Genomic DNA, 144,179 nt, shown 5'->3' on the forward strand with positions numbered 1-144,179 from the left:
TGAATCCAATAAAGATAAGGTACATCGCTATTCCTATCCTGCCCGGTCATTTTGTGGTGTGATTTGGATGTCACCACTCAGCTTTTGGTCCCCAGTTTAAGTGTTAGATAGGATTTGTTAGCCCTAATTTTGCTTGGTAATATTACATATTGTACATTAATTTAATTTATTTTAACTTTACCTAATTTACTTTAGAAATAATGTGGCTGATTAAGATAGTAACATATGGCAGTGAAACACGCACGCAAGACCTTGGTGGCTAAGACTCAGATGAAAAATAAGGTTAAGACTTCTTTAAGAAAAAGGCGTTCTGCTTTTCAGTTTCAATTCCATTAGCTGGAAGGTGTGTTTATACATTATACAGTCAGCCGCCAGGGTGGGAATGCACTGCAGTTAGAAATCGGCTGAAAGATGCATGTCGTGTTTGTGGCTTGGCGATGGTGATGAAACATTCCTTCTCTGGGCGCATTGCTCCGGCAGGTACTGCACTGAATACGGTCTACCTTATAAGGATACAGGTCGATATTAGACAAAATATTTCTGTCATTGGATTTTATAGTATTATAGTGCATACTTGGTGTTTTACATTAGTATAAATACAATTGAATTAGTATCGTATGCTTGCTTAACAAAATTATATTAGTTTATGTAGTGCTAAGTGCGTCTAAGTATCTGTTTGTTTTTTTAATATTTTCTCACAATAATCTCAGTAATATTACTCCATTTACTTTTAACAGATGTAAGTAAATAATTTACAGATTTTTGAATATTTAAATTTTCATTTGACGGAAATACTAAATTCATACTGAAAATGCTGTACGCTCACATAAAATATTTTATTATTTGTAAGACTTTCTATACATTTTTGTAAATTATGAAATTAAAATCTATAGAATGTATAAGCTTTGCACAAATATATAGACTACCCCTTATGTAAATTTTTAAATGCTAAATCTCTATATATCTGTAACAAAACAAATGTTACTAAGTAGGTCGGAAACACGCATATGTGCTAAAAGACTATTGAAAGCCAAATTTACGCACTTTTCAGCTATCTTTATACCTTTCTTACCACTGTTTACATGAAATATTTATAATTTTGTAACCTGTTACATTCTTAATTTACTATGGAAACCTATTATGGTTCCAATAAATAATAATAACAAAATGTTTATTAAAATAATTTTAATTATTGCGAGTTTTGAACACGTAAAGTATGCTGTTAGGTATATTAATTTATTGTGTTTCTGTTATCAAAATTACAAATAGTGATTAGTGTCATTGAGTAGTGTGATATTTCATGATAAACATGTTAAGTGTCGTCAATTGAAATGAACAACATGCCACAGATGTGTTAAAAAATACATCTGCGAAGAAAAACTTCCGATACATATTATATAAAATGATACTTGATAATTAAATAAAACAAGTATAGTGTGATATTTTGTAAGATTAAGTAATCTGTCTACATTTCTGCTGAAGAAAAAAAAAGGAGAAATGTAACATGGTTTTTGTATAAACCTTATATCAACTTTAAATTTAAATATTGATATTACCATCCTGTTTGGCTCTCGTATTGCCTGATCTCCAGGCACAGCGTGCCTGCCAATTCAGCTAAGAAGCCGAGTAAATTCAAGACCGACACACAACACCGGCCCAAGCAGACGGCACGGTACATAATTGAAGGTCCCAAACCGAGCTGCTTGCCGCTCTGTTGCTGACCTACCTCTTTACATTATTCATCCAGTATTGTTCTGTAACACAATAGAATTTTAAGTACAGATTGAAATATTTGTTCGGTTTTTGTAAAAGAATAAGCAATTTTTGATTCTCATTCACCATTAGATTTATCTATTTTTATATTTATATTTATTGTGAGACGTCTCCTTAAGGAAATGAATACTTGGTGTAGAATACCAAGTCACTGCCCTATTTTCATCATTATCTATGACCGGCAATAGACTATTAACTAAAATCGAGCCTTAGTTAGCATATAAAATAAATCAATAAACCTTTTTTGTCTTTTAAATATTCTTAAAATCTGAAACATGAATATTTTACTCAATTGAGGAACAAGAAAACAACATTGCACTTAGTGTTTAGAATAATTCTCAATGACTAACTGTCAAACATTATCAGTTCCACGGCACTAACCTCAAGGGTTCCTAGTGGGGAAGAGAAAGGTGTGACCTGCATACTTATCACCTTATCAGGCAGCAACTAGTGACAGTGGTGCGCAAGGGTGGGGAGCAAGATGTTACACCAGAATGTTGTATTCAGAGTGGGGTGCATAACAACTTGTTATATTTATTCGTGTGTGTGCTTATATATATATATATATATATATATATATATATATATATATATATATATATATAAGACTCATGTTACGATAAACAGGACAAGACAGTTAATGATTGAATGCTGTCTCAAGTTTTTATACACGTCTAGCCCACTGTCAAACAGCCGAAGGTGAACAGTTTTATACCTGCTACATTAAAACAGGTAACTGTTTTTAGAATTGGCGTTAGTGTTGACTCATGTTACGATAAACAGGGCATGACAGTTACTGATTTTATTATTGTAAATTTGTCATAAAATCTGTAAAAATAAACGTAGAGACCTCTAGTTTGTATTGTTGGATTTCTTTTTTTATTCCCTTTAAAATCACATGATAGGGGTTTGTATTTTAAAATGTTTAGTTGCCCCCCTTTACCCGCCTTAAGAAAAGAGAGGCAAAATTTTCAACAACTTGAAAAATTTAAAAAATATGTTATAATAGGTAGGGTCAAGGATTCACATAAATATCTCGGGCCGTTTAAGTTATATCCAGGTGTGCCAGGACATAAAACTCACTCTGTATATATATATATACATATAATTATTTTGTATTTGGCCGTATCTGTCACATATGCGTTTAAATAAGCAAACTAACATATGATTGGAAGACCAAATACCTGTCAAACGACTTTTATTTACATTAAATTGTATAAATGGCAATAGCAGTATGTTAATTTCAATAAACATTTTTGTGATTCAATGTTTCTTGAAATTAAATATTGAATCGGAAAAAGTAAGCGCTCTGTGGTGTAATGGTAGCACATTCACCCGGCAAGTGAGAGATCCGGGTTCGACTCCCGGCGGAGCAAGTACTTTTTGTGATTCAATCTATCATTAGTCGCGACAATTTAGGAGGAGAATAAAATAAGAAGGCATTGAAGGGTTAAACAGATGTATTGCTAATCTTTACTTAGATTTAGTTTTCTCAGCTTGATACACTTTAAATTAACCTTCAATACACACATACATATCATCTACTTTAAGGGACAAATTTGGTTAGCTGACCGCGCTCTGGTTTAACATGTACTTAGTGTTTGACAGTTTTAAGAGAGACATTATCTGTCAACTGTGCTAATTTTGGTGGAGATTGAAATGAGATAGTATCAAAGGTTTAAAAATACGAAACTATAGTTTTTTCTCAGATTATATTTTCTAGCTCGACACCCTTAAACAGACCATCCGAAAAATAAACAATAGTTACATTAGTATCACATAACTAAATAAAGATACATGAATTCGCCACTTAAAGGGTTTAAGTATATGCTTAGCTAACGCTGATTTAACATTTACCTACGTATCTTATAGTTAATTTTAAGTATTTAAAGCTAAGCACAATATAATCTAAAAAATACTTTTATTCCATTTTTACCCTTCCATTTATTACATTATGGATACCCTTCCATTTCCACCATAATCAACATCGATTCGGATAGAAGAACATCTTTCTTAGAAGAAATTTCTCTACCGATTTAAATAAAATACAGGTTGCGTGAATATAGAATGCAAATTGAATAAAAGTTCATGGACCAGAACCCTATACACTAACCCCAATCTATAGGTGCGTTTAACTTTGTAATAATAATTTGTACTGGAAATCAATTAAATTAGCTGTATTTTTTAAAATGAGATCATAGTGACAATTTAGCAAAAATTAATTCATTAGGTTAGGAGACGCAGTTTATTTTCTCCTAAGAAACATATGTAAGAAATATATAAACTTTTAATTATGATATGAAAAAGTAAGGAAATTATTACAAAATAAAAGTATAAGTATGAGAGAACCATACAATACACCACGTGTTACTGTGTAACTTATCCATGGTTCAAATTATTCATTACGACCACAGGATTCGATTAGCAATTCCCCTTCTATTTCAAATTTCCTTCTCATCATCGGATGTATATTCACGTGTAACCGGGGAGGTGCATGAATATCCCCTGTTATTTATTCATAGTCTGATTATTATTTGTTGTAGCATTAAAGCAAGATAGGTGTAGTTTCCTCCGGTTCCCGGAGGAACAAAACATATCGTGAGAGAAATAAAGAAAGAAAATGAATCAATGAATTATTTAGACTAAACATTTTTCAACTTTCGGAGTACCATATGGGGAAAATTAACGGAGAAAAAAGATAGCTAGACAAAAACACATTTTAGGATGGAAAGTTTCGGGAAATTTGGGTATGGCAAATAAGTCGCTTAACCAAGATAAATTGAGTTCCTGAATAGAATAGCAGAAGCGACGAATACCCAAAGGCTGAGCCGCTTGCTCGGAGATAAAGTTACATCTACTCCCAGAGTCAAGTAGGTCTCTGAAAACATTAGAAGTGACGTGCGTTGTGGTGAGTTACACTAACGTGGCGCATATAAGAAAAGTAGAGTGACCAACAAGGGGCGGATATTAAGATCGAGACCCTAATAACGCGGATGTATTTTTATTTGAGGTAAAAGCGTTGTCTGAGGCATTAGAAGGTCTTTTGACACGGCTTTGTTACAAAATGTAACAAACTGTGATAAGATTAGTGACAAGTTGTGCACGTTGTCTCGGATTTACACTGTTTAATACTGATTTTGATTTTTAAACATAAACACACAACGTTATTCTCTTTTTACAAGTTAGTACCGTTCTAGAGAAGTTTTGTTCTTAAACGCTTGACAGTTAGTTTGTGTCTGTTTTTACCACAGGGAAACATGAATGTTTAGAAAAAGAGAATGTAGATCTACAGGTTTGTTCCCTGAGTCCCATTCTTTAGTGGAAGGCTTCACATTGTTTGTGAATTTTCATGAGGATGATTGGTTATATTGAGCCTTCTAAGGGGTTGAAGTGTAGTTTAAATTAGTATCCTCAAAATGAGAGAATTCTTCATTAAAGTTTTATTATACATTTTAGTATCGGGTAGAGCAATAGGTTCGTCGCCAACATGTGCAAGTCTTTCATGTTTCCTTCTTAAACTATTATCCATTTTACAAAGTAACATGGTAGAGAGCAAAGAGTTAGACTCAGAGGTGATGGTACATTCAAGAGCCTTGAGCCTTGAGTGTGCTTAAAAAAATAAGTTAACGGATGATCTCATATGTTTTGTTAACTTGTATGAAATTTCAGGCAAATCCATGATATGATTTAAGGGGAGTGCTGTCAAAGACGAGAATTATGATAATAAAATTAGAGCAAGTCATTCGTAATCGTATAATTTGCAGCTTTCAAGTTGGTATATTGCACTAACGCTAGCAGTTCACCACTGAGCGTGGAGAGAAGATATTGCATCTCTGCTACACTGGAGAAAGACGCATTGTGATGGACACTACTGTTGTATAAATTTATGTAAGAAGTTCATTCGGTGAGTTCTCCACCAAAGTTACGCAGCTCCAACTTGACTGGAGTCTAGCTTGAGTTGTCATGAGTAGCATCTGCGGAGGCACTTCATTGCGCGTAGCAGCGGGAGACAACGGTGAGGTTCAATTGGAGGTAAAAGTGTTTTAGTAATACTGGGAATTTGCACAAAAAATCATTAATGATATTTTTATCTTGGCTTAAATTTGCCTCCTACAAATCATCAATGACGGGTGCATGATTTGCTTCGAATTCACCGTGGTTCTTTTTATTTTCAGTGACATAATTAGCTCAGAGTTCTTACTTGAACCACAGTTAAGGGATCATCTTTATTCGCGAGTTTATTAACCGCTGCCTGGATAGTTGTCAACCTTTTTTATTACAGAAGTAGACAGTTCATAGGTCGATAGCTTTATTGCTTTATTAGCCATGTTAAATAGCGAAAGTAAATCAAAAGATACGTAGAGTACACAATGAACTTAAAGAACAAAATTACTTGAACGTTCAATGAGAGGGGCGAGCACGATTCACAAACACTGATGAAATATGCATCAACTTATTAATTGTGTAGCATGTCAAAATATTATTTTAAATATATTAAATACAGAGCGGATATTGACCCAAATAAAACAATAGAAATATTTAGTCTTAAACTAAATTGCAGGATTATGACATATTAAGTGTACATAATTTATAAAAGAGATTTAGAACCACGTATTACTCGTAATATTTATTATTATACGTTTAAACGAGACAGCTGGATATTAGAAATTATACAATAACTTTACTTGAACAATGAATGGAACAAATCAATTGTTCGCAATAAACCAAGTATAAGTAAAACCTTTTTGGAATGAACTATATTTTTGAAATGAGATTATAAGACAAAGCCTATTTAATTTGAATACAATAATATTAGTAAACAGCTGAAAATTAAATTAAATAACAAACGATAAGTATTACACATAACTACAAGAGCTTTCAAATCAATTTAATCTAGAGGAGACATCTTTATAACATTTCGAGATCAGTGTGAACAATAAAAGTGTCAATGTCTCTATTACAAGATACAAGTATTGATCGTGCAGTTTTAAAACAATTCGAGTTCAGTATACAACAGAGTCAGAGTACTGCGGGGTGCAGAGGAAGGGTAAATAATCTACTCCTAGTGACGAATGCCACTGACTGCTGAATCTAGAGCGATCGTTTGAGGGGGATTGCAGTGCCCTAGCTAAAGAGATAGAACTAATATTCTTTTACAAATTAATTATCATGGAGAGTGCATACTAACATATTGTTCACATAATGAGTATGAGAGAGCGAGAGAGAGAAAGTAATAACAAAACAAAGTTATACATTAATTTATGCGATTGACAATAAAATTACCTTATTTATTTACTTTTACGATTATTGATCTGGTAGCTTTTTATAATAGCCGTGAAAGACTCGATTCTATTCGTTACAATAGGTACAAATAACAAAGTTTTACTTCACAATAACATTGGCAAGTGAACTACGTAATTATTAAATCCAGAGCGTGGTTTTAGATCCGGACCAACAGATGAAGCGAGAGGGATTGTAATAAAATTAAAAAACTAAAGATCCGGCCCGGAGGACCTAAGATATTTTGAGTGAAAGAAAGAAAATGAATCAATAAATTATGTAGAATAATCACTTTTATACCTTTCGTAGGACCAGTCAGGGTATCTAGTACCTGAAAATTTAACGGAAACAACAAATAGCTCAGGAACAACACATTTTAGGGTGGAACATTTCATGGGATAAGCCAAGTAAGTTACTCACCAAGAGAAGTTCACAGGAGCAGGAGTCCCTGGACCAGGCGCACGAGATCAAAGGTAGAAAAAGAGTTCCACACTAACGGATAGTCCAAGTTCGCAGGAAAACATGCAATGTATTAGCACGCATAACGGGGCACAAAGGGTAAACAAGGGATAACAACGTAGGTAAAACAATAAAAAAGATTAGTGATCCTGAGAGGGTGAGATGGGATGATGAGAGAAGTGAATGTGTGCAGAAGAACACACATCAGCAATGAGAGAGAGTTAGAGGTCACAACGACCAAACCTTGACGAGATGGGTAACTCCACTGCCGGCCACCCGAGCGGCAGTGATTAGACTTAATTTAATTAAATATAAATTATATAAATGTAATTAAAATGAAACAGCCCAGTTTTGGTTACCGTCAGATTTAAGAACAGTTTGATCAATTCTCATGATTTTTTTTAACTTGGGTTTATTTTAGTTAGGTATATACTTTGCCTGTTGAACCCTATTTAATATGTAGCAGGAAAACTGCACCTTTATCCATATGTATGTGATTGAAATATACAAATGTAAATGAAATAAGTCCTTTAACAAAGAAAACCAATGTTTAAGCACTTTTAATTACATTTACTTTGTTGTGAAAGATTGTGTTTAAAAATATTCGCTCCTAAAATACTGCATGGTAAAAACATCCTTTACACCAGTAAAAAGAATCCATAAACAAACTTATTTGGAGATATATTTTTTTTGTTATCCTTGTGTAATATCTTATCAGTCCATAAACTGTACAGGAGAATCTAACGATGTGGCAGAACGATTGTAGGGACGATCTGAGGCAATTTTACGCAGCATCCTCACGTGTGTCGGGTATAAATACCCACCCTTTTCCATTATACTGAGCGATTTGCCTGCCACAGTGCCCACATCCATAATACATAGCTACGTTTGTTCACACTGTAATTCTTTTTATTACCCTTCCTTTCCTCTTAACAAAGATTTGTAGTAGTAATTTGTCTTTGTTTATTCTCACAATGGCCATTTTTAATTTATCTGTAAGATGTTAAAGTTATGCGAACACTTTAATGTTATAGATTCTCTTGTTAATCAGTGGTTTTCATTTAACCCAAACGAAAATATATTTACCTACTTTCAAAGTCAATTCCAGTAATTTTTAATTCCTGGAAATCTAGCTTTTTATCTGATAAAATATTCGTTTTCTGCGGGATATGAAAAAGTATTTTGTTCTTTGTATCTCAATGTAATTGTGTCTAGACATGCATACTGTTTTGATATCTAACAAAATAGCTGCACTACAGATGACTGTACTACTGTTTGAAGTTTAAATGTAAATCATTTAAATTTCAGAAGAAACGTATGACATTTTTAACTATACGTATTTATCTATACTTTTATACTAGATTAATCATATTATTTAAACTAATCCCGTCTCTACAAAGCTCAATAAATTTCTCAGAAACAAGTAGTACGAGTATTATCTGAAATGAGCAAATCCCAAGAGGACAACTCTGGCCCTAAATGCAGTGGCTCAATCTATTATCTAGTACCTGACTGAAAGTATCACATAAAATTAGAATTATTCAAATTATAATCTCAAATTAACATGATACAAATCTCATTACGTTAAATCATTTCTCTACATTCTGATAGACAATTTATCTATTTCATTCTCAATTTAATTTAAAATACCTGTGTTTTCTATTACGTGACATGTCTACAGAGAATATAAAAGAAGGTCGAATTATATTTACCAAATTTAATGTTTATTGTTAAATCTCAATATCCCAGAAATTTAAATACACAACTAGCCTATAATATGTTTTGCCAGAAATCACATTGAAGTTAAGTTTTGTTTCATAGCATGACGTTGTAATAAATAAATTCTAAACACGATTAAACGTATCAACTATTCTGTTTAAATATTGTTAATTTGAATCATACTTTTAGTTTTAAAATCATGCCTACAAATTTAATCTCATTGGTAAAATTTTACTTCTAATTTTACAAATGACATAAAATATCTGATTAGCTGTATTTTACGTGTTTGGTGAATGAAAAAACGTTATCATATTTATAAACTTTGCGTAGGTTCATATAATATTACAAACATATCATATCTACGCTGTTGTAATTATATTTATATTCTTTATCCATAACAATTGTTTTCTTTTATGTGGTTCGACTGGTTCCAATTATGTTATGTTAAGATAATTTCATGAATGTTGTAGGAATTTGAAGTAGTCATTGTGACCAATCTTATAAAAGGTGCTAAAGATAACCTGAATAGAACATTCCATTTTGTACAGTATTGGTCCAATGTTTACACCTCGATTCATATTTTCTGTAGAAAAAAAACCCATATCGAGTATTTACAGTATTTCGTGAACCTGATTTCAAGATGGCTTCAATAAATATATGCAGCAGTAGAGTTTAGTCTCCTACACCGACTGGGATGGTGCTCGAAGAGAGAGCTTTCAATCTTTAACTGAGTACGCTGTAACACAGTGCCAGCTGAAATCTGCTATATATCTGTGTATGGAGAGACGAACAACATCGAAACAGTTTCACTAGCGGAGTATCTACTCCTTTGCTCGACGCAAGGTCTCTCCAGGGAATCAAAGCTCATATAACACAGTGGTGGTACCCACTATGCCTGAGCAGTTATGTTAAGCGGCATAGTTTTTAAATTGAGAAGCTGTACACTTTTAACACGGATGTGTATATTCTAGTTAACGGATTTCAGTCTTGCTCTCTCTTCGAGTAGCTCTCTAACCAGTGTAGGGGACATAACTCTACTACTAAAACTTTCGTTGATAAGAAGATCTGATATACTTCAACTGTCTCTATTTTCACAATACGAGTATATGCAATTACTTGATGAAAGTTATGAAAAATAGGCAGAACCTTTATGCCGCATACAAACATTTATAACATTCACTGTTAATACCTTATTGTAATGTTGTTGAAATTATTATTATAAAATACTTATAATTACGTTTATACTAAGATAAGGACTTCAGATAAAAGTACCTTCAAACCGTATGATAGACTACTCAGAAATTTATACAGTATCTCGATATTCAGAGCAATTTACAGCAGGAATTGTTTGTTTGCTTACCATTAAAATCCAATAGTTATTATTACTATCAGTCCACTCCACTTTACCCCCCTTACCAACCCCCCACAACCTGAAATGTTCTCCTAATGTTTCCAAGATAAGTTCACCGAACATTTTATCAGATACCTACTGAAAAACATTAGAAATAACATAATTACTGTATTTGAACTTATTTTCCTGCTCTAAAATATTTAAGTATAATGTATACTCCGTGTTTGGTGTTGTGAAACAATTTTATCACTATGAAAAATAATGAAATAATTATGTTCTTAAATTTAAATCACACAACAGAATAAGAAATAGAGGATTAATTGACTATCAAACCTACAGAGTGCATTATACATATATGTATACATATGCATATATATACATATATATACTGTATATGTATATATTGCATTATAGCTACCTACATCTATAATTCTTATTTTAGAGCACATTTAATCTACAAGAAGATTCCTTATCATGTAATTCATGAAGAGGGTGCTATCATTATCATCACATCTTACAAACGAAGGGTGAGTGAATGATTAGTGAATATTGGACGGGATGAGGTAGAAATACTGATAAGACAACCCCGCGTAGATAAAATTTACAACTGCACTGCATGTTTGATTCAATACATTATTAAATTACATGTATCAACATAAAATCATACAATGCATACAGCTATCAAAATAATTCATAAAACCTTTTCTACACTGATCACGCTATATATCTTACAATTGAATCTATTCGATAATTTTGGTAGTTACTATCATAGAAACATATTTACAACAATATAATGAATTTGGTTATTAATATTTAAGTTAAACTTTTTTGCAAATCATTACTCTTAATTATAATAAGCGTAGCTTTTAGCATATTCTGTCGTTGGGCAATCTGTTGAAATTAATGTTATTCAAAGAATGAAGTTTAAGCGTGTACTTTAGCAGAATTCTTCTCCACGAACGGACTCGTGCCTATGTAGAGAATACATTTTGTATATAATTAATTGAACTATTTGTCCCTGTTCAGTAAATTATGTGAATATATTTATTTTTAATTTAAAAAATTACTATCCATCATATTTTTCGATACTAAAGGGCATTTAATATAGAAATAAGGAAGATAAATTCTCAATCTCAATTTCTTTAACAATTTTATGCATAAATTACAGAAGTAAGGTATTTCCGTCAGATACATTACAATTATGAACAACAAATATACGTAAAGAATGAACTGATATAAAAAACGTATTACTTATTAGTCAGTGAATAACAAAACTTAAAGTAATAAACCTTTAACTGCGGGGTTTTACGGTACTATTACGAGCAACGTCTAGCGTAGCTTTTGCTTGGATAGGTGACCGCTGAGCGATGTCCTTACAATTAGTCCGCCTGCCTGTCCAATGGAGCTGGTTCGCAACTTTATGTCTTTGGTTCCCAGGTTAACTCTCAGAGACGACTTAACCTGGTGAAATAAAATATTCTTTACCTTTTTCTTTATATCTTTTATAGTTGAATAGGTCACAGCAACCTATATGCGGTTACGAATCTGTGATGATATGAAGATTGGGAAGCTTATCATGCTTAAAGTAAGTATTAAAACTAATTAACGAAAGTAGCGAAGTTAAGTTAGTCTCAGCAACTATAACGACGTGCACGAACAAATCATCTCTAAAATGGTGATACATGGAAGGGCGAAACTGCGCCCCAACGCATGTAAAATATGAATAAGAGTGAGAGAGTCACAGTGTATCGATCCGAAATATAGGGCTGAGGGTAAATAACTTTAAAGCAATAACACACACTTGTATATACCTTACATATTTGTGCGTTTATAGAGTTTACGGAGGTAGACGTGCGTTTGTTTATCGTACGAGTACAGATCGTTAGATTTATTCTCAATCTGTTTAACTCGCTTCATTAAACAATCTATTTCCTTCTCCAGTACTACGTTCAATAGGTTGAAGTTAGCTTGAAACTTCACAATTTACACTTTTGTAAAAAAAATCATTTCTTCCTCACATTTTCCTTTAAAAACGCAAGTATAGCTCTGTTTATAATTAGAGATTGAACCAAAAAAGAATGGACTTAGGGTTAATATCAGCAGATTTCGCGATATGTGACAAATGCGGACAAATAGTAACTTCCGAGAAGTGTTGCGTATTTGCCACCCTAGAAGAGTCTGGACCAGAGAGGCATTTGTGGACATCACGGGGATAGAGAGAGACAGCAAGGGAGATGTTCTTCACCGATAAATTACTACCACCAAAAAGTTCATATAACCCAGGGTAATTTCTATGTTACATAGTCACAAAATGTAACGAATAGTATTTAATGTGCTTAGAAATTTACAATATTTGCAAGCGGAACATTTTAATATATAAAAATGGCGACAACGTGTGGTTCACATTCAACGTTTGGTCAAATTAGCAATATAAGTAAAATAAATATTATAAGTAATATATGAACTACTTAACATTATAGTAAATTCTCTTTGTTTCCTTACTAGTGGTACAGTTTTAAATATATGGAATGCAATTAAAGGATTCTATTGAGTGTTATGGCTGCGGCGCAACTATTTTTCATAAATCCTTCATTAAGGGGACTGTTACCGCCTATCTTAGTCCATATAAACGTAATGCAGGTTTCTAAAATAATGAGTCATGGTAGAGCTTTGAATTTTTTAAATCTTTTAAAGCACACCTTTTTATAGTTCATGGCCAACCAAAATTACAATTTATCATGTTTTAGTATTAAAAAACTAATTAAAAAAATCACCTTTTTAAAACTAAAAAAATCACAAAAAATATTCTGTTTCTAAGATAATACTTTTTATTTTGTAAAACCCTTTGGTCAGAACCTAGATTATAGTACAAAGTACAAGTGGTAAAGATTTGAGAGGTCTAAGTTCATAAATGGCTGAGAAAACTTGCATATAAATAGAAAAAAACCAACTTACGGGAATCGAAGAAAATGTCTTTAACTTCAATAGCCTAGTAGTTTCCTGAGCTGTAGGATGGATTATCTGGTTCTTCACTTTGTGTAAACATGTCTTCAAGGCGTTTTCTTTTCAAAGCTCTCTTGTTCCTTATTTTCTTTTCTAGTTCTTGAACTATGTTTATAACCAAAACAATGAAGTGGTTCCAGAATGGTGACGAGTAGTGATCAAGGATTCAAAGTCTTTCATACAAGGGAATATCCCTGATTACAGTACGCTTCTTACATTTGTAACTGACTTAAAATTTATGAATTTTCAATTTTTAGATTATGTTAGCTTACCACCAGTTCTCGTCTTACACATGTTCATGCGTATAAACGAAAATAATAAGATAGTGTAAATGTATAAGAAGTTTTTGGAAATTATATAATCTGGGGAAAATATTATACACAAATAAAATTTAATTTATCTGGATGATCATAAGTTTATTCAGACCTGGCAAGAAGATAGAAAGTAAATGATTATTAGCAGTCCATTTGTTGTGGGACTGGGAAAATTAAATTTCTGTCTGTCATCCTACCCGTTTTTCTGTCAGAACAATACATTGAAAACATACCAAACTTTAGACTTTAAATTTGTTCTGAAGATTTATTTTTTCAATAGCAACACGAGTTTTGATGACGGTCACTTCATGGGAGTTGCCTGAGTGTTACCATAAAATTTTACATGTTTTATGGGTAAATATGATGACACCGAGAAAATTACAGAATATATACATTTTAAAAATGATTATACAATTTTAACATGTAATAAATCAACACTCGTAGATAATTAGTACTTTTAAAAGAAAAAATATACTAAAATTCAGTGCTCCTGAATAGATCTGATATCACACAGTCTTGCTGCTCTGAATTAACTGAACTAACAATGTGAAAGTATCACGTAGTAAGGTATCTCGATAAAAATTATTTTTAGACTTTAAATTTCGCGTAAAACCTTTTTTTCTGCAAAGAAAAGAAAGCAATCAAAGCTGGTGCATGTCGAACTACGTAAATTGTTAGAGCGTCATTACACCCTGTTACTTAAAAACATGGCGGAATTATGTTTCTATGTCTGCCAGGGGTATACATATTTCATTTCTGTGTGATGTATGTTTATGTATCTGACGGCATGACATTTTGAGGTTGATGTGTGGTATAAGCTTGAAATATTGCATGCAACCTTAGCGAATCCTGTTACGTGACACGTGAAGATTCTCTCTACGTCGTATGAGATATCCTTAAACATTTGAGATTGAATTAAAATCTATGCCTACTGATATTTGGTAATACTTCATTACAATACGCAGAATTTTCTCTCAGTCCTTATACATGTCCCTGTGTGTAATGAAAGGTATACAGAGATTACGTTCGTAATTCGCTTGTATCTATAAGTCCTAATAATGATTATAATCAGATTTATGAGAAATTAAGTTTGCAATCATATGTGAATTTGGCTGCTTCCCTATATTAAGAAGTTTTTCACATTTATCGGAACTTTATTCTTGTAATAAAGTGTTTTGGAATATAAAAAATGTGTATAAATTACAAAGAAATATGTAAACTATTGTATTTTAAGTTGGCCTATTAAATAAAAAACATGATGAAGAACATGAGGACTTACACCAAATCTGACATTTATCAAATATAGTACATATAGAACATTATAAAAACTTGTTGATTTTAGCAATAGAATAACTATGTTACAGATGTAGCCTAGATTGCTTCAAGAGTCTTCAATGCTAATTGATTGTTTCAATGTTGTATCGTTATACGATTTAAGATTTATTAAATACACTATATACTAATAATAAACACTATAATAAAAAATAATTAAACCAAACGTCAAGTTTTATGAAAAAAACATAGTTATTCTATGTATAACACAATATGAATAAATCTTTTAACACTTTTTTAAACTTTTATTTTTCATACAAGTGCATTTCGAAATTTGGGATTTCATCTTCAGGTACTAACTAAGGTTAAGTTAATTATGAAAATAAATAATTAAAACCAATTTGTCATGTGTTTTTTCACTACCTTGGTGGCTAAATTTGTTGTATTTAATTTTATGTATGATCAATGTATATTGTTTAATAGTCTATCGAATAATACATTTTTCGTTAGAAAATCTTTTACATTTAATGATATATTATGATTAATTTGAGCACTTTTGTTAATTTAAAAATGTTCTAAAGTTGATAATAAGCGACTTTTTTTTGCTTTTGTGTAAAGTTCCAAGACTGTTGTCGATGTTAGTGTATGTATGGATGGTGTTATTTAAATGGTCTGCATATTTTGAATTTGATGATGTTTTCGATGCTTTTGTGTTTTAAGTGTTAAAAGGTTTATTCATATTGTGTTATACATAGAATAACTATGTTTTTTTTCACAAAACTTGACGTTTGGTTTCATTATTTCTTATTATAGTCTTTATTATTAGTATATAGCGTATTTAATACATCTTAAATGTTATAAATCGTATACCGATACAACATTGAAACAATCAATTAGCATTGAAGACTCTTGAAGCAATTGGAAAAATTATTTAAACAGTAGTAAATGTAGTTAAAGCAATACTTTTCCAATATAGTCTATTTGTTTTAACGAGGCCTTTCGAAACCAAAGGTTTCATCAAGCTACTCCAAAAATAGAAACTGGCGTTTCCTGATGATGAATCCTTTGGTTTCGAAAGGCCACGTCAAAACAAATAACATTTTAATAACATTTAATACTATATTATTTAATTACTATATTTAGTTCTGAGTTTAAATGGAAAAAATAGAGGAATGAAAAGTTAAAAATAAACTCTTAAACAGATTCCCAATTGTTTTCAGATCTCTTATTTTAAATTTAAATACACTATATATTACAGCAAAATGTGCATAATTTCAGCTATAATTGAGTTCAGTATATTTAGAAACATTCTGAGAAGCAAATAACATATCATAAGTAATTCCAAAGGGAATGATTAGTAAGTTGAAACTTAGGGTTGTAGCCTTATATTTTGCACAACGTGATTTCAAAACACTAGTCATGTATGAAGTAAAGTATGCTAAAAAAAAGAAAGTCCATGATAAATCAATATACATTGAACTGACAGGATCATGTCATATATACTTCGGCTGTGACAATAGGATTTTATAATGAGTTAGTAGGAGAGTGGTATATATTTAAGAAGTTACTGTTAAACACCATCTTCACAGAACATTGTTAACAATGTTTGTGGCTATCCTTGCAGAAGTTGACTCAGGATCGCTTAAGCGGGACACGGTGGTAATCCTTCCATAATGAACTGACCGCTGGAGCCAAACTTTGCAGTTTACACTGACCTAACCTTATCAATTAAGTATATAATAATAATATAATTCAGAAATTATGGTGTTTCGTCGTGTAAAAGTATTAGATGAAACTCTTTAAACATATAAGCAGAAGCAACAAAAATTTTAGTTTTCAGGAAAACAAATTGAGTCATAAAGTCTAAAATATAAAATAACTAAAATATTTTGAAAATTGACATTGAAACCTTCGAATCACATTGGCATTTTGTGTTTTAGGATATTTCAAACAGCATATTCTGACATGAATAGTGTAATATAAAATATAATCAGAAATAAAATGTATGGCAAATGTGTAATAAGGCAAATACACATAAACACGCTCTTGTAGTAGACACATGAAAGGTTTAGTATATCATCCAACGACAAAGGACTGAAGAACCCTAATACACACCACAATTAATTACCATTCTCACTCTTCCTCGTCTTATTCTCTGGATTTAGCAATCATTTTACTTCGTCTTCAATTTTGCAGTCTATCATAAGCACATGACCAGTTGTAAGATACAATTATAAATTATTTTTAATAATATATATTACACTTGGATTGAAAATATATTAAAACATTGAAATAGTATAATTTTAGCACACATTTTAACAATACATTTCTAAATGCTTCTAAATTATAAGTTGTACTTCGCAGAATTTGTACATTTTACGTTATAATATAAAAATGAAACTTTTTCAGTCTTAGATTTACTTGTATTAAACTACTATTAGTTAGAAAGTAGTAATAATTATTCGACTAAAGTATATGATTTTTAGACGAAAGGCATTTCTTTTGCCAGTTGAATATCGATTCTCGATGGCAGAAAATATTAACGTTCGAGGAAGGAGTGGCTCGATCGAGTATCAGTGAATTTAAACTTATTTACACTTAAAACTTTGTGACTGGCTGCATAAAGATGAATCCGGAATAAGATGATTGGTCGCTGTCTTTGTAAATAAAACATAGTTTTCAAATAGCTGGTAATGCACCATTACATAGCTGGTAATTACATCTACATAATAGATATTTTAATCCTAATAATAATAATATAAAAATGCAAAAATTGCTTTGTTTGTTGGTTTTAGTTTCAAGCGTAAACTATTCAACCGATTGTACTGAAATATAATATATATATATAATTATAATATATATATATATACAAATATAATATGGACATTTTACGGTTCCTAGATTGGGTATAGGACTATCCCTATTTCAAATATCCCTTTGAGCATAGCAGCGATATAACATTAAATTGGTCTCTAAATTTGTGAAATATTAATTAAAAGAACCTGTCAAATGTAAGCAACTGCTTTGTGTAAACATTACTTTAAGACAGCACAAATATGTTTTTAGTTAATCTAACCACTATTTTCAATTTCTTTAAATTTTTAGTGTTTAAATCCTATAAGGAGTAACAATTATTTTTACGTCTTTTTTTGACTTGAGGAATTAGGTAGGTACTCATCAACCTTAAAACATGTATTAAAACATAAGATGGTCAGAATTTAACTCCAAAGACTCCCTTTAAAATAGTCGGAAAGAACTACGCTAGATGAATGTGCGTTGGATTTTGATTTCAACTAATGTACCAATTCCATCTGTAAATGTTCTAAAATAATTAAAATATGTTTTAGTTTTGTAAAGAGGCAAGAATCTAAATAGCATCATTGTTAATGTAATTTAATTGTTCATCTTTTTCAATTTTTAAGTATTAAATATAAAAGCAATTTATATCTATTTTTTTGTATACATTTAAAGACTGTTAACCCATCTCAGTTGTATTTTTACAGAAGTAGGTTTCTCTAATATATGTATGTATATATATTTACTTAGTCGGTAAATAAGGCAAAGTCGACAACATGTTTTGACATATTTTCATGATCGAAAGGCAAAGTCAACATTACCGTCGGAAATTAACTCGAACAAGAAGTGTCCAAAACGTGGATTGCTCATGAAATTGCGTGCAAAGCCGTACGTAACTGCTCGTAATTTAATAAAAAAACAATGCAACACCTGTTTATAAAATGTTTGTAATAATATAATGACAAATTTATTGCATATGTAAGTTAATAAAAGATTAAATTTCACAACAATTTTACTATATCTAAGGTCTGTTTAGATTCCCAAAATAAATTTTCAGCTTTTATAAAAAAAAGTCATGTACTTTTGTATTCACAATATGTGCTACATAATATAATTATAGTGGCCTACATATACGTAACATCTTACGTAATAACGTAACTCTTATTTTAGGCAATTATGGTTAGAATTCATAAATTAATTTATACAAAAAACTAAAAAGCATAGGTTTTCACCACCTTAAAAGTTTGTCATGTGCTACTAAGGTTTGCAACAAATTCCATGAGTATCTATGAATAGCACAATACATTGATTACAAATGTAATTTTTATAATAATTTAATCAATCTGAAATATTATATACATCTAACTTTAGAACATGTCACTGACCTTGAAATTAAGAAAATAAAGTCTCCAGCACTTCCTCTTTTAATCATTGCCATCTTGTTTATTGTTTCTTAGTGTCGACTCAGGACTTGTTTCTCCAGTCTTCCTACCTTCCATTTGGTGTGTTTCTTCTTTTGCACAGTGCAGTGCGCCTGCATTGTAAATTCATATGGCTTGTGCTTTTTCCGGCACCTCTTTATTCTTACCTTAAAACTTGTTCTTCTTATTTTTAAGGTGGGCTTTCTTGAGTTCATCGTCATGTATTGATTTATGATTCTTTAATCCTATGCCTTTATATTTTCCTCGCGAAGAAGAGAATAAAATCCAATCTCCAAACTGTGTTATATTCTTTCGTAACTTATACGGATAGGAAATGCACGAAGTCCTGTTATCCTTCACATTTATCAGTTATGCACCCTATAAAATAATTTGCCGAATATATCAATTGAAAATTAAAACCAACTTGACTTTAATTAGTAGAACAATTAAGAATTTCTACTAGTTTAGGACTATAGGACGACATAGGACTATAATGTACATTTTTAATTTTATTAAAATTTAAAAATAATTTTATTTTGTCGCACCTTACTCAATTCATTATTTACGTTGAGTTCCAAGAAAATGTTAAAGTTTTACTTATTGTTTTTGAAATCTGCAGCAAGTGGAAAAGGTAGATATGTCGAATTTATGTTACTTCCTTAAGAGTTCCTTCACTTTATTACGTTTTAAATGTTAATGGTGAGGAATAAGTTTGGATAAACAATTGATGATAAGTTTTAATATATGCAAATAAAAATATGTAGCTTTTTATAAACAACGACGTGTATTAAGTAACAAATTATCCTTAATATCATATAAACAGATGTTTCCAACGGCTTCCAACAACTTTCTATTTTAATCAAAATAGTTTTATCACTCTAGTCTGCTTGGTACCAGTCGCCACAACAGGCCCCGCCCCCTATTCTCCCCCACCTCTCACCCCCTATTGTCACCAACTCATCTTTACGTCAATCACTCTGTGACAAAGTTTAACACTGTTGCCAAGTTTAAATTAGCTGCGACCCGATCTATTCTCACCCCAAACGACCTCTTAACCTTTACAGAGGCTATCTTCCTGGTAATAACCCGTAACAGGGACACCATAATATGCTAGTTCTCTATGCAATGATCAACTCTGGGACTTAAGGAAAGGAAGAAACTGTTAGTACGACAATGTAAAGACAAACACCTTACTTGAATATCATCCGTGATTTTATTGTGCTGTATATAAGCTAATAATATAAAACCTTTGAAATTGAAAACTTTGAACAAGCATAACCTTTGGGTAATTTAAACATATTTTAAAATTAATTCACATCTATAATAATGTATCTGTATCCAAACAGAATATGCATTGTATGAGCATCAAAATAGTAATTACTTAAAATAAAAAGTGGAATTTAATTTCGGTTATACGATAAAAGACACACACACACACGTGGAGAAATCCCCATCTTACAAGAGAATTGGGGCCTAAAAACCCAATAATCCATGAGGCGTTACTTAAAGCTATCTTTTCTTTTAGGCCAGATGTCTTCAAAGGATTCCTTAGGGCATAGAGAGGATTAGGAGAATAATAAAGAATGCCTATCAGGACGCTCAGTTCCAAAGGGGGGAGGGGGTGGTCAGGTTAAAAAATAATTACATCATCTGATAAAGTGAAGCCTCTAACACATAAAAATGTGTTAAAGAAGTGATATGAAATATAATATGATATCATCAACCCGAAGCCTCGCAATAGAATGGGTATCAAATGGGATATTCCACAATATACGTCCAATATTGATACCTCCAACACGACAGTATAATATCAGTTATATATAGAACTGGCAGTTGCTTTGACAGCAGGACGGGCCTGGAAATGGTGAATGCTGGTTACAATCTTTCTTTGGCCAACAAATAATTCGTTTCCAAAACCTTCCTGATCAAGATCCTTTTTATACTACTGACTTTTGAAGTTTGTTTAAGGAACAGTAATATAGTTATTCACAATCGTCTAATGTACATTATAAGTCATATGTAATTAGTTTAATTACGTAATATACTATTTGGATTTTGACTTTTTAATTCAATTATATTCGTACACTATTATCACTTTAGTATTAGATGAATTAGTGCCTAAATCCTACAGATAATATAGTCATAGTATTATATTTTTAACATACTATCCTTTACGTGTAAATCAATCTGATTCTTAAAGACACAAGTAGCCAAAGGTAATAAAACAATATTATACTGTTCGTAGTTACTTGACGAATTGCATTATTATTGTAAAGATTTTTCAGTTTAATATTATATTACATTCATTGTTAAGTTCAGTAATCAGATAACACTTATGTTCCCATACCTAGATAAGAGGACAGTTTTATTCACTATGTCGAGGGAATCGCAATAATAAGGGATACACTATGAAAGTAGTCATTCTTATCAATCACCCGAGCTAGAAGGTCGCAGTAATAAGGGCTCCACACAGCTCTAGACGGTGTTATGCCTGCCTGTCCGCCCGTTCCGACCTGGGAGCGCCTTTCCAAAAACAAACTAATATTAATTTTTGTAAAGGATAGCGTCTCTAGCCCTTTTTCAAGCGCGATTACTTGCTTATATATATATATATATATATATATATATATATATATATATATATATATATATATATATATACCCATTTCTTTTCAAAACTTGAATTTTCGCCATCTTGAAACCTCAGAGATATCGAAAAGCGTAAAAAAATGAAAGTTTATGAATTCGAAATGATATAAAAATTTATTTCAACAAAAATTATATACAAATATAATCAACTATAAAATAAAGGAAAATGTTCAAAGTAATTATGTACATTCTTTAATTATCCTTCTTGTTATACTTTCATACATGTCATATCCATTTATTCAATAAATCTTACTTTTTACTTAGGAATTAAAAATTTTGTAAAGTTTCCGTTACAGAATTGTGTTTTTATTATTTATAACCGATTTCTATAGTCCTAAGGATTTGATAATGTAGCTCATTTCAGAAATGTCATACGATTTTAATGATGTTTTTCCAATACGGCAAGAAAGGCCATGAGATGACTCGGGTGTCCCAAACATGAAAAGGCAACTGTCAACACAATACCAGATATTATCCCGCGTCTTTACGTCAGAATCTGTAAGATCCAATACCTCGCGCGACGTCCACTGCCGCACATTTCCTGACTTGTCTTGATATATACTTTTACTCTCGGAGAATCTCAGAGATCTACGATGAAATTCTATAACAAAAGAAGAGCTTTCTTTTGTTTCCATTACTGAAGGGTGCAAATATTCGTCTTTTATGTTATGTTTAAAATGTTTAGCTAGGTCCATGCTAAAATTCTGCCATGGACTTTTGTAATTGTCTGTGTGTTCGTTCTAGGATTCACAGTTTACACCGCGTCAAAACACGTTTCTAACTCTAACTATAATGTAAGTTATTTCATATTTGTAGTTGGTTTAACGTAGACTTATATATTATTTGCTGATAACAGTCAAGTGAGTTACATTATAAGTTTAAACAGTAGTAAGAAACTTGTTCCTAATACTAAAAGAATACTAAATCATCCATAATTTTGGTTAATCTTTAGAATGAAGGCTGGTTTATAACATCCAATGGAACTGTGGCCAGTGGCCACTGCTTACATTGGCCACTCATATCTGGGTAACCTTATAGATGTCCAGGAGTGGGATATCACTAACCGCTAATATAAAGATGGAAGGGTGCATTAATAAATATAGTTTACTGCAAAAGAGGACTGTTGGAGTGGTGGATCTCCCATAGTGTCAAAGGATGTTACCAGCCTAGACGTGAGGGAGTTTAGTGTCGTGCCCGCTTTGGCTGGTAGATCCTGAAACAAAGCTAGCATGTCCTGCTCCCTAACTTATCATATCACGACGCATATCATTATTATCATGGCTGTTATTCCTCAACAGGGATGTTGACAGTTGGTGGCTTCTACCAACAACCCTACCAACACTTATCCTTAATATCACACCGGAAGCAAGTGAACCTTTTAGATCTTGTAAAATGAGAAGTTTCTCAGCTTATAGTCCTAAGTATAAAACCTCAATAGGTTTAAGATAGATCGCAATCATTTATTATGGTTGTTATTTACTTTTGAAACATAATATCGGCCGAAAAATATAAATATTTCCGTGAATTTTCCTATTTACACATGAAACGCTTGTAAAAGATTAGTCTCTATAACTCTTAGATAATTGGTATTTTTAAGTACTGTCCATAAATTTACAAGGGCAATATATTCTAATCCATTTGATTATATTTACAGGGTTTAAACAAAAAACTAAGTATGTTGGCTTACTTAATTGGAGAGCGTGTTAATCATAATAGAAATGCTTTAAAATTGTACGGTGTGAACTTGGGTGAATAATATTGGTATATTAAGTTGGACTAATACATTCTAAATAAAACTGACTGAATTGAAATGAGAGTTAAATATAATGAGCACAAGAAGTAGAGTTCTTTTGTAAGCGCAGAAGATTTTTACAAGCTTTAATACTTTAGTATTGTATCATGTCAAATTTAATAGAACACAACTAAAACTGGTTTAGCATTCGAAACCTCTGAAATTTACTTCATAGGGCTTTGCTGAGCGTTAGTGAGAAATTTTATGTTGGCCTTATTGGTAATCATGGTGTAAACGTAGAAAAATCAGAGCAATTATATTTATATACAAAATGAATATGACATTTTAATATAAGAGATAGCAAAACTAGTACCTATAGACTTGAACATTTGATGCATCTTTGTTCTACAGTTATATTATTGAAGTACATAGGAAACAGTTACATAAATATATAACTCATATCATATTTGGAAATTTTTACTTTTAAATAGCAATTAGCTTAAGACAATAAAAAACATAAATACAATTTTTTACAACTTATCCTTGAAAACAATGCTCGGAAACATTCAAACAGATAAATGTGTGGTGAATCGTTTACGTGTTTCAAGAAGAAAGCTGTGATTAGCCGAGAAGTGATAAAATTACACTATAAATTGATGAAAGACTCTCCCGTGTATTGAACCATGCCCTAATAAACGTTGGATATATTTAATCTTTCATTTTTTGCTATATTGGTGCCGTATACATTCTTATGTATTATTCTATAGTGAGACAGACAAGGAGATATACAGACTGATAGAAATAGAATTTGTAAATATGAATAAAAGCATCTTCCCGCTTAGAGTCAATATGTTGTGAAACGAAAATCCCTACACGCCACACGGGTTTGAATGCAAGAAAAAGTGGATAACTACGGTTGGTCTTCAACAAAATGTTTAGCTCATAAACATTTTTAAAAGAATTTGTGGCACAGCATTTTGTAAAATTTACAAATAAATTTAGAATTGAACTTTAGATTTAAGGATTTTAGACCTGTAGTACCTAAACACTTGTAAATACATTTTAAACTAATTTTGAGCTTTAATTTTATGTGGAATGTTCCTAAATATTATTTTAAACACGTTTTATAAAAAAATACTAAATGTATCTCTTTTATTGTTTAAGAGTTATTTTTATGTAGTTGTAAAACTAACTGGAAATGACATTTAAAACTTAATATGAAACATATGACACAGTAATACTTAAACCATTAGTTTAGTTAAATATGTAAAAAAACGCTATATATTCGTGACTATCGTAAAAATGCAATAGAATCATAAAAGTTTGTCCACTTTTGGGCCGTAAATATCTTCATAAAATGCCTTTATTGCATTTCATACAATAAAGACATTGTATGAAACGTGTTTTTACACGTTAAAAATCTATTAGATACAATTTCCTTTGCTGTTGGATACGCATAATTAAGCTAATATTTAATCAGTATACGAGTAATGAGAGATGATAATGTTTATATGGAATTTAACGATGTGCTATTTTCCACTGTATAAAAGAATGTTTGACATAATTGCAACCCCTGGTTACCAAACACCAGACAAGCAAGAACCACCGCTGATTAACAGCCCCGGCTATTGTCCTACATACTGTCCCACACTTAGAGTGGTTTAGCGCTATTTTCTCTTAAGTCGTTCGCAAGATAAACTGCGCTGGAAAACACTGGATTTTTCTCATTATTGAGTATTACCATGCATCCCAAATTCAAACTTAGTGCTTCAGTTTCACTGTTTTTCACACGAAATAGTTTGTTATTAGGAATACGTGAAGTTTGTTACTGGAGAGCAAAGATATTCATCCCATTAACATACGTAAAGATGTATGTACTGTTCCTAGTTTTTTTTATTAAGGACTCGAAGGTCCTTCTTCATATCTTGTGATTGTCCATACGTATATGATAAACACGTTTGTCTATCCATCCATCTGTGCGGTACCTTTTAGTAGATAAGTCATAGAGATTCCAATCTTGGTACATTGGATCCAAGGAAGAAATCATTTCCTTTCATTATGGGGTAAAAGGGTAGTTTTTCTGTGTGTATTTCCGTCTGTGCGACAGTTCATGATAGAAAGGTTCAAGGGATTTGACACTTGGTACAAGGGGCTTAATACTAGAAAGAATGTTATTAATATTAGGATAAAATTAAAAGGACAACTGTCTGCATGTTGGTTACTAAATTGTATTAAAAAGAGATAGACTTAATTAAAGTTTGATATGTATAGTTTAAAAAAAGGCCTGCTCGCTGATGTGTTTATTCGATTAATTGCTACTGCACTGAAATGTTGTATATAATATAAATATAGTACAAAATGAAAATATAACTTACATATAAAGGTTATGTAATAAACATATTGTTCATGATTAACATGGCTCTCAATGGTTAACAGACCATAATCTACAACATTTATACACAATTTGTAGTGTAAAATGTAATTAAAAAATAATGACTAAATATGAATAGTTAAAGATTGAAAATATGTGTTACACTTTATAACTTCAGTGTAGTGAGAACATTTTTTATTTTAATTTTAGTAACTTTAACAGTTGGATAGTCACACACATTTCAAAATACTTGAATTTTGAGTTTAGCTTCATTTCAACTTCCTTTTATTGCAGCGTCTGGTATCAAACTTGACTCCTGCAATCTGGAATCATGTTATTCTGAAGACATCCAAAGAGTCGCCGATGAAAAAGCTCAAAATGAAACATTTACATCGTTTCGACATCAGAGACACCTATAAATATGTGAAGTGGTAGTCTCATTGTCTCATTAGGTACTCAACTGTGTACCCTACTATGTGATATACACGATACCTAGGCACGATGGAGCAACCGAGTTTTCTACACGTAATGTAGCTAATTGAAGAACACAAACTTTTAAATAATTCATTAGGATGGTCAAATTAAGTTTAATAAAACTTTTAGTCAAAAAATTACATATTTTCAATAGATATTAATTGAAGTTAGGCTATACATGATACTGTTTCACATGTTAAAATGTCATATGATATTGTTTAGTTTATTTAAAAATGTATTTATTTTTCAATTTTCTCGTTACCATTACGGTCACTCATAAGATCAATGTAGAATTGTTCAATGACAACTGTCTAGATCCCATGGAATGACGCGCACCGTCGTCGAACTTGATATTCGTGTATAGAAGTGAGGCGATAGTTTCAAAACTAAAGGTCAGTTTGACCTCGAAGTATCTTGCGAATAAACACATAGACAAAAATTAAATATTTTCAAACCGTTGACATATAGGCTTTCCCAACCTCAGCCAATAATTTATGATCCATAGCTAATAGTTTCAAAATATGACAAGCAATTACAGTCAATTTATTTAATGCATTAATATTTTGACGTGACAACGTCTTAAATTAGGTTGCGGCTCGGAGTCACTCATGAAAAAGTGTAACGCCCGGTAACGTTACGATGCCCGTCCAGTGGGTCCGCCGCACGGGATCCGCACGGGATAAAGCAGATAACTGTGGGTCCGCCGCACGGGATAAAGCAGATAACTATGTTTATTCGTGAAAATGTGGAGTGCTTAGATTCGTCATTTACAACAACTACAACAATAAAGGTAAATAATTGTACACTGATATTTCATTATCGTAAACTATGATTGATTGATTAATTGTTAGATTGACACAAAAGTTGAGAAACTGAGTTTATAGGTTATGTCATACTATTGACAAATGTTGATAGTGTTAAGTAAATTATTAGTTTAAATCACTCTGCAATCAATCGTAATTCATTCGATTGAGAAGAAACAGCGCGTATTGCTAGTCAAACATTTAAAATAACAAATTATAACCTCTAACCTGTCATAACAGTGCGACCAAACAAACGAACTAAATCGACCAATCACCACGCGCGGAGTTATAATTTAACTGTGTTTAGCAAGAATTTCAAATTCCAATTTTAGTAAATGTTTTATTCAACTTTACCATTTACAATAACAAATTTTAATTAATTTCAAATTATGTACAATGTTTTAGTAAACAAAATATATTTCTATAGTTAAAATTTGTGCAATTCTTATTTTCATTCAATTCCTTGTTCCTATTGTGCAATTTAATAATATTCATATCAATAAATATTCTACCGAGAAAAAGACGTTGCCACGTAAAATCTTCGCCCGTAAAACCGACTTTACAGGCAACCATAATTTTTTTTAATACTATAAAGTACATATGACGCTTAATAAATAGGTACTAAATGGTAAAATATTCACGGACCTTGAAATTATACGTGTATTTTCTTCTAATAAGGTAAAATTGAGTACTCCGTAATAATTTATACCTGAAACTGGATTTGTCAGGAACTAAAAATGATAATTGATCTTTTGAATTTTAACTTAAGTCTAGTGAAAACAGGGCATATTAACCTATAAGTAAAATATAAATCAACACTTTCTAATTTCCTTTAACAACTAATACATGTATCTAAACCATAAAAAAGTCAAATTAATCTTAAGTGCCAATTATAGGATCCACGATCATTATTTCAGTGAAACGCTCGTTAATAAAGCTGTACTGAGAACTGTTCACATTTTAATTAAAATATTTTAATAAATGCGAGGCTTCTTTAAATATATAATAGGTCGCTGCACAATATGAAAGAAGTTGGATTTATAATCATTAGTCACCGCTCCCTTCCTTTGATTTACTTTTAGTTTCCATTTTTTTTGACAAAAAGACGTTCTTAGTTTCTTGAAGCAAGACGTCCTTGGGAATTTTGTATTATATAAATCTTTTTACAGAAGTCAGAAATGGATCTTTCTCCTTCGCTGTGTTGAATCCAAAAAAGATACGTTACATCGCTAATTTTTTTAAATTCTTTATTATTTTTCTTACAATAACTTAAAAAGATATGAAATAAATGCTTGTTGTTAAGGAGGAAAAGTAGTTATGAAAAGTCACAACATGTTCCTGAATATTGTCATGCTTATGTTCAAATTCGTATCCTGGTCTACATGATGCTACTATACCAACAATCTATAACACTTTTATAAAATTATATATAAGGGTAGTAGATACATACATACATAAGGGTGTATAAAGGGTATATCAACTGCTATGGTGAGAACATTTCGCATTCGCAACAAATACTGCAGATAGTTGCACCATTCATCCCTAGTGTTTACATTTTTGTAAAAAACATTTATTTAACTAATTATGCATAAGGCAAACGCACATAGTCAACTGTTCATGTTTACATGGATCTAAATCTAACAAATATAACATAAATAGTGCAGTGTAACTTGTACAGCGGATATAGCAAGATAACCGAATCAAACAACGTCGAACGTGACTGCTGAGATATCCTATCCTGCGCGGTCATTTTGTGGTGTGATTTGGATGTCACCTTTCAGCTGTTGGTCCCCAGTTTAAGTGTTGGATAGGATTTGTTAGCCCTAATTTTGCTTGGTAATATCACATATTATACATTACTTTAAGTTATTTTAACTTTACTTAATTTACTTTAGACATAATTTGGCTAATTAAGATAGTAACATATGGCAATGAAACACGCACGCAAGACCTTGGTGGCTAAGACTCAGATGAGAAATAAGGTTAAGACTTCTCTAAGAAAAAGGCATTCTGCTTTTCAGTTTCAATTCCATTAGCTGGAAGGTGTGTTTATGCATTATACAGTCAGCCGCCAGGGTGGGAATGCACTGCGGTTAGAAATCGGCTGAAAGATACATGTCGAGTTTGTGGCTTGGCGATGGTGATGAAACATTCCTTCTCTGGGCGCATTGCTCCGACAGTACTGCACTGAATACGGTCTGCCTTACAAGGATACAGGTCGATATTATACAAAGTATTTCTGTCATTGGATTTTATAGTATTATAATGCATACTCGGTGTTTTACATTAGTACAATTACAACTGAATTAGTATCGTATGCTTGCTTAGCAAAATTATATTAGTTTATGTAGTGTTAAGTGCGTCTACGTATCTGTTTGTTTGGTTAATATTTTTGTCACAATAATATCAGTACTATTACTCCAATTACTTTTAACAGATATAAATAAATAATTTACAGATTTTTCGATATTTTAATTTTCATTTGCGTAAAATACTAAATTCGTACTGAAAATGCTGTAGCTCAAATAAAGTATTTTATTATTTGTAAAATAAATGCGCATATGTTTGTGGAAACACGCATTTGCTAAAAGACTGTTGAAAGCCAAATTTATGCACTTTTCAGCTACCTTTATACCTTTTTACCACTGCTGAAATGAAATATTTATAATTTTGTAACCTTTTGCATTCTTTAACGTACTATAGAAGCCCATTATGGTTCCAATAAATAGCCATAACAAAATGCTTATCAAAATTGCGAATTTTGAACACACACCATATGCTGTTAGTTATATTAATTTTTTGAGTTTCTGTTATCAAAATTACAAATAGTGATTAGTGTCAGTGAGTAGTGATATTTCATGATAAACATGTTAAGTGTCGTCAAATGAAATTAACAACATGCCACAGATGTGTTACAAAATACGAAAAAAAAATTTCAGATACATATTATACAAAACGATACTTGATAATTAAATAAAACGAGTATAGTGTGATATTTTGGAATGTTTGGTAATCTGTCTACACTTCTGTTGAAGAAAGAAAAGGAGACATGTAACATGGTTTTTGTATAAATCTTCTATCAACTTTAAATTTAAATGATCGTACCATCCTGTTTGGCTCTCGTACTGCCTGATCTCCAGGCACAGCGTGCCTGCCAATTCAGCTAAGAAGCCGAGTAAATTCAAGACCGAACACACAACACCGGCCCGAGCAGACGGCACGGTACATAATTGAAGGTCCCAGACCGAGCTGCTTGCCGCTCTGTTGCTGACCTACCTCTTTACATTATTCATCCAGTATTGTTCTGTAACACAATAGAATTATAAGTACAGATTGAAATATTTGTTCGATTTTTTGAAAAGAATAAGCAATTTTTTATTCCGATTCACCATTAGATTAACCTATTTTTATATTTATATTTATTGGAGACGTCTCCTTAAGGAAATGAATACTTGATGTAGAATACTTAAGTCACTTCCCTATTTTCATCATTATTAGTATGACTGGCAATAGGCTATTAACTAAAATCGAGCCTTAGTTAGCATATAAAATAAATTAATAAACTTATTTGTCTTTAAAATATTATTAAAACCTGAAACATGAATATTTTACTCAATTGAGGAACAAGAAAACAACATTGCACTTAGTTTTTAGAATAATTCTCAATGACTAACTGTCAAGCATTATCAGTTCCACAGCACTAACCCCTGTGAGGAGGAGCAGGGTGTGACCTTCATACTTATCACCTTATCAGACAGCAACTAGTGACAGCGGTATGGGGGGGGGGGGGTGGAGAGCAAGATGTTACACCAGAGTGGGGTGCATAACAACTTGTTATATTTATTCGGGTGTGTGCTTGTATAAATATTTATATTGTATATTAATTTACATTAGATGGTAAATAAATAAACTTATATATATATATATATATATATATATATATATATATATATATATAAGTTTCATCTGTTGTTGGAAAAGTTGTTGCCACTCACAACCTTCATGATTATTCATTAAAAGAGAATATGTGTTATCAAGATAGTTATCAAGACTGTTATATTTAAAGGCTTGTACACATGAAATGTCTTCATTCAATGGAATATTAATGGTGAGTAACCACATTTTTTAACACACCAATTTTCAAACACAGAAGGCATTAGAACAGTATTGGTACACTAATAAGTCGCAATAAAAAATAAAATTTATCTACATACATGTCCATTATGTATATACATTACATGGTTACTGTACAAACTGATATTTTGTCAGTACAGATCGAGGTCAGCCACAATAAATGTTGTATGGCGTTACTAAATTGACATGCAGTAGTGCCTTGGCTGAAGTATACAACGTTAACACTGTCAACCCCACATGAAGCTTCATGTAAATGAGTTTACATAACAGACGTTTATAACTCAAGATATTGGTACTATTAGGTAGAACCACTTCAAACCCAATATGTTAGTATCCTCCTCAATGCATCATTTTCTAATAATATATCGTATTTATAATTTGTACTAGTAGTTACCCGCGGCTTTATCCACACTCCTGTAGGCTATGTAAGTGTATGAGAACTTCTGGTTAGAGTGACTTATATATTGGACGCTAATGACGTGGTTACCTTCGTTACCACGATCAAGAAAATCTGTCAAAAAGTGTATATTTATGGTCATTGTTTTTTACTCCGGTATTGCATATTTGGTTCCATAGTTGATTTTACCTTGTTTCTTAGTTTTCCTGTGTTTGTTATTTCTACCTTGTTTCGATGTGATATATATATATATATATATATATATATATATATATATATATATATATATATATATATATATACCCGGCTATTGAGAGATCCAGGTTCGAGTCCCGGCGGAGCAAGTACTTTTTGTGATTCAATGTTTATGAATGTTACACAAATAAGATGAGTTTTATAACAGACTTTAAATCTATAGTAAGAGTTAGATAGTAGCTTTGTCTTTTATATTTACATTACAGTATTGACCATGCATGACAACTTAAAATTTGCTAAAAGGTTTAGTTAAAAGTATAATATATATTAAGAATAATAATATTTAATTTTTATTAAAACATAAATGACGGTACTCATTGCTTTCATGAATATCAATAATGAAAAATTAAAAATAGTGCTTAATTTAATTAAACATATGGTTTTACTGTAATAAAACTATATTTAAATTGAAAACTTGACAACATTTAACAGGCTCTTTCAATTAATAATTATTGATTATTGTAATGCTTAAGAGACCAGTAGAACTTAGACCGTTAGGATTTTTGAAATAATAAATAAGATGCTTCTGGCTCTTGCAATCTTATTTCGGTCTTAGATAATTCTAGTTCCATATTGTAGTTAGGCTTATTATATCGATGAATACAATATACATACATACTCAGGACTAAGAACCCTGCTATGGTACAAAAGCATCTACTTCCTATACCATGTAAAAATTCTTATTACCTATATTTCTGGGAACGAATGGCTCGTTGAGGCATGTTAGAGTTCATTACGATCTTTATCTATATGCCACTGTAAAATGTCATATGCAGTGTCAAGGAAGCTAACCAGTTTTGATTGACTTATTTATGTGCTAATATTTACAGTTTTTTGTATTAAGTTGTTTTTTTATAACATTGTTTTAATAATACTTATAAAAGTGTTTAAACGAAGTATTTTCGATGCATTAGATGTTTTGATTCTTCATTAGCGCATTCTAGAATTAAGTTATAGTTTAACTTTGTCTCTTGTATCTGCATTGCATTACCGATGTCAACAGATGCTTCAACCTCTTTGATGAACTTCAGCTGAAACATCAAAAAAGGTTGTTTGATGACAGTTAAAATTGTTTAGTGAAACATAAATACTATCATTATATTTTCCATATTCTTAAGTGTTCCAGGCTTTACAAATCCCTAATTCTCAAAATAGAATGGTGTAGCCTTGTTAGTGAAACCATTTATGATGTAATACTATGAAGCCATATGATATTTTTCAAACTGGAGTAGAAATATAACGTACATATTATTTCAGTGTCCAATCATAAAATAAAAACTTAAAATCAAATTTTAACTGGGTCTATTTCGCATATTGTTGTATGTAAATATATATATATATATATATATATATATATATATATATATATATATATATATATATATATTTAAATATATAATTATTACGTATACGTGTGTGTGGACGTTATGAGAATAAAACCGTAAAAATAATAGGCACATAAGCGTTGTCGAAAGGTAGAGAAATATCATGTGCAACTCTCAATAAAACTGAGAAAAAAACCCTACGGGTGTAACAGTTTTAATCCTGAGGACATGTATCTTTAAATTACATAAATTGTTATATTTACAACCTCAATGCATAATTTTTTATAATTAATTACTAAGTAACTGCGGCAGCATATATAGTTTTACTACATAAGTACAAGCACTTAATGTGAACCATACGTAGAGTAAACACATTAACGTGCCTCCGCAGCGCCTCGCTGACTTCATTTGGAACTCCGCAGCTTACACATTAGAGCTGCTTAAACCTTTAAACTGGCAGTGGCGCTTCATTCTTCCCACAGAGATTATTACTCTTGAAATAGTTTCTTTCATCTAAATTTAATATTTATAATGTATAGCAATAAATAAAAATTCAACATTTATATGTAAAGTACAACTAGCAGTTACCCACGGTTTTGAACGCAATTTCGTAGGTTTTGCACCTGTATGAAGAAAGTGTTCACTTATAGTTCGAAGTGATTTCTATTTTCAAGATCAATGTCGAGTTAGTCTTCTTGCCACGATCAATAAAATATGTTAAGAAGTGTTTATTTACGGTCATTGTAATTTACTCATGCCCATAGTTGATTTCGTCTTTTTCCCGATTAAAAAAATATGGATCTCAGGCAAATCTATGGGAAGCCTAATCTTGTCAAAAGACACCTAAAATATATTTCATATTACCCTTTAAATGTATAGTAAAGACTACTTTGTCTTTTATATCTAATACTTAACATTTTATAAAATTGTACAGATAAAAGTCCGTGAACAATGACACTGTTTACATGTTTGTTTCTTTATAAATTTTATTAATTTAGAACAATTGAGTATTCCAGCAAACTTGCATGTAGCATAGGTCTTGGCGACTGTTTCAGAGAGTCTTTGGAGATGAATTCTGACCATCTTATGTTTTGGGACATTTTCTAAGGTAGATGAGTACTTTCCTACTAGCTAAAATTTGAAAATTACCTGAAACATAATGGTTATGGCTTAGAAAATTCATTATAAAATAAAAAATATTAACATTATATATTATTATTATGAAAGTAAACTAAACGAAAATATTGGTTAGATCAATTAAACATATAGTTGTTCTGTCATAATGTTTATACAGTACAGTTGATTACTGCTTCAATTAAGATTTCACAACTTTAGGGCCAATGGGATTTTTCGCCGATCTAGCGGGGCATACCCCGCAGGGATTTTCAAATTCAGAGACGGCATACATTCATAGCAGGGACCATAAGAAAGTCCACGTGAAGTTTCAGTACAATTTGGTTGAATAGTTTACTCGTGAGAGCAAAACAAACACACAGAGTTACTTTTGCATTTATAGTATTATTAGAATTATGATTTGTGATCAATTGTAATGTATTATGATATTATTTTACGATAATGTCCAGTTACAACAATTACCTCTTATATACTATCGAAAATAAATAAACAGTTTAGGATAGAGATATTTAATTGTTTTTTGACAAAAGCTTTAAATTTGTTCAACTATTGTTTTTCAGGCAAACGTGTAAAAGTCAAGATCAAACCGTGTGTTTTTCTATTGAGAGAAAAGAAATCAACTTTGTGCACATCCAAATTTTAAATTGGTTAGATTCAATACATATTACTAGAATTCCTCGATCCTACAAAATTTGGAATTTTTATCTATTGAGTTAACACATATATGTATGAACAATACGTATACTGAGCTCATGTGAGATAGAGAAAATAGCACTATTGTAGGTGTTCCTTAATGATATAACGTAAGTAAAACATTTGAAATCAACAAAGGTTTTTTGGATAAACTTCTTTTTCTGGGTTAGGGCTTCAGATAATACTCCTGTATGAGTACTTTAAATGAAACGGAATAAAACGAAATAAGTATCAGAGGTTAGTTTCTTCTAATGACCATAACTTACCTCACAGACGCTAGGGAATATAATATCTTGGTTTATAGTTATGGTCCGAGTATCGTCCGACAATGTGGAATTCCTGTTGGAGGAATAAGGCAGGATTGATTGCGGATATTGTATCTCTTGTACCACTGTTGTACTACCATAGAGAAGTTGTGAGAAGCGTCCTAGTCTATAGCAGTGCTCCAGATAGTGTTGGAGTATGCAGCAAGAAGCTTAATGAGTTGCCTAAATGTAGTTTTTGCAAAGACCATAATTTTACCCACACTTGTTAGGGAAACTATATTTGTTTAAACGAACAATTCGAGTCTCATCTCTGTTAGAGCCCATGTAGAATTCAAATGGAGGAAAAAAAGATGCTAGAGTGCTAAGATTGAATTTTTAAAATCGCCTGATGATGTCTGATGATTTGATGTCTGAGAGTTGCTGTAGGAAGCTTTTCGGGATAAATCAGAATTCCAAATGACATTCCTCTAAGTATCGTTTAAATCGTGGCACGGAGAAACGAAACAGAATAAGTTTCTGAAATATATATTTCTTATAACGGTTATAACTTAATTCACAGATGCTAAGGAATACACAGTCGTTCATGCATACTTATCGTTTGAGTGGCATTTGTTTGGAAGTTATGTTGAATCTATATTGAATCAAAATGATGCGGGAGAGTCCAGAAAGTAACGCTTCCGAAATAAATATAGTTTACACCATACACTTGGGAAATATTTATAATTGTATTAGGATTCCTCTAGGAGGTGTTTGAAATATAAAAAGAGATAGAATATGTCGCCAACAAATACTTTTATAGCTATTATGGATGCTAAGAAATATTTAAGTACAACAGTATGGCATAAGTCAAGGTTCTTAGCCCTGACTTGAGTGACCAATTAAGAATCGGCTATATAATTTAGTTTTCCTACAAAATACGGATATTTATCTACAAAAAATGGTTCGTTGTATTCCCCATACATCTTGATCTGTTATAATTATTACAAGCGCAAGTACGTAGCATTAGTCACAAAAAGTTAAATAATAATACAATTTTTAATATTAAAATAAACCGACTTCAATAAATGTACTTTAAAGGAACTAGAAACTAAAAATCCAAAGTAAATTTCAAAACATGAAGTACTATGAACATTGTTGTTACATATGTTGTTGTAAGTAAAATATACAATGTTTGGAGCACGCTATCGCACAAGCTGAAGTGGAACTACTTTTTTCAGTGGCAGTATATTGCAGCGCTTTGTGTTTTTAAGCACATTTGAATGTATTAAGATTTTTACACGTGAGAAAATGACTGGATGCCAATCCTCGAAGTGTAGTTTTATATATCTTGTAACATATAACTAACTAGGATATCAAATAACCAAACTCCTGCGATCCTTACTAAACTGTTGTTGCTGCAATACTAATAAATTCTATGCAATTAAAAAGGACATTGCACAATAATATTTGTCTGTACAAATATTATTTGTACAGACAAGTATACAATGCCATTCATATCTAACAGTACTTTTAGCACTCCCTGCTCTGCGGTAACGGAATAAAAATGAGCATGCGGATGCTTAAAATAGCTTATGAATTAATGATTAGTCATAATTTCCATCGTAGAAGAACATGTTACCAAACCTTTTTGATGACTTAACATGTCATCAGGTATTTTATTTCAAACCAAGAATGTTTTGGAGTATTGCACCAAAGAACAATATTTACAAAGCAGAAAATATGCAATTCGACATACTATAAGCAAGCACCACTATTCAATATTATAATGTTGGCTAGCTCTACCCACTGTGAAATTAGGTTAATTCATTATTCTCGGTAATTGAGAAAGTTTACGATGTAGCGGCTTTCAGAATTAGAGGAGAGAAATGGCCGGCTGGGGACTGATGACGTGCACAAAGACTCAAACTGAGTTGTAATTTGTGCAGTACTGTAGCTTTGGCGAATAGAACAGTATTAGTGTGTTTAACAGCCTTTCCTAGATTTTATTATTGTTAAATATAATATTTTTATTCTTAGACGTTTTACCTAGTTATTATAGACTTTGTCTATTTATTTTCATATAAATGTTATTTTAATAGCAAAATCACTTTTATAGTCACATTTTACTTTAGAAAAAATAAAGAAGATTTTAATAAAGAAGAAATTGAAGTGTTTTAAAATTTAACCTGTTTATATCTGACATACGTTTTTGTATGTCTACCTAACGAATATTACAAACTAGAAGACTGATCTGAAAATATGTTTAAATGAAAAAGGGAAACTCATAGGACGAGTACATTATAACATTCTAATAAGATTTGTGTAGGAAAGTAATTAGAAAATACTGAGACAAAGAAGTATGAAAGTATCCAATGGGGTGTGCATTTATATGGCAAGGAATACAGCTTCCCTCAAATTGCACCATGGCTCAGTGATTATTTTATGCATAATAAATATACTGATAACAGTGACGAGCAATACTTTTTTTAGAGTATTTTGATTTTTATATGAACACTTCTAGAACACTCATTCTTCTCTTAACAGACTTCGAAAAGTTAAGGGAGCTTGTAATGGCGTTTAATTCAACGCCATACAATCAAGGTTCTTTCGATCAAGGTAATACATACAATTTATTCGTACGTGGGTCTGAGAAGCATACTTCATTCATAAAGCGTTTATTTCTGGCTCTTTTAAACTACTAATGGCTAGATTTAAATATCCAACTTTCGACTGTGTCCTACAAGACAATAGGCCAACAATGTTGGTGCTAAATCTCGCTGTGCATCAAAGCGCTATCCAAATGACACGTAATATTACTATGGTTTTATATTGTCTATTTAAAGCACAGCTATTTAATATTATATAACTTTTTCTACATCAATAGATTGTTTAAATGTAATATAAAAGTTTACAATAATGTTTTAGTGAACAACGGATAAACGGAGTTTGGACTGACAGTAAGCGGATTGTTGTGGTGCACGCTTGTCTTCACAGACCACTTGTTAATGGAAGCTATATTTACTGGATTGTAAATCTCAAACTCTCCACAGCGTTTCAACCAATAAAATAATAATTACGTAGCCTATGTAAAGAAGTGAGTGAAAATAATACTAATATAATGTTTTGATCTCTGCTTATAATTCTAGAGTCATTAATTTATTTCTGTTCTGAGATGTTATTTATGGTAAGATTCGCTGTTGGAACCATCGTTACTTGTTCTTCCAATATAAATTAAATATATTATAATAAATTTGGCTAAACTTTTAAATTTCACGAATATAACAAAAGTCATAGAATTGTTTGTGTAATTACATAAGTGAAAATAAAACTTATATTAGAATTGCACCAAACATTATCTTCTTACTATAGTAATGTTAATAGAACTGTCATCTAAGCTTTAAAGTTAAGTAGTATATAAATTTTATATATTTTAATTGGATCTAGTTATGTTTGGTTTTCTTTTTATGTAAATGATGTTCAGGAACACTCCGGTTATATTTCTAGAACTTAATCATCTCGTAAATACAAATATGTATTATGCACATGGGTGAGAAAAGTTTCATTTACCATCTATATTTATTTGTTTTTTAGTTATTTCAAAAACCAGTTAATAAAAAAATTAAAATTTTTGTACAATTATCTTCTTTACAATATTTTTAGATATAGACAAACTAATATTATATTATCATTACGTTTTAGTTAAAATTTTTAAAGCGTAATATCGGTAAAATTGGTAAAACTTTAAATATATAGGACGAATAATAAAATTTGATATATTTAATTTCAAAAATTTGACAACTATAATAAAAAAATAAAACATTTTACAAGGAGTAATGTACATGTAAGCTGTAAAGTCTATAATACGCCGAAAAATTTTAATTGTTTACATGTTTACTATATTAATAATCGTACATTATAACAATCAAATGCTTATACCTACATTATGTACAGGTCAATTTGTATGATCAATGTGACAAAATATGTGAATTTTAATTAAATAACTAACATTATTCTTTGAAAACTTTCATTATATTTAACGGTATTAGGCTTTAACTGTTTCAATCGTCCGCCATTTCAAATCGTGATATGATAATATAATATTAATGTTTCTACAGACCAAAACAATAATTGTAAAGACTAGGCATTTCAGGCCGGTGTTCATATGGAATTCAAGCAAGAAATAATTGAGTTGCCTTCTTCATGAATTTCATCTTGCACCGTCTCCCTGAAGGAATCTGAGCATCGACCAGAAAGCGTGGAAAATACACCTCCTGCATAGGTCTCCAAAGCCACCCCTAGCACAGGCAGCTTCCACATGTGGCCGATCTCATGCTGATAATAACAATGTGAATTGTTTACAAAATGTTTATGAATAATAACCAGGGAATTTATGTTTTTACAATTTTTTTAATATTAAGTAAGAAATTATTTTACAAATAATAATATCCGGTAAATACCCAGGTATATATAGAAAAGAATAAAACAGTTAAACATACGATCAACATACCAATTATCTACAATATCAGAAGTTTTAAGAATGCTAGAATGATAAATACAATTATATTTTGTAATCTAAATATGTTTATTTGGTCTTAATGATGCTAGGAAATGTCTAAGAATATATTTTTTATTACGCAACAAAATATTGGGTAAACTTTTAGGTAGTTCACAAAGCTCAAAGATGTTTTCAATTATTTACTTATGATTTAATAAAATGTTTATAAACTTATTAAAACCTGAGAAGTCTATTTGGAATTTATCAACTAATACAATATTTTAAAGCTTTTATTTGAATTCCACTATTAGACGGTTTAAGGTATATGGTAATAGTGGTTATACATCATAGCTACATTTGCAAGTATTTATATTTTACATTTGTTTCCCTTAGAGTATAAACGATATAAAATATCTTTCTCATAATTTATAATTAGCCGTTATTGGATTATGTAGTTTGAAGTGGAAAATATTCCTTCATAGATGATAGAGATCAGTTATATTCAGTTCGTTCATTTATCTGTTCTAACGGTTGGAGCGCTAGTTTAATGTAAGAAACCAATTATATTAAGGCTTCATACGTTTAGTTACTATACCAAACGCTCAGATTCTTTTAGCTTAAATTAGGTTGTTTTGATAGCTAATAACGGAAAACAAATAAATCAAAATCGAAGGAATAAAAATCAGATATTTGTGATAAATTAATGCGGAGTCACAGTATGGTATTATGAAGCGCATCTAGCATAAACCAATAATAATCAAACAAAATGCCCGTACGCGGTCGTTGATTTGCTGTAATATTTTTCTTCCATGAGAATCAACATTTACTATTGGTCATTGGGCAATTTTTTTTTGTTTTATTATTCTTGCAGAACCATTGATACCTGTATTACTTAGTTCAGTCATTAATGTTGTAAATAAATGTCCCAGAACTTGTGTGTATGGAGTTTACACCCAACATATTTTTTTAGTAATTCCTGGCTTTTGCTTATCGCAATGATTTGATATAATGGTTAATTTTATAATAAATAGTAGTTATTTATTATGCTAGTTATCCATTCAAGCAAAAGATCAGACTACAGATCTCAATTGTTGCTGATGTTTTGTACCACTGACACTTGGACAACGGTCAAACGTACTTGATTAGTTCAGTTGTTACTTGCTACATTTAAAACGCCACTTCATTTTTGTGTTACTTTTAATGCCTTCAATGTATTCCAAGATTTTTCAAAAAAGTTAATTACAAATTTTGACATTTATAACGTAAAACGAAATGGATAATTAAATATAATGAACGCTATCTTTGACAACATTTCGTAGACTCACCTTTGTTTTATCCTGCCACACCACAGGACACCTAGAGATCCATATGAAGGAATTAAACTATCCAGTGAAAGGGAAGTGGTTTTATTTGAAAATTGTTGGTGGACTTTGTGAAATTAAAGAGGCAGTGTTCATTGTTAGGAATAAGATCAGGGTTCGAAGCTCAAAATTACAATGTTGAATCAGGTAAGAGAGTCAATCAGCGAGACGTGTAGCATTCTTTGTGTTGTATATTGGGAGAAATGCTATAAATTATTATTATATGCCCTGAAAGGCAACATTTTGTTGTTACTTCATACGTTACGTTGCATTCTGTATAAATTAAAACGTCATTATAAAAGTTAAATAAAAAAATGACGACTGTTGTACTACTAGGATCTAGAAAACAAACAACTATTTTGTTTTTGATACATGTAAAACATTTTGGTGTTTAAATTTGTTATTAGTAGATAGTAATATGGCGGTTCTGGCGCACTTTTGGGACAGTCAGAAAATCAATGTAAAATACTGTTCATTGAACAATAAACAAATCTAAGAAATCTAACAGGAAATCACGAATGTTAAATAACCGAATCTTTAGCTGTTTGCTTCTACTTTCTTAAGCTGTTTTATAAAAAATCAAGAAATCAAAAATTTTACTGGATTTCTCTAATATCGTTCTTAATCACATCATAGGCTAAAAATTTCTCAGAGACAACAACAACATAACAAATCGCGTTTGTAACAGCATTTTGAAAATCCATATTGATAATTATATCGTTCTTTGAACTAGAAATATTTGTCAAACTCTTTGTTGTATCAATGACATAAATGGGTCTATTTGCTAAAAATTCTTTGGGGTTGTAATACATTTCCATATTTTTGTAGTAAACTTTCTTAAAATCTTGATACATCTGATACATGATTCTGAAAAGACCTCCGGAAATGTTTACATTTTGTAATTCATCTGGATAATAAGAACCGTTCAATTTTACTCTGATATTTTTTACATCCAAACTATCAAACTTTGAAGGATTTTTTTCTTGATTATTCTGTCTATCTGTTTGAAAACCTATGATAACGAACTTGGGATTGAAGATATTTCTATAAATATTTGTGATATCGAACGAATAAGTTGTTCCGGAAATACCTTTTTGCTCAATACATTGCCAATCTAGAAAATTAAACGTGATGTTTTGAGATTTTATAATTTCATCAATCAACTGAATTTTACTCGTGGTTTTGTAATCAATCATCGGAACTCTAATGAAAAACTCGTTAATTGTAATTTTGCCATCAACAGGCATAACATTTCCAGTTGCAGTCTTCAGAATCACATCATCGTCTTCAGCTCTTATGAAACTAATGTAAAATCCACCTTTATAGATTGGAAAATTTACATTTTCAAAGAATCCTAAGCCGAAATGTGCTAAATCACCGACCGCTTCAAATTGTCCAAATTTAAAAGTTGATTCAAAACTGTTTGAAAATACATCACTTTTTGAATACGAAATAGTTCCTTTAATTGTGCTTAATTGGCCACAGTTTTCGACTTCTTCTATCAATTTATTGTGTTTTCTTACTTCAATCTTAGAAAATAAAAACGGTATAAAATTATCGATTAATCTAACATTATCAGTTCCAAGATATGCTTGACCATCTTGTTTTGTTAAAGTTCCAGAAATATAAAACTGGAAGTTAGACGAGCAAAAGTTATCTCCAAAATCAATATTAAACTCAGTTCTTTTATTCGGTTCATTCAAATGTTGTTTACTAATTGGATAGAAATTTTTAAACTCCGCCCTTTCAATATCACTAGCATATTTTCTGTAGTCCGCCATTTAATAAGAGAAAATTTAGAAATTTTAAACATCATGTATCATTTTTTCATCGATCTAATGTACGTTTTTATAAGAAAAGATATAAATTTTAGTAAAATAATTAAAAAGATTAGAGTCATTTTTAATGATCTACTTCGTCATATTCAGGATTCTCTTCCTTAAATTTTGCGATCTCGGTCACATATTTCAATAAAATCTGCACAGGATAGTAACCGCTATCTATAATATTGTTCCAATCAACTGTATCTTTATTTTCATCCAAAAACTTTATACTCAAGTGTTGATAGAGACAAAGAACAGACATATGATCTTTTAATTGATAATGTATATTTTCTTGAATGAACTCTGATGATAAAGTTTGATATTTAGCAATGTTATACCAATTCAATTTGTTTACGTATAATCTCATCATATCTTCGGATAATTCATATTTTTGAGAAATGTCATCCCAATGTTCTTTTTTCAAATCTCTTTCGTGTTGCATGATAAAAAGATCGAAAGCACTGTAATGTCCCGCCATCTCTATTTATTAAGAAAAAATTTCAAAATCAAGTTTTTATAAATTGGCTCTTTTTTGCGTTACATTCAGCACATTTTCCAGAAATTCTCTTAACTCCATTGATGTTTGCATAGTATTTTATATTATTTGTTGCAGTTTTTTCTTTACATCTCACACAATATATGAGCGCCATTTATATAAGGAAAATTAGTCATCATAGCCGCCTAATCCATTAAATCTGTTATCAATATTTTCAAAAGTTTTATTAACATCTTCTTTAAATTTATTAAAGTTTTCTTCTAGTTTATTTACTTTATCGAGATATAAATCGTTGTATTCAACGAGTTTATGATCAATATTCTCAAAAGTTTTTGTGGCATCTAAACTAAACTTATCAAAAGACTGCTTATTTTTTATAACTTTTTCATTAATTTCGCCAAAGTTTTCTTCTAGTTTAATTAATTTATCATGAAGTAAAGATTGATTAGTAACTACTCTTTTAAAAACTTCACCATTTTTTCTATCGGTTTCATTAAAACCCTCTTGAAATTTAGCGAAATGTTCCAAAAAGTTTGTTATTTTTCCATAAAGATCGCCTTTATATAGATTGAAATTTTCCTCAAAATTTGTAAATTTTTCATCACAATTTTCTATAGATCTTTTACTTCTCGCTTCAAGTTTTTCATAGACTTCTGTTGTAAAATCTTTAACATGCTGTTTATGATTCTCATAATTTTGTTTTAGTTCATTAAACATTTTAATAGGATCTTCTAATTGAATCATTACAACAACATCAAATGGATTAATTCCTTTACTAACACCGCTAATTCTTTTTCCTTTAAAATCTAAGGCATTTTTAACATTCGGATCATGTAAATCAACAATATCGATGTTTTCTGATAATTTTAGAGGTTTTAAAATTCGTTCTTTAACAACAACATCATGTTTGTCAATACCAGGTCGAACACCGACAATTCTTTTTTTATTAGCCAAACTAACATAATTCTTTTCAACTTTGATCGCTTCAGTAATTGTATCAGCTTTTTCGATATGAGACATTAAATTGGTAAATAATTTTTTTACACCATCATCAACTTCTTTTTCCAATGTTTTTATTTTATCAGCAACTTCATTTGAACTCATGAAATTTGCAAGTTTGTTATCATATTCTGCTTTAAAATCTTCAATCTCGACAGCAAACATATCTGAATCTGGAAGGTTTTGTAATAAATTTTCTAACTTGTTATCAAACTCATTTCTCAAACTATCAAAATTCAAACTATTATCTACATTTTGAATAATTTGTGTTCCAAATACGTCAAAAATATTTTGTGAATCCATATTTATTAAGTAATAATTTGTTAACAACTTCTTTAAAATCTTTACCAGTACTCAGTTCATTCAAAACAAAAACACATAAATGACCACAAATTGGGGGATCTTTATAGTCTTGAATCTGAGAATCATTGTAGTAGACGCTTGATTTTTTCAAATATTTAATCAATTCTATAGGTGGTTTGTCCTCAATTCTTCCATACGAATCAAAATAACATGCATTCTTATCATTTTTATAATAACAAATCCAATGCGTTCCACTTCCCATAATCGAGTCTAAATTCACAATTCCACATTCAAATTTCTTAACTTTTTCAGGTAATGTATCTCTCATGAAGATTCCTCTAAAATGTTTAATATTTTTGCAGATTTCTTCCAATTCCCCGAATGTTAAAGGTTTAAATTTTTTTTTCAATGTTTGATTTCACGTAATTCAAAGTTTTTTCATCTAATCCAGATCCTGTAACATCTTCCAACTCTTTATCTAACCAATTTAAAATGTTTCGAACAATAGGAATCACATCCTTTTTAACGATTGGAGCAGCTTTACGAACATAAGGAACAACATTTTTAACAACTGGAATATTTTCTCCAAAATCTAATAAATCTTTCAAAAGTCCACCATTTTTGAGTTCTTTCAACTGATTATAAGAAAATTCTATTCTGGTTCCTTTATTGTTTTTCTTATGTTTTTCGAGTTTATTGTATTGTCTATTTGTTAAAAATATCTTATCTTCGCCATTGTTTAGTTGATCTATTTTAAATTGAATACTAACGGGTATTTTTTTCTTAAAGGCGGATTTTATTTTTTCTTTCTGATTTTTGCTGAAATTTACATTCACCTCCATTTATATAGTTAAAATTTCAAGTTCTCTTCGATTCCCATTCCTAGTTTTCTCTTCAAAAACATTGCTCCAGCTGTTGGAAGCGCAACAAATCTTTCACCTAAACTAGCATCTTTTGATAAAAATCTATCCATTGCCTTATCTTGCAAAACTTTATCTGCGATATGTCTGGAATTTGTGTCTCTATGTTTTGCATAAAAAATATCGTGTTCCATAGCAGCTTGATCTAATTTATTTATACCAGGATCTCCTCTTTTTAGTCTTTTTTCGAGTTTTGTGCCAGGCCCCAGATACTGATAAGTTGGTACGTGTAATTCAAAAGGTAAATTGTTGATAAAATCATTCAAAAGTCCGCTACCTTCAATCATAGATGAACTTATTGCCGGCAAAACTCGTTTTAAATATTTAATTCCATCAGGTTTTTCAATCATTTCATCAAGTTTGTTCGAAATAAAATCTTTAATCGCTTTCTTTTCGTTCAAAAAATTGTTGTTTCCAGCCTTTTCTTGAGCATAAATATAATTAATAATTCCATCGAGTTTTGTCAAATCGTCGATATATCTGTATTCAATCTTATTATCACTGTATTTTCTTACACCTGATCCTTCGATTCGTTTTTCCCAAATTGGTTTAATCAAATTGAGATATTTTTTACCTTTACTTGACTTTGGTTTCTTAGTTGATGGATCATTATTTTTGTAAATTGAATCAGATTTCCATAAAATTTCTGTATACTTTTTCAAGTCTTCTTCAGAATATAAACCGTCTTTTGGAACATCAGTGCCTGTTAATAATCTCCATAAACCTTGAGTTCCTTTATATGTTTTATCTTCAATAATTATATCATTATGTTCAAAATTCACGGGCAAATTTCCAATCATAAAACTTTTCTTTTTTCTGACCCAATACAAACCAAATTTATCATCCTTCGCTCTAGGAAGAAATTTTTTACCAATTTCACCAATTATTATATCCGTTGTTCCAGGACTTATTGGTTCAACTATGGTAGAGTCTTCAATGATTCGAGGTCTAAATGGTGTTGAAGATGGTAATTTTGGCAATTCAAACTCAGATTCTGGTATCGAAATATCAGCAAATTGTCGTACAACTGGAACCAAATTCATCAAATTTTGATTATCACTTAAAACATTTTCAATTTTGCCCTCAACATTTTTTATTGCAGAAGTTACAGGTTGATTAATTTTTTGAATAAATTCTTGTTCTTTTTCATCAATTCGAATCTGTTCTTTAAATTCTTTGATTAATTTCTTTTCTATTTGATCAAGTTTTTTTGCTTCTTCTGAAGTTACGTTCGCCATTTATTTAGGAAAATTTTGAAACGTAAACGTGGAACGTGGAAACGTGAACACGAAACGTGAACATGGAACGTAAAACGTGAACGTGGAACGTAAAACGTCAACGTGGAACGTAAAACGTGAACGTGGAACGTGAAACACGAACGTGAAACACGAACGTGAAACACGAACGTGAAACGTAAACACGAACGTAAAACATGAACGTAAAACGTAAACACGAACGTGAAACATGAACGTGAAACATGAACGTGAACGTGGAACGTGAACGTGGAACGTGAACAGATTTACCGTTTTTCTGTTATTTTCATAATGTAAATAAAAATTAAAGATAATATAAAAATAATTGTAACAAATATTTTATCAAGTAGACCACTGAGCAGCATTTATATTAGAAAATTTATTCAAATATTTACCATTTTTAGGCTTCAAAGTTAGATTAATAGTTAAAAATCCGTAGTCTTCCTTCCAAATTTTATCACATAACTCAATAAAGTGGTTAAAACTCATATCAGATCCCACATAATTGTTGTAAATCTTTCTCGAATAGTGATCATCTTGCTTAAAAACACACAAAATATTCAGATTATTTCTTATAACTTGTTTATCAACCTTTGAAAAGCATTGAGAAAGATAGATACAAGAGATATTTTTGTGACGGGACATTACGAAATATTCCTTAATAACGTCTTGATTTTCTAAAATACAATCATCAAAAACGATTAAAGAATTCGGTTTACATTCGCTTAACGGAACTATGTCCTCAGAAGCATTATAAAAATGTGATATTTTTTTGTTTAAGTTTTTCTCAATATTTTCAAATCTTTCTTGTAATTTTTTATAGGCGTCTTGTTCTAAAGATTTACTAAAAACATACAAATTGGAATAAGGAATCAACCTATTGTAGATAAAATTCAATAATAAAGTTGTTTTTCCACATCCACTTGAACCAACAATTAACAATCTGATTGGTTGATCTTTCTTATTTTCTTCAAACGTTTGAAGTTTTATCTGATCTTTTTGCTTTAAAAATTTCTCCATTTAAATAGAAGATTTTCATCTTGAAGCAACGCTTGCGAAAATGAAGCTGTTCAAGTTGACTTCAGAAAGCTCTAAATTAGTTTTAAACTTGGAACATCCTATACACTTAGAGGAAGAATCAAATTATTTTATCGGTTTAAGCGGTTTTTATTCTGACAATTTTGTAATAAATATTAGTGAAAGTTCTCCTTATTGCATAGGATTTAGTGAGAAGAACATAACAAAATATTATGGTTTAAACAAAGGATATTATACCTTCGATCAAATAAAAAATTCCCTTAAAAATTATCTGAAAACATTCAAACAATCAGATAAATCTTTAAACTTTGACGAAAACAAGTTTGAAATGCAAAAAAATTATCCCTCTAATAAAATTCAAATAAAATCACCAGTAAGAATAATGTTTTCAGCAATTATTGTAGAATTGTTAGGGTTTGTTCAAGAAACTATTGAGCCAAATCAGGTATATTTAGGAAATAAAACGCCAAAATTTAGACCGTTTGATGTAATTGAAGTGCACTGCAATCTCGTTGAACCTAGTTTTGAAAATCATACCGAACATCTTCACAAAGAATCTGAAATTTTGTACACTTTTTTCCCAAATGTTGCTTATGGATCAAAAATCAGTGAAAAACCGAATGAAATCGATTATATTCCAATTAGAAAAAATATGAAAAGAATTCAAAAAATCGTTCTGACTATTCAAGACTCTGAGGGAAATTTATTAAATAATGAGAGTAAAACAACAATATATTTAAGATTGTCGAAAGAATGATGAATCAAGGGGGGGAACGAATCGTTCTTACCTTCAAATTTTCAAGAAAACAACTTTTGAATGTATAAATTACAAGAGTCTATGCCATAGACCCTTTCAAAATCTTCATCCTGACACTGTTTTTATCAATGAATCTGGGCTTTATTCTCAAAATAAAAATTACTAGTTAAATTTCTTTTCTATCTAAATGGAGTCAGTTGTAGACCTACTCAATAATCAACTAAAATTCAATAACAAACATATCTTTACGATTGTTGACGAAAACAATGTGATCTGGTTTAAGGCTAAAGACGTAGCAAAAATTCTAGAATATGAAAATACTATGCAAACGATCAGAATAAACGTTGACGAAGATGATAAAAACTTCTATTTTAATCTAAATATAAGGGGGGCTATAAATAGCTTACCTTCAAACTTCCAAAATAACACTGTTTTCGTTAATGAATCTGGACTTTATTCTTTAATTTTGAGATCGCATAAACCAGAAGCGAAATTGTTTAAAAATTGGGTTACGAAAGAAGTATTACCTTCCATTAGAAAATATGGTGAGTACAAACTCAAAAACGAAAATAAGCAGTTAAAAGATGAAATAAAACAGTTACAAATTTCAGGTCAAATGAAATCCTTGAAAATAGAGAATCAAGAATTGCGAATGGAATTAATGAAGAGAGATATGGTATGTAAAGATTTTGATAAGAAAAAACACCATGTTTTTGTGTTAATTAAGAAGAATCACATGTGGGAATATCCTTATTACGTTATCAGAGCTCAGAAACGAGAAATACCAAACCGATTAAAACATCTAAAAATAAATTATCCTGAATTAGAGATTTTGTTCATTGATGACGAACCAAATTCTATCAATCTGTATAACCAAATGAAAGAATCTTTGAATATTTTATACAACGGAAATCATTTTACTACAAATATGGCAGAATCTCGACTGATTTATAGAATATCTAAATTACACGATGAAAATGTTTCTAAATTTTACTAAAAACTCTCGATTTATTATATTTTGTTTGTAAATGTTTAGCATAACTAGGTAACCATCGTAGAATTTTTTTTTCATATTCACAAGGCATTTCGTTTTTATAACTTTCGCTGAAAATTTTTTTAGCACAATCTTTGCAAAAAGCATCTTTTCTATCTTTACTATACTGCCAGTTATTAAATTCAGAAATATTTTTAATTTCTTTACAAAAGTAACACTTTTTCTCTTCTAAAGTTAATTTGTTCATTTTATCATATAATTCCTTACAATAACAGTCTTTTCTATTCTCTTCTTGACACTTTGTACATTTCTTTTGAGACTCCATTTATATAGAAAAAATTATTACACGATGAAAATGTTAAACTCTTGAATTATGATATTTTGTTTGTAAATGTTTTTGATAATTATTTAACCATTTTATAGTTCTTCCACATTCACATTGAGTATCTTCATAATATAATCTATGAAGATTCTTCTTTACACAATCTTTACAATATGAGTCTTTCTTATCTCTACTATAGTGATCACTATTAAACTCTGAAATTTTTTTAGTTTCTTTACATTTAAGACATTCTTTATCTTCCAAAGTTAATTTTTCTATTTTATCATATAATTCTTTATGATATTCCCTTTCACAATCTTTGCAATTATAATGCATTCCATCTTTCCTATTTTTATCTTTATAAAATTCATTTAAATCTTTAAATTCTTTGCACTTTGTACATTTCTTTTGATGCGCCATTTATATATAGAAAATTTATATTACAGTTTTGACTTCTTCAATTCATATTCATAAAACTTTCCGGTTATTTCTTCATTATTTAAATCTTTTATACTATAAGTTACAGGATCTGTGTTATTAATTTGATAAATCACAAAGATTTCTCTTGACCAATTGTTCTTATATTTGTTCGAAAATGTTTGTTTTTTACTAACAATTCTTACATGATCATTGACTTTAAATTTAGTTTTCGTGTGAATTTCTGGTGGAACATACTTAAAAACCGACTCTAATAACTCTTTTTCTGCATCTTTATCTACGTCTTTAGGCTTCATTTTGATTGTGCTATGAACAGTATCGTTATATTTCTTTACGATTTCTTGAAGAATATCGATCCATTTAAAGTTTTTATTAATCTGAAAAAGAACCTTCATTCTTTCATTTTGAGTTCTGTTATATCTCTCTACAATACTTGATTTCTCTTCGTTTTCAGTATGATAAATCTTAATGTTGTATTTCCTCAAAACATCGTTAAATTCTTTATTTTTAAACTCTAAACCCTTATCTGTATGAAGTAGGTTAGGAGGTTTGTGATTGATCCTTATGGCATCTTTTACTATATCTTCGAAAGCTTTTGAAATATCCTTGCCGTTTTTTCTTTTGATAGCTCTTGACCAAGCATATTTTGAGAAAGTATCAATAACATTTAACATATACTTAAATCCATCATTTTGATCTGAATAGTTAGACATTATAACTAAATCTGCTGCCCATAAATCGTCAATTCCTAATGTTATAATTTTTCTCTTTTTAAACTTCTTTCGTACCGGTGCATGAATTTCTCTAGCTTCAATCTCTATCTCATCTTTAGTCTTCAATTCTTGCTTAACAGGTTTTGGATTTGGATTCTTTATATACTTACTCTTGTTTGTCTTACATTTTGAACATTTTGCAGCAATTCTATACAATCCATTTTGAGTTTGAACGATTTTTGAATCTATATTTTTCGTTTTCTTTTTACACTTGTGACAGTGAATTAAATCATCTTCCATTTACATATCAAAGTTTCCAAGTTTATTTAATTCGTCTAATATATCAGATTTTGCTTCATTTTTATAGCCATACGGTACTGTATCGATCTTATTTTCTAGGACAATTCTCTTATCATCTTTAGCGTTCAGTGCCAGCTTGTTTATGGTAACAGTGTACAACTCATGTTTATAACTTTTGATGACTGTCATCTCCCTAAATTCTTCTTTATCTTCGAACAAACATCTCTTCAAGTTTTCGATATTTATTGTTTTATTTACAACGCTTCTCTTAATCCCTTTACACCTAACTGGGTTTTTATCTAGATATTTGTACGAGTACATCTTAGACCTTAAACCACAAAATTCTTCTAAAACTTCGCTATTTAACTCATCTTTGAATTTCCCTATTACCTTCTTATTTTTAGTAGTGAAACATTCATGATCTTTTGGATAATCACTTGTATCAAAGTCATCTATATTTTCTTTAATAATTTTAAAAGGATCTCGTTTCAATTCTAGAAAATAACTGTCTGTATCCATGTAACACAGATTCAAATCTGGATCAAAACTCTTTAATTTTTCATAATAAAATTTATACATTAACAACTTTGACAAATCAAGTACTGAAAACCCTATGTAAATCGGCTTGTTAAATTTTACTTTCTGTTTGTACATGTGACTCGCTATACAGTTGTCGTCAAAGATAGTGAAGCTTTTGAAGTTCGTTTTCTTGGCCTGTTTCATTGAAAATTCTTCATTTCCTAGTCTAATATCGCATCTATTTCGCACATTTTCCATACTTTTTCCAAAAACTGAGTTGTTCATCAGCTTATAAAAGTCCTTTTCAAAGTCGCTTGTAGCTTTGGTTCTCATGTTTGTGTTAAAATCAATGTATTCTTTCATAAAAGGCTTCTGATCGAATGCAATAACTCTATTCACATGTTTCAAAATCATACCTTGTTCCAAATAGAACTTCAAATTTCTCGAATGAACAACGTATTCAGTTTTATCCAGTAGAGTTGTGCAAAGTTTGTTTTTAAAATGTTCTGGAGCAAGAGGTAAATCCTTGTGATGTTCGTGTAAATTCGTTGGATATCCAAGATCAACTTCGAGAATATAGCCATAATCTTCGTCGCCAGTGAGTTCTAAAATTGTTTCTTGCCACTCTTCTTTTGTATACGTTTTAGGATCCATCCACTTGATATCGCCGTATGGTAAACTTTGCATGAGGCCATACCCATAAAGGTTATTAGCATCGAGATAGAGTAAATAGTTTTCGGGCTTTGTCTTATCAAAATCTTTTAAATATTTGTTATTTGCTTTCACATATCGTTTAATACATTGAGAAATGCCTCCGCGAATACCTTTTTCAATCATCAAATACATATTATAATCACTAATTAATTGTAATTCTATCTTCGTTAATTTTAACATAGCATCCCATGCAAGACTGGGAGCTGTTAGATAGTGTGCTGGATCAAGCTTATAGCAATTCAAACAAATATTCCTAAAATTTTCAAAGATATCAGCGAGCAATAGAACATCTTGAATGTTATAGAGATCAGAGTAATTTCCAAGATTTTTCTCTTTTAATTTGTTCCAAACATTTAAGTAGTGTTGAAAATCTTTCTCAGATATGCTCTCATCTGTCAAAAGTGAATAGAAATCTTGAATTCTCAATTCTTCTGTGTAATCAAGTTTTTCAATACTGTCGATAAATTCATAGGGAAATATTCCTTTTCCAGATAGAATTTTAAAAATCTCGTCGTCGTCATTTGGCTGTCTTTCTATTATCTCATTCAGTCCATCTTGTATAAAATGATTTGTATGTTTGAAGTCTTCTCTCTTTAGATTTTTAGCTAACTTTTCTATAGACGAGGCCATGAATCTGAACGTGTCTACAAACGAAAACTTGATGAATTTTCTTGGCTTATCACCTTCGAATTCATAGCCATATCCAGAATTTACAGAATAATTTATATATTTTTCATCGGTGTTTGCAATCAAATCAACATTTCCATATTGTTTAGCCAATTCTTTTATGTACAAATGAGTATCGTAATTTGACATATTGTGGCAGAAAACGGGAATATTCTGAGGAAATTTCAAATTTAGATTGCAACATGCATGAGCTGCGCCTCGAAACTTGCCGGTTAAATGACAATGATCTCTCACTTTATTATAACTCTTATCTTTCCAACTATCAGGAGTAAAACCATACTGAATTGACCCAACATCATAAGCAGACCATTCACAGATATGACAAACGTTTGAATTTTGATACGAAATTTCTTCTTCTTCTGTCAATTTCATAGGTTTCATGTTCTTAGAATTATATTTTTTCGCTATGTATTTCGATAATTTATTGAGTTCTACAAACAATTTTGTTGGGACGTTTTTCAAATCTTCTTCATTTTTGGCACGATAACATATCGGTTTGTACATGCGATTGGTCACATTCGACACTAAATATAGAGTAAAACCATAAGGAATGTGCCTCTGAATCTTGGTTGTAGTCGATCTTTGTGGATTGTTCTTGCATGTCGGAATTTTTTCTAATATGCTCTCAAAGTCCATATAAATTACGTACGGATGGTTAAATTTCTTTTGATAATTAGTAAATTTAGTTGTTTGACCTGGAAATGGCATAATTGGCTTACAAACTTCATGTTGCTTGCAAATTTCTAAATGATCTGCTAAATCTCCAGATTTGTAGAAATGGCTTAAACATCTTCTACATAGCAATTTTTTATGTTCGTGTTTAGATAACTGAGAACTCACTAATCTATTTAAATCTGTTATCAACACATAATGAGATTTGTCTTCTTGTTTTACATACAGTAGATCAATATTTAATTCTGCATCATATTTTTCAGAAATTTGTAACGGAACAACCTTAATACTTTCATCAAAACTGTAGACATTGATAGACATTTTTGGATATTTGTACTTGGAATTGTAACTTCGTTTCTCAAATAATTGTATATCTTTTAAGGACATTGGATACTCGAAACCTGAAAATATCTCGTCATTTACAAATTTTTCATATTGTTTTGATCTTTCGCAGTCTCTTTCGGGTTTTTCAATAGCACATCGGATAGAATAAATAAAGCAATAATCATCTTTATTTTTGATATTTATACAAGCTTTTTTATCTTTGATTTTCTTTGGCAAATCGATATATGATCCTGCGTTCATCATTTCGTGTTTGTTAAGGCTCAAAACTAGTTGTTTGCAGCTTTTAAATGTCCATCCAGAACCCTTATTTGGATGATTTGTCTGTTCTCGATGTGTTAATTTATTAAATTGCTTAGTAATAAAGTCGTTTACGTCAAATATTTCGTCTGATTTTATAGTAAAGTACATTGGACACGTTTGTGTTTCACCGTTCACTAAAGTTCGTTCGTATTCGCATTCTAAAGATAAATAACCTTTCATATTTTTAACGGTTTCTTGAAATTTTTCTATTAAACTTTTAATCTCTGGCCTCATAATTGATAGATATTTGTAAATTGACATGAACTTATCGTTTAAATTCGTTAAAATGTATTGCTTGAAAAGACCGTGTATTGAGGATAAAACTTCTACATCAATGATATTTTTAGGTTTTTCGTTAAGAGTTTTATCAATTTCTTCGATCATTTCAGACTTAGTTTTATCGTTTGTTTCTAAGGACAATTTTTCAGCGATTGATTGAATTTTCTCATCATTAAATAGATTGAGATCTTTTTTATCTTCCTTAAAGCTTTTCTTTAATTCACGCAATTTTTCTATATTGTACATCTTTTCGTGACCATCGATTTGATTCTCTTTAGCCCAAGTCCTCAAATAATTTAGTTCTTTTTCATAAATATCTTTGTTCTTCAAATGATTTTTCGAATTGTAATGACGATTATAGTGATGTTCAAAAATGTCTTTTTTGCAGTATGGGCACTCTATCTTTTTCCGCTCCATATTTAAAGAGCAAAAATTTGTAAACTAAAATTTTGAGAAGTGGTGATTTTTGTGACAACTTGACACAAATCAGCACAATTTCTGGTCAAATGTTTTCAGATTGTTCTATTTATTATAGAAAAATCTTTTAACTAAGTTCTCCTGTGTGCCGCGCAGTGCTACCAACATTTCTCGCTCAACGGTAATGCCAACATATTCTAAATTCAACATTCGAGTATTATAAATTCCACAATTTATGTTGTCATACTGTCATGAAAAATTCCTTGAATACAGTTTACCATAGTTTATTTAAGTAAATTGTATTGTAAATTGTTTTTACATATTTATGGTGTATTGAACAGTATTTGTATTGATTTTTGGGCTGTCCCAAAAGTGTCCTAGAACCGCCATACTGTTTGATTTTACAGATTCGTTTATTGTCCTTTAAACAGTATTTTCCCTTGATTTTCTGTCTGTCCCAAAAGTGCGCCAGAACCGCCATATTACTATCTACTGTTATTTATTTTTCAAAAAAACTATTTATTTATCAAATATAAATACCCTTAAACTTCCGAGAATTTACTTCAAAATAACCTGTATACATAAATAAATATATAAGCTATTACTATTTATACTCAGCAATTATATGCTTCAATAATATGTAGCCGATAATAAACGTAACACTTCAATAAAACTAATTTTCAGTATTAGCTTTTTAAAATATTTTAGTAAACGATAGTAAGCTTAAAACCTCACCTAATATAAAAATATAAAAATACAAGAATGAACATATTTGATGGTTAGATATGCTTTTCAGAGGAATTCAATATTCTCTCGAGATGAAAGAAAGAATTTTTAATTGTGGTGATGGCCACATATCTCTATGTTTCATCATTTTACCTATATGACTTAAGGCTTTAACATATTATTTAATCATCTGTGCACGAGTTTAAATATCGCGTGAACAATACGCCAATTTATGAAACAATATATCTGATTCGGGAATTTAAGTATGTATCATATTTATTAAATTACTATCTAATAATTACTCGTATATGAAACGAATTATGAAAATATATATTTAAAGATTAGCTTATATTTTGATTAAGTTTATTATTCATTAACATCGGTTTTAATAACATTGCTTTCTATACAAATATTCACTTCAGTACTATAAAACAATAACGATAACCGAGAACCCCCAAAAGAATCGTTCAATTCTAAGTATTTTATACCTTTACGTTGAATCTACATTGATTACAGCAAAGAAATTTCTGGACAACCCTATGGACATCCAGGAGCGGCACATCATGATAAGTCTTATCTATTGCAGAGGATGACAGTTAGAGTGGGTGAAGCTATGTTAGTGTTAAGACTATTGCTAACCCAAACATGATTGAGTGCCCCTAGTCTGCTTTGACTGAAGAGACTGGAACAGAGCTGGCCGGGATTTTATAAGTTGGCTAACTTATAACCCGCTGTTTCTTCTCATCGGATATCAGCCAGAGGCTGCCCTTAACCCTCAACTGATACTTAATATCTTTTTACATTTAGAGTGAGCGCAAAGGTTCTTTAAGCACTAAGTGCTATAAGATGTTTCTCAAATTCTCTTCCTAAGTGAAAAGTAACCTTGAGGTCATCAAAACCGAGACATGCAAACTTTTTGTACAGGTAGAGATGGCGAAGAAATTTGATCACCACTTTAATAGAATATACGAATAAAAGAAAGTATGTTTGTGTGTGTATTTTACCAAAGGATTTCTTTCAAGGCTTTAGAATATTTTCTTATTCTTTTTCTTGTATTTACTGTGAATGTCATTGAATGCACTTTACATCAAAAACAGAAAAGTAGTCATGGAAGGTGCGTCATACATTATTTTCAAACACTTGATGAATATTTCCTATTTATTTAAAGTAATTAAGTCCCCACCGCAAATAAGGAAGCTATCAAAATGGGTTGTTGGTGTTTTGTTTTTCTTTTGTGGATTTGACCACTTCAAAAGTATGAAGATAAACATTTTTTAAACCGTGCAAATTATTTATTTGAAATTTCTTATTTGCAATGGGTGATTTGAACGTATATTATTCGAATTTCGCACTCTTGCCATTAGTTATATGTACAAAAAGTATAACACAACGTTTCAATGATTGAAATTTACCCCCTTGTTTAGGTGGAAAGATTTCCTTAGACTTCAAAGACTGATAAAATGCGAAAATGGACTACCACTTGGGACATATTTTACACTTGAACTTATGTTTCAATCTTAAAACCGTAGTGTTACACATTTTGCAACATATAACGATAGCAATTGTCCGAAACCTACCGTGCATATTATTGAAAGCAAATTATTTATTGTTTGGTAAAATAATCTGATTTGCATTATATCCTAAATTGATAACTCTTAAATTAGTCAAGTGCCATGTGTTAATAGAATAATTCAATCCCAAACATTAAAAAACTCTAAATAGTAATTTCCTATATCAAAACAGAATTTATAAATAACTGTTCTAAGTTTTCTCATAGAAAAGAATAAGTTTTATTATATAACAACGCAGTAAAGATTTTATGTAATTATAAAAGATCATTAATCCTTGCAATTAGCTTAAATAAGTTATTTGTTGTATACCTCAATAAATACGTTAATGATTATAAAAGAAATGAAGAATGTTTCATAACAATGTATAGTACAAAGATCAATAGTAATCTTTTATAAACAGTAAAATCGTTATTTTAATTATGTAAAAGTACAAAAAAAAAACTAATTAATAACAGCTGTTACATATCTAAGAATTAGCTATTTTCTAGTTTGTACTAACTTTCGTGGGTGGGTGGAAAAACCACGCATTTAAAAGTTACTGGTAGAATCTGTTAAAACACATGTTTTAAGCTTGCCTTTTGTTCATGCTGACAATAAAGCGTTTCACTAGTTTACTCGATAGGTCGATTTAACTCATTTTCACCGGGTTCGTTTGGTTCCTAAATTAGAGCATCGTTAGTAGGCCCCTGACGACCCAGTAACATTGTGAATTACTTGTAAACAACTCCAGTAGACGAACCCTTTCTTTTTGTGTTCAGATATGTGGTGTTAAACAACACACCACTAAAGATACAGGTTTAAAAATAGAATATAATTTGTTGTACTTTAAGATATACATTTTTGATAATCATTTTCCCGCGTATATTTTTCCTTTATTAAAATAACAATTATTTTAGGTTTCTTTGACTCAATATCATAAAGTTTTGGATGATGATTAAATATCCTCTTTTTAATTGCTCTGTGATAATTTAAGGAAAAAGACACTTACTGTGTGTTCACTCTATATTGCTGCTCTTATACATAGTTCTAGTAAATTGTTTTAGTTTGTGATTTTAAAAAGCTATTTTATTACTATAGATGTCAATTTTGTACAAAATAAATGTTACACGTGCTTTTGAAATGTAAATTGTGTTAGTTTTCACTAGTGGTGACTTAATGGTAACATTAAAATTACACACAAATAGATTCTAGAAGAAGGCAAAATATTTGTAAAATATTAGTAAACAGTCAGTTGCAAAGAAATAAAAAAATACATTTATAACAGGGAGCTAAATATATGTAGGTCTTAACTTAATTTAATATCTAATCAATATAATTGCGCAAATGTAGGCAGCAATCTATCTTTTCTGTTTTTTCTAATTGATATTAGTAAGTAAGAAATAAGCTTTTTAACATTGTACTCTTAACTAATTTTCAGGTTATGTTGATTCATGCACATTTAAACTGTACATATTTACGTGTAAAAACAGTACATATTTATATTAAAATTAAAAACTGTTTTAAATTTTAAACCAAATTTATGGTTTTAATTTAAAAAATACCCAGTAAAAATCACAATTCTAGACTTAAAAACACGTGAATTTATGCTGAAATAAAAAATAAAAACTAACTGTTTTAAATGAATGTTATTAGTATTTTGTGTTTGTTTGTGCCGTGGATCAAACACAAGAATTATATAATGTTACGTAACCTAAATTGATTAATTATGTGTAATATTATGAAGCCTTATAATGTATACATATTATATATTAGATATAAAAATATCATACGCCTACATGTATATAATTGTGTAACTATACTTACACCAGGTAAGTAAATAAGCATGGACAATTCTCTATACGCACAAAATGTAATTTCAGGATGGATGTTGAAGTGGACAAACTTTAAAGTCAAGTAAGAGGAGAAAAGTTAAGTAAAGTTGAACTCTGCCCAGTGAGAGCAACAGAGTAGGAGAGATATCCAGAAGACGTTGACACATGACTTTCCTCTTTCACGCGCGACCTTACGCTGAAACTATAGGCGATTATCCCTTGGATCTTTTACCATAAGAAATAAAAATTTCTATTTCAAACCTTATTTTATTATTTTTCTTTCATGACAATGATTATTTGAAGTCAAAGTGAGGATATATTTACACACAGTAAATAGATCGATAAGTATGTAAAAGTCTATATGAAATAGTATAATAATAGAATAGTAAAACTGTATATAAATTAAAAATGAATACTATCTACAGTACTATGTAATACAATAAGTCCTGCGTTTGTTCTAGGCCTTAAACACAAATGAAAAGCACAATAACGTTCCAAGTTTTTTAAAGTTTGTAGAGGCTTCGAAAACTGTTCATGGCCGGTCCGCAATGTTTATGGTACACCTGACTTGCAATATAAGTCAAATATTTGTAAAAAGAGTAGAGTTTCATCAGTAAGTCTCTGTAATCATAAGACTCGAATATAAGTTCATAAACAAGGCAAGTATAACATTTTGTAGAAATTGCTTTTAAAATTTAAGCACAAATATCGATTTCCATAAATTCGATAAAACCATACTGTTTTTTTTTTTACTGTTTGAAAATTGAACATATTGAGATTTCAACATCCATTTTTAAGATCTGTATACATATATTCTATTAAAATTGAAGAACATGATTTCACGTTATGTAATTTAATTTGTTTCAAAACTTACCTCCTTAGACTTTTCAAAATAGCCTTACAAACCAGACTGTGCCAGGTTAGTTTTAAGTAAGAATACTCAAATGATAAACCAGTGATTCTCCATACACTGCTCGGCCGCACAAAAGTCTTATTCCAGTACTTGCATGGTTTACACATGTTTACGGCCGAGATGGTAAACCATAGATTTTGTCAACTCTGTGTGGCACGCTATATGTTGGTAATGAAAAAAGGTTTTTTCATGTAGTCTGTATGAGTAATTTGCTAAGTTTTTCAAATAAAAGTCCTTGGTCATTTTTACAATTTTATATTTTATTTTCTATAAAGTCTTGGAGAATAGTGAAATATTTCATCCGTATAGCCTACATTATAAATTATTTTTTCACTATAGTTTATTACGATCAGTAACCTACTATCTGAAAATAACCGTGCTTCGCAACTTAAAAATAGCTCACAAACTACGTCTACGACAATAGGTTTAGTTGCGTAGTCCCTGGTTTCTTTACGAAAGCCTAAGAAATAAGGTGAACTTGTGTCAAATTTCCATTTTAATTTTTTAATATTTCATTATATATTACAATGATCACAGATTTACTGGGTTATATTCCGAAGTTTTAAAACCAATGCTTAGCGAACACCTGTAAGTTAAGATGAAAATTTGTATAATATGACATATCACAATTTCCTGATAATAAACTTTTCACTAACTGTATTTCAAACTTTAATGAATTTAACCATTATATGACAGCAAAAGTATTGATTTAAGCGTTAAATAATATAGAACATATTTGCGAATCATCTCTATTGCAATATTCCACCAACTAACTATAAATGTGAGAAAATTATCGTTCATATTATCTATTTTCCAGTAATTTTCACGGATAGTTTCTTAGTGGCAATTTATGAAGTAAGAAACACTTTTGTATAGAATTATTTCTTGTAAATGCGGTCTGTGGTTTTCAAGACATCATGATGAGTCAATGGTAAGGATCATTCATATTTAATCAACGATCATACATTAACAACTTATTGCTGACAGAGTACTTATTGTTTTATGATAAATTCTTTATATACCACCGTTAAAAGATTTTACAGTATAAACGTTAAAAACGGGTTCCTAGTCATAATATCTATGTTAGTTTCAACATGAAAAGCAGGACAACAACACTTGAATATAATATTAAAAGGTAACATCTGGTAATACAAACTACTTTTGTAATGGGTCACATTTAAGTGAATTGCGGTCGTTTACAAGGATCAGTCTCTACGGTCAGCAGTAACCCAAGAATATATGATCTGAGATGACATAGCTAGCGTATAAAGTCAGTTATCTTCTCACCTATGCTCGATGTGCCCGGTCATACTTATTCATTTCTAATAATTAATTTTTAAATGTCATTATTGAAGCTTGCCAATTAAAGAAAAACAAAGTATAAATATTAAAAGGACAAATGTTGCATTTGTTGGCTAAAATATTAAAAATATAGATCTCTATATATTTAAGATTATAATCAATCTTCTTATTTAAAATCATTTACAAACATAAGATTAAGCATAAAAAATTGGAAAAATCTGTCAATAAACAATACAACCTAATATATAACTTCCTTGTGGAATAATCAAATAATACCAGAAAGTTTTGACACAATAACACAATCACAACCATGTTGTGTGGCAACCCTATGCACACTATCTGTAAGACGTGCACTGGATACAAAAACACTAATTATTAATACCGAATTAAGGAATGTAAGTCAAAATAGGTCAACTCTGAACGACCAATATTAAAAACTGGAATTTTAGATTTAGAACGTAATGTTATAATTACTCATCTCGTTGAACGATAGCAAATGTCCGGTATAATGCTGTTTCTTTAACATTAACATAACTAAATAAATTATTTTGAGTTCATATTTAAAATTAGGTTACTTTTATAATATGACACACACTTAGCTCACTACTGATGCCTCTCAACAGTGACATGTTTGGCGCTTAAGGTTAAGTGTAAAAGAATAAAGTCTTTAAAGAGCTCGCTTAAGTGTTGACGGAGTTTTTTTGGAACAAGTAGCGTTGGAATTGTAGTAAACATTGCAAAATAGTTAGTTGTATAGTATTGCATAAGTTTTAAGTTGTATAAAAATTTTTTATAATTTTTATAACCTACGAAACACAGCTGATGTCTATCAAAATGCATTATGTGTGCTGTCGCAAATCTTGTGCAAGTGTACTCAAAGTTGATCGGACTCGCTTATTCATTGACGGATTTCGTTGAAGCAAGTACCGTTTCAATTGCAATAAAATAATTGTTATATAGATAATGGTTTCTAACTATACTGGCTGTTTTAAATTTACACATATTCAAAAGATGTTTTTTTGTAATATTTAATGGCATGGTATCTATTATTAAGACTTTGAGTTGCCCAGCTTATCCCTCTACATAGTATCTAGTTTTTGTGGTGTGAGTAGTTTTGGTAATAGGTGTCTTTTTCTAGGTGCCACTAAAATATAAGGGAATATTTACCTATAGATATTTGTAAGAACATCATTGAGAAATTGTCTTTCTATTGAAAAGAGCTTTAAATGACACGTGACAATATATAGGTTGCAGTTAGAAAATTTAAAGTTACCACCTTTTACCCCCTTTGCAAAGGGGTGAAAATATTTTTTATCCTCTATAAAATCTAAAAAACCACTTTAATATATATCGGAAAGGTCGTATATTAATATCTCAAATTGTTTCGAATATATCCAGGTGTAAATTAATTTACACCCTGAGATTTAAGGGGTTATTTGCTCATATATTTTGCTAGAAACGTCGCGTCGTAGAAAAGTCTTATTTATGTCATTCATTGTGTTTGTATTGAATAGCCCTTTATATGACAGGTAACAAGAAATAGGTTGCTATTTAAAAATTCAAAGTTGCCCATTTAAGCCCCCTTTAAAAGGGAAGGCAATTTTTATATCTTCTAAAGATCCCAAAAAAGTCTTTTAATAAGTATGGTTAAGGTTATATATTGATCGTATCTATAAACCCAATTTACCTTAGAACACTACAACATGCACATCAATTGGCTTTAAAGAGCAAAATTTCACTTGGACTCAACATCAGGTAACTTGGCCGAAAACGTTTAATATTAAAAAAGCATATGGAAGAATTATTTAGCTCATGTCATTTGTATTTTTTTATTTATTCACTGTTTATTTACTTTTGCTTGTATTTTTCCTTTCACATGTTATACAATTTATGCGCATGAAGACGGACGGTTTTTGCCGAAATATAGTGCCAATGATTAAAACAATATTGTTATTTGTACAGTTATTCATTAGAGTTAAACTATAATAATGTTACCATCAAAACTGCAGGATATTAGTACTTGAAATATAATATTTTTCAATCACAATAACTTCATATTCCTAGGTCTATTAGGACAACATAATTTTAGGTAATAAAGCATAATAACTTGCAAATATAGTATTTTATTTTAATGGTTAAGAATTGACTTGATAATAATAAGTAACTGCACAGTTCATATTTTACAGAATTCATTTCGTGGCTTACATATATACTAGTGAGATTGTGAGATCCTGCTCGCTCTAGATATCGGTGTGAAAGGGACAGACTGTGATCCTAACTGACACGCATCAAATGGCTACCAGTAAAGGGTATTGATACTTGTGGCTGTGAGATTGGATCCAATAAGAGATGTCACAATAAGGTCGTCACACACAGTCCGGCTGGTATTGAGTAATCGATCTCTCAAGATATCGGTTTAAATGGCAGATTGTGACGTGTTAGATTTGTTTCCACTCGTACTACCTAGGTACTTGTTTGACTTGTTAAATGATTGATGGTTTGGAAACTAAAATGTGTAAGTGCATCCAATGAAGTATGTGCTTCTATTCCTGGTTCATGTACATTGGCATCAAACTTTAATTTTCGTTTCATATAAAGGTTAATAAATTCTGAGCCATGTGCATGTGATAGTAATGGCCATACCTTCACATTAGATGTTGAATTTGTTATTTAGCACATTTTGAGTGTAGTTTGAACCACAACCTGAAAGTAGACAAATATTAAGTTTAATCACAATTACGTGTAAATACCTTTATGTTTAGTTACTGTAATAGCTTAAACAACTTTTGCTATAAGCAATATGTAATTTTAATAAAAAAATTATGTACAGGAAATGCCTTAAAATTTCGTTACTGTACATTTTTACTTATCACTATAGCGCTGTGAATATTTTTAAACAAATTATATGATAGACGATTATTTCAAACGACAGTTTTCAAATTACGAATTTAGCAAAAGAGGTTTTTCTAATATTTTAATTAACTTCAGTTGTAACTAAACTAGAATCAAAACTGATGTAATTCTGCCGGACTTAGTTAATTCAATGCGATCGTATTACAGAATAATTTCATGCCGGTAATACTGTTTATTAGTTTCATTCATTTTACTCTGGTAAGAAGAGTAGTGGATATAATTGAATTTTCCTGTTACCGAAAAACCCTCAACACGGGACCATACTACTGGTTAACGAACAGCCTCGCTATCGTCCACACGTTACCATATGCTTGGGGTGGTTTGGGCCTTAGCCTCACCCCAGTGAGAGTTCATTCCATCTCTAACTCCGTATATTTACCGATTGTTCCGTAAAGTACAATACTGATTCTTTATTTTTTTATACTTTTCAAAATTATGTTATAGTAAAACAATGAGGTGTTATTTGTCACTACGGTAAAATAAAGATATGAATAGGCTCAGTGTTTCCCCAGTTCAGTGGCAATAATATAAATAAGCAAATATTATATTAACTGTAATTTGCTGTGCTGCATCTAAATCTATCACTTATGGCGGCAAATTGTAATTTATGTCTGTCTGTTAGCACTATATCTCGAAGATGAACTGAGATATATACTTATATACTCTTCGCTAACACTCGCGCGCACGCGTACACACACACTCACACACACACACACACACACACACACACACACACACACACACACACACACACACACACACACACACACACACACACACACACACACATTCTTACTTTAAACACGAGATAACAAAAAATTATATTCATATGGTAGGTTTTGATTTTTACAAGTTGAAATTGTGTGAATAAGCAACTAGAATGTAATTATGTACGGAAAAAAAACATTTAAATTTGTAAAACGGTATGAATAATTTAAGTTTTTATAGTATCTACTCATAATTGTATTAAAAGGTAAATAACAATTTGAAATTTAAGTAAATAAAGTCATACTCCATTACGTGTATGATCTTTAGAAAAACAAATGATCAAGGGAACTTCAATATCAAATCTCAATTTTGGACATAACTGAAATGAACTGAAATTTGATCACTTAGCCCATTCTACAATGAATAAGTCTCATTCTCATTCTCATGTTATAAGGTTGATAAGTTTTTCTCTCATATTAACTTTACAATACTTAACTTTTGCGGGACTTTCATCTTTAATGTCTACTTTTCTAGTTTTGGAACGTATACAAAATGTATCAAACACTATTTTTTATTGTTTATAATATACCTTCTATTAAGTATAATTAACCTTCCATTTTAGTACCACAGATTGCCGATAGTATTTACTTCTTAAATGAAATATTTAATAATTATCTCAATTCAATTTTCCCTTTATAAAGCTTGTACTCTTTTTATCTTTTGAGATAATTTTGATAGAGTTTATATGTGTCGGGTCACCGTATTTGTTATATAAAATATTTTTGAAATATTGTTACATATTCGCACACAATTATGCAAAGTTTTCGTTCCCTCCATTGATGTAAAATCAAGTATGTTATGCTTATATCAAATAAGCGAGCAAGCAATGAATATATACTTTCCTAATCAGTGTAATGCTACACTGAGTTCGTCATCTAAGTAATTGTTTCATATAGTGGATACTGCTATTAGCTCGATATTCACATTGAAATCCAAATGAATATTAAATGTCAGTATCACATAAAAAAATTTAAACATTGCTATGTGCCCATTGTATCGTCATATATAAGGTTTTGGCAATACAGAAGCATTTTTCTCTCCCTTGCCGATATCATTCCCGCCACGTACTTACTTCATTCCGCTTAATCGTACCTTTTCCCAATCCAAAAATCTTATATATTACCGTTTCATGAGTATTGTTTTCTCCCAAATCGGTGCAAAAAAGTAAACAAATATTTTCTGGAAAACTTAAATCATAACTGTTGAATCTTTCTTTTAAAAGGTAACTAACATTAATTGGCTATATTCTACTTTATTTTATAATATGAAATAAGTTAATCAAATATATTTCAATACGAGCATCATATACAATACACTGTTAATGTAAACCAGTTATTTTTATAAACACATATAATAACTTTGAATGACGTCATATTGATCATCTCTTATTGGATCTAGAAATCATATCCAATCAATACAGAATATATATTTTACTACAGTAGAGCAAGACCAATTGAGGGTTATGTAGGTCCAATAAGAAATGACTGCCACATACAGTCCATAGTGTTAATATAATCCAGTTTTATATATCATTTTGAAAGGAATAGACTTTGAGGTCTAAGGGGAGGAACGAACATTCAATATCAATGAAAAGATGTTGAAGCTTCTAGCAGTGGTTGTAATTCAATAAGAGAAGAATCAATAAGACTGTCTCACAGTCACTAGTTTAAACTATATAAGTTTTCTCACGGTATCCTTCGCTTCCCTAACAAAACTTAATTCCAGTCATACCGTGTTCTTCAATGATAGTCCTCACATAGTTTCGATTAGTAAGAAGTTAATATTTAGTAACATTCTGGAAATATACGATACAGTACAACGAGAATAAACAGAAGGAATAGTTATCTTCAGTTTGGGAATAGCCTTAAGGAAAGTAGGAGTAGATAAACACTGATAGGATTGTGTTTTACGGTTTCTGGCATTTAACTCTTGACGTTTTCAGCGCCGCTCAGCCTGTCCTGCTTTGACGTTTTCACACTACATGGTCAACAAAGGAACTTCAGGATAAAAAGGTTATACTGAAGTATATACAATTATCCACGTTGAGGACATGACGTAGAATATTGCTTAAATGGGTTCTCAAATATAAAGTTTATTGTAAATTTTGTTACAGTTTATTTCTGTTATTTTATATAGCTGCTTTATATTATGTAACTATTGAACTAAATACGTATTTGTAGTTCACTATACGAAAATACTTAAAGTAAATGATTTATTTTCAATATACTTACGGTATTCTAACGGTATCCTGACAAAATAATACTGCTATCATCGCAATAAAATGAGACTTGCTAAAGTTGGACTTCGAACTCGATCGGATTTACTTAAGCGGTTGGTGAACTTATCATGATTAGTTTACTTCCACTCGTATAGAGGTATTCGTCACATTTTTATATGTCTTGTACTTTTCTTAACAAAAGGTACTAGTGGTACAAGTGACTTAAGAAAATTTATTGCGTGTTTCAGTGACAAATATATGGTTGTACGTAAGTCTTGTTCATCTCCTTTTGCTTATTATATCCGTTTTGTACATCCGATCGAAATTTTATTTATTCTTATAAAAAATTAACTTTCAAATATTTTAATTAATTTTAATTGCTACTAAAGAAAGCAAAAATACTTTAAATTTAACCGCATGTATGATTTTAGGAATATAGTTAATTCATCGTCCCGAGGCGATTAGCAAGGTATATTACAAAAGCTTTGTGTTCTAGTAATAGTATTTATTCAATTAATTCAATTAACCCTGGGGAAGAAGAGTAGTGGGTATAATTGCATTTCCCTCTTACCGAAAGACCCTCCATACGGGAGTTAACTACTGATTAACTAACAGCCTCGCTATTGTCCGCACTTGGGGTGGTCGGAACCTTAACCTCACCCCAGACCGTGCTCATTCACATTTCTAACTCCGTATATTTATCCCTTATTTCGTAAGATACATTCCTGATTCTTTCTTTTTAAATCATGTGTTACACTACATAAATGATCTTATCAATATTTAAATAATACTAACATTTATACATGTTAATAATTTTAAATTTAGTTTGTGGTTTAATGATTTATTTATTACTGTAGATTTAGGTGATAAAAGCAAGAAAGCACTTTTAGCAGGCTGGATTGAGCTCTTTTAAACCCCCTATGAATTTCAATGCCCTACGAATTTTGTGACATGCCTATCTCGTGATCATAGGTGGAATTTAGTCTCCTGTCATACATTTTCTTTCACTTTGCGGATCTTGTAAGGGAACCATATACAAATATGTGGAGTTGTTATGAAGTTTTGAGTTTAAATTTGAGACTTTAAATTTTTTTGGAGTTGTCGCGTTAGCAGTGGAGCCTTTAAGGGGATAGGAGAAGTCTTTTATCTCTTACCTGTTTACAACGTTAGTGCTCAAACCGCTATGATGCTCAACTTATAAGGGAGTGGGTTAACTCCTCCATATACCCTATGTCTGGTTCTAGGATAAAATTTTACTATGGAGTGAACTTAAACGTCGTGACATGGATTTGTATCTTGGTTTGATGACTTAGACTCTTTGAAGCCTCCACAGTGCCTATTAGCTTTGGGTGTAATACAAATTATAAAAAAATAAACACGGAGCATATTGGATTTTGAATTTTGTTTCTTCAAAATCAGTTTGTAGTTTATTGATCGGACTTAGGCTACATCAGTTTTAAGAGACAAGTCTGAGAACTGAGTAAGGCTGATCACATTGACAGCTTTCTGTAATAAATGGAAACAATCATTTGTTTCAATATCTTTAATGGTAACTAGATGAGGGACGTTAAACATTTCGAAAATGGTTTGTTATATCTTTGGCGTTTAACGTTGTAAGTAAAAGTTCTTTTAGTATAATAGTTCTATTTGCCACATAATTAATTTTAAGATACCTATTTAGAATCATTCATAATTAGATATCAAGAGGCTAGTATTTTGTAATTCACTAAAGCAAATCCTAACTAGATTCCAATGAATTAAATTATAAACTGGAATCACAAATGAAATTTACCTCTTTTCATTTGTGATATTTATTTTTAACAATTGGCTATTAGATTATAAATGAAACAATAATACGTCGTAATAATGATCAAGTTATATTCAGAATACAACAATACTCAAGCTACATCAAAAATATAACTTTATTTAAGCTATAAATACACATATGTATTTGATATAGTAGTTATAATTCGCTGCTATTTGGAATATACTAATTATATTTTTATCAAAAATTTAAAAAACTACATAAGTAGAACAGCAAGATATCAAGATTAAAATTGATTTGATTAAAAACTTGTACTGTTATAGGGGTTATTATAATTTTAAAATTATAGTTGTGAATAAATGTATAACTAAAGCTGTGTAATGTACTTCACCGACATTTATTGGCTATTATCGGTTCTATATTTGTTGACACATACAATTTAATGGATAAATGTCAAGGAAAATATTCCCAGCTGAACTGTAAATATAAAATGTTTCATCTTTGATCTAGCTGACATTTTACATTGTTGGTGCCTACTGCCGGTACATTCTATCATATCTACCACAACCTGTAACTACAGACTATTTAATTGTGTTTATATTTTTTGTGAAAAACATTTATAACTAAACTAATTATATTAATAATTAAAAATCATAATTAGAAGACTCCTAGTAAACTATAAACTATTCACACACATTAATTACAACAAAAGGCCTATTTAACACTACCTCGTTTACAAGGCGTTTCGAGCTGTTTTTATGCTGCCATTCCAGTTATAGGCTAATCTTCTTTATAGCCCATTTATTTTGCCCCAATGCCTCTAAATGCTCTTGTTGCTCTACGGCGTGTTATAAAACATAGCGAATCGTGTTATGTATGTGTGTGTGTGTGTGTGTGTGTGTGTGTGTGTGTGTGTGTGTGTGTGTGTGTGTGTGTGTGTGTGTGTGTGTGTGTGTGTGTGTGTTAGGTTATGTGTGATATACAGTGATACAAATTACAATTTAGGGAGTGTTAAAAATAAAAACATATTTGGCACAATTAAGTTCTTTTAAAACATCTACGTTGTAAATATTATAATATACCTAATATGCAGTGTACAGTGTATTAATTTCTATCTCACACAATGTTCGGTTTTAGTTCTGAAAATGTAATATTGAAGCAAAAATTGTCTTAAATGAGTTAAAGGTGACAAATCTATGAAGAATAGTAACCACTGTAGCCAATTATAAAAAAATATACAGGTCACCCGGCCGTTTTACCACATAGTTTATCATGAATATATATTAATACATTGTCCTTAAAGGTGAAACAATTACTGTTTTTGAGTTGCTTATTGAGATTGTGTAAAACATTAAATACTTCTTTGACGCTAATTTTACTCTGTAATATAGTACCGGTACTACTTTAAATAAATCTGTCGACGTTTATACGTTTTGGGATAAAACAAGAGATTAATTCATTCGCTTATTAATATTACAGTGCAGATACATTACAAATATTTATATAAGCGATTCTTTAAATTTAGGTAAGAATGGAATTGAAAACTTTATACCAATAAACGAACGCTCTATTTTATAACGTTACCCAATTTGTTTATTATTAATTTTTTTACTAAACGTATAAAAATTAACACTATTTTACAATAGACAGACAAAAGTATGGGCATCACAGTAAATACATTGCAAGTTAACATTTGGTTGAAACGTCGTTAAAATCATATTCAAATCATCAATACACATTTGGATAGTCGTTCCGTTTTTTAATACATTTGATCATATACCTATTTTTGTATATCAGTAATATGGTACAAATACACATTTATACGTATGAATTAAAACAGGTAGATTGTAAACCTTAAGTAATTTAAATAAAAAATAAAATACTAAAATAAAGTATTTTGAAAGGCCGTAGATAAGACCGTTAAGAGGCAAGACCTACCTCCACCTCCTCCCCCACAAGTAAAGAAGCCGGAGAAATTCCCGCGTTCCAGGCCTAGGAAGCAGGTGGTACTTGTCAAGCCTAAAGCTGGAAAGTAACACGCCGAGATTCTTGGTGCAATGAGGGCTGGAGTTACTCCCGTAGAGTAGGGCACCGTGGTACGCCACATAAGGAAGACTGCCACTGGAGGAGTACTACTGGAACTCTCAAAATGCGACGGCAGAAGGATACTCGAGGAGGCGATACAGAGGACGATGGGTGACAGGGGCGATGTTCGCTCCATTGTTCCTAAGGCACGGCTAAAGATTCTAGATCTGGACACCTTGACCACCGAAGCTGACATCTCGGAGGCCCTAAGTAGGAAGTTTCCTGTCCTTGGTGGCGAAATTAGGGTTTCCCTCTACAGGCCTAACTGGCAAGAACAGAGGAAGGCTGTGGTTGAGCTAATCGAAAGTGACTCCTTCACAGCACTCCGAAAGGGGAAGATCAAGGTCGGGTGGGGCGTCTGCCGGAATCGGAGCTGGGTGGACGTAAACAGATGCTTCCACTGTCTCACACGGTCACACCAGGAGGAACTGTTCCGGACCCGATCGGAGTAGTAACTGTTGGAAATGCGGCAGCGCCGAACACAAGGCGGCTGTTTGCCGGTTTCTTGTGTCATGTACCGGAGAACCTGGAGCAAAGATGGATAATGTTCCAGGATCAGGTGCCTGCGGGGTTTTCAAGAAAGTCCTAGACGATAGGAAGGCCCGTGCTAGACCACGAAGATTATCCGGTTTATCCAGGCCAATCTGCAGAGATATCACGCTGCGGATGCAATCCTTGAACAGCTGCATTGTGTGACCCAAGCGCAGATAGTGATCGTCAGTGAACCCGTCCGAACCAAAACCAGCTCATCTTGATTTTACAATGGACTCGGCACTGCGGTTGTTTGGATCTCAGACAGTCGTGGGGTCCGTGTTCTGAGGCATGGTTCCGGTGATGGTTATGCCTGGGTTAAGTTGAACAGCGTTACCATTTACAGTGTGTACCTCTCCCCCAATTACTCCACGCGAGAGTATGTGGAAGGGTTGGAAGCGCTGGAAGACAGTTTCCGAAACGTCCCAGGGCGTGTTATGGTGGCGGGTGACTTCAACGGCCGTGCGGTCGAATGGGGTATGCCCGTGACTAACGTGAGGGAAGACATGTTTTGGAGATGGTCTCGAGACTCGATTTTGAAGTCGTGAATAGAGGGACAAGGCGGACTTTCCGAAGCACTCTCGGTGAGGCAATACCAGATATTACGCTGGTATCGGCCGATTTTTTGCCTTTAGTAGTGGAATGGCGAATGATGGATGGACGCGTACAGTGCTAGTGACCACGAGTTCATTACTTTCCATCTTATCGATAATCGACTGCCGCGGCGAGCGAATACCCGTAACACTCTTGGCTGGAATCTAGCTAAGCTGGACACGGGAAAAGTCATCGAGCAGCTAGATCGTAGTATCGAGGCTGGTCTTTCAGTGATTCCCGAGTCCACGGTAAAAGCTGAGGTTGAGTCTTATATCGACTCATTCATAAAGCTGACAGAACACGCTTGCGATTCGTCAATGCCTTGGAAACGACCCTTGCTCGAAACCGGCCGGAAGCTATAGCTAGGTCGGCAGAGCATAAGGCTGCAAAGAAAGCTCTGAGTGCAGCATTCAGTCTGAGCAAGGCGCGATGATGGCGTGAGCTCTGCCAGGAGGTGGACTCAAACCCTTGGGGAAGAGGATACAGACCTGTGAGAAAAAAGCTCGAAGGAATGGGGGATAACAGAACGGAAATGCCTGCTAGAATGATTTCGGCGATCGTAGGAGCTCTCTTCCCAAGTCACCCTGTGAGGCGGGAGGAGAGAGTAGCGAGGCCGGTTTCAGACGTTCCCATTTTTACGAAGCAGGAGCTTGTAACAGCGGTGTCTACCATGCGCAACAAGAAGGCTTCAGGACCTGATGGCATTCCAGCTGAGGTTCTGAAGGTTGTGGCGGCAAGTTATCCGCTCTTGCTCCTGAATATGTTTCATGCATGTTTGGTAGCGGGTGTGTTCCCGTCGCGCTGGAAGGTTGCTAGGTTGGCGCTGATCAGCAAAGGCAAAGGTGACCCGAACTCCCCATCGCTTGACACCAAACTCTATGAAAGGTTGCTGAAATAGGGTTTCTGAAGGCAGTCGTCCATTGAAGGCACCGGACATCTCCCACCCCGGCAGCATGGCTTTTGAAAGCGACACTCAAATCTGAACGCTATTACAGAGGTGGTCAATGCCGTCCAGCAAGCCGAAACAGTTTGTCACCAGGCTCTGCTAGAGGCGTTGCAGCGGGACTTCAGCGTGCCCGACTATCTCCTGGTCGTGGTGCAGGACTACCTGAAGAACCGTCGCCTGTTGTATGAAACCAAAGACGGAAGAAGAACGAAAGAGGGTACTGCCGGTCAGCCCAGACCTGTGGAATGTTTCATACGATGGTTTGCTTCGCCTCGAGGTGTCCCACGACGTCTTCCTCGTGGGTTATGCCGATGTCGTAGCTGCTGTCATCATGGCGAGGACTCCGGACTTGGCCCAATTACGTCTTAACCAGGAAATAAGTCGGGTCAATGCCTGGATGACGAGCCACGGACTTGAGCTCTCGGTAGCCAAGACCGAGATCGTTATGCTCACTCGACTTAGAATCCCCACTCTTATCTCTATAAATGTGGGAGGGTGTCGTGGTTCGGACAAGGACTGTGGCAAAGTACCTGGGTGTGTTACTTGACTGCCGTCTTCGGTATTTGGAGCACATCCAGGCGGTGTGTGACAAAGCCTCTAAAGTGGTTTTGTCTCTCGGCAGGCTGATAGCTAACGTAGGAGGCCCTAGTTCAATTAATAGACGCCTCCTCATGTCTGCTGTAAACTCAACCCTTCTGTGTGGCGCAGAGGTTTGGGCAGGTGTCATGAGGATAAGGCGATACAGTCAAAGGCTGTTATCGGTACAGAGAAGAGTAGCACTTAGGGTCGCCTGCGCCTACCGCACCGTTTCCGGTCCGGCCGTGGTGATCGTGGCTGGGGTGATCCCTATTGATCTGCTGGCCATCGAGAGACAGACCGTCTTTCGGGAGGCTACCGAGCGGGGTAGAGAGGATGCCTTGGCTGCTGCCAGGGTGGAAACTCCGACTCATTCGAGAGCTTCAACTCTGGATAGATTGCGGCCACGGGGAGATAGATTTCTATCTGTGTCAGTTCCTGATGGGGCAAGGCTACTTTAGGAAGTACCTCTACAGGATGGGAAAATTCAGGTTACCTCGGTGTGCTTACTGCCAGTAGGTAATGTTCATCACACCTTCTTCACTTGCGGGCGCTTCACCGAGGCCAGGCGAACGCTCGTCACCACAGTTGGCGATGTTTCGGCAGGCACCATTGTGGAGCTGATGCTGCAGAGTGAGGACACATGGAACACAGTCACCACACATGTTCATGCGAAGTAGTATCGTGGATGGGACATGAAACACACGGACTAGGTAAGATGCCATCCGAAAGGGTTTCAGCCTGGGACCTCTGGTACCCGTAGGGGGTTTAGTGCGTAGTCCGCAAGGGAGTCCTACACTCCGTACGCAATAGCATCCCCCTACGTAAAAAAACTAAAATAGTAAAATAATTTAGCAAATACAAACATTTGCACTCGAGATGTCTTTTAACAAAAAAAACTGTAGATATTCACAAGTTTGAAATTCTTCTAAAAAGGTAATGCCTGTATATAGTTTTATAAGTATATTTAAATAAAAAATATGAAAATGTTTAGTTGACTAATTTGTATGCATATATAACTACAGAAAGTATAAAAATATACATACACCTGAATTAGCATAATTTAATTCAATGCCTGCATTTCGTAAAAATTGCACTCCTGATTCCAGGGAATTATATTTCCGACGTCATGTTGAGTTTATCTTATTACTATAAAAAATTACAAAACGAGTATATTTATGGCCACTCAAATTTACTTCGGCTAGTATATTTTGAGCAATAATTGATTTTTCCTTGTTTACCGATCAAGAATATATATACAGGTCTGAAACCCCTACTTACGTCAAAAACAACAAACTATAATGGGGTTTTAAATAATTTGTATATTTGTTCCAAAATTTAGATACTAGCTATGTATTTGATGTTTCCATTACAGTATTTACAAATCATTGGATACTTATAATTTGTTAATGTATAGGGTAAAAAGTATATTTTAATAAAATGTTTAATTTTCTTATCTGAATATTTTTTTGCATTGTGCTCAACAGTGAGAGCAGTAAATTATGAAAAAATAACAGTTCTTACCATATAGCTTACTCTAGGCTTTCACATTACAAATGTAAATAAATTGAAAATAGTGGATAAAATAATGAAAACATATGGTTATGATGAAAGTAAAGCAAACAAACAAAGGCACTTTCGCATGTATAATGTAATTAAAATAAAACTTTGAATAATGACGAAACATGTCCTATGTAAAACGATATATAACAGTGACCCACTCGGCTCCTCTCTCACTCTCTCTCCTCTCTTAATCAAAGCTTGAACAATGAGGATATTTTCGTCACATACTCTCCCACTCGATTCACAGTCCTATTTTAGTCCTCTCGGTTATTATACGACACTAAGATCATCTTGATGTCTCTCTCTGCATCATTAATTTAAATTGTAATAAAACGAAACAATTTCAAACGCATAAAATAATATGTTTTAACGATTTGGTAGCGTGGTTCTCATTTACGTAATGTATAGGGGTACGTATTTGTGATCAAATGCTGTTAACATATTCAGTAATAAATAGTGTTTCATTGAAATATTTATCGCTAAATGTAGTAAAGTATAAAATCTAAAATAATCCTTTTTTAGTATTATGTCATTGATTGATAAGTTTTGGCTTAGTTATGGTAATTATTATAAAGTCTTTTAATTAAGGGGTTTTGAACAAAATTAAGTACTTTATCCTGTGAACAGGGTATTGAAATAATATTAAATCTTATGTGTTGCAATTGCTGTTTATACAGTTAAAAAATATTCGCGTCTGAAATGGATGTACCACCATTGGCTTAGAAATAGTTCAAAACATTACAAAAATAATCGTGGACACGTAGTGCGAAAAGCAAAATGTATGTGTCAGAAGTGGGATTCGAACCCACGCCCACAGAAGTGGACTGCGACCTGAACGCAGCGCCTTAGACCACTCGGCCATCCTGACTATTGAAGTACCATTACATTATGAAATGGCAGTTATCGATAGTTGTATGATATACTGCTTGTACTGATGAGACAAATGTGTTTTAAATTTCAAACCGTTTCTCTTATTAGGTTTAATTTTTACAATTATAAACAAATTATATATAATTAATTAAGAAGGAAAAGAGGTAATTTATAGTTTTATTTTTAAACAAAAAATTCTGCTTTTCGTAGTCTTTAAACTACTAACTTTAAAAAAGTTGATAGTAAATTTGTGTGGCAATAAAAATTGATTTTAGAATATAGGCAAATAATATACAAGAGTAAAATTATCCCTTTAAAGCTTTACACCGCACCCCACCGTTCTTAGAGACAGAATATGTAAAATAATGCAATCGATTGTATACGCATATATCTGTAACCGATTATACTTACTATTCAGTTTATTTTATTTATTTTTGTGTCATATTAACGTGACAATGATGGAATAATTAAACTAAGAGAATCAATAAGGAAACAAAGTTTTCTATATTGTTAAATATATATCATGAAACAACATATGGACACTTTCTTACATTTCATAAAGCTAGAACGGTGAATTTATCATTAAAATATTGATTTTATATTTGCAGTACATTTATTTTTAAATTTAACTATATCCAATCTAATTTAGTTTTTTGAAATTTTAAAATTTAACAAAATCTATACTGTCTATTTCCAGCTTCCTAAGCAGTCGGCATTTGAAATCTGTCTAAAATTAAAGGTACTTAAAGCATCGTACACTTCCAACAGAAAAGCTTTTAATCCGATATACTTATTTTTCAGCAGTCATGATCAACTTACTTTTTTGGTTTTTGCTCTTATTAAGGTTGTCATTCAGTCCATAAAGACACTTTCCTAACAGTGTAGTCTCTTACAAGCTCTTAAAGACGGCTTTACCAACTTCATGTTACTATTGAGTTTACTATAACAAGTACAGAATAACATTATCCATGATTAGTTTACCTAATTTGTTTCAAGGACTCTTGTACAAAAAGAACAAAAAGAAGTTTTATGGTTTAGAGTCTGAATTTTCTACAAAATATCAAAATGGTACGAAAAATAAGTGATGTTTATCATTTCTCCCCTACGTGGTTTACTAAATGTGGATATATCACTTGTCAGACAAATATATTAAGGGTATATAGGTTGTATTCATTCAGATTTGTTGTTTCCTTTTCTCGCTCTCTACGTGTCTCACCGCATTCTCTCACCGAGAACTACTCAATAAAATAAACTACTCCATTACCCAAATTACACCAAGTATATCTGAAACATTTTCTTATAGAAACTTTACCATTCACCTCCCATCCTGCTCTAAGGGAGCTCATATTACGTTCTTACATGTGAAGTACAAGGACTTCCAGGACTCTGATCTTATTTCTTCACGTTTCCTTTAGATTCCTCAGGATCCTCAGTAATCTTTTTGATCTCCAACGTTTGATATCCTGTTGTGTTGTGAATGGTACAATGTATATTGCATCTATCATCCTGTAGAGGACTGAAAGCCCTTTATACTAAAAAACTTTAGTGTGAAAATTGCCATCCTAAATAGTAGTTAATTTTCGTAAAGAAATGTAGATCAGTACAGATTTCAAATATATTTAACAGAAAATATATTCACTTCCGATTGGGAAAGGCTTTAAACAAGTTGATGGGACGTATTCGTAAATAAAAATACTGTATCAAAATATCTTTTAAATACATTGTGGTAATATATCTTTAAGACACCAATTGAAAAACTCATCATTTGATTTAAGAATTATATTTTTACTTTTATATGAAATTAAGGAACAAATGTGAATATTCGGCTGTCAGTTCCTTATAAAGTATCTTGATTTAAGAGAGCGTTTGATTGAATGAGATGTAGATATAAAATATCACATATCACATTTTATGTATATATAAAATTAGTTGGAATATTATTTATAGCAAATATCGCGTAAATACATAGCACCACAAAAATTCTCTTACACTACATAAAACATTTCACTCTTCAAATTGATTAGTGGTGGTGGTGAGGGAAGGATGGAAAAAACATATGTTCAAGCGCCAGCTGATACATCCGCACTCGCAAACCTTTTGTGGAATCCGTTTTACACAATACTGCACATATTGTGGATTTGCTGTGAATTTTCAACTACTGCTTTTCCCTATTGTTAGAAATATTATACAGTAACAGTTTTATTATTCGTTCAAATAAAAATATACAGTTCTATTTTAATGAAACATTCATGGAATACATCACAAAAGTGTGAATGTTAAGTTTAGCCCTAGTTCACCTTCTGACATGACAGGATAATTAGAATACATCTTCACCTAGATTACACTATATTTTGTATTTTGGGTGCGTCTGATGTTAAAACTATGTAAAACTTTTATTTTAGGCTTCTTTGTTACCAACGTTTTATTACTCTATTCAGATGAATATGCCTCAAGGTTCCAGGAGTAAAGTATGTAAGCGCGTCAGATTTCAGATGCAACACAAAGAGGAAGGTGAATTGTAGAGTTACATTCAACATTCACTTCGATTCAGTCCTTTCCACCGTAGCTAGGGTAGTAGCAATGTTTTAAATATTTTCGGCTTTTAGTGATAATCATTATTCAAAAACAGATAATATACTTATCTTGAAAATTAACTAATTTACGTCCTACTAACCCCAAATTTAATTCTTTTTGTAATATTTGGTTGAAGAACATATTGGCCCTATCTATGGAGGAAGAAATAAATACACACTCATAACTCATGTGAATTAATTGAGTCTGTACCCTTGTCATGATTATGAATAATAATAAATACTTAACCCTATATCGCATGTATTCGTTTGCATACATGATCTTGCTCGGTCTTATATCAGTGGCGTGAAAAACTCACAATATTTTGTCAAGTGGAGTTAAAATAAAAAGCACAGTTACTGGTTAACTCTTCACATAGCATGTATCCATCCATCTACATACACGATATTGACTATGACTAATTTCAGTATTGCGACGACCATAATATACGCTCACAACTAAACAGTCAAACAATAGAAAACGCGCTTTAGCATTCAATTTAAAATTTCACTACTACGTACGTCTTGGTTACAACATTAGTTCCTTTTTTTTACATTTTTAAACACAATTTTTATTTTTTTAATTTATAATGATTTCGTGTTACAGTTAGTTTAACTTTGTATTATTTGTTTTATAAAGTTATGACATCGGTCTTAAATGCATAGTTGTGACATACGAAAATGCGAGATTATGGTACAACAGATTGAAATGTCATAGGAATACAACTGAGACATTAGTCATTATTAGTTTTTTTCATTTTTGTCACATTGCCAAACCGATATACTCGTTGTGCTATTCCGATATACTCGTTGTGCTATTCCGATATACTCGTTGTGCTATTCCGATATACTCGTGGGAAGCCTTAATGATATTGAATCCGGTTACAGACTTGTATGGATTAATGATTAGAAACCTGCTTTACAAATATTTACATTTTACAAGAACGCTTTTAGGAGAGAAAATTTAAAGGCACTAAGTTTATATATATAATATATATATATATATATATATATATATACATTAAATTTGTATAAGTGGCAATAGCCTAATTTAATTTCAAGAAGTATTGAATCGCAAAAAGTACTTGCTCTGACGGGACTCGAACCCGGATCTCTCACTTGCCGGGTGAATGTGCTACCTTTTGCGATTCAATATTTATTTATATATATCCTAAACGTAAACATTTGGAGCCAATATTTTAAATCTTTTATGGCCATAATATAATACAGTATAACTTGAAATAATTTCACATCCACATATCTCTTGATATTGCTAGTAAGTAAACTTCAATGACATTGGTAGCCTAGATTTATAGAAGGATGCCTTATTTCTGCTAAGAGTATAAAAGAGATTGAGTTTTACGAAGTGCCAATAAATAGATAGAATTTAGAGTTATATTTTTATGCTTAATATAATTTTCAAATATTCGAAGGAACATTTATACTGCATATGTAGTTTTCATTATGTTGGTCAATCCTTCGGGAACATTTAACTTATATAATTAAATTTAATACATGTAAAAAATAATATTATGAATAATGTATTTTAAATCAAAGTTTTTCAGCTGGGGAAAGGTGAGCATAAAGTCAATACTAAATAAAGGTAATTTTACAAATCATAACTATATTTTGCAATGTTTCAAATTTTATCTTTAGTATTAGAAGTACAAAAACTTGATACTTAAATGAAAATAAAAAGCACACGATTGCTCAAAAACCAGATGTGGTAAGCGATTACTTAAAATAAATTAAAGCTAAGTACAGACTATATTTAAAATTCCTTTAAATATTTTTGTTCATATATGTTGAAAATAATCAAATATTTCATTTCAACTTCTCTATACTAGAAAATCAGCATTAAACATTTGTTCGTAAAAAATTCAAGATAGGATGGGAAATTTGGCCGAAATGACCATAAAATTACCAGTACCAGTACAAGCTTCGCCAGACTGGGCGGGCGATACATAATTTAACAAACGGAGTCTCACAGCCTACCGCTCTGTTTACAGTTATACTCACTGCATTCTGGTTTACTTATTATTCATTTGCATTCGTTTTACTTCCGATCCATATAATCCTATATTGACTAATCCATGTATTGTTTTTCTTCTAGTGAAACCAACACCAAGTAGGTTCCTACGCAATTATATTTTACTTCACGTAAAGTACTATCCATATAATCATATATTGACTAATCCATGTATTGTTTTTCTTCTAGTGAAACCAAGAATATTATATGGATAGTACTTTACGTGAAATAAAATATAATTGCGTAGGAACCTACTTGGTGTTGGTTTCACTAGAAGAAAAACCGAATGCAAATGAATATATATATATATATATATATATATATATATATATATATATATATATATATATATTTATATATATATGTGTGTGTGTGTGTGTGTGTGTGTGTGTGTGTGTGTGTGTTTTTATAGTTATTTTAGGACTAGTTCTTGATTTGACATAAGTAGACTTGCAAAATAATGATTTATTGTTGAAATACGCTCGTTGAACAAAAGGTATTCTCATTTATTTATTGAACGTGAGTTTTATTCTCAAAGGATTAAAGAGTTTGAATTATAAATTAAAAAGTTTTAAACAATTAGTGTTGAAGAAACCAATTAGTTCCATTTGTTCTAAAGTATTTATATGAACTTTAATTTTTTTTTGTTCTTAAAATAATTTTGTATTAATAATAAGTACATTTAATAAACCAGGGTACACTCTGTGTTTTAAGTTTATTTCATACTCCATTACTAATTTATGCCCTCTCTCTAATTCATTAATATCTATAGAAAAAGAAAAGATAGCATTTCAAAACTTTATCACACTATTAGTTCAGAATGTGGCCTTTCTTTTATCACGAACATCCACATTCTTAGCACGTTCGCTTTCCTTCCTAAGTGGAAATTCGAAATTCACTACTTTGTCGCCTCATCATATTTCTCTTTTATTACTTCGCTGTTGTTATTTCCACTTAATAGTGTTCGGATGCACCTATAAGAATTATTGCTGAGACTTTATTTCTTCTCAGGAGAGTTGTTATTTGTTTTATCCAACTACAAATTCCTTACTAACAAATACAGCGTCCACTTTGTTGTTTCATTAAAAGATTTATTAATTTTGTAAAAGTTGAAGTTAAATATTCAATAAGAATGAAGTGGTTACAAAACAAACTAAAGATGTAAACTTGGAATACTTTTGAATGTTGTTCCAAAGGGGTATACAATATATCTTGATCAGGGCCACAATTCAAACACCACTACGAGACCAGAAGCACTTTAGACTGAAAGCAGATTATAACAGCCTTAAGTTGATGTCTCTTTTACTGAAGTATCCTTCATATGTTTATGTTTTATTAATCGTTGCAACAAATTTTACCTCAGTTCCAGAAATAACTTAGACTGGGAGTATATTATAAGGGCCGGTAATAGACTCTTATTATTCTTAAATAGATCATTATTCTTATTACTTATCATCATATCATTCTTAAATAGATCAATATTTATCATTGGCTATGAATTATTTCAGGATTATTTGTTATACGCAGTTTAATAAGGAAATATATGTTATACATATAAACATCCATATTCTTAGCACGTTCGCATTCCTTCCACTTACACTGGGAGTATATTACTAGGGCCGGTAATAGACTCTTATTATTCTTAAATAGATCATTATTCTTATACTTATTATTATATCATTCTTAAATAGATCAATATTTATCATTGGCTATGAATTATCTCAGGATTATTTGTTATACAGTTTAATAAGGAAATATATGTTATACATATAAACATCCATATTCTTAGCACGTTCGCATTCCTTCCACTTACACTGGGAGTATATTACTAGGGCCGGTAATAGACTCTTATTATTCTGAAATAGATCAAAAGGGTGGAATATTTATCATTGGCTATGAATTATCTCAGGATTTTTTGTTATGCAATTTCATAAGGAAATATATGTTATACATATAAAATAATTGCTTGCATACCCGGGTGTAACTGCTAGGATAGTATAAAACACAAAAACTAGGCATTATTAGTATCCCAGTTACAATGTTTTCTTTTGAGAGCAGATATATTTCCTTCATACTTTTTATTCACAATATCTGATGAAAACGTATCATAATTTAGGCAGTGGACACAATTTTCTTGTCTAATATTCTTGTCCTAAGTAACCTTTTGTGTTTACTTCAGATGTGACATGGTATTCAGGTTCGGTTAGGTTGGTGGTAGGGCCGCTTGCTATCTAGATCCCATGATCAGAGAAAGCGAGTACTAAATCTCAGTCGCGTCACCTTGTAAGAGGAGGCTAGCTCTGTTCCAGCCCCTCTAGTCAAAGCGGGTAAGGCGATAGTGCTTCCTCATATTACGAACTTTTAACACTAGGGAAATTGTCTATTCCTACAGTTATTCTCCGCAGTAAACTGATGTATCCATAAATCCTTTTTACCCCATTATTTCGGCATTAGTGACATGATGATTATGAATCCCGCAACATCCATAGGATTGCTCAGATTTAAGTGACACAACTGAAAGGTATAAACCAGCCAGAACTTTACCAACTAGGGAATTATGCATTGTGGTCCTTTAAAAAGTATTATTAATTTAGGATGATTATTATAAAATAATATCCAGTCGAAGAGTAATAGAATTTATAATAATTACTAGATGTAACGTAGTGATTGTATATGCGTTGAACGTTCTTCCAATGTGCTATAATAAAAGTATAAAGAATGACACTAAGCTGTATAAAAAACAACATTACAAAAAATATCAACTTTATTTTTTGTACATTGACTTTAAATAAATTGCAGAGCCTGAAAAGAGACAGTTTGGAAGTTTGTTTTGAAAGGAATATGCAAATGCAATGTGGCCTTACAAAAGACGAATGCATCCTGTGTATCGTGAAAAGGCTCGCATAGCCTCTATAGAAGGCTGAGTTTCTCGATAACTAGAAGGGAGAGTGGATGGGGAAGGACATTCATGTCCTTTGTCAGCTCTGAATATCCTCTTGATCCTCTAAAGCCCGCAGTCTTAGATATGACTCAAATACAAGTTTTGTTTTACCTACCAAAAACGAAACTTTGAAGTTGGTTTTTATGGAATTAAATTTTGATCGTACGACTGGGGTTTTTAACGTATTACTATCTTTGTTGTGGTTGTCCTGGTCTACTTAGGAAAAATAGTTTAAAATTAGAGCATAAGTTTTAGATATAACTGACTATTATTTTAATTTAATAATGGCCAATAGTTCTACAAAGGAAACATTTACAGAACTTTATTACGTTTTTCTGTTGGTATATTAAACATTATTTTACAGTGTTATTAATGAATTATTGGTATATTTTCTATGTATTTTGTCTAGGACGTTAAACATTATCCACAACTGCATGATTATTAGGTTAAATTAAACCACTTCTCTGTCAAATATAAAGCATTTATTCTTCCTTATTAAAAGAGAAAAAATGTAAATAATGTTTAGTTGAAATCTAAATTTATACCTAAAAGCAACAAAAAAAAATACACTTTCTCAATTACTGTAAGTTGTATATTTGATCTATTTGCATACCTCAATTACAATACTACTCGAGTCGAGGAGCGACGATAAAACCTTGTAAATGTGACCGGTGTGCAAAATTATGTTGAACTGCAAATTCTTCTTTTTACAATATTTTATACTGGAAATAGGTTGATCAATCAAGTTAATACATTGATTGCCAAATTCAGTCAGTAAGGAACATGTATTAAATGCCTTTCACCGTGTATTAATTTCCTCTTGGCTTCAACAAAGTTCTTACCTATATATACTGTGTACTGTGCAGAGTCACTTGTTACTTAATATTACTTATTTTTGTTAAGTGCATGTTAAGCTTATTTACTTGTAAAATATACTTCTTGTTCTACTTCCTACTACGAGACTGAGGCAAATAAAATAAACGGTTACTCTATATCAAGATATAGAGTAATACCACTTTTTTCGCCATAATTGGTAAACTGTGAGGAATAAAGAAATCAAGTATTTGCTGAAATTAACCTTTTTACCTAATATACTGCAATAGACTAATAGGATATTTGTATCCATTTTCGTACCATAAGTAAAGATATCAAAGTAAATTTTTCATACACATACTTTAATATTTTCAGTTGCTTTATCGTGTATTTCTATAAGCTACATTAACTGATTTAATTTTAGAGAGATATAGTTCTGAGTCTCTGAAAGTATGTTTTATTTTTATCGAACATTAATGCCAGAGAATTTGGTCAGATGGATTCCTAGGAAAAATTCAAAAATCCACAAAATCCAAATGATTAAATATCCGAAACTATGGAACATACAGTCAGCATAATACAGGCCATATATACGTTTTATGTCGGTCTAGTCCTTTAATATTACAATTCAGCAATCCTCAACCTCTGTACTACTGAGTCAGATGTACCCAGATACAGGAATTTGTGACTGTATAAATCCTATTTTTCATGATAATATTCCCAGAGTCGAGTGAGAATTTGCATTGCATTAGCAAAAATCCTAATTATTCTTGCCCGCATAACGATTCACAATACACATTGTTTACAAATGATTTTTTTTATTTTTTCGCCTGATAATATTATTCATAAGACCAATGTAACCAGTCATTCCCTATAGACTAATGAGTTTTGAACCGAATTCAACTCTTTAACCTCGATTGATAGACATGGTTCGTAAATAAGAAAAAAAATCGGATCATCTGGTTAGAAAGGCTCCACCAATGACCTAGTCAAAAATTGTTCTATAAATAGTTTGCTATAAAAAGTTTTTAATTTTCAACAAGACCTCTTTGCTCGCAGGCCACGAATTAGCACTAATCACTTCAGTATTCCTACAGTCCCTACAAATAATTTAACAAATAAATTATATGTATAATTCCACTTATGTGTATTATTTACATTTAAAAAAAGATTGTACAAATATCTTTTAATTTATGAGGTTTAACTTAAAATATTAGAAGCTTTCCAAAGACATATATTACATATTTAAAGCTATTTAAACTATTCACATGATATTTTCACAGAAGACACGTACCAATATCCCCTTTTTCAGTGGTAAAAGATGTAATATCCGTTAAAGTTTCAAGAAAAATCACTGTAGAGTACGTAGGTAATAAAATATTAAGAACTGTAATATAAATGTCAAAACTTACATTAGGTTAATGATTGCTTAACCGTTTTTTAAATGAATTTTTCCATGGAATTCTCCTTGGAACTTGAAACTACTCTCCAGGCCAACGTACACTCACAGATATCCCTTGCAGTAGTTAGTAACAGATAATCAGAATATTAAAACCTTAAATTGAGTAACTATTATTCAATTTCTGCACGATTATTATTACTCGGAATTTAAAAGATAAACGTTAATTTCATTATTATGAACCTCTCATTAAGTAGTTACACTTTTAACTTTCCTAATTTAAAATAATTTCGAAATGAACTTTGAATAATTAGCCTATTGTTGTAAACTGTGGTTTTTAACACAGAAAAATAGATGTTTATTTAAGACGGACTTAAGGGGTTTGAGTCGCAAGCCGCTTTACTGAATACATTCCAACTCCACAGCGGCATTAACATGCTTAATGAATATAATTGAATTGAGTCAGAGACTACCTTATACATGAGAGGAATGTCTTCATCTAGATAATTTAATGAATACTCCAATAGTAATTATCCTACTTACAAATGAATTTATTAGTGAATCTGTGAAAGTTACTATAGCTTCTCACTTATAAATGCATTGAAATGTCTTAATTGAACTTTCACAGACATTTCTTAAACATTTATCTTGCATAAAGATTTAAATGCTTTTAGTGGAGTACCTGGCCTATTTTCTTTTATAGTAACAAATATTAGCGAAAACACATTATTCGTGATAATTGCACCTCTACCAAACAGGAAAATTTTAAGATTAAGACTTTGCTTTTTTGGCAATAGATAACTGAGTCACATATTTCCATTATTACTGTTATATTTTAATTTCATTTTATTTTCAAGCGTATCCGTTTTTCTTTATATCGGAATAACAGATATGGTTGGACAGTATTTTACGCATTCAAATAAGGTCTGTGGTTTCAAAAATGCTCAAATAAATCTGAGAAATTAAAAAATGTATATATATATATATATATATATATATATATATATATATATATATATATATATATATATATATAAGACACAAAAGCGGTGGTTAGTTACATCATTTGTAACTCAAGAATAACTGCACCGATTATAATCTTCTCTGATTTGTTGGATTCGTCTCTGCCACAAACCACAATTACTTTAAAACACCATACAGATTCACTTCTTAAATCAGATAAATATTAAAAGAAAAGGATTATTGTATAATTGTATGGTTTGAAAGTGCCTGTTAAATGTAATCGTCTTATGAACATTTTTTATGACAGCTTAACTATATTTTTAATTAATTTAACCACTATTCTTTTAAACTAGATTGAGCTTGATAGTCTTATTACTTCTTATTTCAACCTTCTCAGCAGTAGCTACAGATTAAGAATATGTCCAGATAAGAAAATTTAAATCGTTAGTAAAAATCTACTTTTAACTGCACATTTTAGTAACTATTACGTATGCAGTGCTTGATCAATAATGTAATGCAGATACAAAAGAAAAATTTACTCTCTAACTTTTATTTTACGTTTAAAGACAACCTTAGTTATCTTTCGGCACGAGCAGTAATCTCATAAGTGTGTATGATTTCTTGATCGGAGATAAAAACGCAAAATTAAGCTATGGCACAAACATACTAAGACAATAGTATATTACAATGGCCATAAATATAATGTTTTTACATATTTTATTGATCTAGGCAACATTACACACGCAATGTTAGCTTCGAAAATATAATTCACTCGAACCAGAAGTCCTGATGCACGTGCAAACACAACGACACAGGTAACTGCTAGTATAACATATTGGGTTTGGTTTTTTGAAGAAACATTGTCAAATAAACCATCAGCCTAGCTAATTTAGGCAGTGGTTAAAATAGAAAGGCATCGAAAGGATTAATCGAATGTATGAATGCATGTATATTATGTTTGTATGTAGTTTTAACATAGATAATATTTTTCTCAGCTCAAAAGTCCAACTTTATACTCTGAAAAGCAACAAATTAAGGAAACAATATTATAACAAAATAAAATTATATTTATAAACGAACCAGACAGTATCCACGTGTTGTTGTGGAAAGGCTCCATGGGCAAAATTAATTATTATCACTTCAGGGTTCGATTAACTATTCCCCTTCTATTTAACGATCCCTACCAACATCGGTTGTATACTCACGTGCAACCAGGGAGCTGCATTTCTACCCCTGTTCATTAGTCCTGTTTTGTCTACCGTCAGATTGAAGATCAATCAGGTTTGATCAATTCTCGTATTTTTCGCTAGGGAATTTCCGTTTTCTGTTTTGCTTAGCTTTTTTCTTGTATACTTACCTTGTTAAGCAATTTTAATGTGTGTATATAATTAAAAATTAAAATTAAAATTGAATAATTCCTTTTACAAATAACCTCAGTGTGTAAATACTTTAAATTACTTTAATATGTTTATAAAGATTGCGTTTAAAGTTATCAAACACTGCATGGTAAAAGAAGATTTTTAAATCTACATTACACTATTTGAACGAATACATAACTAACTTATTTAGAGCTATTTATTCTATGTTTAATATGTTACGTTTTATCAGTCCATAAACTTCACGGGAGAATCTAACGAAGTGGTAGAACGATTGTAGGGACGGTCTGAAGCAATTTTCCGCAGCACCCTCACGTGTGTCGGGTATAAATACCCTCCCTTTTCCATTATACTGAGCGATTTGCCTGCCACAGTGCCCACATCCATAATACATAGCTACGTTTGTTCACACTGTAATTCTTTTTATTGCCTTTCCTTTCCTCTTAACAAGGATTTGTAGTAGTAATTTTTTCTTTGTTATTCTCACCATGGCCATTTTAAATGTATTTGTAAATTTTTTGTATTATAGATTCTCTTGCCAATCAGTGGTTTTGTTTAATTTATAAAGATCTCTTTAGATAAAAATTAGTTTTAAAAATCTATTGATTCTGGTTCTTAAGGAATCTGATATATGTATAATCATATTTTAGTAGGTAAAAACTGGTTTGTATAAACAAAATTACATTGAATTTCCTTTTTATTTTATAAATCTACTAAAATTAACTTTTCGGGGCCAACCAATCACCAATCAGTGTTCTCGGCAGTTTTATCTCCATTTTCTCCGATCATGGTCCCTTGTGTCCTGCCGTAATTTATTCAAACTACATAATTATCTTGTTTACTATTTGTCTGTATACAGATAGTAAACTTAGATTGAATAAATTCTTTTGCCTTGACAAATTCAAAATAGCACCCATTGTGTGTTAAATGATTATCTCAACTATTCTACAACCAAGTACAAAGAAAACACTAAATTTAATTGTTATTGTTAAATATTTATTATTATTTTTAAACCATTTCTAATAACTGTTACAATTGCATTTTTCAAAATGTACTAAAGTTTTAAGTTGGCAGTCATTTACAATTTGGAAAATTAATCTGTGCTTTAAATTACGCACTCACAGATTTGCCACTATCAAACACTGTTGGATTATACTGATTGTAGAATAATTTCGTACTTTTAATCAGTTAAAGTAACGTTGATAAGTCTAAATACAATTTGCTGTTTAAATTAATGTACCACCTAATGTTAGGATGTAATGAATGAAACTGGTTATTCAACAAGACGTATTTGTTTATTGCTACCATGATTGACGTCAGAGAGTAGTTTGACTCACTCTCAGACCGAGGTCGTCCGATCGTTATCGTTTCTTGTTATATGCAGATAACTGCAGTCTGCTGGCCCTTCCCCCTTCCAACTCCGAGTAGTGGAAAAGCTCTTTGCCCACATGCTCTCTATTTCAGTCAATTCCCTCAACCTGTATAACATGCATCCTAGACAAAAGGCTTGTGTTATTGCACTCAACACAACACGTATACATTATTTTATAATAAACATAAAACCATTGGAATCACAAATTGTTCAATAATCAATCTAGTGAAAACAACTTGTAAGATCGTATTTCTTGTGATATGATGATAATGTAGGTTTTATCGTAAAATAATGACAAACGTCTAAATAGCAATTCTTTATATAGTGGTGTGTAGTAGTTTAATTCACAGTTTGTGTGTTTTTAGATAGTAATTAAATTGGATAAAAATTAAATTAAAAAACTATTATGTAGTCTGATGACAAAATAATTAACAAGTTCATAATGTACTGGCATTGCATGCCCATTAATATGCTACTTTTTCCAGGAAAAATATTTTAAAGGATAGTGTTTATACATTTTTTTAATTGCTCCAAACGAAAATAAATTGCACTACCTCAAAAGTTTCTTCTATTTTAACTTACTGAAAATATTTATTTTAGAATTACTTTCCTCTCTTCGAGCACCTTCCTAGCCAGTGTAGAATACTAAACCCTACTATTAAAACTTTGCTGGTTAAAACAATCTAAAATAATGCAGCTAGTCCCTCTTCACACAAATATATGCAATTCTTAATGAAACTTTAAATTACCGGCAACAGGTGCAACCTTTTGGATCGCATGCAAGCACTTTATTTCAATGTTTGAGAAATTATTAAGGGAAGATACCTATAAATAAATTTATACTAAGATAATAATTTCAACGGTATTATAGACCACTCTGAAATTTAAACGCCTGCAGTATATCGTATATTCAGAACCGTATATTTACAGAAGGAATTGTATGTTTGCTTACCATTGGATACCAATTGTTTCTCTTACTACCAGTGCGCTCCAGTTCACCCCCCTTATCGCCCCTACAATCTGAAATAGTCTTCTAATGTTTCCTTGATTAGACCACTGAACATTTTATAACGTATTAAAACACATTTTAATTAATATATTACGATTGGATACCAATCGTTTCTCTTACTACCAGTGCGCTCCAGTTCACCCCCCTTATCGCCCCTACAATCTGAAATAGTCCCCTAATGTGTCCTTTATTAGATCACTGAACATTTTACAACGTATTAAAACACATTTTAAATAATATATTATACTATATTCAAATTATTTTAACAATATTTATAAAGTAATTACTCTATGTTTGTGGTGTTTGTTTAAAAAAATGTAACTTGTTCGTAAGATGATAGAACAAACGCTCGTATTCTCAATTCAAACCACTCAACAGAACAAAGCATTATAACTAGCCACATCCCCAATTATTATTTTATAACACATATTCTCTATGGGAAAAAATTCCTCATCGTATAATTCGTGAAGAGAGTGGTAGCATCGCATCGTAACTTATAAACGAAGGGTGAGAGAACGATTAGTTGGTGTTGGGTGGAATGAGGCAGTGATTCTGATTAGGCCGCATTACACGTAATAATAATAACAACAATTGTTTTCAGTTTTCGATACATCATTAAATTATATTATGTCAACATAAAATAATACAACACTTCATGCGTACAACAATCAAAACAATACAGAACTTGTTATGCACATCTTGGTATAAATCTGGGTATTGAATCCCTCCTATAATGTTGGCAATTTACACTTTCGGTATATTTTTTATATCTGCAATTAGATGAATTTGGTTACTACATTTGTATTACATTTTTGTCGTAAACAATTATCTCTATTTAAAATAAGCATAGTATTTTACCATATTTAGTAGTTGGGTAATCTGTTAAAATTAAATTTATTCCAATAATGGACTGAGTGCCTATTTGGCTACTGCGAAGGACTCATCTCCACGCATGAACTCGTGTCTATATGGAGAGCACAGTTTATATATAGTTAATTGAAATTAACTATTTTTACAGAAATAAATAATACGAATAAATCTATTTTAATCTGAATTTGTGTAAAATTTATGATCTACCATATTGGTCGAACTTAAGGACTTGGAAGACAGAAATGAGTAAGATACATTTCAATCCTAATTTCTACAGCAATTTTATTGAATATATTACAGAAGTTAGTTATTTTCTTCAAATACATCACAATTTTAAGTACATAAACTATGTAAATAATGAATCAATGTAAAAGGCATATTACTTATTAATCAGTGAATAGAAAATGTTTAAAGTAATAAACTTTTGGTACATTGTGTTTTTTCCCGTATGACTAAAAGCAACATCTAGCTTTGCTTTTGCTTAGATGAGTGATCACTGAACTATAAGTCCTAGAAAGTACTCAGCCATTGGAGTTGGTTTTGAATTCTCCGTGAAGTCCTTGGCTCCCAGTTTAAGTATCAGAGAAGACTTCTTCATGAAATAACTTCGTATGGTGAAATAAGACATTCCTTACCTTTTCCTATTTATGTGCTATCCGTTGTACACAAATTGCTAGACCACAGCAACCTATATGTGGTATATGAATAAGTGATGATTATCAAGATTAGGAAGCTTATTAGAAGCTTATAATGTTTCAAGTAAGCTATTAAAACTAAAGAACTAAAAATGTGACGAAGATAGATAGGCTCAGCAACGAATACGACGTGCATGAACAAATCATCTCAAACATGGTGATGCCTAGAGGGGCGAAACTGCGCCCCAACGCATGTAAAATAGGAGTAAGGGTGAGGGAGTCACAGTTTATCGATCCGGAATATAGGGTAGAGGGTAAACAACTTTAAAGCAATAATACACACTTGTATATGCCTTACGTATTCGTGCGTTTATTGAGTTTACGGAGGCAGTCGTGCGTTTGTTTATCGTACGAGTACAGATCGTTAGATTCATTCTCAATGTGTTTAACACACTTCATTAAACAATCTCTTTCCTTCTTCAATACAACTTGCAATAGGGTACATTTAGCTTGATACTCTACAAGTAACATTTTTGTTCAAATAAATCAATTTTTGAACAAAATAACTTTGTTTAGTTCTACAGTGAGAGAGTTTAGGATCTTATATCGGTATTTCCTGACTCAAGTCTACCTCTATTCATATTAAGAGAATTTATTTATTATTGTTATTAAGTTTGTTTTTTAGATCAATATGCAGCTAAAGGAGTCTTTAGTGTTGCTTTTCTCTACTTAACAAAATTTACCACCATTTTTCCTCTTTTATACGGAACCTGTTCAGAATTAAAATGTATCATAAGTGCATAGGTAAAAAATAAACCTACATTTTATGTGGACTAATGGACATTTCCGGCTTGTTTGGTGTCTTATCAGCTAAATTGTACACAGCGCAGTAACGAACGATCGTGGATAATTGTATAAATGTATCTGTAAATATAATTTTTAGTTCGAAGCCATTTTCATAATTAAGTTTTACGATTTAAACTGCGTATAAACTGTTGTAGCAATTACCATCTTATTATATTGTGGCCTCGCTGTTTTACATCATTATATTTTGAATGTTTAAGTTTTACAGATAATACTTATATTTTATACTATTGTAACATTGTACAAAACAATACGGTATGATTAAAATTTACTACAGAAAATATAATAATAAAGTATTAATGAAGCAATAACGTCCATATTCATTGGAATTGCATTGTAAAATGAGCTTTCATGACGTACAGTCTTTGAGGATAGTGTGTTTTTCAGATACACCCTTGGAAAAATTTTCTTAAATCTTAATGCTTTACCATCATGGTACTAAATAATAGCAGTTGAAGGGTAAAGGGTCAGGTCAGGGTTTAAATAATAATAAGACTTTATTATAGCTGATTTTTATATATTGTATGTGTGCTATATTAAACCGCCTTTGTGTGTTGCCTCTGCAATATCTAGTTTAGAGATGTTAACGGAATTTACGATGCAAGTATTGTGATGTAACTCTAAACAGGCGAGAAAAGATAACTGAATAAACGAATTAAATTTGACATAAATCTACAGTTTTGGACAGTGCAATTTTATTTAAAATTATATATTTAATTTATTTAGAGCACTAATAACAATGATCGTCAGTCTGTACATTACATTTCTTCACGAATTTCTCAAACAGCAAAATCACATACTAGACTATTATTTATATTAATGCAATATATTTCTAATGTTGGTAGTATTAAAACTTTATTTTATTATTTAACTGATTATATTTTCATAAAATTCATTTGCGTTCTTTTTAAACAACACTAGCACTGTACTGTTATAAAAAAGCACATATAAGGATTTATTATGAGGAAAAAATTATTTTGATTGTAAATATCGTAAATTAAGTAAGTCTTGCAGTATACTATTTATACATAATTGTATTTGCTTAGCAGATTGTGAAGAACCTCCTTCCACATTCCTTCTTCCTTTCCAGAGATTTATGCACATGTCACTCTTAAAAGTCGCATGTCACTTCTCGTCGCTGATTTGCGACACTAGAAGAGTTTGGGCGTTCTTAGAAGACACCGTATGATTAAAATTTGGTGTTGGTGTTGGTAATTTTTAGATAGAAGGTTATACAATTAAACCTTCAAATTTTATTGACTGCATTAGAATATAAAAATATAATAGCTCTATTTAAATTGAGAAGTTATCAAGAAGTTATACGTGTATAACCAACCATACACGTATTGTATTCCAAATATAATATAGTTTCTAAAAAGTTTTATGAAAAATAATACACTCTCAATGTAATAACAAACTCCAAAAACTTTAAATGTACTACTAAATGTATAGGGCATATGTAGACAGGCATTTTTGGCCTAAGATAACCAACCACTATAAATAACTTTAAAACATTACCTTTACTAAATGACTAACGACCTAAAGAGAAGAATCAAATTTGAGTACTTGTTAAATGTTTTAAATGTTTATTTTGACACGTTTTCGAATCTTAACTCTCTATTTACGTTACTTTGTAATAAAAAATTATTTTAAATGTATTTAGTTTATTTACATTTTATATTTTTCAGTTTTTATCAGAGTAGCAAATTACGAAAGAAAATAACATTATCAAAGTAAAGAAGCATTTTTATTCCGTACATTATTAGAGTATTTATTACACACTTACATATTGAGCCTACTGGTAATAGGTTATAATGATTTGATTTTAAATACATTTTAGTAGTAGAATAAGTATTAAGAATCAGTATGTAAAGTTATTTTTAAGCTTATGTAAAGATAAATTAAATTAGCACTAAAAGTACAGTAAGTCACATCTCCGTTAATTGATTGAGTCAACCGCGACAATTACGGCCGGCGTTACTTCCCTTGAAACTATTAAGCTTCAATGGAACTTTATCTAAACTACTTTTTAAACTACTAAAGTTTAGCTCTAAATTAAAGTAATACTACTAAACAAAACTTGAACATAATATTTATGCATATTAAATTACAAATAAAACGATTGCCAAAACCTTAAAAATGTTTCTTAAAATACTGTCTTTGTTTTGACTTTTAAAATTTTGTTGCAGCTGACGTCAAGTTTTTCTATTTGTCTTTCAATTTTATTATTATATTTTATTATTATAGAAGGTATTTAATTCAATGTTTAAAACGTAACTCTCAGATCCGGCAATCATATATTCACACTAGGCACTGGTAGGATGAAATGATGGTAGTGAAGAGGTTAAATTTTCACTTTTCAAGTTAAGTAATCACTTTAAACACAGAAAACCAAAGAATGGATCAAATATGAGCTTAAATACCGAAATTGGTTCATCGTCATTGGATATGTTTAATATAATATATTATGAATGATGTAACCAAATAGATTAACTTTCAGTAATCAAATGTAAAAAATCTTGTATGACCAGTTTTCATTTAGACGTATTTGCGTCCTTTTTACCTGCTTTTGTAATGAGTGAGGTTGTGTTATCGTGCGTATACAGGCGTGTCAAATGTCTGGAAACATCAAAATATTCTTTATAGTAACCAAAATTCAATACTCAGATATTAAATGCTTTTACGAAATTAAATACACTCAGTGCTCAAAGTGCTCTATTTTCTGGCAGAGTGATTCCTAACATGTCTATCCTCTGGTAACACAAAATGGCGGCCGTTTAGAGATTTAATGTACACCTTATGGTGCCATCCACCATCTGTTTAATGAATATAGCATTCTAATTTAGTATTATATTACAATAATGCATATTGACCTATGGCCGAATTAAAGATTATCATGGGCTATCCGACAAATGTACTCTTATTTTGGTTATTGCATAAAATTGCAGTATAAAATTGTGCAAAGTTTGTAAAGTTTTAGAAATAGGGAGATGGCTTTATCAAGACATTTTCATAACCTGTAATTTAACAGAAACGAGAAAAAAACACACTTTAAAACATACAGCGTTTCCTTATACAGGTACTGAGATTTTTCATGTCCTCTGCCAAGTCTCTGAGTTCCTAATATTCTGGACCAGTGCAAAGAAATTGTGTTATAACGTTTACATTTCCTCCCTGTATAAGAGACTAAAATAGGTTTGAATACTTCGGCGACACCTTTGTTGAAACTCCCAGCATCTGGAACTCGTACATTCAGAAGAAATTACGAGAGAAGATTAAAGTTTCCATACCATGGTATAGCTTAGTTCTTCAATGTACACTCATTCACAGCTCACAAATTCAGCTGTCAATCCATAAAATCTTGGAAAAGCTTTATTCTGAAAACATAACACGATAAAAGCGTTAGTCTATCGATCATCACTTATTAAAACAGACTTTAAAGACTTATATATTCTACGAAACTTTTAATCCGGATTCCTTAAACCTACACGTATATTTTCCCCTGATAGGTTGTGACCATGCACAACTCATCGAGTTACACTAAAACGAGTTGTAATGCAATAGTAACCATGTCACTATTTCTGACATTTATACTGACATACATTTCACCAAAAGATAGTTCCAAGAAATAGGTGTGATCTAACAAATAAAACAAGGAGGAAATCCAGAACGCAGAAGGTGATGAGGGACTTTTAAAAGGCTTTTAGTAGTCAAAATGTGTATGCTTTTTTCTTATTCTGTCGTTTAAATGTAGGAAAACCACTACTAAAAACATAAAGTTTATGAAACTATAACAATCTTCTCTCTTCTAAAAAGAGCCCAATACTCTCATTTTAGGTCGATTTCTGCTCTATATATGACACAGAAACTTACTTAAAAAACCTATATGTAATAAATTAATTCCTTACATACTCTTTTTTTAGAATACCTCGTAGATGAAGTGCAGGTTTAAGGTTAGTGCCCTCTTTAATACTTTTTACATTGGTGTTACTTATATACTCTATTTATTTAAATAATATTGCAACGAAAAATTCTATACTCCTTTAAAACATCGTTAAAAAATAATTGCCATAAGTAATTCAATACTATTGTATCTAAAAATCCTAGCATACAAACCAAAACCAATGATGAAAGGGAATCGTTTTGTAACTCAGAGCTTCTTACGACTAAGTTGACCGCGCACTCTTGAAACTTTGTTGCCAACAGACAAGTTACACTTACGATTGATTTTCTCTTCAAGTTGAACTTCTGCTACTTCACATTCATTACTTTCTACTTTTCAAGTTTACTGCATTGTGCTGAAAACAACACTTTCTTAGTTTTCAAACAGTATCAATGAGATGTTAGAAACTGTTATAAAACACAAAAAAACAGCCAAATCTGGCATACATTTAGTGATATTTTAAAACCAACATCATCTCAAACAGCCTTTTAACAATATACATCAGCAAACGTTATTGTAGCTTTTTTTTAATTAAGCTAGACCAAGCACTAATCTGACTTGTTTGTAAAAGTTATTGGTAACACAAAATACCGACAACTAAAGTTGAATTTCAGTATATATCAGTTAGTGATACACCAAAAGATTATTTTAAAATTAAGTAAATTTTTCATCGATATTTACTATTAATTCACCGATATAGTGTTTTTTTTTTAAGTCAACTAAACATTGCCCTATTGCCATTCTTTATATTGTATTTCAATTTCTCTGGACACAATTGATCCTTAGAAAACATTTATGTATTATACTACATGCAAATATATGTTTTAGGGCAAAGCATATAATTATAATAAACATACATTGTATTTAATTTACTTATGTGGTAATTATTTAACTATTTTTTGTTTAAAAAACGAATCCATTTTCATACTGTTGAAATAACTTAGATAATTCACTTTATAATACTACAAAATCAGAACACGCTAAGAATCAGTCATATTAGAACATCTGTACTAAGTATATACTGTAGTTAACGAAATCGGATTTGTAAATACGTAAGTGTTTTAATTATTTATCTCTAGAACGACGACATTCAAATTCATGATACCAAAATAATAAATAACGTCGTTAGAATACCAAACGATCTGTTTCTGCCATATCCAAGGTATCTTCAATGAAATAATTACTGAGATCTTTGTTCCTAAACAAGGTGTTAAAATTTATTGAAACTGATATATAAAAACTTGATGATCTGAATATATTCATATATTTATACGTATCAGGATAAAGGGTATATAAAAATTTACCCCTTATCCATAGTCTTAGTCCAAATATGTAGTCCATCTTTATCTCTTACCTCCACCATAATCTTAACCTCACAGCTATCTCTGCTTATTGCCGATAACGTTTAATTACGTCAGTATATACGGAAAAGATAACTGAAATGGATACTTTTTTATGTTTGTCTGAAAACGCTGTAGAACCAAAAGTGCCACTTTCCAGGTTTCATGTTCAACATACCGAATTCAATTTCATGGTTCCTAACCTCCTTACAAGTTCAACGTATTCAGAATGTGTTCCCGACATCTACAAATAATATACCAACCTATATTTAAATAGCCAAAACAATTAAATGCTTATACAATGGTTAAGATTAGTGTATCTATGATTTAAAGTCTTTTATACAAGAGAATATCCTTGATTACAAGGTTTGGTTCTGACACTCGTAACTGACTTAGAATTCAGCTATAAAAATCAGAAAAATAATGGCAATTATGTGTATGCTACTAAGCGGAGCTAATAACATATCACAAGTACTTTCAACAGTAAGTATTAGTAAGTTGGAACTTAGTTCCATAGCACAACGTGCTATCAAACCACTGCTCAAGTATGAAGTAAACGTGTGTTAAAATTAAAAAAAAATATATACAATTTATAATATATATTATAAATTGAACTCGCAGGATAATTTCATATATACTTCGAATGTAAAAAGAAGACTTTCAAAAGAGTTAGTAAGTATATGGAATATATATTAGTGTCACTGTTATACACTATGTTCACAGAACATTGTTAACAATGCTTGTGGCTATCCTTGCACAAGTTGACTCAGGATCGCTTAAGCAGGACACGGTGGTAATCCTTCCATAATAAACTGACCGCTGGAGCTAAACTTTGCAGTTTGCACTGACCTATCCTTACGAATTAGTCTAAAACCATCATTTCTGAACTATAATAATATACTAAACAACGCCTTGAACTTTCGCGAAGAAACAACAAAATTTTGGTTTTTAGGAAAACAAGTTGAATCATAAAGCCTGAAATAACGCTATTGTATGGCTTTAGCTTAAACGTAGGCTGATTCTAAAATATTTTCAAAGTTGACATTAAATTGTTCGAACCATATTGGTATTTTGTGTTTCAGGATATTACAAAAGCATATTCTGAAATGAATATCGTAATGTAAACTATAAAAAGAAATAAAATATAGTGAATGAGCATGGCAGACTATGCAGTAAGGAAAATTGACGTAAAACACGGTCTTGTATTAGAGACACGAAAGGGTTTGTACATCATCCAACGACAAAGGACCGGAAGACCCTTATACACACCACAATTAATTACCTCTCTCTCACATGTCCTCGTCCTATCCTCAGGATTTAGCACTCATTATCTCGTCTACATTTGTGCAGTCTATCGTAAGCACATTACCAGTTCTAAAATATAATGATCAATTGTTACAATATAAAACTTTACATGAAAATATGGTCAACATTTTGGTGTTATAATTTTATCACAGAGTGCTTCTAAATTATGTCATACTTCACAGAATCTGCACATTTTACTTTACAGTTTAAATGTGAAATTTCTTGTGACATACTTTACTTTACTTTCATACTTTTGTGAATTACTTTGTGATGTGTATTTTTTGTGATATACACTTTGCTGTTGTACTGTTATACTTATAGTACTCGTTCTAGTTAGGACGTAATAACAATTATTAAATTAACAATATATGTATTTAAGATTAAAGGTATTTATTTTGCTCGATGGCAGAAACAGTTAACGTTGAGAATAGGGGTGGCTCGATATAGTAGCAGTGAATTAAAACTTGTCGACACAACACTTTATGACATATGAATCCGGGACGAAATATTAGATTAGATTAATATTTAGATTTTAATGTAATATAAATATAATAGAGATTTAGAATTAATAATATTTTAAATACGTACTAAGCCGATGTAATTGGCTTTGTTTTTTGTTTTGCTCTCACGCAAAAACTATTTAACCTATTGTGCTGAAACTCAACTTTGGCGTCAGAAATATAGTTAATTCGAACAAAAAGTGCTCCTAAATATTGCTAGTAAGTGGTAGTATTTTTTATAATAAACAACGTGTAAGACTTATGTAATTATTAGTAATATAAAATTCATAGAATAGATGTACAGATAGTTGCTGGAAAGGAAGTCTCGTATTGCAATTCGAGACAAACATCCTCCGGATGTAAGATAAGATACGCACATCGCCCAGACGCCGATGGTGAACAAAACAGGAAATGCTTATTTGTAAAAACCGTGCGACAATGTAAGGGACAGCCATGCTGATATGGAAAATTGTTATCACCAATTATGATGGAGAGATTTGGCAGAGGCGTGGTCAATGAGCTGGCGGGGAGAAGAACACCAAAACTGAAGAACAAGGAGGAGAGGTGGAAGTGGAGGCCGGGAATTCGAAAAGTGAAGTTCGGGAGTGTTTGTGTTCGTGTGCGGGGAAAAATATCTCTAGGGCGTTAATAAGTGTGATGTGAAATAAAATGTAAGTTAATTTTAAGAAACTTAGTATATTTTAGGGTTTCATTAATCATTTTCAATTCCATATCTATTTAAATGTTCACAATTTCGAAAATATAAATTCATGTAAATGTTTAGCTATTTTAAAGAAAGTTTCTCATGTTAGTCCATGAAACTCATTATTATTGCAAACACTACAAAAATTACTAGTAAATGTTATAATGAATTAAATTCAAAATAAATTGTAATGAATAATTTAATATTAAATATGTCTTCAAAGTATTAAGACATTAAGTTTTGTGCTTAATATGTCGATTGACGCAATCAATTAATCAATTTAATGAAATTGTTGTCACAAATAAATGTGTTGGTTCATTTGAGGGTATTTGTACTGCCAATCTAACCTATTATTAAATCCTCTCACAGCAAGCCTTGCTCAAAATAGGTCACAACTTAATCTTAACTAAACTAAACCAACCCTACAAAACCTTACATGGTGGAGGCGCTAAAACTCGATTGGCATTCAAATTCCTCACATGGGCGAGCACATAGTTTCATAGGCTAGGTATAAAATTAGAACTAAATAATATTTATAAGAAAGTATTTAACTAAAATAGCCTACTTCAGTGACAAACCACTCATTTACCTAAAAGATAAATTAAATTTCCAATAACTCAAAAATATTTTCAAACCCGTAATTAGAGTAACGCCAAGTAAACTAACGAGGTACGTCAAATGGACATGTATAATTAAATGGAAACCATACTACATGAAGATTTAATACCATTAGACACATATAGGACTTCCACAAAAGTGACATAATAAAAAATATTAAATGAAAATGGAATTCTATCTAGAGACACAGACACTTGTAGCAGACCTCAGACCTATCCTAGCGGCACTTAAGAAACTTAACACGTATAAGCGTAAGTCACCCTAATATTAAAACCATATTTAATTATTTAACTACACGAAAAACTTCACCTAAGTGAAGAGGACAGGGAAAACTATAAGGATCTAGCTACAATCGAGGATTTTCTAGTGCAGAGAACAAATTTATACGACATAGTACATAACCCTGAGGCGGGACATCAAGACACAAGCACCCCAACTTAGCACAACATTACGAGCCACTCACACTACCTGACAGAACTAACACAGCAACCATGGGGGAGGAAAACATACCGCTAATATCAGCTGGGACTTACACAGGTCTCCAGAGCGAAAATCCACAAGATTTTTTTAGACAAATTCCTAGTTGCAGCAACTTCAAACAGATGGACAGATAACACTAAAGTTAATTTATTCCCAGCGCATTTATCAGGCACAGCACTATACTTGGTTCAAATACTACAAGCAAAAACAACGAGGGGTAGCCATACAATGGGATCAACTTGCTAAAAGTTTCATAGAGGCTTTCACTCCATTAGCACAAACCCAGAGTCTACAAATTATTTTAGAACACAAAATACAGGGAGAGAACGAGCCAACACTAAACCTATTTTTTAGATATATTAAACAACATGCCGAAGATATGACCCCACAATACAGGAGAAGCAAATTATACATTTTATCATACAGGGACTAAAACCCAGAAATCTGTGAACGAGTTATAGGCCTTAAAAACGACACCTTAAGTGATCTAGAGACTAATTTAAAAATTACAGAACAGCTTAGTTCTAACACAAATGAAAAACAAAGAAAGATACAATAGGGTTGCAGCAAACAGACCCTATAGTACACCCTTATATGAACAAAACATCATCCATAAACTACAAACAGAAGTTAACACCCTAACCATTTTAGTAGCTACCCTAACTACAAACCAAATTTTCAAATCATAAACCACAGGTACGAAAGGTCTCCATCCCGTATGAAAACTCAAAAATATAAGCCAAGATATGGATAGAACACCTAGTCCTCACCAGAATAGACATATGGAAAGCCCAAACTACCCCAAACAAACCCAAAGGACCACTATGATTAAACACGTTACTTTCAGTGATAGGGAGAAGACAAAACCATTCCCAAATACAACCTGCTAGACAAAATAGGTATTGCACTATTTTGCCGTAAAGACAACCATAATACTGAACAATGTTGGTTTCAAGCAACGTTCATTAACTTCTCAACCCACCAAAGTAACCGCTTGGCACCTAAAACCAACAATACACAAGAGCTGTTCTGCAGGTACTGCAAGCGAAACAAACCACAATATCGAATCATGTTACAAGTCTAATTATTATAAACAGAATCAACAAAAAAAACGGGAAATAGGGGGAGGTTATACTAACCCTTACCGAACTTCCCCCTTACTAAAAGCGAAAACAAATAACACTATAGATTTTAACCAAAAGGAATCGACAAACTTACAAATGTATAAAGTCTATGACATTTACTCCAACTAACCCCAAAGTAATACCACTATCAACCCCTGGAAAGACCAGTTCAGAAGTGATATTTTAAAGCCATAGATTATAATCAAGAATTCCCACCCTTAAAGAAGATGGAAGAAATTGAACAACCTATTATGCCAAAAGCCTATACACACCATAAAACTTCAATCTGTCTTCAATCCAACACCAACCCTAAGCGAACCAAAACCCTCGGGGACAACAAATATAAATAAACCCAGCTTTACAAGAAACCTTGCAGTCTCAGAAAATTTCACACGACAGATAAAACCTAGTGTATTAAAGGGGGTAGCGCACGTAAAACAGGACCCAGATTGTAGTATGGGGGAGGTTAAACACACATACTGGATTGGAATAAAACCATTGAGATAGACACTATACAGATTTTAAATCACATAGAGCAACAGAAGAAACAGAATATGATAGATTGTACTAACTTGCAAGAAATAACGCAAGACAGGATACACAGACCGAGGAAAAATAAAACATTATTATTAGAGGATATTTATGAAACTCATATTTAATTGCGAAAATAAAAACAAGAAGAAGATACCTGTCCTAACAATAGACGTAGCCTTGACCACAAACCCTCGACATCCAGTACCATGCATTATAGATACACAGGATGTAACATAAACATTATTAGAGCAGACCTAGTTTGTGAAACAAAATTAAATACTTAGCAACATACCCTCGTTGATATCGGCTAACGGTATACCATTAACAGTTTTGGGTTTCAACAAAGATCGCCATAAAAAATTGGCAAAGTAATACTTGAAGACACGTTTTTATGTGACACCTGATCTAAACAGCCCTATATTGGTAGGAAACATATTCCTATTTCAGAACTGCGTGGAGTTAAACTATAAAAATAAAACAATAAAAATTACCAAATATCAGATTGGACATATAATACCTATGAATGAACAGTGGCAGTTAGACATCAAGAATTTTAAAAACACACAGGAATTAGAAGTACAGCAAGTAACAGAGGTAACAGCCCCACAAGACATAATTATAGCACCACATCAGCACATTAGGATTAGCTCTTTAAAAGGTATAGAGTCTCGAACAGCCATCGAAAACAGATTAGGAATCTAAGAATAAAAAAGAAATGTCATGCATATCTTTCAGAAGGGGAAGATGGTACAGATACAATTGTAAATATTTTTATAACGCATCAAATTTCCCAAAAAGGATACCCGCACATACTACGATAGGACATATACATTACCAACTCTCGAAGCACAGCCTACCCTGGAACACCATACCACTACAACTGACACAGGAAAAACAATATTGACAGATAAGGACGGCATAGTATTTGATATTCTCACCACATTTAACCCTCCAAGAACACAAACAAGTCCTTGACGTTTTACAAAAAATACAGACACATATTTACAAACAAAGGTAATCGATTTAACTCCTGCAAACATACCTCCTGTTTTAAACTCGAATTAAAACCAAATACGAAACCTGTAAACTCACCACCGTATAGGCAGAGTAAAACAGAAAGGGAAAAAATTAAACAAATTATTGGGACGATTTAGTACAAGCAAAAATATTAGAGGAATGTCAGGATTACACAGAATATTCAAGCCCAGTATTTTTAGTGAAAAATAAAGATGGAAGCGGCGGCAGAATGGTAGCTGATCTCAGGAAGGTTAATGCACAGTTGAAAAAACAGATGCCCACCCCATTCCTTCAGTAAACCTGGTTTTAAGCTCTTTGAACAAAGCGCACACATTTACAAAATTAGACCTTAAAAATGCATTTTATTCCATGGAGGTTAGGAAAGAAGATAGGCACATCCTAGCCATAAAAACACCTGATAGACTTCTACAGTTTTTGCCGACTGCCGATGGGACTTTCAACTTCAACCACATTATTTAGTAAAGCCTTGAATGCGATATTAAACCGTCACCTTTATAATAAAGTCATCTGTTACGTGGATGACCTAATTTGTTATGGTGAACTCATTTTGAAAATGGACTTACATAATCTAGAAACTATATTAGAAGAACTAGAAAAAGCTAATTTGAAACTAAATACAAAAAAGTGTAAATTTCTCTACAAAAAGTGTAAACATTTTAGGACACGAGGTATCACGGGAAGGCATTTTACCCCAAAAACAGTCAGTAGAAGCTATCACCGAATTTAAAAGACCAACTTGTGTAAGGCAAGTGATGAGACAATTTTTAGGATGCTCAGGATTCTTCCGCAGATTCATCCAAAATTATGCCAAAATAGCACAACCCCTTACTGAGATAATAAAAGATTCAAATAAAAACATGGCATTTAAATGGACGGATCTATGTTGAACAGGCTTTTATAAAAATCAAACAAATTTTGACAAACCCACCATTACTATCACATTGGAAGGGACAACAGGGAAGCACACATTTATGTAGATAGCAGTTTGATTGGATGCGGAGCAGCGTTAGTACAGTTAGATGAAGAAAATAATAGAATGTACCCAATTTATTACATGTCAAAAAAATATTCAAATACCCAAATGCGTTACAGTAATGCTGAACGTGAAAATGCTAGCACTAACCTATGCTGTGAAACTACTTCAGAGAATTTCACGCTTGGTAGACAAACAACAGTTTATACGGACTGTGCCGCATTACAGTTTTATAAAAATTTTAAGCACACTTCCACTAGATTAAAACAGATTAGCACTGTCATTAACAGACTACGACATTGTAGTAAAACATAAACGTGGCGCTACAAACGTGTTAGCAGACGCCTTAAGCAGAGAAATCCTTTAGAACAACCTTTGGATGAAGAATTTACGGACGTGTGTTTAACTGTCAATACTTTAATACAGACAAATCTACCCCTACTACAAGCTCAAGACAGTTATTTGAAACAAATTACGCCTTGCGATGACCTCACCTGAGGCTGGTAAATAAAAAAAATCAGACGGGCTTCAAGACATTACGAAGAAATAGATGGATTGTTATATTTCAAAACTTTCAACGGACAAGAAACTAGAAACTTATTGGCTATACCCAAAAACAAACACAAGAAATATTAAAAATATTCCATGACAACCCCTACAGGGTGGACATTTATCACATTACAAAAACAGCTTCAAAAATAAAATTACGATAACACTGGCCGAATATGTACCGTGATATCCTCCAATTATACAAAAACTTGTGAAGAATGTCAACTACGTAGGCCAAAAAAAACGAACAAAAATTACGGCCTACTACAACCTATTGCACCCTCCATAAAACCCTTTGACAGAATAACAATAGACTTTGTAGGTAATATTACACAAAGTAATGGTTACAAATATATCCTAGTTGCAACCGATGCCTCTGCACTAGAATGGCATTTGCAACCCCTTGTAGAAAATGCAGATGCGAACACAGTAGCGCAAAAATTATTATTAAATCTATTCTGCACATTTGGATTTCCTAGAAATTATTAATCATGACAGAGGAACGCACTTTATGAATTCTGTAATTTCACAGTTACTAAATGCACTCGGGATTGAACAAAGGCCAGGCGCTGCTTATATGTCACAAGTACAAGGTGCGGTTGAAAAATACAACCACACGCTAATCAAGGCAATATCTCATTACGTTGTGGAAAAACCCCCAAACTTGGTCAAAATACGTACAAATAGTTACCTTTGCCTACAACACGTCTGTAAACATTTCAACAGGCTACACACCGCACTACCTCATGTTTGGTTACGAAGCTAACTTACCGTCTGATTGTATATATTTACAGGTTAATCCCGAAAAAATGGTGTTGGAAAATATAGAAATTTTAGAGCAAATACGCAAAGATATGCCGAAAATCATGAAAAAAAGTCCCAGGAAGCGCAAAAGAAATACTTTGACCGTGACAAAATCATTTGGATTTAAACCCCGGCGATGAAGTCTTGGTCCATTTCCCGAAAGACCACACAAAAAAATATAGTAAATTTTCAAACACCATTTAGAGGTCCTTTCGTTGTCAAGAAAAAAAATTAACGAAGTGGACATATGCAGTAGAAATTTACCACAGGGGAAGGTTAACAGAACAAACCAATACATGTTGCTAGAATGAAATTATTTATAAGAGAATATAAAACAAATTATGAAGGGGACTTGATCAATAATAAAATATTCAAGAATAATATATGCAATATTTCTCATGAACAATCACTATGCACTCACTGCCTTGTAGAAAAATTTGAAGAGATTGAAAAGTATCTTCGCAATACTTTCATAATATATGAGGGTAAAAAAGCTACTACATAGTCATGCAAGAATCGCTTTAAAAAAATAGGTATTATACTCCAGGAGTTGAGAGACCGGTTAACTTGATTACGGTTTGAATGATTCATTATAACGTTATATAACCTTGAGAGTCACTGAAGTAAGTCTAACAGAAATAAAAATGTATATTAAAATCTCGATGTTGTGTCGGAAAAACGATAGAGAATAAAGACATAAAAGTTTTAGAAAATTTAAAACGCCTAACTTTGTATTTTAATGTGAGGTTTACTGTAATTTAGTGATTAAGTGATAGGTTACACGTACCAAAGATATTGGTATAGATAATCCCAATACACAGGACACTAACACAGCACACACGACACGACACGAGCAGAGCCTGTTAACCCACGGTAACCGTACTTAGAACTGGCTAGTAAGACTTGACCGTGACTCTGGTATGTCTCCCAGGCAGATAAGATAAGTTTTCTGCTAACTCAACTAACTTCCCACGCTATACTACACCGACTATGTTGTGGACTATGAATAGGGGGCATTGCCATGTACCAGCGGTCTGGGTCGCCAAGGGCCCTAGTGGTTCAGACAGCTTAGTATGCAAGTAATGTTTCCCACGTACTCGTTTACTACAATTAACATAGCGTACTCTAACTTGACACAACGTACATATTATACTTACCTGAGGGATACGTGTATACATAGCCTAGTAATAAAGAATATAAAATATGATAAAGTGTACTACATATATCATATTTATTTAAGTTAGTAGATTAGCAGTGTTAAACATAATATACCCTACAAGGACTCAATTTTCCTGAGATGCATCTCAAAGAAAGAGACATACATGTTCTATATTATATAATCCTAGGATAAACAAATACTTCAATATATGACATGTAAATGACTTATATAACATGTTTAATTATTACATAGCTAATCTAACATTGAAGGAAAGTAACATATATTTAACATAGTATGTATTAACACGGCAATATTGCTCATAAACAAACTATACAGCCTTGATTTGGCAACATATATTATGATCATGATGATGACTTATGGACAATAAGCACAAAGAAGGGATATTTACATATGCTTCAGAAACGAAGGTGCGTAGTATCGTTTTGTAATATAATAAATTAACATAATATCGAACCTTATTTAAGAACACTAGAGATCAAGATGCTTAGTAAATATTATTACATTAGAGCTAGGGAAATACGGACACACCATCGAGAGGTCATTAAAAAGATTTCTGTAAATAAAAACCTTTAGGATAAATATGTATTAATTATAAAATATTAAACTAAAATGTATAAGTAACCTGTAGATATTAATTTTAGAATTATGACACCAGAAAACCAACCACAACCTGAGGAAACCAGTCTACAAGACAACCAATCTTAAACAAGACACCAGTCTACAGCACTCTAACCGTCCCGACCACCCACGAGACAGATGAAGTCCTTACAGCACTTCCTACTACTACTACTGACAGCACTTGCCATGCCTCTTTTGACCACCTTTGCCAGCACATCAACCCACAACATAGAAGAACCCAATAAGCCTCTAGTACAAATTCTTCACAGGAGCGTACTTTACTCCAATGCCTCAGACACTACCTTATTATCAGTTCCATCCCTATTACATAAAAAATTCCTTTTCAACACACAGCAAAATTTACCTAAAAACGAACCCTCTTTAAATTTGTGCCCTAAAAAAACCTCAACAACTCCCAAACCTATTTCAAGATACAGAACAACCTTTCCACATTACAAACCCTCATACATCAACAAATGGTAGCAGAACACCTCCCATTCATCCAAAGGACAGCAACTAGATATAAACAGAAGATCGCTCACGTTCGTCGGAGATTTCTTCGAATGGTCTTCGAATGGTGTTGTGACATTGCGACATAACACCAAATACATGACTTGGCAGACAACAAGGAAGATGTCTACACAGCATTCTCAACACAACAACAATACCTACTCTCCGAGCTACCTGCGCATTCACCTGCTTTTGTTCACAATCTACAAAGACAACAACCACTTCCAGCTAAAAACACGACGACAAAAACATAGTAAACAACACGGAAACTCATTTTGTACATTTTATTAGCCTGGACTTCTATAATAACACTACTTCTTTTTATAGCCCTCTACTTCATCCACATTAATAACATCAAAATAAAATTTCTGAAGCCTACAGTACATGAACGTGAACTACCCAATGGATAACCTACATTAGAACAATAAGTACGATTCGTAGGTAGAATCGTCATTAAGCCAGGGGAATGTAAGACTTATGTAATTATTTAGTAATATAAAATTCATAGAATAGATGTACAGATAGTTGCTGGAAAGGAAGTCTCGTATTGCAATTCGAGACAAACATCCTCCGGATGTAAGTAGATACGCACATCCGCCCAGACGCCGATGGTGAACAAACAGGAAATGCTTATTTGTAAAAAACCGTGCGACAATGTAAGGGACAGCCATGCTGATATGGAAAATTGTTACTCACCAATTATGATGGAGAGATTTGGTAGAGGCGTGGTCAATGAGCTGGCGGTGAGAAGAACATCAAAACTGAAGAACAAGGAGGAGAGGTGGAAGTGGAGGCCGGGGAATTCGAAAAGTGAAGTTCGGGGGAGTGTTTGTGTTCGTGTGCGGAAAAATATCTCTAGGCGTAATAAGTGTGATGTGAAATAAAATGTAAGTAATTTTAAGAACTTAGTATATTTTAGGGTTCATTAATCATTTTCAATTCCATATCTATTTAAATGTTCACAATTTCGAAAATATAAAATTTCATGTAAATGTTTAGCTATTTTAAAGAAAGTTTCTCATGTTAGTCCATGAACTCATCATTATTATTGCAACACTACAAAATTACTAGTAAATGTTATAATGAATTAAATTCAAAATAAATTGTAATGAATAATTTTAATATTAAATATGTCTTCAAAGTATTAAGACATTAAGTTTTGTGCTTAATATGTCGATTGACGCAATCAATTAATCAATTTAATGAAATGTTGTCACAAATAAATGTGTTGGTTCATTTGAGGGTATTTGTACTGCCAATCTAACCTATTATTAAATCCTCTCACAGCAAGCCTTGCTCAAAATAGGTCACAACCTTAATCTTAAACTAAACCAACCCTACAAAACCTTACAAACGCATTAAAAAAATCTTTTTTAACAACATAAAGAGAAATGTATGACAAATGTAAGTTTATATGAATTATATATTATATCAGACCAAATTTCACATATATTTACTATATCTAAGGTCTGCTTTTTCATTACAAATTTGTCAGATTTGGCAAAAATTAATATATCAAATTTTATAAATAAAAACAAATAGTAATTAAAATAAATAAATCAACGTTTGTATTTACAATATGTGTTTCATAAAATAATAATAGTTGCCTAAGTAACCTCTTATTTTAGGCAATTATGGTTATTCAGGGTACAGAAAATGAATAAGTTCACCAAATAATCAAAAATATACTTTTACCCCACTGTAAAAAATTTCCCCGTGCTATGTGCGTCTGCAAAACATTCTATGAGTCTCTAAGTATTACAATAAAGGGATTAAAATATAATTGTTATAATAATGTAGAGATTAAGATATAATAACATATATAACCATTCATTTTCCAAACCATGAATGGCCACCATCTTGAAACCTTAAGAGATATCGAAAAACGTAAAAAAATAAAGCTTATATTTACGGAATATTATTGTTTTTTCTGCCAAATCTACATAATATTTCTATATAAAGATAATCAATTTTAAAATAAAGAAAAATATATATGTAAATTATCTTAAGAATCCTTCTCATTATACTTTGATACATGCCATATTCATCTTACTTTTTACTTAGGAGTTAACCGTTGGGTAAAACTTACGTAAAGGAAATTGTTAAGTTATTATCTATAATCAAATTCGATAGTCCAAAGTATTTGATATTGTAGATCATATCAGAAATGTCATATCAATCTAAGTACATTACAACAGATCCATAATTTAATTATGTTTTCCAATTCGGCAAGAAGGCCATGAGATGACTCGGGTGTCCCAAACACGAAAAGGCATCTGTCAACACAATACCAGATATTATCCCGCGTTGTTACGTCAGAATCTGTAAGATCCAATATCTCGCGCGGCGTCCACTGCCGGACCTGTCCTGACTTGTCCTGATATATACTTTTACTCTCGGAGAATCTCAGAGATGTACGGTGAAATTTTATAACAAAAGAAGAGCTTTCTTTTGTTTCCACTACTGAAGGGTGCAAATATTCGTCTTTTATGTTATGTTTAAAATGTTTAGCTAGGTCCATGCTAAAATTCTGCCATGGACTTTTGTAATTGTCTTTGTCTTCGTTCTAGGATTCACAGTTTACACCGGTCAAAACACGCTTGTAAGTCTGAAGAACTAGTGTATCCTTCATGTTAGCCTGTTACAACTATATATGTTTAGATAATAGTATGAATTGTGTTCTTAATACTAAAATAAGGCTTGAACAGATTTTAGTATCTGTAATTCTAATTAATCTCCAGAACAAAGGCTGGTGATTATAAATGATAGATTATGGTTATGGTTATAGAACCTGTACAGGATACAGTGGACATTCATATTTGTGTAACCTTATGGATGTTCAGGAGTGACATATTACTAATCATAAATAGAATGGGAGAAGGGTGGATAGATACATCTAGTATACTGCGGAGGATGACTGTTGGAGTGGTGGAGCTCCCAAAGAATCAAAGGGCTGTAACTAGCCTAGACATTAGGGAGACCAGTATCTTTCCCGCTTTGACGACATATGCTGAAACAAAGCTAGCGTAGTGTTTTCTTAAAGTAACATGATTTATCACTTATCATAACTTTTAGCATTACTCTCATGCCTGCTATTCTTTAACTTGAGATCTGGACAGGCGGCAGCTCCTCCAGTAACCCTACCACAACTTACTGAATAGCTTGACTATCACACCGGAAGCAATAGCAAAAGTTCTTTTAGGATCTTGTGCAATGAGATGTATCTCAGTTTCTATTCCTAAGTAAGAAACCTCAATAGCTTTAAGGTAGGTTGTAATCAGTTACTATGGTTGCTAATGACTTTTGAAAACAAGATATCGTCCGAAAAAATCTAAATATTTCTACAAATGTTTCTATTATTTAGACATGAAAGACTTGGACAAAGTTTAGTGTCTTTATAACTGAGAGAATTTATATTTTTGAGTAGTGTCCACGAATTTACAATGGAGAGATATTCTAATCCATTTGTTCATATTTACAGTTTTTAAGCAATGAAACTACGTATGTTTGCTTACTTCACTGTAGAATACACTGCGTTAATCATAATAAAAATGCTTCTAAATTGAACTTGGGTCAATAATATTAGTATCGCCAGTTGGACCAGTACATTCAAAATGAACTAAAATGCGACACATCTTAAGTAAAACTTCTAGAACTGCTTGAACATTTTCACCGACTTTGTTGTTTATACACAGGTTAAAAATGCGTATTGCACTTGCGCCGATTGTTAAGAAATTACGCATTTTACATTATAAAACATTAGAAGAAGAATAGAGCATACAATATTAAAAAAATATTTGGTATCAAGATATGTATTTGATATTAGATGTTTATAGTATACATATTATGATTATGACTTCTGTATTATTATTTTTATAAAGAATGGTCATAGCCGAAAGTAATATAATGTTGTGATTAGTCTATCCACATAAAAATAGTAAAGAGATGAAAAAAGCCTTTTCTAATTGGACTATGAAAACAATTTATTAATTATTCTACAACTAAATCTAAAGATTCTTCCTATAGAACTTAAGGTTATCTGACTGAATGTTTGAGGTGCGTCGTTCAGTGACATTATTACTAGATTACGGTTCGTTTTCTTGATGGAATGGATCTGGCCAAATATAACTCAGCCTTTTAAAGCTCAAAAGCCATGACTGTAATGAAACAAATGGTGTGGCGTACGTTATTGACTATTCCTGAGTATAAATTTAAAACACAACTCCAAAGGTTTAAAACAGGAAATTGCGAATCATTAATAATATTTACAAAAAATATAAACACAGTATATACATATTTACGTGTTATACCGGGATTAATATTCTTGTTATACAGTAATAACCTTCAAGTATTCTTAATAACGAACTCTTTTGTGTGATAAACAGTGAAACTGAAGTACTAAGTTTGGACATGGGATGCATGATGATACTCAATAATGAGAACAACCCAGTGTTTTACAAACGCATTTATTTCGTGAACGGGTTAAGAGGCAATAGCGTTAAACCACCCCCAAGTTCGGGAGAGTGTGTGGGACAATAGCCGGGGATTTTAACCAGCGGTGGTTCCCTGCGTGTTGTGATTAGTAACCTGCCAAACACTATGCGGCATAAAAAGTTCATCCAATTGTCGTGATAGTAATGTTATTTTATTGGAAAGCTTAGGATGGGATCAACTAGAAAAGAAGCTTTTAATTCCCCCGGCAGGCAGATGAATATTGTTGATAGCCTAATGAGGGGCATTAAGCTCAACCAAATCCAATCGAAGGACATATAACATTAAAGAACTCATTCATGTAGTTAAAACAAAGTTTAATTGAAAGATTATTAATCTACAAATAAATATTTTCAATATATAATGCTTTTAGTTTGACAATATATGTTACTGTTTCACATTTTAATATGCCGTATGACTGTGTTCAGTTTATTTATAAATTTATTTATTTTACAACTTTCACGTTGCCATTTTTGTTACTCATAAATCTAATGTAAAAATGTTCACTGATGATCATCGAACTCTCACGGAATCACATGCATCATCATAACACTTGATAATCGTATATAGAACTGAAGAGATCATTTAAGGACAAAATTGATCGAAGGACAAAGTGTTATGACTCTATTGCATTTTTTTTTTTGGGATAATCAGGAAACTAGCTAGTTTGAACATTTTCCAGATCCTTTACATCAAGAAAAACAATGGCAATACAAATTTAAATTTAACACATTAGATTGGTTTTAGGATAAGATTAATTTGCAGCACGACTGTTATACCTTCTACCCCTTTCCACCTATATTTAGTTATGGCCTTTGTCCTTTTAGTGCCTCCTTCCATCGTGGAGTTCCACAGTGTGATGGTTTCCAGCGAGAAATAATTTAATTACCTGTTTCATGAATTAGCACCATCTCCCGGAAGAAATCGGAGCATCAACCACAAAAGCGTCAAATACACATCCTTCATAGGTCTCCAAAGCTACCATTAACAGAGGCAACTGTTATATAAGACCGATCTCATTCTGATGATAACAATATGAATTGCTTATAAAATGTATATGAATAATAAATTCAGATATCTTTCTTTACAACTTTTCAAATATTTAGTAAGGAAGTTACAATTATATTACAAATAAGAACAATATCATTCCTTTAGTCAATATCTACAGGCATATTGTGGAATATTTAATATGATTCCTTAAATGTATTCACTATTTTGGATCACGCTAGAAGACTATTTTTAAATTCTTAAAATTCCTTGTACGATGGTAAAATATATTTTATATGTAACATACTTTAAAATTTAAAAATCTAAAAGAACACTGTTTGTACTTTGAACAAGCAACCTCCTGGCATATAGATAAAATAATAAACCATTTAAACATACAAACAATATACCAACTACCTGCAATATCAGTGTCAAGGTAGTAACAAATTTGGTTGAAAAATATAATTATATTTTGTAATCTAAAAATATTTAATTTGTAATACTGATGCTAGAAAATGTCATATAACATATGTTATATGTTTTTTTTTCTTTATTTACAAAAACTATCTAATTTATCAAATGTAAGCACACTTCAAAAACTTTATTATATATATATATATATATATATATATATATATATATACACACACATATATACTGTTAACATTTATATTATACTCAGCGGCTGTCAGGTTCAATAACATATAAGCGATGGTAAAACGTGTGCCTTCAATATAATCTAGATTTCAAGCAAATTTTGGTCAAAAATATTAACCCTAAAACTTTACTTGATAAATTCAAGTACAAAAAATTTTGGAATAGCTATATTTGCTGATGAAATATACTTTATAGAGGAATTCAATATTCTCTCGAGATGAAAGGAAGAATGTTTAATTGTGGTAGAGGCCAAGTCTCTCTGTGTTTTATGATTTTACCTCTATGATTTAAAACTTTCACACATTATTTCATAAATTATGCACGAGGAATGATTCGGGAATTCCGTTTATTAAGTATATATTTTATTTCTTGTCACTTACTGAAAATCGATCGTATATGGAAAAAAATGTGGAAAATTTTTTTAAAGTTTAGTTCACATGGTGATTAACTTTAACAGTATTTAGCAACGGTTTTAATAACGGTGATGCATATTATAAATATTCACTTCAACACTATAAACACTAACGGTAAGTAACCGAGAACTCCCAGAAGAAACGTTTAAATCTGGGTATTTTATACCTTCACGTTGAATCTGCATTGGGGACAGCAAACATTATATTTTCCCTTATATATGGACAACCCTATGGATATCCAGGGGCGGCACATCACGATAAGTCTGGTCTAGATTTTGTTAAGGACTGTTGCTAACATAAACGTGATAGTGAATTTGCGTGTTTGACTATATCATTTTTATTTACTTACGCCCCCATCACAAAGAAAAAAAACTATAAAAATGGGTTGTTGATTAATAATTTCCTCTTATATGGAACACCCCAAAATATTGATTTTTAAAATTTAATGAAAACAATGCGTATTTTTGCAAAACTTCTTATTAACGATTGCAATCTACATTCTTTCTTAGGTGTAAAAAATGTCCTAAGTCATCAAATTACTGAAAACATGCAGAAACGGAATGCCACAATAGACTTATTTTACACGTAAAGGTAAATTTTTTGTTGCATGTAACAATAGTACTTTTTCAGAATCCTACCATGCATATTATTGAGTGTAAATCTTTTTTATAAAACCTATTGTTTTGCAATTATTATTCATACTGACAGTAAAAAGGTTTTACTCGTTTAATCATTTGACCCACTTAAGTAATTCACACAAGGGTTCGTTTACGTTTCTTAACTATAGCGTCGTTAGTAGGCTCTTGACGTGCCAGTAACTTTCTCGATTACTTGGTAACAACTCCAGTAAACGTACCCTGTCTTTTTTTATTTCGGAAATATGGTGGTGAACAAACTATTACAGTATTAAATATCCAGGCACTTAAGTAAAACAATATAAAGTTTACTTTACAACACAAATTTATGATATACATTTTCACGTATAATTTTTATATATTTTTAACTTTATTAAAATAAAATTGATCTTAGGTTTCTTTGCCTCAGGATCACAAAGAATTGCATGATGGTTTAGTATCGTAAAGGTTTTTTATTCGTTCTATGACATTTAAGTTTCTTACTACGTATTATATGTATTTAAGAAACGTGTAGTACGTAGTTGTAGTTTCACTCAATGTTTCTTTTATACACAGTTTCAAATATATTTTTGTACCCTGTGATTTTAAAAATCCATTTTCATTACTATAGATGTCAATTTCGTACAACATAAATGTGCATATTATTTTGTCAAATGTAATTGCTAATCATAAACTGACGTGTTAGTTTTTACTAATGCTGACTTACGTAACATAAAAATAATAAATAGCTAAATAAATGTAAGTACTTTATTTAATATTTAATTAATATAATTGCACAAATGTAGGCAGCAACCCTTCTTCTCAGCATTTTCCAATTAATATTAGTAAACAAGAAATAAGGTTTTTACTTATTTTAAATTTACGTGTAAAAACAGCACATATTTCTAAAAAAAATTAAATATTGTTTTATTTTCACCAAAATTCATAGTTTCTAATAAGAAAAATAGTTAATATAATTTTTATTATAGTATTTTGTGATTCGATAATACAAGAATTCGATAATACTACGTAACTTAAATTCACGAGTATTATAAATCACATATATTATCCTATATATTCCATCTAAAAACTAACGTACACGTACATGTATATAAATGTGTAACTATACTTAAACTAGATTTATAAAAAAAAGTTTATGGCAAATTCTTAATAGGAATAGATTAAATTTCAGGATAGATGTTGAAGTGGACAAACTTTAAAGTAAAGTGAGAGAAGAAGAGAAGTAATAAGTAAAGTTGTACCTTGCTCAGTGAGAGCAACAGAATAGAAGATATTCAGAAGACGTTGAAGCATGGCTTTCCTATTTCACGCGCGACATTACGATGAGACAATAGACGATTTCCCTTTACAATTTTTTACCATAACAATATGAAAGTTTATTTCTTAAACCTCTTTTTCCTACTTTTATATCGTTGAAATTGATTATTTGGTATGAAAATGAGTATACATTTACACAGAGTATGTACATCTATCAGTAAAACTCTATATGGAGTATTCGAATGTATTAGGAATTTAAAATTAATAACATCTTCTATGTACTACAATAAATTCTGCATTTATTCTAAGTCTCATACATGGATATGACAAGCACAATAACATTTCAGGTTAAAAAAAAACTTTTCTAAACTTAAACATTGCAGAATACTGTTTATGACAGGTCTGCAAATACTATGGTCTGCAAACTTCCAATATAAGTAATCAAGTCAAATATTTGTTTATGTTTATAAGTTCGACTATAAGTTCATAAACAAGGGAATTGTGATTTTATATTAATTTGCTTTAAAGTTTCAGCACAATTATCATTTGTTTATTTTAGTGTAAATATGGTACTTTTAAGTCTTTCTAACTTTTTATATTATTTAAGAAATTAAGGTATTCACAATATTTTATACGACATCCCTACTCCTATATTCCATTGTAAATTAAATGCTTATTGTAAGTAAACTTTTTTAAATTACTAAATTTTTCATCAGTTTCTTGTAAGTAATATAACATGTCAATATAGAATAGTAAAACTTTTTGTGTCGGATGCAATATTTTCATGCTTCTTGCTTTTAAATATAAAATAAGCACAAGAAAGCTACGTATCATATTATTACTGTTGATTAATAATTATTGTTAGAGTACTGTCTACCATAATACATAGTGCAAATAAAAATTATGAACTTGTTTTCCCGTCATGTAATTTAATTTGTTTAAAATGTTCACCTTACACTTTCCAAAAAAGCCTCACGAAGCAGACCGTACCAGGTTTTTTTTAAGATGGGACACACAAACATTTCGCCAGCGATTCTCCATACACTACCTGGCCTGGTCGGCCGTTCAAAAGCCTTATTCCAGTACTTGCATCGTTTACGCTTGTTTACGGCCGAGATGGTAAACCAGAGGTTCGGCCAACTCTGTGCGGTAAGGTTCGCCTGTCACTCACCACACACTAACAAATCCCAGCCCAACCCGGTCCGTCAACCAATCAAGTTAGAGGAAACGATGGATCGAGTCGGATATTACATGGGGGCTCGAGGAAACCATAATAATCACACCATTTTAAGAATAATTTTAATTGCTAATATACTTACGTGAATTCGTAATGGGATTCGTATTAGTAAATTTTAAACAGAAAGGTAACATCTGGTAACAAAAACACATTTTAATAGGTAAAAATTTAGTGAATTTTCGTTGTTTATATGGATAATTTTCTACAGTAATCTATAACCCTTTATCTATAATGGTTATAGATCTTCTATAAATAAAAATTTGATAATTTTTATTTCCTATTTATAACTTTTATTTAGAAAAACATAGTATATATATATATATATATATATATATATATATATATATATATATAATATCTTTATGTTCCTTTGATACTAAAACCCAATGTTTACATGTGTGTGATTTCTACATGACATAAAAATGGAATATTGGATATATTTATACATACAGAATATATAATTTTTTATTTGTTAAAAACTTTTCCAAGCAATTGAAGTTCGTTGTAAGCTGTAAATCTGGAAAAATTACGATTTTACGATGATAATGTTTTAATTAATTCGAAAATAATTAGAACAAATATGAGTATTATATCATTTAAATCTTAGAAGACTTTATATTTCATATGCATTTTTCAAAAAATTAGAAATGCATTGGTTGGAAATTTATGAGGAATTTAATGTTTGTACTCAAATAGAGTTTTAATTATTTTAAATAAAATACACCAAAGGAATAATTCAAGTGGATTATAAAACTGAATGTTATGATAGAGTTAGGATAAAAACTGTAGAATATTATTAGTTGAAATATAAGATTTTTTTAGACAATCACTTCCTGTTAGGACTCGGTCTACAGCCCAAAATAATTTAGACAATAAAACGTAATAATTTTCATATATGATATTTTATTTTAATGGTTACGAATTCACTAGACAATAGTAAGTAGACTGCACAGTTCATATTTTACAGAATTCATTTCGTGGCTTACATATATACTAGTGAGATTGTGAGATCCTGCTCGCTATATATATCGGTGTGAAAGGGACAGACTGAGATCCTAACTGACACGTATCAAATAGCTACCAGTAAAGGGTATTGATACTTGTGGCTTTGAGATTGGATCCAATAAGAGACATCAAAATAAGGCCGTCACACACAGTCCGGCTGGTATTGAGTCATCGATCTCTCAAGATATCGGTTTAAATGGCAGATTGTGACGTGTTAGATTTGGTTTCACTCGTACTGCTTGGGTACCTGTGTTTGTTTGAACCACAACCTGAAAAGGACACATATTGAACTTAATCAAAATTTACTTGTAAATACATTTAAAATGTGCTAAGTTACTGTAGTGCTTAAATAATTTCTATCACGAGTAATATGTAGTTTGAAGAAAGAAAATGTTATATAAGTAATGCCGTACAATTCGTTATTGTTAATTTTGATTTACCGCTATAATGCTATGAATTAGGCTTAATCTAAATCAATTAGGCTTGATCACAGCTTTGCTGTGACTGGCATAATAAAGTGAAACTAATTGATTAAAAATAAAAAGTTGCTCTAGTTTTCAATACAGTATTGCTTTTGAAGTTTATCGTAATATTAATTGTAACATTCATCTTTTACGCCATTCATATACAAATTATCAAATTGGTAATAATGAAATTTTTAACCATTTAGGGGATAAATTTTATAACTAGCGGAAATTTTTGGCAATTATTAAAAACTTAGAATTAGAAATAGAAAAAATGTTATTAAATGTACAAACACAATGTGAAATTTTACAGTCAATAATAATACGAGTAATTTGTGGATCTAATAGTTATAAACAAGTATTACACAATTGTATATGTGAATGTAGAATTTAGTTCTAGTTCACCTTTCTCTTACGTGCATTATCTGAAATATGATGGTCTTGCAACTTGACTCCTGAAATCTAGAGTCATGTTCATCTGAATGGGTTCAAAAATAATCGGTGACCAAGAACGAAGACGCTCAAAGGGAATCCCTTGCATCGTTTTGACATCAGAGACACCCAGACTACAAAAAGTAGTGTAATCTAGGTGAAGATTGTAACAGGTGAACTGAAGCTAAATTCAACATTCATATCGAATCAGCTCTTCCCATCATAGGTGCTTTATGTGTACAATTGTATATTTTGTAACAAATTATAGAATTTAATGTTATTTTAAACGATAGTATTTCATTACGAATATACAACAATATTTATTTTAAATCTTGTAATTAATATCAGTAGCTCCTAAACTAAAACTAAAAATTCAATTAAGTTTTACAAATTATTACTTTTGAGAATATACTTAATTCAATGTATTAAAACAATACAAGATTTTGCCATGCTATCATGTACTTGAGGTGGCTGGGTCCTTATTCTCACCCAAGACTGAGTTCATCTATATTCAGACGCACCGTAGTCATCTGTTGTTCCTTTTTAAAATTTATTAATAATAAAACAATGAGAAGTTATTTGTCACTACGGTAAAGTAAATAGATGTATGTATAGGCTCAGTGTCCGACATTTGAGTGAAGAAAATATAATAAGCAAATACTATATCAACTAAAAATTTGCTGAGCTTTAGCGAAGCTTATCACTCGGAATTATTCATGAAGCTTCATTCCTGTATGAGGAACACTGAGTTTTCTATATGAGAAAAGATATTTTTGCAGCCTCTTGAGTAATGCATCGTGTGTTACAGACTTATAAAGAAAGCAGTTTTATTTTTTCAAATAATAATTCATGAAACTTATAAATTATAATAATAAATATCAGTATTACAACGATCGTTATAAACAGTGTTATATGCCTATGGTATTATCTTGTAGAAGGTTTCGGATATACAGAAGAATCATTTTTCTCCCTTACCGATAGCATTCCAGCCACGTACTTACTTCATTCTCGCTTAATCGAACGCATTGCCCGCTCCATATATCTTATATATTACATTTCATTGAGTATTATATTTCCTCTCAATGTGGTGTTAAATAAGTATTAAAATATTTTCAGTAACACTTTAATCATAACTATTGTTTATTTATGGTTTATTTGTAACTTACTTAGTTCGTTTTAAAATACGAAATAAATATATTGTTTGTTCTCTTAAGAGAAGAAGCTTAAAAATTGAACCTAGTTCTAAAAGGACCGGAGTCCTTCCGGAGTGAAATGAGTTTCGGTTGACAGGTAAGTTTAGGGGTAGGGATTGCATCTAGTCTAGATCCATAAGGAATAATTTAGGACAGTAATAACAGTCATGTCCTCTCGGAAGGAGGGGAAGCTAGCTTTTAAACCAACCTGTCTTGTCAAAGCAGGCAGGGGATAGCACACCATTATGTCTAGGCTAGCAAGAACCTTTGACTCTCAGGAAACCGACTCCAACAGTAATATCCTCCTACAGAAGATTGGACCTATTGAACTACCCTTGGACTCCAGAATATCGGTATTTGTGGTTAGTGACTCCTGTATATCCTGTATATAAGGTTGGCCAAACTAAAGTAAGAAATTGGATATGCTGCTCCCAGTGTGAGTTCAACTGAAATTGGACTCTCCTGATATCCTATGAAATAAGTTAATGTTAACAATAAGTAAATAAGTTAACTGTGAAATATGTTTGAAGCTCATATTGTGTCACAAACAACAATATTTGCAATATTTGGTCAAGGTACGACTCAATATGAGCATCACACATATTTCACTGTTAATTTGAACCGGTTATTAGTATATAAAATTAAATGATATTATCAACTAGTCTACGTGTTACGTCATATTGATTAACTGTTTTATTGGATCTAGAAATTACACCCAATTGATGCAAAATATATATTTTAGTACGAAAGTGCAAGGCAAATTGGGGATTAATTGGGACCAATGAGAGATGACTCAATATGGCCGCCACATACAGTCCATAGTGGTAATACGATCCAGTTTGCTATATCAGTTTGAATGAGGTGGACTCTGAGGTACAAGGGGAGGAAGGAACATTCAATACCAGTGAAAAGATGAAGCTTCTGGCAGTGATTTCAATTCAATAAGAGAAGAATCAATAAGACGTCACCACAGTCCAGTGTGATAATATTATCCGACTCCTTTAGATATTGGGGAGAAAAGGAAAGCCCTGATGAGTAACTAACAATCATTAAACAGCTAAAACAGTTGTAGATGGAGCTTTGATATCGAAAGGCCTCACAAAATAATAAAAGTGTTAAATATTGGTTTAAAGTTTTAGTGTAAGTAAGCTAAAACAGTGTATATAATACTAATGAATGTTGTAAATAAAAAATAAGAAATATTGTGTGATATTTCAATAACATCATTATACATATATTAATATATGTAAGAGAATTTAAATAAATAAGATATAGTTTGTATTTTTAACAATTAAAATAAATATATGTTAAAACGTATGTTTGTGTAGATTATCAAATAAAAAAGCTTCATATTAAAGAACATTATTTACATTAAAATTACAATCTAATTAAATATTTTAAACTTTTTTTAAACACATTTTTGAGAATATACCCGCTCTTTTACTTATTTAGAGGATCTGTTACCATTAGCCTAAATATTGCATACGTTTTTTCTCGGAATCCTTTGCTTCTCTAGAAAAGCTTAATTTTCAACCAGTTGAGGATATGACGTAGGATATTGCCAAAAATAGGTACTAAAATTTAAAGCTCAATTAAATTTACGGTTTCGTTCACTATTTTTATTATAGCTACATTGTGTAATAAAAATTTTAAAATAAAAACTTATTGGCGTTCAAAAAGTTAAAATATTTAAACTACATGATTTGCTTTCCATATCCAGTTAGAATATACTTAGTTTTATATACTAAGTTTTATATACCAGTTAGAATATACTTAGATTTGCTTCCAGTTAGAATATACTTAGTATATTCTAACTGTATCCGGACTGGTATAATATCTTTACCATGGCAGGAAAATGAAATTTTCTAGAGTTAAGCTTTGTACTCGATCGAATTTACCTAAAACGTTTGTGATCCTGCGATGATTAGTTTATTTCCACTCATAATACAGTGTGAGGTCTGCATCACATTATTATATGTAAGAAAGAAATGAGTTACATATTTGTATACAGCTCATAAAGAAGATGCGAGTGTTGTATAAACTCCTGTTGCTTATTATTTCTGTTTTCTACATGGGTTGGAAATTGTATTCATACCTTTAAAAATATAATAAAACTACGAGTAGAAACATAAATATTTTTTTCCAAATATGATGTTTAAAATAATAAATATGGCATTCAGAGATTGAATACAAAATTGAAAGTAAAAGACGGTAGCCTATATATAAAATATTTTAATATATATAATTATTGATTGCCAATATAAAGTTATAAAATTATTATTTCAAATTGAAACAAACAATGCATATTAACGTAGTCTAAGAACCCGTTAATTTGACATTTTTATTTCATTTTCTACTAAACTACAGTAAAAACACATCACATATTATAGAGAATAAATAACGATTTCAGGAATTTAGTTAATTCAACGTCCTGAAACCATTAACAAGTTATATTATAAAAGCATTAGGTTCTTGTAATAGTATTTATTAGTTTCATTCAATTTACCCTGGGGAAGAAGAGTAGTGGATATAATTGCATTTCCCTGTTACCGAAGGGCCCTACACACGGGAGCTCACTACTGATTAGCTAACAGCCTCGCTATTGTCCACACGTTATCCCGCACCTGGGGAGGTTGGGGCCTTAACCTCACCCCAGACAGGGTTCTTTCACATTTGTAACTCTGTATCATTTGTATTTGTTTATCCTTTGTTCCGCAAAGTACAATTCTGTTTGTTTCTGTTTCATTTGTATTACGTGATACTCTACTTAAATAATCTTATTAATATATAAATAATACTAAAAATGATACAGGTTAATAATTTTGAATTTAGAATTTTTGTGTGTTTGATTTATTTTTACTGTAAATTCATGTAATAAAAGCATGAAAAAGCATAAAAGTACTTGTAGCAGTCTGGATGGAGCACTTTTCAAGCCCCTATATATGGCGTTTAATGAGTGTGGTGACTAACCTAACTCGTGACTAGAGGTGTAAGTTGGTCTCCTGACGTAGATTTTCTTTTACCTTGTTGTGGATCTACTTAGGGAGCCATATATAAATATTTTGAATCGATATAGGTTTTTTTGAGATGTCAGCGTTAGCAGAGGGACCTTTAAGCGGCCCGTCTTTTGTCTCTTACCCACTTATAACATTAGTGCTCAACTTGCTACTGTGCTCAACTTATAAAGCACTTGGTGAACTCTTCCATATAGCCTACGTCTGGTTCTAGAGTACAATTTTACTCTGGAGTGACCTTCAACGGCGTGACAGAGATTTGTATTTTGGTTGGATGAAGGAAAATCTTTGAAGACTCAGCGCTTACATTTTTGCACACTTTCTTTCTTGGTGTTCAGTACAGTTTTACTGTACGTAAAAATGCTTAAGCTTTCGTTTACTTTTTCATAATTCTGAGGTTCCCTAAATGTGTTTAAAATTTTTAAGGCCTGATAAAAATTAGTAAGTATTTAAAACAAAGAGCAAACTGGATTTTGAATTTTGTTTGCTCAAAGTTATTTTGTTGTTTATTGTTCAGACATTTGTCAGTTCTAAAAGAAAAATCTGGGAACGTGTAAGGCCAAATGTACTGGTAGTCTCCTTCAATATTTGGAGTCAACTATATGTTTTAATATATTTAATGGTTATTAGATGACGGGCGATAAAAATTTCAAAAACACTAATCAAGCTATACAGACCTATCTTTTTTGACAAAGTAGTTATAAATGCGCTGCTTTTAAGAATATACTAATTATATTTTATTATTTTTTTATCTTATATTAAAAATTTAACAGACGTTCCACATCAAGATTACAATTTCAATTAAAAACTCGGACTGCTATAGTGTTATTATAATTTTAAAATTAAAAAGGAGAATGAATTTATAACTATACATTTACAATGAATTTCACTGATATTTATCTGCCGTTAACCGTTCTGTACTTGTTTACTCATACAATCTAATGGAGAAATAAGAAAAATATTCCTAGCTGTACATTAAATATAACACGTTTCGTCTTTTGTCTACCTGATATTTGGCTGCCGACTACCGTAACATTCTATAGTATTATATCGAACCCAACCTGTGGCTAGAGACTATTTTATACTGTTGATCTGTTGCATGCATAACAATTCTTAATAACCTAATTGTATTAAAAAATTATAAAAAAAAATCACTTGTGATTAAAAAAAAAAGACACCTGTAAAGGAAAATATAACCTCCTGACCCACATTAATCACAACAAAAGCCCGATTTATCACTAACTCGCTTACAAGGCATTGCGAGATGTTTTTTATGCTGCCATTCCAATTATAGGCCAATCTCGGTTATAGCCCATTTATTTTTGTGAATCTGGCGCCTTCAATGTCTCTAAATGCTCTTGTTGCTTTACGAGGTATTATAAATTATACCAAATCGTGTTATGTTTGTAAGCGCTCCAATGTGTAAAATTCATTGATAAAAACCACAATTTAGAGAACGTTAAAATTACACAAATATTTGGTAAAATTTGATGTTTTGTTAACGTCTACGTTGTAAATGATAAAATATACCGTAATAATATACAGTTTAATTTTATTCCATCTATATCTCCTACAATATTCGGTTTTATTTGTGATAATTTAATATTGAATTGAAATTCAACTTAGATGAGTAATAGATGAGACATCTATGAAGAAGACTGTAGCCAATTAGAAAAAAATATATTCGGGTCACCTGGCAGTTTTACTACATAATTGATCATAAATGTACATTACTAAATGGTCATATTATTGAAAAATTACTGTTTTCATGTTGTTTGTTGAGATTGTGTAAAACACTAAGTGCTACTTTGATGTTAATTTTACTCTATAATGTAACGTTACTTGAAATAAATCTGTCGACTCTAAAAACATAAAATATTTAATTAGCTTAGAGATAAGGAATTAGATTAATCAATTTTCTTAGATAAATTACAATGCACATAAGTGGTTCTTAAATCAAGGTGAAAATGTAATTGCAGCACTTTGATAAATGAATATACTATTTTGTTACATTACATGATTTGTTTATTATTTATTTTTGATTAAACATATCAAAATTTACGAACTCCTTAAGTAGACAAATCAAAGTGTGGATGTCGTACTATTTACCATGTATTTACATGGTAAGTAAACATCTGGCTAAAATATTGTCAAAATCCTGTTTAATTTATCAATAAAAATGAGTATAGTAATTCCGTTTTAGAATAATTATCATATAGCTATTACATTAATACGTATGAAAGACGCTAAATTTAACCCTTAAATAATTTAAAGAAAAATATATTATAAAAATTGTAAAAGAATTAAGTAAATACTAACTTTAGTATTTGAGATGACTTGATGGATAAGAATATTAGTTGGTCACAAGTTTGAAATTATATTTGGAAAAAAAAATAAATATCGAGGTATATTTATAGGTATACTTAAATGTAAAATACGAAAATTGCTTTAAAATAACATTTCTTTATGATTTAGAATCTGAATTTTCTACTAGATATTAAAATATAAAAAAGAATAACAGATGTTTTTCATTTCACATCTACGTGGTTTACTTATTGTGGATATATCACTTTTCAGACAATAATATTATGCGTATATAGGTTTTATTCAATCAGATGTCTTATTCCCTTCTTTCACTCTGTGTCTCACCGCATTCTCCACGACCACTCGAATTCTACAAGTGTTGAGTCTGAGAACTATTCAGTCAAAGAAAGTACTACATGACCCTCTCATACCCCAAGTATCTCTGAAACATTTTTCCTAGAAACCCAACCTTTCACCTCCCACCCTGTTCTAAGGGAGCTCCTGATTCCTGTTACATTCGGACATCTGATGTACAAGGAATTCAAGGGCTCTGAGCTCATCACATTTTCTTTAGAGTTCACAGTAACTTTTCTGATCTCCAACGTTAGACTTCCCATTGTGATAGGAATGATTTCTTACATCTATCATCCTGTTTGAGAATAAAGGCACTTTATAGACAAAAACTTCAGATTAAAAAATTGCCTTTTTAAATATTAATTGAATTTCGTTAAGACGTTAAGAGTGGGAAAGGCTTTATAAAAAAGTTGATGGGTAGGATTTGTAAATAAAAATACTGCACCGATATATCTTTTAAATAAATTAACCTAATATATCTTCAAGAGACCCATTTATAACCTAATCATTTGATTTCAGAACACTATTTTAACTTTTATGCGCAATTGAGAAATAAACGAGAATATTTGACTCTCAGTTCCTTATTCAGTAACTTTACTTAAGAGAGCGTTTCAATAAATGATATGTAGATGTAATATTCTATGTAGATATAAATTTAGTTGGAATATGATTTATGAGCAAATACCGCAAAAATACGTAACACAAGAAAAATTCTCATACACTACAAAAAATATTTCACTCGTCAAATGGATTGGTGGTAGTGGGGGAAGGAAGGAGAAAAGCACATATGTTCAAGCGCCAGCTGATACATCCGCACTCGCAAACCTTTTGTGGAATCCGTTTTACAAAATTCTGCACATATTGTGGATTTTCTGTGAATTGTCAACTACAGTTTTTCCTTATTGTTATAAGTATTATACAGTAACAATTTTCCTAGTCATTCAAATAAAAATATACAGTATTATTGTAATGAAACATGTATAGAATACATATTAGTAGTATGATTGTTAAGTTTAGCTCCAGTTCACCTTCTGACCTCTTTAGGCAATGAGATTGTTTCTTCACCTAGATTACATTACATTTTGTAGTTTGGGTGTCTCTGATTTTGAAACGATGTAATGAAATTATTTTGAACTTCTTAGTCACTGAGTTTTTATTGACTAAGAAGATCGGATGAACATGATTCCTGGTTCCAGGAGTCAAGTCTGCGACTTCGTCAGATTTCTGAAGCTGCACTAATAGAATGGTGAATTGTAGTTGAACTCAACATTCAAATCAACGCAACCATTCCCACCACAGCTACGGTAGTGGCAGTGCTTTAAATATATCAGACTCTTTGTAATAACAATTATTCAAAAAATTATTATTAACAAGATAGAATAGTGACTATTTATTTATTTGGTGTTTATTATCCACAAATTTAATTATTTTCATAATATTTGGATGAAGTAGATATTAGCCCTATCGAGAAACAAATAAAATAACCATTCATAACTCATGTGAATCATTTGAGTCTCTATTATATTCACGATTATTAGAAGGATAATTAATTAACTATGTATCCATCTAGATACATCATCCTGAATGGGCCTAATATCAGTGTTGTGAAACACTCACTATATAGTCAAGTTGAGTTAAAATAGAAAGCACAATTACAATTACATCTTTAAATATCATATATCCACCTTTTTATACCATATTGACTGTGCCTAATTTCAGTGTCATGACGAACTTACAATACGCTTCCAACTAAACAGTCAAACAATAGAAGACGCGCTATAGCATTGAATTCTAAATTTCACTACAGCGTACGTCTTATTTCATTTTCTTTTTACATTTTTAAACAGAATTTTTACTTTTTAAATTTTTTTAATGGATGATTATTTCGGCTAAGGTGAGTTCTTATTGTTGAGTTTGTTCTCATAAATAGTGACAATAATCTTAAAAGCATAATTTTGACGTTCGAAAATGCGAGTTTATGGCAGGACAGATTATATATATATGGCGACATAATGGGAATAAAACTGAGGCCTTAGTCATTAGTAGTTGTTTAATTTGGTTTCATCGTGCTATTCCGATATACTCGTTGTGCTATTCCGATATACTCGTTGTGCTATTCCGATATACTCGTTGGAAGCCTTAATGATATTGAATCCCGTTACAGACTTGTATGGATTAATTATTGGAAACCTACTTTACTAGTAATTACCCTTTACAAAAAAACTGTTAGGAGAGTAATTTAAGGGCAGTAAGTACATAAATCCTAAACACAAACAGTTAGTGCCAATATTTTAAATCTTTATGGCGTTAGAATAATATCAAAGTGTCACTTAAAATGATTTCACATCCACATAGGTATTTTATCACTTAATTGCTGATAAATAAATTTCAATGTTCTTGGGAGCCTAGGAATATTAGATTTATAGAAGGATGCCTTATTTCAGCTAAGAATATAAAAGAGCTTGATTTTTATAGAGTACCAATAAATAAATAGACTTAGAGTTATATTTATGCTTAATATCCTTATTTCAAATATTCCAAAGAATAATAACGATTTGCCTTCGTTGAAATAATAAGTTTTAAGCTATTTATACACCACATATAGTTTTTACCATATTTTAAATATTTCGTGTAAACTTTATTTAAATAATTTAATGTAATACTTATAAAAATAATATTACGAATAATATATTTAAATAAAGTTTTTCAGCTTAGGAAATGTGAGCACAAAGTCAATATTAAAGGTTATTTTAATCATTAATATATTTTTAAATCTTTTAAATTGAAATATTAGTATTAGAAGTACAAAAATCTTATCCTTAAACGAACATAAATATCAGTCGGTTATGCAAGAACCAAAGTATGTAGACGAATGTGGTATGTAGATAAATGAAGGTAAGTACAGACTAAATTGAAAATTCGTTTAAATATTTTAGTTTGCATATGTTGAAAATAATCAAATTTGTAATTTTTATTTCTTTATCAGTACCTACTCAATATTTTCCCTTTAAGTGTAATTTATAATTTATACCTTAAATTGTTTACGTAAACAATTAATTACAAGTCGTATTAAGAAAGTTACTCTGTTCACGTCATAAATTAAGGGCAGTACATTAATTGATGTAAGGTGTATCCAATTCCACAGAGAAAAGCCTGAATACGGGATTACCAGCGTAGGTTCGGAAATTTGGCCGAAATGAACATAAAACTACCAGAACCAGCACAAGCCTCGCCAGACTGGGCGGGCGATACATAATTTAACAACCGGAGTCTCACAGTCCACCGCTGTTTACAGTTATACTCACTGCATTCTGGTTTACTTTGTGCATTATTCATTTGCATTCGGTTTTTCTTCTAGTGAAACCTTACGTGAGAAGATTCTTACGTGAGTATATTTCATTTTTCGTAGAATATGTAATAGTAGCAATTTCACAATTAAGACTTATAGATAAAATACTAGATTGAAGCTTGCCACACTACGGGTTTGTGTTACAATATCGAATATATATAATATATATATATATATATATATATATATTCATTTCAATAAACATTGAATCACAAAAAGTACTTGCTCCGCCGGGAGTCGAACCCGGATCTCTCACTTGCCGGGTGAATGTGCTACCATTACACCACAGAGCGCTTACTTTTTCTGATTCAATTATTTTGTATTTGGCCGTATCTGTCACACACACACACACACACACACACACACACACATATAAAGGCATTTCGAGAATTTGATGGGTTTTTATATATATATATATATATACATTAAATTTGTATAAATGGCAATATTTGTCGTTGCCGTCATGGTCATTCTATAAGACCAGTATAAACGAATTCGCTAACGCTCAACTAAATCCCTTGAGGGACACGCACCTTCATCGAACTTAATGTTCCACAAATGAAATAAAGCTTCATGCACAAATTCAAGTCTATAGGTCAGCTCAAAAATTTAAAAAAATCATGAACAATTAGGGTTTAAGACACAATTTGTTCCATTGGTCCTAAAGTAATTATTATAAATGCAATTTTGTTGTCCTTATTATAATTGTGTAATAATATTTGGTACACTCTGTGTTTTATGTTTATTTCATACTTTATTACTTATTTACGCCCTCTCTCTAAATTCATTAATATACAATGAAAAAGTAAAGATGATATTACATTCATTACTACTAACAGTAGCACTTTTTACTACACTTGATCATAATATTAGTTCAGAATGTCGCCTTTCTTTCATCGCGAACATCCAAATTCTTTGCACGTTCAACTTCCTTCCACTTAATTGACTGCTTTGTCGCCTCATCATATTTCTCTTTTATTACTTCCCTGTTGTTATTTTCACTCAATAGTGCTCTGATACACCTATACGAATTATTGCTAATACTTTATTTCTTCTCAGGAGAGTTGTTATTTGTTTTATCCAACTACAAATTACTTCCACACACATACAGCGTCACAGTGTCATAGTTTTATTGATTGTCATAGAAAAATAACAGTCGTTATATCTAACAATTGAAAAGTCACAAATTCAATAAGATACACAACCCGAAGGTATAAATCAGCCAGAACTGAACTTTTTAGGGATATATATCTTTCAGCCCTTAACAAATATTATTATTTTAGGGATATTATTATAAAATAGTATTCAGTCAATGAGTAATAGGATTAATAACTTAATGTATCAAAAATAACTTTTAACTGTATAACATACAACGTTTGGACAACCATCAATTTTATTCCTTGTACTTTAAGACACATTGACATAGAAATACATTTCTGAGCCTGAAAAGAGACAGTTTGGAAGTTTTTTTTTGAAAGGAATATGCAAATGCAATGTGGCCTTACAAAAGACGAATGCATCCTGTGTATCGTGAAAAGGCTCGCATAGCCTCTATAGAAGGCTGAGTTTCTCGATAACTAGAAGGGAGAGTGGATGGGGAAGGACATGCATGTCCTTTGTCAGCTTTGAATATCCTCTTGATCCTTTAAAGCCCTCAATCTTAGATATAAGACTCAAATACAGTTTTTTTCACTTAACGGAAAAGAAACTTTAAATGAATGAACTTTTGATCGTAGGAGTGGGTTTTTTACTGCATTATTACGTATGCTGCGGTTGTCCCGTTTTACTTAGGAGCAGAATTTAAAAATAGAACATTTGTTTTAAATAAAAATTATTTTAATTTAATAAAACACAGAAATTCTACAAAAAAAATACTTTATAGACCTCTATTACATCTTTTACATTATATTTTCGTTTGATTTATGAATGAAAGGTATGTTTTCTACGTATCCTGTCCAGGATGTAAATATTGGCCGTAAATGTATGACAAGTAAAATTTAAGTATTTTTCCAGCTAAGATAAATTATTTATTATTCCTTTTTCAAAGTCAACATAAGTCAATGTTTATGTGAAATCAAAATTAATACAGAAATACAATAAAAAGGTACAATACAATTGTAATTATATTCAAAGGTATATGAATGTAACTGTAAATATTACGAGTGTGCAAAATTATGTTTAACTGTAAATAATCGTTATATGCTTTTTATATTATTTTGTACTGGAAGTAGGTTGGTTATCAGTTGAACCTAATACGTTAGTGGCCAAATTAAGTTAGTAAGGAACGTGTATTAATTGCCATACAATGTATATTAATTTCCTTGTGGGTTCTATAAACTTTTAACTATATTAGCTGTGCATAGTTACTTCTTACTTGATGCTACTTATCGCTGTTAAGTGCATGATAATATTATTTATGTATGCAATACAGTAGTAGTTCTACTTTCTACCAAGAGTTAAACTAAGTAAGATATACCACTTGTTTCGCTATAGTTGTTAAACTGTAAGGTAATGAAGGAATTAAGTATTTTCTAGAAATTACTTTTAGATTCAATATATTGGAGTAGACGAATAGAATAGTTTTATGCATTTCTGTAAGTTGAGTAAAGATATCAAAGTATATTTTTCATAATGACATACTTTAATTGATTTTTAGTTGCGTTACCATGTATAAGCCAATTTATCTTGTTTGAATGTAAATGACCTTTTCATATACATATACTTCTGAGTCTCTAAGAGTATGTTTTAGGTTTATCGGATACTACCAAAGAACTTGGTCTGTATCAACTGCCATTTTTTTACAATTTAATTATTTGTTGTGGAGACGGTAAAGGTTGTTATTTGATTCACGATACACACGGCATACTAATTAGATTTGTTTTTGATTTTCTCGTTTTCCAATACGGGTAACTCTTAAGACCAATGTGCTCAGCGATTCCTTCAAGACCAAAGGTTTTGAATAGAAAAAACCCACTCTCCTCAATTTATAGACATCGTTCTTAAATCAGACAGAAATAGAATTTGTTATTGTTTGGTGAGAGAAGCTCTGCCAAAGACTTAGCCAACAATATTGCTATAAATAATTAGATTTTAATTTTGAACAAGACCTATTTGCTCATAGACCACGATATAGCACTAATGCTATCAGTGTGGTTACAGTCCATTTAAATAGGTTGCCAAATAAATTCTACATATAATACTAGTTATATGTACTTATGTTTACATTCTTAAATTTGTTTTAGACATGATAATAGAGCTTTTCAAAGAAATAAATTACAATTTAAGTATTATACACTATTTAACATGATATATTAACAATAGAAAGAAACCAATACCACGTTTGTCGGTTGCAAAAGACTAAGTTTATTATTGGGTAAAATTCACTTTAGAGTACGTAGGTAATAGCATATTAACAGTTGTAACATAAATTTCAAAACATACAACCCAACGATTGCCAAACCATATTTTTACGTGAACGATTTCAAAACAAAAATGGTTACATTTGATGTAATGTTAAATGGAATACTACATAGAGCTTTTAACTACTCTCCAGGCCATCATACACTTTCAGATACATCTTATAATTTATTAGTAACAGATAAACACAATATTTAAATCTGAAAAGGAGTAACAATTAGGCCTATTCATTTTCTGAACGATTATATTATTACTCTGAGCTTATAATATACACGTTAATTTCATTATTACGAACCTGTCATTAATTAGTTACACTTGTAACTTTCATAATTTAAAAATAATTTCGAAATTATCAAAGAAATTGAAATAATTAGCCACTGTTGTTTTAAAACAGTAAAAGAGGTGATTATTTAGGACAGAGTTAAGGGGTTTGAGTCGCAAGCCGCTTTACTGAATACATTCCAATTCCACTGCGGCATTAACATGCTTAGTGAATATAATTAAATGTCAGTGACTTCCTTATACCTGAGGGGAATGTCTTTATCTAGATAATTTAATGAATACACCAACAGTAATCATTCAACTTATGAATGAGTTCATTAATTAATCTCTGAACGTTACCGTAGCTTCTCACTTAAATGCATTTAAATGTCTTAAATCGACTTTCACAGACATTTCTTAAGCATCTATTGTGTAAACATATACAACAGTAAATGTTTTAATGGAATGTCTAATCTATTTTCCTTTGTGGCGTAAAATATTCATTCCTTTGTGTGTGTTTAAAGATTTTGAAAAGATTGTTTTATGACAACACAACCATCTGTTTAGTTAATTTAATACTGTCTTAAATTTGTAAAGTATTATAGTCTTGTAAACATAGAGTAAGTTTGATAGAAATAACACTTCTCCTTTCAACCTTTTTTCTTTAGCTAACAATTTGACAGCCTTGGTTTTATACATGAGGTTTCGTAGTTCGCTTGTTCTGTTAATTTTAGAAAGTAAGGATTTGATATATATATATATATATATATATATATATATATATATATATATATATATATATATATATATATATATATATAAAATCATTTTGTGATTCAGTTTTTATTGAAATTAAATTAGGCTATTGCCACTTATACAAATTTAATAAATCTAAACAAAAAGTCAGTTGACAGGTATTTGGTCTTCCGATCATATGTTAGTTTGGTTATTTAAACGCATATGTCACAGATACGGCCAAATAAAATATAGTTGAATCGTAAAAAATAAGGGCTCTGTGGTGTAATGGTAGCACATTCACTGGGCAAGTGAGAGATCCGGGTTCGAGTCCCGGTGGAGCAAGTACTTTTTGTGATTCAATGTTTATTGACATTATATTTATATACTGCGCTAACTTAGCAGTAGGTTAAAATGGTTAGGCATCGAACGGGTTAAACAAATGTATTGATAATCTTTACTCAGATTATGTTTTCTCATCTTGATACATTTTAAAGTGACCGTCAGACATATGCATATAATTTAATTTAAGGAACCTTATCTGATTATAGTTGACACGATCTGATTTATCGTGTATTTAAGTGTCTAATAGATTGTTTTAAGTGTGTCAACTGTGCTAGGTTTGGAGGAGATTGAAATGAAAGTGTATCGAAAGGATTAAGAACACGAAACTATAACTTTTTCTAACTCAGATTACTTTTCTTACTCAACACTTAATCAGACAATTAGACAAATATAACAAAAATAGTAAAAATCAGTGTCATACAACTTATTAAAGAGACTGAAAGTCGCTTGTTATTGGCCTACGTATATGCTTAGCTGACGCTCATTTAACATTTTCCTACGTATCTGAAAAAAAACATAATAAACACACACACAGAGAGTTAATTTTCAAGCTAAGCACACAACCCAAGAAAATAATTATTGTTCCATGGGTTTTAACCCTTTCGATGTTCTCTCATTTCGACAACCACCAAAATCAGTTCAGATAGATTAATTTCTTAGAGGAAATTATATCTATCGATTTCAATAAAATCCAGGTTGCATCTTCTAGAATGCAAAGTGACTCAACTCTTAGACCAGAACTCTATCACACTAAACCCAATATCGATATGCGTTTAATTTTGAACTGATTATGAATTCTGAAAAGCAATTAAAATATACGTATTTTTAAGTGTGTTTTATAGTAATAATTTGGCAAAATTAATCTACTTTAAAAAACACTACAAGTTAAGAAAAGAGAGTTTCAGTTTTATATCATTTTCTTATGGAAAAATAATAAAGAAAAATTTAAACTTTAGATTTCGAACGCAACAAAAATGATCAAATGATTAGAAAATAACACTACATTTGTAAAAATTTCAGAAAATATATCTCGCGTTATTGTGTAGGCATACATGGCTCCAATTAATCACTTCAGGGTTCGATTAACTATTCCTCTTCTATTTCACGATCCCTCCTAACATCGGTTGTATATTCACGTGAACCCAGGGAGTTGCATTACTATCCCCTGTTTTTATGCTTAGCTTGATTATTGGCTCTGTTTTCATTACCATCAGTTTAATCAGTTCTAGTGCATTTTTTTAAACATGGGAGTTTTTAGTAAAATAAAACTCTTGTGTTTTTTTCCCTTTCATTATTATATACTTTGCTTGTTAAAACCTATGTAACGCGTGGCAGACAAAACGCATCTATTCTCATAAGTATATGATTTAAATATCAAAAATAAAATGGAATAAGTCCTTTAACAAAGAAAAAAAACATTTGAATTAAATTCGTTTTAAATTATCTCTCCTCAAATACTACATGGTAAAAGAGGATTATTGTTAAAACTCCTTACATTAGTAGAAAGAATCAGAAGCAAAACTTATTTGGAGCTGTTCACCCTATTTTTATTGTGTTTATGTAATGTTTTATCACTCCATAAACTGCACGGGAGAATCTAACGAAGTGGTAGAACTATTGTAGGGACGGTCTGAAGCAATTTTCCGCAGCACCATCACGTGTGTCGGTTATAAATACCCTCCCTTTTCCATTATACTGAGCGATTTGCCTGCCACAGTGCCCACATCCATAATACATAGCTACGTTTGTTCACACTGTAATTCTTTTGATTGCCCTTCCTTTCCTCTTAACAAGGATTTGTAGTAGTAATTTTTGTTTTATTCTCACAGTGAACATTTAAAATTTATTTGTAAATTATCATACCAAGTAAACATTTAGTCATTTTCAAAGGATTATAATATATTCAAAATAATTTAATTCAATTGTTATAATTACACATTTGTGAAATGTACAAAGGTTTTTTTTAGGTGGTGTTCAATTAAAGTTAGGAAAATGTATATAATGAAAATTAAGAATTATTAAGTACACCAGTAGTTTTTATTTTATTTTTATATCCTATAAGATTTCAAATTTTTTGAGGACCATACTTTTACAAACGAATGTTTATAAACACAACTTATAGTAAACAGTTTATAAATCACTAAAAATAATTAAAATTTTGTTAAGTTTGTAGATTTTTATATTTCTAAACTGTTCAGGGTTACAAGTTTATGAAAATTATGATACTGAGTTTTAATAACAATTAAAATTCATCAGTACTTCATAGAGATCTACCTAAACATTTAAATGGTTCGCAGTTCATTACTGTGTACGCTTGTTCCAGCCTGAGTATCCATCGAGTTTCCAGATAGATTATTACGGGCTACTCATCAACCACAAGTGCCATGTGACCATAACTGTAAATACCGTTGTTAATCGTCTTTGGTAATGCACTTGTGCATATTGTATCCGTTCTTAAGTTAAACTCTCACAAGTTTACTATAAAAAAACACTATTGAATTGTATTAATTGTGTACGAGTTTCGTACTTATACTCAATGAAATTAACACTGTGAAGAAGTCGAAATAAAAACATTAAGTTTTATAAATAAATGTACCACCTAAGATTAGGATGTAATAAATGGAACTGGTTATTAATCAATACAAATTTGTTTATTGTTACCTTGATTAACATCAGAAATTAGTTTGACTCACTCTCACACCGAGGTCGTCAGTACGTTATCGTTTCCTGTTATTTGCAGATAGCTGCAGTCCGCTGGCCCTTCCCCCTCCTACTCTTGAGCACTGGGAAGGCTATCTTCGTCCTACCTGCTCTCTCCTTCTATAAACCCTTCTCGACCTTAATAACATAGATCCTAAATAACATTTTCTTTGGTCCTATACAGCTTGTATTTTTACATGGAACACAGCACTGTACACATCATTTTCTAATAATCAAGGCACCGAAATCATAAATTGTTTGATAAACATTGTGTAAATAAAACTTATAGATTGATAGTTATTGTACCTATCAACAGCTAACAGATTAGAAAGAAAAAAAAACTTTACATTTTTGTTAGTTATCACAAATTGCAGGTTGTGCTATCCATATAGTGCTTAATATTGACTTATACAGTACGCATGACGGTCCAAGTACACTTTAAGTGCGAAAGAATTACTTTCAAAATATATGGATATAGCACAGTTGATTAAATAAAATATATAAAAATAAAGATTACGATGTATACCTTATGTCCATTTAGCGCGATTGGAGCATCTTGCTTCTAGTTCTTGGTGCTGGAGCAGTTTGATTAGATGATCTTGTAGACATATAGATGTGGAGGAGAAGTGTGGAGAGGATTGTATTGCTGTATAGACTGATGATCCAACTTTCCAGTTAAACGAAAAAGACAACACTTTTCCTATTTACGGTCTCTATAGGAAGATATAATAGTTAAAAATAAATAATCACTAACAAATTTTGTCCGCAAATTATAGAAAAAAAAGTAAAAACTAGTCCAATCAAATAAATATAAAAAAACTGGTTTAATGGAGAAGTTATACTGTTTAATATGGGATTCACAGTGAAATCGTCTTACTTTTAACTAATTTTAATAGGGTATACCAGTTTAAATTTTAACCCCCAATTAACACAACACAACACTATGCATAGATCGGATTACTTGTCATGGTAATGGAGGTTTCGTTAAAAGTATATACTGAAACAAAATTGTATGGTAAAATAATAATTGTATATAAATAGCAACTTTTTATAAAGTGGTGTAGCTAATTATTTCACAGTTTTAGAGTATAAGATTCAAGCAAAATTAAAAATTATAAACTGTTATACTGACTAATGGCCAAAAAGTTAACAAGTTTATAATGTACTGACTTTGCTTGCTTCATATTATATTACCTCTTTCCCAGGATTTTGACTTTAACAGTCACCTATATCTTTTATTACTGAAAGCTTAGCTTTTTATCTGATAAAGTATTCGTTTTTAGGCAAGATATGCCTTGCTAGTTTTTTTGTATGTTAAAATAATTGTGTGTAAATATGCATACTATTTTGCTATCTAACCTAATAGCTCATCTGTACGATTGTTTAAAGACAGATACAAATTATAAAATAATATGATTGCTATACGTTGATACAATATTAATCACATTACTCAAACTAATCCCTCAAAGCTTAATCAATGTCTCAGAAACACTTGGTCATGTAATATCGTCTGAAATGAGGAAAACCTATGAGGAAAACTCTGGCCCTAATTGCAGTGGCTGACTAATCGCAATCTATTTTCTAGTACCTGACTGAACGTATCACATAAAATTTAAAGTATTCAAATTTTAATGTTATTTTAAATGTATATGATACAATTCTCATTACGTTGAATCATTTTTGTTTATTCTGATTGACAAGTTATTAATATTCATTCCATAATACCAATTGTAATGTTTATTTTTTAAATCTTGATAACAAACGTGAAGTACACAACCATCCTATAGTTTTTTACCAGAAATCACGTTAAAGTTACGTTTTGTGTCGTAGTAGATAGCAGATAGTAGTAATAAATGGATTCAATCAAAAGTATGTAAACATATCAACGCTAATTGTGTGTAAGTATCGTTAATTTTAAATTATACGATTATTTTTATAATTAGCCTATATATTTATTATTTCTTTTGCAATATTTTACTTCTAATTTTACACATTAGATTCAAAATAGCTGATTAGTTGTGTCATACGTGTTTGCTGTATGATAAAATGAAATATTTAAAACGACTATATTTACATTCTTTCCGCATTCATCCCGAAAAATCCTCAAATGTTTTCTTTGATGTAGTACGATCAGTTTACACTTCTATTTTGGCTAAGATGACTTCACGAATGTTTTAGGCATTTGTAGTAGTTATTGTGATCAAACTTATAAAAGGTGCTTAAGGAAAACTGAATAGAAATTTTTAATTTTGTAAACTAAAATAGCTAAATTTGTAAAGTATGGTTCATATTTTACATCTTGAGTCATATTTTATGTAGAACTGTAAAAACACCGTATCGTGTATTTACAGTTATTTCATGAACCTGATTTAAAGATGGCTACAATAAATATATGTAGCAGTAAAATTTAGTACTACTGACTTTTAACCTATTTTCCTTCTATGAAATATTGAAGAATATGTTTTAAGCAATTATATTCCGTGTGTGGTGTTTTTAAAATAAATTTAATAATTATTTAATAATAATTTAATAATAATAAAATAATTTAATAATGGAATGAACATATTCTAAAATTTGAATCACTCCAAAGAACAAGTAATACAGGATTAATTGACTATTGAACCCATGGAGTGAATGTTTTATTCAGTTAGGTATTCATTTATATTATAGCTACCCATATCTCGAATTCTTATTTTACAGCACATTTTCACAATGGGAATATTTCTGATCATAAAATTCATGAAGAGGGTGGTAGCATCGTTTCGTGCGAACGAAGGGTGAGTGAATTGTTATTCGGTGTTTTAGGCGGAATGTGGCAGAGGTACTGAAGGCTTTCTTACACGTAATAATAATAACAACGATAATTTCCATTGCGTAGATAAAACTACCAATAGCACTCTTTGATTCAACAGAGTAAGTTGATTCAATTCACATAAATCTATATTGTTAACATAGAATCTTACAACACTTGATAATACAACAATCAAAACAATACAGAACTTGTTCTAACTCTATAAATCATGTAATAAATCTATACACTGGATCTCTAAAACTATGTTAGTATTTACTACTGTTAAAAGATTTTAATTTTTTTAGTTCTATGAATTTTGTTTTATTGCATTTGTGTTACATTTTTATTAGATTGTTATTTTTATTTATAATAAGTGTAGCTTTTACCATATTCTCTAGTTGGCTAATGTATAGAAATTAAGTTTTTTCAAAGAATGAAGATTGAGCGTTTACTTGACTACTGTGTACTAATCACACACATATGTATGTCTATGCGGAGATTACATTTTTGTTTATGTTAATTGTACTAATTGTTACTCTCTCCAATAATATTAATGCGAATATATTTATTTTGAATTTGAGTTCGTTTAACATGTATTATCCATCATATTAGTGGATTCTAAAGGACCTTGAAGACAGAAATAGGGAAGATAAATTCTCATTCCAAATTTCTTCATCAATTTAGTTAAATATATTACAGAAGTTAGCATTTTTCTTCAAATACGTCCCAATTTTGAACATTGGAGCTATGTGAAAATGAACCTATGTAAAAAGCCTATTATATATAATCCAGTGAATTGAAATATTTTAAAGTAACAAAGTTTTGATTATTGAATTTTATCCTACGACTAATAGCAGCGTCTAGTGTTGCATTTGCTGGGACAGGTGCCCGCTAAGCGATGATGACCTTAAAGGTAGTCTGTCTACTCGGATATTGAAGGTGGTTTGGAAGTCACCTGAGTTAAGTCCTTGGCTCCCAGGGTAACTCTCAGACAGGACTTCTTAGTGAAAGAAGACATTCTTTACCTTTTCCTTTATATCTCTAATCCGTTGAATATACCTCATCAACGTATATGTGGCATATGAATATGTGATGATTATCAAGATTATGAAGCTTATTAGAAGCTTATCATGTTTCAAGTAAGCTATTAAAACTAAAGAACTAAAAAAGCGACGTAGGTAGGAAGGCTCAGCAACTATAACGATGTGTATGAAGAAATCATCTCAAAAATGTTGATGCCAAGGGGGGGGGTGAAACTGCACCCCAATGAATCCCAAATTGGAGTAAGGGTGAGCGAGTCACAGCGCATCGATCGAGAATATAAGCTTGAGGGTAAACAACTTTAAAGCAATAATACACACTTGTATATGCCTTACATCTTTGTGCGTTTGTCGAGTTTACGAAGGCAGTCGTGCGTTTGTTTATCATACGTGTACAGATCGTTAGATTCATTCTCAATCTGTTTAACTCGCTTTATTAAACAATATATTTCCTTCTCCAATACTACGTGCAATAGGGTAGATTTAGCTTAAATATTTACAAGTTACACTTTTGTAAATGATTCATTTTTTGAGCGAAATGGTTTTGAATTTATTTCGTTAATGAGAGAGTTCATGATCTGTATATTGGAATTTCCTATACAAGCACAAATCTAGCTCTGTTTATATTTAGAGATTGGATCAAAAGAGGCTGGATTAAGGGTCAATTTCAATAGATTTCGGGATTTGTGACAAATATGGACAGTGACTTAATTAGACAAGTTACATTAGCGGAAAATGGAACCTTCCCAGAAGGGTACCTGCCACCCGAGAAGAGTCTACTCGTATAACAGAGAGCCATTTGTGGACATTTTGATAATGGAAGAAGACTAACGGAAGGGAGAGGGCCTTCACTGATGTTTCATAGAATCTAGTCATTTCTGTAATTGCAAGTCACAAAATGTATCGAATAGTATTTCATATGCAAAAAATTTATAATGTTTGCAATTGGAACGTTTTACTTTATAAAATAAATGGCTAACACATGTGGTTTACATTCCTTGTTTTGTAAAATAGCAATATAAGTGAAATACATAACTCTCTACCAACTACTTAACATTCTAGTAAATTCTCTTTGTGCTTTTCTTACTGGTAGTACAGTGATAAATAAATAAAACTCAATTGAAACATTCAATTCAGTTAT

At 31.3% G+C, this 144,179-nt stretch overlaps 1 non-coding gene across 1 annotated transcript; it reads right to left on the reverse strand.

The window, feature by feature from the left end:
* Positions 1-76,811: 76,811 nt before the first annotated feature.
* On the reverse strand, positions 76,812-76,895 carry Trnal-cag. Its single transcript has one exon. It is a non-coding gene; the product is annotated as a tRNA-Leu (tRNA).
* Positions 76,896-144,179: the final 67,284 nt, after the last annotated feature.

Source organism: Homalodisca vitripennis, chromosome 4, assembly GCF_021130785.1.
Source record: "Homalodisca vitripennis isolate AUS2020 chromosome 4, UT_GWSS_2.1, whole genome shotgun sequence".
NCBI classification, from domain to species: Eukaryota; Metazoa; Arthropoda; class Insecta; order Hemiptera; family Cicadellidae; genus Homalodisca; species Homalodisca vitripennis.